Consider the following 121,896-nt stretch of genomic DNA (forward strand, 5'->3'; position numbering starts at 1 on the left):
CAAACCGACCCAGCTAGAAAAACGCTCCTTGATAGACTTATTGGTCAAAGAAGAAGAGGAAGACCCAGAACAAGATTCCTAGATAACATCGATGAAGACATGAGAAATATGGAAATACGTGCTTGGCGGAGGAAGGCGATGGATAGGGACGACTGGAGAAAAATTCTTGGTCAGGCTAGGACCCACACAGGGTTGTAAAGCCAAAATGATGATGATGATATCTGTTATTTGTCAACTCCCTCCCTTCCAGTACAAAAAACCTTCAATTTTAAATAGGGAATATAAAATGTGTGGTACACCATTAGACAGGTATTTTGCTGGGAAATTCAGGCATCCATATTTTTTTTTCAAATTAACTACTCTGCGTGCCAAAATTAAGGCATAATTTTAAAAATCCTGGTATATCAAATAATTTTTCGGTTTTTATTTTTGTGATAATATATTATTATTACCTCCGGTATATTGTAAAATTTATCAAACGAACGGTAAAAAACGCTGATGTTTTTATCATTTTTGCAAGCAAATTAAAAACATGCTAGTTGTACGTCATTTTAATTCGAATTTACTTGGGTTGGAATACGTCGTTGTGCTGAATGTTCAAAGGCGTTTTTTAAGTTTATTAAGTGTTTTTTTCTTTAAAATAAACCACCAGCAACAAGAAAATCGAAATTTGTCAGAAAGTGACAATCGAAAGTGTATTAGAATCGTTAGAAAAAGGATATCATCAAGTTGAACACTAAACGCTGAACGGTTTAATGTCACTCAGTCAACCATTTCAACAGTCTGAACACGTTTTACTGTTACTGGAAGTAACTCAATTAGTCCCGATAAAGGGCCGTAGAAGAGTTACAACTCCTAATCAAGACCGGTTTTTTACATTTCGTACACTGAGACAAAGGTTTGTGGCCAGTACTTCTCTTCTTCTTCTTCAAGTGCCATCTTCGTTCCGAAGGTTGGCGATCATCAGGGCTATACGTATTTTCGAAACTGCTGACCGAAACAATTCGTTGCTGCTACAGCTTCTCTAGTACTTCCAGTACTTCTCTACATAATGAATATTTTTATCGTTATAATTTTAGAATTAGCCAAAATACACTAAAGAGAAGACTTGTCTATTACCAGAGACCTATTGACCAGAGATCATAGAAGGCTAATATTGCATTTTCCTCCTAAACATGTTGTTTGGAATAATGATGATTGTGAAAGAATATTGTTCACAGTTGAATCCAGATACTGTCTTTTTTCTGATGACAGGCAGAACAAAGTGTAGAGAAGGTCTAAGGAACGCTGTGCACAGTGTAACACTGTAGGGACTGTAGATTATGGTGACGGCTCCCTATTGGTGTGGGGTGAGATTGATTTGAAGGCTCGTACGGAGTTGGAATAGATCACGGGCGGCTTACATCACTCAGGTACATTACAGACATTTTAGAAGAGCATGTCGCGCCATTTGCACTATTTATTAAGGATAATTTCATGCTTATGCAAGATTATGCCAGGACACACATTGCAAGAATTGTGCAGCAATATCGTCAGGGGGTTGGGATTCCTGCCATGGCTTGGCCTGCAAGAAGTCCCGACCTCAACCCAATAGAACATGTTTGGGACATCATAGGGAGATCACTACGATAACTACCTAACGTACCAAACACATTAGATCAACTGTTTTTAAGATTAATTGAAATTTTAGATCAAATGAATAAATATGAAATAAGAACGGTAATTCTCAGTATGAGAGATCGACGACAAGCAGTATTAAATGCTAGATAAGGCAATACTCGCTTCCAATTTATTTTCTTTTCAATTTTTTGAAAAATTTTTAATTCTGTCATTTATTTATGATGTTAGGTAGTTTTATTGCAATACATTTTTCGCAAAAAAAGAAACATTTTTTATTTCAGATGTTCTAGAAGCAACCTTAAAAAATAAAAGAACAAACAAAATCTTTTTCATTACGACTTAAATTATATTTTTAAAATCATGCGTTAATTTTGGTGCGCAGTGTATATTCTTGTGAAAAACTATCAGTTTATTGAAAGTGAAATTTACATCTCGAAAAAACTAAACGTAACACTTATGTTTTGCTAGCGTCAATTTCAAATTTTTCCCGACGCGACGTCAAAAAGTACGTACATTAAAAGAAAATTTGCCGCATTATTAGTTTCAAGGTACATTCATACATATTGCTATTATAAATCTTGCTTTTTAAAGTTAAATCTGGGGATCATGCTGGCCATTCAATAAAATCTCTTCATCCAATGCATTTCCTAGGTAACCGTACATTAAGATATTGGCTTTAGTTTATGCTATAATGCGGAGGTGCGCCGTCTTGTTGAAAAATCAAATCATCTTCTGAGTACCTGTTATCATTTTAGATTATGTCTAGTAAAATGGGATCGACTGCGCCCTCTAATAATTCTAGATATTCTTCACCGTTCAAATTTTGTTGCAAAAATAATGGCCCAATAATATGATCCCCATAAATGTCTGCTCGTAAATTTAATTCTAATGGCTGGTGGTTATATGTTTTAATAGATTTCAAATTAACATGACGTAAAATTACTACTTTTGTTGCTTCAGTTCCAACACGTTCTCACGTTCCCTTTTTTTATCAGCTACTGATTCCGTTTCATGAATTTTTTTAACTAGTTTTAATATGTATTAGTGATGAAGTTCATCTATATCAAGTTACTTAAATAATTACGCCGTCCTCCTTGTAAACTTTTCATTTTCAAAAATTTGGAAATAATTTCATCGCGTTCTATGATAGAATAGACCATTTCCAATGGATTGAGAAAATACTTATTTAATATCGCTGTTAAACTGTCAAGCAATTTACTTCATGCAGTTTTTGACGTAAAGGAAAAAGTTGTGATTAACACTAGCAAAACAGACGTTACCTTTGGTTTTTAATAGGTGTAACACTTTTAATAAATTGAGATTTTTCACAAGAGAGTTAATATGAAAAGAAAACTAATGTATGAATTTTCCAGTCGAATATCAGTGTCTATTCCCTATTTAAAATTAAGAGTTTGTGGTACTGAAAGTGTAGGTTCATATTATAGAGTTAGCACGTTTTATTCGGAACAACCACATCGAGTGTCACAAAAGGGAGATGGTTCTTAATAACTGGTTCTCATAAGATTACTAATTCTGACTTATCGCTCCACGTGCCACACTCAGAGCAACCGCATTGTTATGTGGGCTAAACCAAGTGAGGGTAACTAGATATGGCGAAGATTTCACCGAATGATGGCTAGTATAAGCAATCCCCCACTTATTGTCCGGATGGTTTCAAACACTCACGGCTTTAACGCAAATTGGGAGTTTATAAAAACCACGTTACAAAAGGCCGCAGATGAAGTATTGGGTGAGTTACCTAAAGGGCAACGAAACAACTGGTTTGATGAGGAATGCAAACGGATAAACAAATACAAGAATGATGCGTATCCAAAAGTGATTAACAGACGAATTAAGAGAAATGTTGAAGAATATCGAGTAAAGAGAAGAGAGGAAAACAAAAGCACAAACAGAAAAAGCGGCAACAAATCAATTAAGAATTCGAAGAAATGGAAAAATTAAATAGAGGACACAAACACAGAAAATTTTACAAACAGGTTAACACAAAAAAAAAGTTCGTCAGTCACAAGCGTACCAAGTCAAGGCTCATAATGGAATCCTTCTGAACGACAAAGTAGAAGTACTGAAAAGGTGACAAGAATACTTTAGTACGCTACTTAATGTAGAAAGTAGAGCCGAGGTGGAAATGATATAGAACCAGAACAAAAGAAAATTGAGCTATTAACTTTGGAAGAAATGAATGAAACAGTTCAGGCTCTAGCCAGAAACAAGTCACCTGGAGCAGACAACCTACCCTCAGAAAACTTAAAATGTGGCTCTCAAACATTTGTAACCCTCTTTCACAAACTACTAATACAGGTATGGCGCGCTTAACCAGAAGATTGGAATACTGGAATTATATATCCTATATACAAAAAAGGAAAGGTGCTTGACTGTTTCAACTTTGGCGGGATTTGGGGTATACTGACAATATAAGATTCTACCAAAGGCGCTTTTTGAAAAACAGATCAACCATTGACCACATATCATCCATCAGACAGATATTAGAAAAAACGATAGAGTATGACATATATTGCCATTATATCTTCGTAGATTTTAAAGCAGCGTACGTTACTAGTGACAGACCCCAATTATATTCGATTGTGATCGAATTCAAAATACTAAAATATTTGGTAGAATTAACTAAAATGACAATGAGAAAAGTTTAATATAAAGTGCGGGTACAAGGGTATCTTTTAGAACCATTTACAACTAACAGTGGACTACGCCAGAGAGATGCAATATCATGCACGACGTTCAACCCAGCGTTAGAAAAAGTTATAAGAGATTTGGGAATAAACTTAACGGGTACGAGTTAGTACATATTAGTATATATACCCGTAGTATCTAAATAATGGCATATGCTGATGATATCGTGATCATTGGAAGAACCCGAAATGAAACTGTTGAAGCTTTCACACGTTTCAAAAGCTCCGCAGAAAACATCGGACTTCTGATTAACAAGCAGAAAACTAAATAATATATGAAAGCTATAACAAAAATGCAACAAAATAAATTAAAGGTGCAACACGAAACTATAGAAACGGTGGAAGAATTCTGCTACTTAGGGTAACTGGTTGACTGTAAAAACAACATATCAAAAGAAATAAGAAAAAGATTATGCTTGGCTAACCGCTGTTATTTTGGACTAGGCCCTCAACTAAGAGCAAGAACTATGTCAAAAGTAACAAAGTGCAAACTTTATAAAACAATAATACGCCCAGTGCGCACTTACGGATCAGAAACATGGGCAATAACAACTTGAGATAAAGAGTTACTACGAATCTTTAAAAGAAAAGTATTAAGGATCATATATGATGGAGTTAACAAATAGGGACTGTGGAGAAAGCGATATAATTTTGAACTCTATAGACTTTTTGGTTATGCGGATATCTATCAAAATAAACCGCCTAAGATGGGTTCACAATATGCGGATGGATGGAACTGATCTTGATAAAATAACCATGCTAAATAGGCCTGTCTGAAAGAGAAAAATAGAGCGTCCTAAACTCAGATATCTGGACGACGTGCAGGGCGATTTGGGAGATTCGAGTAAGGGGATGGAGAAGATAGAGCCTACCATCAGAAATTACAAAAGATTCGTTGGAGCCGTAATAAGCACGGCCAAGAATCATATACCAAGAGGCTACCGAAAATAATACATTCCTGGTTGGTCCCATAACAGCGAAGAATTGTACCAAAATTTCCTTGAAAGCGGCGATCAAGAATTAGCCGATGAACTGCTCCATAGCCTAAGTGCAGCGAGACAACAAAAATGGACGGAAACTGTAGAAAGTCTTAATTTTTAAACATCAAGTAGACAAGCATGGACACTACTAAGAAAATTAGGAAGCGGAACTCCTATAACAAGGAACAAAACAACAATTAACCCAAACACTATTGCCTCACATCTGGTATCGACATCTAGGGTCCCGAAAGACAAGCCACACACAATTAAGGTAAAACGAGAGCTCAAAACTTTAAAATTCTAATCTGTAGAAACCGAATACTCTCGCCCTTTCACTTACGAAGAAGTCACTATAGCTCTCAAGGATGTAAAGCCAGGTAAAGCTCCAGGTTTTGACAATATTCATCCCGAATTCTTAATTAACAGCGGCAAATATGCGAGAGAATGGATGGCCCACTTTTTCACAGATATTATGAAGACCGGTACCATACCACACGAACTCAAATGCTCAAAGATTATTGCCATATTAAAACCAGGGAAGCCAAATGATAACAACCCTAAGAACTACAGACCAATAGCCCTATTAACAGCAACGTTCAAGCTACTAGAACGACTTATCTATAACAGAATTAGTCCAAAGCTACTTGAATCAATACCGGTTGATCAGGCAGGTTTCCGACCGTAAAGAAGCTGCGCAGATCAGGTTCTTTCACTTACCACATTTATTGAGGCAGAATTCCAGGGAAAACTTAAAACTGCAGCCGCATTCATAGATCTAACAGCGGCCTACGATGCAGTCTGGAAAGAAGGCATGATATACAAGCTCCTCCGTACAATCTCCTGTAAATCCACCGCTCGAATAATCAACAGCATGCTAGCCGATCGAACGATTCAAGTAGTCATGGGAACCGACATCAGCACTCCAAGAAAACTAAAGAATGGACTGCCTCAGGGATCTGTCCTAGCTCCTCTTCTCTTTAGCCTGTACATCGCCGATATACCAGAAACCAGATCAAGGAAGTTTGGTTATGCCGACGACTGGGTACTTGGTGTAAGTCATCTGAACAAACAGAAGAAATCCTTACGGCAGACTTACACACAGTGGGAAAGTATTTTCGTAAATGGAGGCTCCAACCAAACGCTACCAAAACAAAGGTTTCCAGTTTTCATCTAACTAACAAGCTTGCAGGAAGAACACTGAACATCCAATTCGAAAACACCACACTCGCCTACAATAAAACACCAAAGTACCTTGGGGTAACTCTTGACAGAACCCTATCTTTCAAGGAACATCTGTCAAAAACAGCGGAAAAACTGAAATCCAGAAACAACATCATCCAGAAGCTGTGCGGCACAACATGGGGAGCATCGGCTTCCACCTTGCGATCATCTGCCCTGGGCCTTGTTTTCTCAACCGCAGAATACTGTTCTTCAGCCTGGCTTAACAGCCCACATATACACAAAGTAGATGCCCAATTGAAAAGTACAATGAGAATGATTGCTGGTGTTATCAAATCCACCCCTACACAATGGCTCCCAGTACTGAGCCACATTCCACCACCCAAACTACGACGCATACATTCCCTCACTAGTGAGTACAAAAAGATACTTAGTAACGAGATCCAATTCATCAAGATATAGATGCTGCCAACGGTAACCGTTTACGCTCCAGACGATCGCCAATAAAACAGCACAGATTGCTGTGGAAAATGAGTTCAACAACAAAATAGAAGCTTACCCTGCATCACACAAAAACCACCAGGTTTTGACTTACCACGCAACACATGGACTATGCTGAACCGAATCAGAACCCAACACGGCAGATGCGGTTACATGATGCACAAATGGGGTAAACGACCATCCCCACTCTGTGACTGCGGACAACCCCAAACCACAGTATATTAAGCAATATACTGTGCCCAAACCATCTGTCACATTACAGAACAGTGTCACACAAGATCCTATCAAGGCAGGTCAGAGGATTTCCTAATAGCGACTCCAGAGTTGATAGAATATATAAATAAGTTAGATGTTCGTTTGTAAACATACATGTAATGTTTTATACAAAATATATGGAAATTTAAATGTAAATGTGTCAAGTGCCATACGATAAATAAATAAAACCACCATTATGATTTAATCAGTTCATTCTAAAATTTTTAAATTTTTGCTGTTTATAGATACACTTTTCACGACAGAATCTGTCAGACGTGAAATTCGTTTCAAGAATTCGAGTTTATTTATCTCAGTCTGTAGACGTAAATCAAATTACGCTCGAACGATTGCAAAATATCAATATATCTGAAGCTTCACTCCGTAAATTAAAAATTTCAAAATATGAGAGTCAACTTGTATACTTACAGAACTTGTTTGTATGTTTACAGAAATACCCCAAGCCACGATAATCTTGCTAAGTCTCAACTTAAGTTTTTCTGTTTTAAAATAACCGATGTGTAATTTTTATAAAATATTAATGATTAAATTAGGTGGTTATTATTGCAACTTATCGTAAATAAATATGATCTTGTTCAACTTATAATTAGTTCGTATAAAGATGATAAAGGCAAATTAAGACCTGATCACTGTCGTCGGAAATCAAGCAGAATTGACATCAACCACTCCACAGGTGGGGACAACTACCTATCATTAGTGCAACTCGATGGTTCTACTTTGATACAAACAAGAACGATCAGCATTTAATTCTTAATCGTCGACAAGCGCGTATGTTTCGTACCAAATAAAGCGACTACGGTGTGTTTGTTATTGGGTCTTTGTTAGTTGCAATTATATATTTTGTGACAGTGTAAGAGACAAGTGAGTAAAATTATTTTAAATAATATAGAACTGCTTCTTTATTTGTTATATGTATTGCAATATGTTCGCTCTTTTTTTAATTTAAATTTATGAGGTGGTTTCAAATAAAATTAGGATTTCCACTACCCATAGCACCTATAAATATGTTAAATTAAATATCAATCTTATTTGTTATTTATTTAGGTTACTACCAGTTTTATCATATATTAGCAACAACTTTTGAAGTCATTACTATGTCCTTTGTATTTCTTTCCGCTCATACTAAGTACAATATTTGTGCGTAAAAAAATTATAATAACAATTGTGTATAAAATATTTTTCGTTTCCAGATCTAAATATCCCCCTTTGTATACTTTTGCAATTATTATACTTTTGGGAATTAACTTTAAGTATAATTATTAGTTTATTTTACGTTGAGCTTCGACCATTAAACAAATAAATTTGTTTTTTGTTACTTTATTCTAACAATTTAATTTTATTTGCCAAACAGACAATACCATTCTATATACTCAAAATTCATCATCATTGGTGCTACAGCCTCGACCTTTCCAAGTCTACTTCACCAGTCAGCCCTGTCCATTACCAACCGTTGCCAGTTTGCTGAGATATTTTATGAGAAATATTTCATTTTAACCACCAAATATCTGTTTGTATTTGTAGTATATCTCATAATTATTGTACCTCCTCCTCCAAATACCATTTTCACAGATGCCACAGAATATTCATCTTAGGATTCTTCATTCAAATATGACCTAGAGGTTTACATCTGCCTTGGAGATGGTCCGCGTTTCATATTCATATGTCAGCATTGGCAGTATAAGGGTTTTGTACATTGTTATCGTTGTTTTCTGGTTTAAGTTGCTACTTTTCATATCACGCAGTGACTTTTTATTTCTTTTTCACGCAGCTGGCGTGGGCAGAATTTGCCCACCACTTCAAAGGTAGAGTTACTAGTCTTTTGAGAAAATGGTGTACATTTCTTCTAGCTTGACTGTTGTACGAGTAATTAAGTCTACATCATCTGCATAGGTCATAATTTGTGAGGATTTGTTAAAAAATATTTATTTTGTTGTCTATTTTGGCATCCATAACTGCTTTTTCCAAGACTATGTTAAAAAAGGGGTAAGCCAGCGTAACTCCCTACCGCAGTCCGAAATGAATTTGAAACGCTTGTGATTATTCATCATGTATTCCTACTTTGCAAACAACTTGACGCATTGTAGTCCTTACCAGTCGTATCAGTTTATCAGGAATATAGAATTCGTCCATGGCTTCATACATTTTACTTCTTAGCACACTATCATAGGCTGATTTAAAATTTATGAAGAGGTGGTAGGTATCGATATTGAATTCGTTGGTTTTTTACAGTATCTGTCTCAGCAGAAAAATCTAATTCATTATTAATCGATTAGACCCAAAACCACTTTGATATTTGCCAAGAAGAGCCTCTGAATATACATTTTAAATTAAAGGACTTTCAATGATATTGTCAGTATTTTTAAGATGCGTTTCTGAGACGATTTCATTGGAGAGTGTTTGAACTTTAACTTAAGAACTTCTTTAAGAAAAATAATAATACCATCCAATTGGTGTTAAATAATTCAAGATTAATAAAATCCAATCGTGAGAGTAACGTTTTCTTATTAACAAATTACATGAAATCCCAATTTCACGTAAACCATGATGAAAAACATGATATTCTTCCGGCACGCATCCGGTCTAACGTTAGTTTACTGTCAACATCGACATTGACATCTAATTTTTCTATTGCTAAATTATCTTATTATTGCTAAATTCTATTATTTTAATTCTAATTGATGCAACCTCTCTATATTCTTATTTTTTCTATTTGGAACTTACCAATGTTCTTCTTAGGTTTTCATATACATTACACTGTTTGCAACTGTATTAATGCATATTACCTAGTTTACTGCTGATCTAAACAATCCTATCAATGTTTTGTTGGTTCATTGTCGTTTATTCTAAAGCCAGTAATTTTGACGTCTTCCAGCTCTTCTATCTTCGATCTTTTCTTGAGTGATGAGTTGTAAGAAGTTAAATTATTGATTTCTTGATCACTTGAATAAAATTTCTAGTTAATTTCTTTTTTTGTAAGTGATTACTTACTTGATTCTACCATCTTTATATTATTTGGAAAACTTCAATGTTCGTTATTTAACTAACCCATGATATTCTGAGCATTCTTCAATACATCAATATTCTTTTCTAACCTTTTCTTTATTGCCCACACCTGAACACTATACAACGCTTACATTGAGTGGTTCCAATTTTCATTTAGATTGCATCCTATATTCAACTCATTGTTGTTTACACATATCTACACTTGGATTTCTAATGTTACGCGTATTTACACTTGGATTTCTAATGTTAACAGGAATATAAAAAATTAGATTGGTTATTGTGTGATCAGTAGGCGTCTTTGTAATTGTATTAAAATCGTAGAAAACATCCAGAAGCTGATATTTACAGTGATTACAATATTTTATCAGCTCTAGTCATACTAAGATTGAAAAAATATTTAAGAACGAAGAATTAACCATAAATCGACACGAGCAAACTGTATAAGGCAATTAATTAAAGTTAGATCCATTCGAAGCTAACAATCAAATTAGGGGAATTGTACAATGTAGCCTAGAGTTTTAGTAAAGAAGACAATTAAAACACCATCAAAACAGATAATAACACTGCAAATGGAAAATTTGTCGGAAAAATCAAATCAAAATCAATATAATGGTTTGTATAATATAAGTAAAAATAACATGAATTGAGTGTTGAAGCTGTCTTTAAACATTATTCATGCGCGAACTTATCACAGGCGAGAGGAAAAAATAGGAGCCACATATTTCGGTTCTACCAATGGCTTTGGAATTAGAAAAGCATTATTCGATATGCAAGTTTTAGTTCAACGGTGTCGTATTCTTTTCGTGAAGATCTTTTAATGGATATAAAAACAGAACCATCACCAATTGATAGCGAAGAAGCTTCAGCAATATTAAAATCTGAAGTTCAACATGCTATAAACAACTCAAAATCTGGCAGAGCCCCTCAGCTAGATAAAGTTCGACATATTGTAGACAGACATAAAGACAATTTAAGTGCAATAACTATCCTCTTTTACAACATTTAAATCTGGTGAGATACCTACAGAATGGCTACTATCGAACTTTGTTCCGCTACCAAAAACCAAGAATCCTAAACAATTTATTGACTATAGATTAATTAACTTAATGTTACAACTATTAAAAACATTTTTAAAGGTTATACATGCAAGATTATTCAGAAAGTGTGAAGCGGGTATGAGTAATTGACAGTTTGGCTTTCGTAATGGCTTCGGAACAGTAAAAGCTTTATATAGTTTCACAACTCTTGCTCAAAAATGTTGAGACCAACAAAAATATCTTTTCGTCGCATTTATAGACTACGAGAAGCTTTCGACAAAGTTAAACATAACATTCTCATGGAATGTCTAAGGCGAAAAGGACTCGACAAAAATGATATTAACATAGTGAGTAATCTGTATAAGAACCAACAGGTTGTGGCAACATTAGATGGAAATAGCACGGATGCGCAACAGATAATTAGAGATGTAAGACAAGGCTGTGTACTTTCACCATTACTATTTAAAATAAACCCCGAAGAGTTATTTACACAAGCACTTGAAAACTGTACAGAAGGGATCAAGATAAATGGTGGAAATACTTAGAAATGAGAAGTACGAGTTTTTGCAGCTGATTATAAACGTCTGTGATTATTTATACGTCTGTACCTATTTCATTAACTATGAAAAAGTATTTGGTATAGTACATCATGATAAGCTTAGAGAAATTCTTAAGATGGGTCTGGATGGAAGAGATTATCGAATAATGGCTAACTTATATTGGAACCAGGTTGTTTCAGAGTCCCTCCTTTACGCAAGCTGAGACCAACACATCAGCAAGGGTCATAAATCACAATAAATAGCAATATTATTGAAGAAATTCAGGTGTAAAATTGGACAAGCAAGATAGGCCAATACTAAAACTATAGAGATTTCATTGCGAGTTCGCTTATTACGATATTATAATTTTAGTATTCTTTTATATGACATTTAATCATGGACTCTGACAGATCCTATGCGTAAAATATTAAAGGCATTCCAAATATGGGTATACTAAACAATGCTCAAAATTCCATGAGCTACCAGAAAACCAAACCCAAATATATAAGCTAACATAAATTGTTGACTATCGGTATATAAATATAATTAAACACATATACCAAAACGCAACAGCCAGTGTTAGAGTGGGTGATCGTCAAACCCAGAATTTCCCGATACAACGTGGAGTACGCCAGGGGGACACCATATCGCCGAAACTGTTCACTACGCTTTTGGAATATATATATATATATATATATATATATATATATATATATATATATATATAAAAGGGCAAAACTGACCGACAAGGGCATAAACATAAACGGAGAAAAGCTTAGCCATCTAAGGTTTGCAGATGATATTGTACTAATAGCTGATAGGACAGATGAGGCCAAAGATATATATATATATATATATAAAAAAGGGCAAAACTGACCAACAAGGGCATAAACATAAACGGAGAAAAGCTTAGCCATCTAAGGTTTGCAGATGATATTGTACTAATAGCTGATAGGACAGATGAGGCCAAAGAACTTTTAAATCAGCTCTACCTTTCCTTGCTAGAAGGGGGATTGAAAATAAATATATCTAAAACCCAGATGATGACAAATCTTGTAGTCAGCGAAGATATATGCGTAGGAACAAGATCCATAGACCAGGTAATGGCCTATAAATACCTAGGTCATGAGATTCGCATAGGAAAAGATAACCAAACCGTTGAGCTTCTCCGTCGTATAAGACTGACTTAGGCAGCCTTCGGCAAGCTGAACCATATTTTCAAATCGTCTGATATACCAATATGCCTTAAAAGAAAAACGTTTAATCAGTGTGTTTTGCCAGTGTTAACTTACGGTGCCGAAACGTTGACCATGACAAGGAGAACAGTTCAAAAGATCCGTGTGTGTCAAAGGGCGATGGAGCGTGCTATGTTGGGCGTTTCACTACGAGACAAGATCCCAAATCGCCAGCTACGACAAAGAACAGGAGTGGCTGATGCAGTAGAGAGAGTAGCAACACTAAAATGGAACTGGGCAGGTCACGTGGCTCGAATGACAGACAATAGATGGACAAAGCGGATACTGGAATGGAGACCAAGAGATGATGCCTACCGAAGTAGAGGTCGTCCACCAACACGTTGGACTGACGATCCAAAACGTTGTCATAGGAATTGGATGCAAGAGGCACAAGATCGACATAGATGGAAAATTATGAGGGAGATCTATGTCCAGCAGTGGATAAGAGAAGATTGAATGATGATGATGATGATGATGAAATTGTTAACCTCACTAGGAACAGAATATTAGAATATTTTGGACATGCTATCAGCAATGCCAAATATAACCAACTAAAGTTAAAAATCAATGTCAAAATTAAAGGCACACGTAGTCGAGCTAGAGAACCTCATGTCTCAAGAGTCTGCGTTAATGATATGAATACCATATAAGTACCAAATAACTATTCCTAACAGCTCGCAGCAGATAAAATGAAGATCATGTAATTGGTTTTCAACGTTCTAGGATGACAAAACAATGTTTTTTATTGGTATTTAACTTTTAATCACTTCTTTTAATATCGGTAACCAGATGGTATTAATTATACTGAAGAATTTGTTAGTAATTTAATTGATTTAGTAAAATGAATACTCAGTTTTGTAAGTAGTGTGTCGAAATAATATCAATAATTTTCCTGGGGTTTATCAATATTTACTATTGAATTTTATATAAAGAAAATGAACGGATGGTTAAATCTTAATACTAGAAAGCGTAACAACACTTATCTGTTTCCTTGTGATTTGAAATTGTAACTGCATCAATTGTGTTTATATCCTTACCAATGTGTTGTAACGTCTCTACAGCCTTTTTTTTACTGCTTTTATATATCTAAACTTTATAATCTACATGTCTGTAAAGTAAATTACAATTTGCTAATATGCTGTTCCTCTTTAACGACTGGTGACATGAGTAACAAAACTGACAGGAATAACCATCGTGTTCGGAAATTTTAATTAGACGGGGATCAATAATATCTCTACCCAAAGAAAAATGGGCTACTCAAATATTTCAGGATATAACATACCATATAACATGCAAAACACCCAAAAAAAGTCGAAAGGGGCTAGTCCAAAACTTCTCCAGGAAAATTCAAAGGGAAGGTGTTATAGGTCGAGGCGTTATCTCTGTAACATAATATGTATAGTCAAGAAAATAAAATTTGATTAATGGCTGTTTAATGGTTTAGTACACGTTTTTATTTACAGTTAATTTGCATTTAAATATAAGTTGTTATTTGCAATTTGTTAAAACATCCTCAGGCATTAATTTAGTAGTAGTACATTGGAATTTAATTAACTAACGTAATTTGATAATGATTTTACAAACAAACGACTCTTCTCCTCTATTTTATCGTTTCACATATCCAATTGATGTGTTTAAATTATATATATATATATATATATATATATATATATATATATATATATATATATATATATATATATATATATATATATATATGTATATAAGAAATACTGGATATTATTGACTGTCGACATAAACAAACAACACAGTTTATTAGGGCTGCAGTCAGTAGGTTTGGCCGGGATGTTATTGAAACACTCTTTTGACTTTTGGTCGAGCTTTCGGAATTCTTTTATTCCTTCTTCAAGACACTGTAATTAGAAGAAAGTGTAAATATTTACAACATATCTCAAATTGTCATTACAACTTACTAGTCGTTGAGATTATTTTTCTAAAGCTACGACACTCAACATTAAAAACACACATATAAAATATAACATTTAAAATAATGGACAATATACATTTTAAAATTTTAACTTTCCAACTAAATTTTATATTTATAAATTTTATAAATTTTAAAATTTTAAAATTTTTATATTTATAAATTTTATAAAAAATTTTATAAATTTTATATATGTATATATATATATATATACATATATATATATATATATATATATATATATATATATATATATATATATATATATTATATATATGCATAATGCACTTATAATTACAGCTGATGAGTTAGATACAAAAGAAGGGATTAATGGGTATGCAGCTGAATTAATAAAGCCAAGGGTACTCTTTTTTTTAGTAATCAAATATATTCCGGTATACTTTATAACATCATCATTGATAGCTAAAAAGTTTATGATGAGTTACATTATATATAAGCAACTATTTAACTTATACGACGACGACTTACACGACGATTAACTTACGATGAATAACTTACACGACGATTTGCTAAACATTGTTATCCCAGTCTTACTTTTCCGGCTAAGTTTCATTAAAAAATATGTAGTAGACCTAATACTAGCCATCCCTAGTGATAAAACAGAGGAACTATCGTTCGTTTTTAATAGTTCTGATCCATATATTCGGTTCACAATTGAGGTTGAAGGCGAATCATAATCTGTTCCCTTTTTTGACGTAAAATTGACTTATTCAAATCAAAACAAAATATTGGTAGATTGGTACAGAAAATTCATGGCATCAGGGAGATATTTAAATTATATGTCCTACCTTAAATATTCTATAAAATTAAATTTAGTTAAAAAAATGAAATCTCGGCTCATACAAATTTCAGACACAACACTACAACAAAAAACCTTGTCCTATACCAACTGTTCCTAGACAACAATTATCCAACAGCGTATATATACATATATACAAAATGTCACTCCGAAACTGATATGACACGAATATTCAATTCTGTTGGTGACTTTAAGTTTGCTAATAAAACAGTTTTAACGATAAATTCAGTATTCTCTAAACTCAAAGATAAAACATTAAAATATATGTCTAACATAGTCTACAGTATTTCTTGTACAAATTGTAATTTACAATACATTGGCTATTCTTCAAGGCGACTAAAGGACCGTATCACCTCCCACAAGAGTGATTCGAAGAAATATCCAGATAGGTGTAGTTTATCTATGCCAAGGTATTAGAAATTGAAAACAATTATTTTAAAAGATTGTTTCTTGAGATGGTTTTTATCTCTGAAACGGGGAAAACCATAAACAAGCAATCTGACATCAGCCACTAAGTGAGATTTACTCACATTTACTGTTTTTAGATAAAGAGTTCAATAAAAAAAAAGAAAACAACATCTAAATAATGTAGATTCAAATGTAGAAATCTAACAGTTACGGTTTTCTATTGTTTTTGATATAGAAATTCATCTGATTAACAATAAAGGTAGAGTCCAGCTATAAATTAATACTAAACTGTCACATTACTGTTATTCATTCCTAAAACCAATGTTTGATTTTTAAAAATGAAACTGTACCTCCACTATATATGGTGATATGTTTGTTTTGTTTTCGAGGATACATTTTTTACATACAATTTCAATCTAATGGCCGCAATCTCAAATTTGTAAGTTACATATTTGCTCATATATAATTTAACACATCATAAACTTTTTAAACTATTAAAAACGAATGATAGTTCCTCTGTTTTATCACTAGGGATGGCTAGTATTAGGTCTACTACATATTTTTTAATGAAACTTAGCCGGAAAAGTAAGACTGGGATAACAATGTTTAGCAAATCGTCGTGTAAGTTATTCGTCGTAAGTTAATCGTCGTGTAAGTCGTCGTCGTGTAAGTTAAATATTTGCTTATATATAATGTAACTCATCATAAACTTTTTAGCTATCACTGATGATGGTATAAAGCATGCCGAAATATATTTGATGACTGAAAAAAAGAGCACTCCTGGCTTTATTAATTCAGCTGCATACCCATTCATCCCTTCTTTTGTATGTTCCTAAAGATTTCCGCCGTTCGTACAATTAAACATAGAGCTAAGATCTTATATACTAAAACGCTAAGCCCTTTCCTTGTCCACCACTTTACTCAAAAACCATATTAGATAATTAAAATATTTTTTCGGAATATTATTAGTATTACGTATGAGATTGTCAAGATATACTTTTGGTACATAAATTCACTTCCGGTTTTGAGATGACCGGAAGTTAAAATTTACTTTAAGTTTTAGACCCCACAATGTATACATGGATCGAAAGGTCTCGTCGAGACGAATCTAAATATGTACTTCCGGTTGCGATCCGACACCGGAAGTGACCCGAAACGCGCATAAAACGTCAAGATAGAGCAAATCTGACACCGGATTCGTGATCAGCATGCAAAATTAACTGCTAAATGATATCCATGTCGACATTTGATGAACTAAAAATTGCATTCCGGTTTTGAGGTCGACTTCCATAATCACTTTTTTTTTACTTGCATTATTATTGATGAATGTTATGTATATTCTTGCTTATATTGTTTGTATTGATCTCTTAATTTTTCTCGCAAAATAAAAATTTCATTTAAAAAACTCGATGTCGTAAAAAACTTCCTTTTTGGATCTTACAAAACATGTCTGCCTAAATATGAAGCCTGCCTATTCATCCTTTAGAGTATTTGGGAATTACGAATAATAGACATTTAAAATGAAACTTAAATATTGACAAAAACCTTCGAAGTATACTCTGTAAATTTAAATAATTAAGAAATATTTTAGAACCGTCCCTTTTAAAAACTATTTACTCTGCCTTAGTAGAATCCAGAGTATTTTATAACATTCTTAAGTGGGATGGAGCGTATGTCAATAATTTGGAATAACTAAATGTTGCCAAACAAAAATTTTAAAATCAATTTATTACAAATCCACGCTTTACTCCACTGAGTTGCTATACAAGGAAACTAATATTTTTGATAGCTTTGACAGCTTTATTTTAAAGGGGTTATCGTATATCAATATAAAAATAAACATACACTACAGTTTTCCTTAAATGAATACTCCACCAAAAACAGGAATAAATCAATACCCCCGACAAGTGAAAAAAATAATTGGATAGCCTAGAATCTAGATCATTAGATGTTTTACCAACTAATATTCAGAATACCAGGAATATAAAACAGTTTTACAGACATGCCTTTTACAGTAATCCATGATTTAGCTGCCATTACGAAATCAAATAAGTGTGTGAATATTGGACCCATAACTAAAATTGTTTTTTTGTTTCATGTGCTGTTATGCTTTGGGTAGACACTTGTATAGGTGATGCATTTTTCTTAATTTTGCATTTGAAGTATTTTTTTTAATTTATTGTTTTAATTGTGAAAAGATAGTGTACTAGTATGTTCTGGATATTTCTACATTACAATGAATTTATTTATTACTGCACAAGCATTCTGCTTCAAGTGGTATTGTATTTATTTATAAGAAATTATTATATATATTATATATTATATATATTATATATATATATATATATATATATATATATATATATATATATGTACATATATTCAATTTAGTTAACCCATTTTACTTTTAATTTCCTCGTTTCTGATTGTATCCATTTTTGCAACTCTGCAACTCATCCTCCAATATTCCATTTTGGTGGCTATAAATTTATTTCGTTTTTGTTTGTTTAGTATATAGATTTCTCACCCATAAGTCATAAGGCTACGTACTATTCAGTGAAAAATATTTGTTTTCGTGTTGTTTGTGATGTGGCTATCACATAGTATTTAATTTAATTGTTTGATACACGTTCTTGTGTGGCCCAGTGGATTTTTTGTTTCGTTTTCTATAATTCAGTTCTTTGAAACTATAAATTCTAAGTATTTATGGTGCCTCCAAAATATATTTGATTAATTACTATTTTTAAATGGGAATAACCCACAATTAAAGGTTAAAGTAAGTTTTTGTCGTTTCAATTTCCACTTCGGAAATCATTCTCAAAATACAAATATTAATGAATTTATTTAACTCAAAACTATTTTGAGAACCATTTCTTTAACCTTTAATTGTGGCTTATTCCCATTTTAATAGTAATTAATTTAAAATGCCACAGGAAAATAGCTTCAGAACAATATATTGTTTGATGTTTGGGCATGTCTTTTCTTATTTCTCGTTTTTTTCCTGTTATTCTTTCAACTTCTTTATTTTTGTCTTTTTATCTCTAAATCATCTTCTTTCTCTGTGGTTAGATATATTTTATGTAATATATTTTTTTATTCTATGGTCTATTCCAAGCATTCTATGGTCTCTACTGTTAAATCGATTTTATATTGACTCGTTTTTGTTCCTCTTCACCTTCTTCAAATATTTGTATTTGTTTTCTGTTGTTTAGTATTGTTCATAATCATGTTTAGAGTACCGCACATTAAATCGTTATAAGCAATGTCCCAGTCAATAATGGAATTTAACCGCCAGTGAAGATATTAGTAAAAAAATCAAAACAAAACACAAGGTGAACTTGTTCCCTTTCATGTTCATTGTCATTGAAAGTTAAGCTACCTGCACCAAAAATAAATATTTATAATCTTCATTCATTAACAAATAAGCCTACACTAAGAAAAGTGTATATTAGAAGTAACATCCGTGGTAATAGAAACATTATATTTTTCCTTGGCCTCTCAATTTAATATGTTTTCTTATATGTACCCTTAACCATTTTTAAATATCTAAAGTCTCTTTAAAAAAATTATCTTTAAAAAATAGGAAAGCTCCGATGTCCTCCTATCACCACTATCCGTATAAGTATTTGCAAGTGATTAATTAAGAAGTACTCCTATTTACTCAAACATAAAAAACAATTGCACCTTCAGAACCATATTTTAAATAAACTCAGGTTTTTAAATTGGATGAAATTCTCAAATATTTAAAATCTGGTTCTTTTCGTTTTTACTCCATTTGTTGTGTTCTTTCTCCTCTAGTATATGTCATCTTATACGAGTCCTAACAACTATATATGTTGGAACAAGCAGTTATTTTGCGAATATAATGCCAATTTACCTAATTCTTTATTTAATTTTTTTTAATTGTAAATATGAAATTAACAACAATTTTTATGATGTATGGAATTATTTTTACGGCTTAATTATATATTTTATATTAATTACTATTTAATTAATTGTTTGATAATCGAAAACTGCTGACAACTAAATATTGGGACATTTTTTGCTTTTCCTCACGTTTTTTAAACATACAAGTAGGTAGTGCGTTGTCAACAATAATTCTAACGCGACTAATAGTTTCTGCCCTTCAGGGACGATTTTTAAAAAATAAGTATTTAATTTACAAATGCCAGAGAATGAACTTTATTACGTTCTTTAACAGTTACAATGTTAAAATCAGACTTCACTTACAACGGTTCAAATCATACTGAATAATAATTAATAAAAATGAAATACATTACACATTGAAAAATAAAACAATAATTCACAAGTTGCACTTATGTGTTTAGGTCGATCATAGTTCAGGTGCTGACCCATCGGATTTAGGGTATTGTCTTATGGGGTCAACGACTATAACTCCTCGTCCCTTAGTTTCTGGAACTTTTCATGGAATTGAAAAATGACTTAGGTTGGACTTGTGGTAGGTTTTCTTCAGGATCATCTTGGATGTGAACACTCTCCATTGGACTATCATCTTTTCTTTGTTAATTCGTTCTTCTTATACATTTAATACCAAAATATGCAAAAATTATTATAATCAAAAATATTATTGATAGGTTCCAAAAATTAAAATGACTAGTAGCTTTTGAGTTTTTAAGTATGAATGTTTTAATTTCTTCTTGTTTCTACTTAACTAAGTGAATCTTATCCAGTTGGACATCTTCGATATGAACTTCGGGAATTTCTTCTTGATGAGAATGAGGAATAACTATATTTGGAAGTAATAGTGGCTGACTTTCAGAAATGTGGCGATTATTGCTAAATGTTTGATCTTCTGTGCTAAACTGGCATTGGAAAGGAACTGTGATAAGATAACTTCCAGAAATTAGTTGAAGGTCTGTGTTAGTACAGTTCATTTGAATTTTGGTTTTGGTTATCAAAATAGCGATGTAGTGGGACTCATCTACTTGTTGGATCATATTTTTTGTAATGTGACCTTCTATTCTTTGGCATCTCGTAGGATTAGATTTCAGTTGAAGAAGTTGAAATAGACAGTCTTCTTCATTTTTACTTCATTACTTCATTTTTCAGATGATTCTCGGGACAGAAGAATTTGGACTTCAGATTTGAGCATGATACAGATGTGTATTGGTAAAAATGTTCATTCATTATCAGATAGGTGTTAGGGGGCACTATGGTAGTTTGATTTACAGTAGGAATCGAGTATAAATGATAGTAGGAGTATTCATAGGGATAAGCTATTGCAACATGGATAATGAAAACAATTGTCAAGTTAGTGTAGTACGCTTCTGTTTCTAAGATATTATAATATTTATTTATGTCTGATGTGATATTCATAAAAATTAGTTCGTTTTTTGAATGATATTTCATAATTTGAGTTAATATTCACTTCAGTTCATTAATCTTTACTGTACTACTATTTAAAATACCTAATCTCGCAAATGTTATAGAGTTTTCTATTCCTGCTAGCAACTGTACTATAATATTTATACTTATACTTAATTGATCTAAAATATTTCTAGTTATAAGGAAATCTTCGAAATTAAAAATAAATTTATTAAGGTTTGAACGAATAGATTCTAAACCAGAGAAAATTACTTCTCAATTACTCTTTAAGAGAGAAATAGTATTATTAAAATTCTCTACAATCTCTGTCGATATTGAAATTTGTTTATTAAGTTTATTTACAATTTTATTTTGGTTAATTTTTAGTTCTTCTAGTGCGCTATCATAATGTTTTGTGTTTTCTGTAATATATTTAATAATTGAGCCTAGTCCGTCTATAAGACCTCTTTTTGTTCTATGGTCAGGTAAGAATGATTGGAGTTTTTGTTCAGCTGGTTGTAGCTGAAAGAAAAGGACACGATCAAAATGTTCTAATTCGGAATAATAAGGACTACTAAGGCCGTCTTTAATTGCAGCTGTTACATTTTGGTAGGAAAGTCTTAGGGTATTAATTTCTTTTTAAATTGGTTCTAAATTGACATAATGAATAAATGAATGAGTACTGGATTTAATTTTTGCAGTACCTAATTTATAAGGGAGTATTCCGCGATTGTCTTTAAGATTTGTAAAGGTAATTTCTTTAGTCTCGGCTTGCTGACCATGGCCCGGGACCATTATCGTTGTCATTAGGAAGCTGCAAGAATTTTTTTCGGTTAGTTTTTGGTCGTCTTAAGTTTTGTTTGTATAAAAGTTTTTATTGGGTAGCAACTTTAATTTTTGCATCTTTAAGAACTTTTCTTTCATAAATGAGGGTTACAGTCTGTCCCAAACCCTTCTTTCAGTGCGTCACTAATTTTGACGTCATATAGGATTTTAAGAATGTCGAGAGTTATTGCATGAAATTTTAGTTAAATCTGACAGTTGAAGGATCGTAATCGGCTAAATGTGAAAAGGTTATTTTTTGAAAATGTAGAGTAAAAATTTTAAGAATTTAATTTTTTTTTTAATTTACATATTAGAGGTCCCGTCCTGTATAAAAAATTTTATTGTGCATTATATTGGAACGGCAGTTTGTCATAATTCCTATTCTATACATTCCAAGGAAAGTGCATAATTAGCTAAGATTTATTTATGTATTTATTATTATTTATTACAAACACTATGGCTAAAATGTATAGTATTTAAACTACTAATATGAATATTTTTTAGAATAATTTAAAACTTACTTCACGAACGGCAGAAACGGGTAATAAAGTTGTCCCAGCCTCTTTTTCTAATTGAAAATAATTTAATAATTTTAATATTAGTCTTTGTTCATTCTCGGTATATCTCGGCATATTTAAAATATTTTTATGACAATAAATACAAAATTAAATTTTCACTGTAAAATGTCTGAAAATACTATCCTGGAATGAAAATTATCATTTTATCAGTTGACATTGTCAAAGTACTGTCACTATCGAGACCATCTGCGTCAATTATATTTATGCGTATCATTGATTGGATATCTATTTAGCGTATTCTAAACTCCAACCAATTATATATCCGTAAGTAGAATTCGCTTTAATATGCAAATACCCGTGAACGATATATAATTTTCTAAGTTCTATGTATAATAATCACAGACTCACGTTTTTTTCTGTCACTTCTAGCTTAATGTGTTAGAGAGAATTCGATAAACTGTGACGCACTGAAAGAAGGGTTTGGGATGAACTATAAGTTTATTTCGTACCAGTGTAGTGTTTTTCCTGCAAACATCACTGTCTTCTTCGTATGTGAGTGGTTCGTGTCAATCATTATTGCTATATTTAATACTTTTTTCTTTCTGTTCGATTAATTTTTTATTAAGTTCTTTATAGATCTCTTTGGTCATATCTCTATGTTTTTGCATAGAATTATTAATCTGTTTTTGGTCTATGTTCATATCAAATATTTCTTTAGTGTTAATGTGTCCATTTATAATATCTATAGGCTTTTGTTGAGTTACGGAATATATTGAGTTATTATATCCTAAAATAGCATAACGCATTTGATTTAAGATATCAATTTTTCCATCTGATTTGCTTCTAATTATTCGTAGGTGTTCTATTACAGTGGAATGAAATCTCTCTATAGATCCTTTAGATTGGGTACTATTTGTAGTAACATAATGAGTTTTTACTTTATGTATGTCGAAGAATTCTTGTACAACAGAGTTTTTCAATTCTGTGCTTCGGTCCATAGTTACAAGATCAGGAATTCCATGATATGTCATAAAGGTTAGAAAAGCTCTTACAATTTCAGTACTTGTCATAGCTGAATTTTTTCTTTGGGTATGCTTGACCGTATTTAGAAAATGTGTCTATTATAGTAAGAAACTTTTGGCCTTGACTTTAAAAAGTGTCTGCAAATATTATTTCAAACGGTTTTGTAGCTCTGGGTGTAATCATTAATTTTTGATTTGACGGATTACGATCATATTTATTTACTTGGCAAATATTACAATTATTTATAAAATCTGTTACATCTTGTTTTATTCCTGGCCAATAGTAGGTGCGTTTGATCCTAGTTTCTGTTTCCAAAATGCCTCGGTGAATGGTTTTTCCTTGTGGAAAAACCCAAATGGGCCATGTTATGAAGACAAAACGTTTTCGGAAACCATGTTCCATCATCAGTGTCTAGGTGTACATGTTTTAAGCCACTAAATATCAGGGTAAAAACCCGTTAAAATTTATCTGTTACAATTTGGTTTACATTATTTGATATTATATTTTAAGATGTTAGAGTTACCAGTGGATATGATAACATGGCGAAAATATTAATAGTTATTTAAAAGATATTATTTTTTGAAATTTGGATATAAAGTCTTTTTCTATTGGGAAATATTTATTCAATTTTTGGTTTAGCAGCTGAATGTAAAACAAAATCAATTTCAATTTGGTGATCAAAAACATTAAGTAGTTTATCAGAAATGAGCATTCCTAGTATTGGATCTTATTGTGTTCTTTCATGTATTTTAAAAATTCATTACAATGAATCTCTATTCTAGATAGGGAGTCTGTATTTGCATTGCAACTTCCTTTCTTGTATTTGATTATGTAATCAAATTCCTCAATTTTTAAACGCCATCTCACTAATCGTGAATTTGGTTCTTTTAAAGACATAAGCCACTGTAAAGGTTTATGGGCTGTCATAATTTTAAACTGTCTTCCAAATAGATAAGGTCTAAAATACTTAGTTGCCCATACTATTGCAAGAAGTTCTTTTTCTATAACACTGTAGTTTTGTTCGGCCTCGTTTAATGTTCTCGAGGCATAAGCTACTGGTTTGTCTTGACCATTTACCAGTTGAGATAATACGGCTTCTACTGCTACATTACTTGCATCAGTAGGTAATATAAAATCTTTATCAAAATCTGGATACCGAAGTATAGGTTCATTAATTAATAGATTTTTGCAATCTTCGAAACATTTTACAAATTCTAGAGTGTGTTCTATCTTAGCATCCTTTTTTTAAACATTTCGTTAATGGTTTAGTTAATCTGGAAAATCTTTTATAAATCTCCTTTAATATCCTAGCAATCCTAAAAATTCTTTTCACACAGTTCGAAAAGTTAATGAAAAACGGAAACCGGTTCTTTGTTAAAACTCACGAATATCCGCAATGGAATTCTACGAAAAATCCTACTGACTGCGCCACTAATAGTTTCTGCCCTTCAGGGACGATTTTTAAAAAATAGTAAAGTATTTAATTTACAAATGCGAGAGAATGAACTTTATTACGTTCTTTTAACAGTTAAAATGTTAAAATCAGACTTCACTGTACAAAGGTTCAAATCAGACTGAATAATAATTATTAAAAATGAAATACATTACACAATGAAAAATAAAACAATAATTCACAGGATGCACTTTTGTATTTAGGTCGATCATAGTTCAGGTGCTGACGCATCGGATTTAGGGTATTTACTTATGGGGTCAATGACTATAACTCGCGTCATTTGAGTATGTATAATTAACAAGCGTCAGTTTTATTACGAAGAAAATATAATAATGGCACGTGGAAAACCTACTGATCCAAAAGTTCAAAAAATTATTATTCATCTGTACCATAAAGGGAAAACAATGCCTGAAATTTCCAGTGTATTGACTGTAACAACAACTACTGTGTTTAATATAGTTAAGAAATATGGTGAAACTGCCAATATTGATGTTGGCGGCAAAAGCTCAGGTCTTCCAAAAGCTGTTTCTCAAAGGAGTGTAGTTTGATTTTTTTTCGAGTAGGCCAAAGAAAAACCATTGTTGATGAAAACTCAAAAAAGGAATCGTTACATTTGGGCTAAATCAAAACTTTCGTGGACCAAACATAACTGGAACAAAGATATCTATAGCGACGAAAGCAAATTTGATATCTGTGTGGTAGATAACCGAAAGCGTGAATTATAAATGTTCTTGGGAAAAACACTTTTTTAAAAACTGAACTCACAACTAAAACTTTTATTTTCGACTTACAAAGATTTTAGTAACAATACAATAAATAAAAATCAGACTGAAGAATATTGATAAAACACTTTTTTAAAAACTGAACTCACAACTAAAACTTTTATTTTCGACTTACAAAGATTTTAGTAACAATACAATAAATAAAAATCAGACTGAAGAATATTGATAAAACACTTTTTTAAAAACTGAACTCACAACTAAAACTTTTATTTTCGACTTACAAAGATTTTAGTAACAATACAATAAATAAAAATCAGACTGAAGAATATTGATTTTTACATGGGGTTTTATAATTTTATAATTGCTGATCTTGCTGTCCAATACGTTGCAATTCAGTCCAAAATGTTCAAGCGGTAGCCCCGTGTTGAATCCACGTGGTAGAATTCACTGGATGATAGCGGTCATTGTACTGTAACTACTCCATCCCCTGAAGTAGTTTTGTGAGGGACGAACAGAACTGTTGAGTTGGCCTCTTCTGGAGTTTCGTCGCTAGAGTTGGGTTTTTTGTTATTTGTTTTATACCTGTAACATATATAGAGGCAGATTATTGTAATAAAGATATATAAAGGAGTTATCCAAAAATGGTTATGGCTATGGTTCCATAATTTTGGGTTAATTATCTCTAGATGTTCCTCTTCCTTAGAGAGTTCATGCAGTTTGTCTAAGGGGATGTGATATATCCTTAATGGGTTGAATTTAATCGCTGTTTGAATATCTATGGTCCTAATTTTGGGAAGAATTAGCGGTTCCTCTGGGATGGTTGTCCTTGAATTTATGTAACTCTGGATTGGCGTTTTGAATTCACATCTGGGCGGAAGATTGATGAGATAAGTTCCTTTTAGGCCCAAAATTTTTGTTGTAGAACATCGAGTTGTAATTTTGGTTGATTCGGGGAATATTCCTATATAGTGAGCATCTGATAATCTTTGTATTATGACATCTCGAGTTTGGACGGGGGTGTATTGGCAAGTATCTTGGGTGCTCAACTGCAGGATTTGTTTGATACAGTAGTTGTCAGTTTTCGTTGCTTCTAGTATTGTTTCCTCTTGGCAAAGATATCTTGTGTCGATTCGGTCACATGGTTCTTCCAAATATTGAAAGGATTTTTTTTTATAAGGAGATATGCCTCAGGAGGAATAATTGTATTAGAATTTGCGGTAGGTTTAGGAAATAAATGATAATAAATAAAGGAATTAGGATGTAGGACAGGAAAATGAAGGATAAATATAATAGTACGGTTTGAATAATAGGCAACTACTTTGATGATGTCGTAGTACTTTAGGATGTCTTCGTCTTCGATGTACACAAGCTGGTCTGCCTTATGGTGTTCTAGCATTTTATTGATGATCCAATTTATTTCGTCTTTCTTGATCACGCTGTTATGGAGAGTGTTTACACGAGAAAAGGTAATGGCTTCTTCTAGGTCATTAAGTAACTGAAGTATAATTTGAAGGGTCAAACTTATTTGGTCCAGAACATTCCTTGCTTGCAAATAATGATTGAAGTCAAAAATGAGTGTATTGAGATTCGTGATGATATTATTTACTTCTGCTATTATTTCTTGGTTATGTGTTAGTAATGTGATAGTTTCGTTGAACTCTTTTATAATCTTCTTCTTCAAGCTAATGTGACGATTAAGATGATTTATAAAATTTTCCTGATTCAGGAAATGTCTAAGGTTTCTATAGCATTGTTGTATTTTTCTGCCTCATCTTGATATAGATTTCCAGAAATTGCTTTGATAGTGCTTCCTAATCCATTTATTAGCCCTCTTCTTGTTCTGCTATAGGGGTAAATTGTTGAGATTTTTTCTTGAGCTGATTTTAATTGGTATCTAAGAGCTTGGTCGAAATTTTGTAAACTGCTAAAATAAGTCCAGTATGAATCTTTGCTTATCCCAGGTTGAGGGGAATTATTCCTGGGTTGTCTTTCAGGTCCTTGATCTTCCCATAAAAATGCATAATAGATTCTGTTGAGCCTTGTCTTAAATTTACTAGGTCCCTTGTAAGCGAATTTTCGTCTCTCTGGTCTCCAAAATTTTTAATTAATGCGTTTTTTATTTCATCCCAACTTTCGCATCAATATACAGATATAACTTCCTTAGCTCTACCTGTTAATTTACTGATAATACCATGAAGAAAAAATTTGTTTTGTATATTAGCTGTATTAAAGCTGTCATAATAATGGTTTAGAAGTATTGTAGAAACTTTAATAAATTCATGTAATTTATTTGGATTTCCGTCAAAATTTGGAAGAATCCATAAATTTTTAACGTCAAATTGTGGAACTGCCATATTTTAAAAATTTTCAATATATATAGTCAATAGTCAAATCAGTATAGTAAATTTTCAACAGTCAATATATAAATATATCAATCTTAATCTACTTATTTTCTATCTATTAATCTCTATGTTTATTATTATATAGTATTTATTAAGCTATTCAAATTTGTCTTTAAATACGTTGCTGAATCTGACTCTAAAGTCAATCTAAGGACTTAGAGGAGATATTTTTAAATTATTATAATTTTTCTGTTAATCTATTCAAATCTTTGTTTAATTTATCTTCTAATCTAGCTCTGATTCAATCTAAGGACTCAGAGGAGTCTGATTTATAAAAATTTTTTTCAAAATTTAATCTTCTTAATTCTAAGTAATGATAAAAATGGCTTACAGGATAAAGACGATACCGATGTGCATTCCTCTGCTCATTAAGGCTTCTAACTTCTAATTCCCTCGGGTGAACTCTGCAGACGGTTTCCCTGGGGCTGGTTCTTGAAACAGTGAACAAATACTTAAAAGTGACGAGGATCTATAAAGACTCTTCCACTTCCGTACTGACTCTTCGCCAATTATGAATGTTCTTGGGAAAAACACTTTTTTAAAAACTGAACTTACAATTAAAATATTAATTTTCGACTTACAAAGATTTTAGTAACAATACAATAAATAAAAATCAGACTGAAGAATATTGGTTTTTACATGGTGTTTTATAATTTTATAATTGCTGATCTTGCTATCCAATACGTCGCAATTCAGTCCAGAATGTTCAAGCGGTAGCCCCGTGTTGAATCCACGTGGTAGAATTCACTGGATGGCAGCGGTCATTGTATTGTAACTTGTGTGATTCGGGAAAAACAAAAGAATTTCATAAGGATTGTCTCACAGGACTATAAAGTTTCCACAAGGCATCATGGTGTGGGGTTGTATGTGGACCAAAGGGTTGGGAACTTGACATTTTATTGAAGGCATAGTAAACACAGCCAAATATCAAAATATTCTTGAACATTCTACCAAGTGTGGCAAAGTTATATGAATCCGGGGATTTTGTCTTTCAACAGGACGGAGCCTAATGTCATACGGCTTAATCTACCAAAAAATGGATGGGAGAACATGACATTAAAGTTTTGTCACATCCTTCTAGCAGCCCGGATCTTAATTCCAATAGAGACTCATTGGCACAAAATGAAACAACGCCTAAGAAATAACCCTCAGCGTACTTTGCCACAACTACGTGCTAAATTGCAAGAAATATGGGATAGTTTCACCCTTGAATTCTGCGAAGGCCTAGTTGATACAATGTCTCATAGAGTTCAAGCGGTTATTCAAGCTAACGGCGACGTTATACCTTATCAATTTTTATTTTAACTTGTTAAAAACTCCTTGTTCCAATATTTAGTTGCCAGCATTTTTTTATTACCAAACAATTAATTAAATAGTAATCAACATAAAATATATAATTAAACTGTAAAAATAATTCCATAAATCATAAAAAATGTTGTTAATTTCATATTTACAATTAAAACAAATTTAAATAAAGTAATTTCGGTAAACTGACATTTTACTCGCAAAATAACTGCTTCGTTGTATTACTTTTTTCTCTATAATAAAATGCTGAGACGAGCGTCACGGAACTAGCGCCAGGAGAAGGCCTCACGGGTAGCGTCACGAAATAGCGGTTCTTCACATTGATTCACTACTCCCGATCAATTCGTTTCTAGTCATCATTTTATTATAAACATCTTTAAATTAAAAACTGCATGAAAAATAAGTAACAAAATACAGACATTAAATAAGAAGTAATAAATTAAAAGAAAATCTGTCAATAAAAGATTCTATTAGTAACGATTGTCAAAATTTAACAGTGGTAAATGTCATCCAATTAATAAAAATATTGAATCATCTTTTTAAATTTTTATTACACTTCTCGTTTTAAAATAATTTCATATAAATACAATTAATAATTTTAAATATCTTATTTGGTTTATATAGAGGAAATATTCCGAATATGGGCCCCCACTTTTGTTTATGTGCTCATAATTGACACATGAGAAACAAATCCGCAGCTCTCTTTCTTTGTCTTCTGAAAATCGACCATCACAAAACATGCTCTCTGTGTCATTGTTTTCTGGAATGTTACCTATTTCTTCTAAATCATCGTCTTCGTCAGCTGGTACAAAATCTTCATGATCTTTTGAGTTGCTTTCAGGTTTCTTCTGTTTTTCTCCTGACTTTTTCTTAAAATCATATTTCCATTGTTTATTAATATTAAGAGCTGCAAATTCAACAGATTGTAAACGAAGATCTAAATTTTATGATCCATTTTATAGATGGCATATAGTGAGAAGGAGTAAAAAGGTATAACTTGCTAAATTAATTGTGCTCGTAAAATACCACTCGATGTCCGAGCTTAGTTTTTTTTTAGAATGCACGCAAAAGTTTGACTTTTTAATTGCGATAGTTTGATAAAATAATAAGAACTGTGCTATTTTCACCTCCCGGAAAAATCAGAAAATCCCGAAAAAATCAATTAGTTAAATGTTTCCATAAAAAAGTTGGATTTTGCTATTATTTGGTGAGAAATATTTAAATTTTATTGATTATATATATACATATATATATATATATATATATATATATATATATATATATATATATATTATTTATCTATATTATATAAATTAAATTATATAAATTATTATTAATTCCTATATTTATTAATTTTGTAAAGTACAATGACTCGCTTCAAAATTTATTTTAAAACCATTTATGCAGAGAGTGCAAAACTAAAAAATAATACGTTTTATTTTAATTTAAATAAACATATTATATATTTATGGTTATAAATAATATACACTAATTATTAAAATTTAAATATTTCTTACAAAATAAAAGTAAAATTCAATAACTTTGAATAATAGTAACATTTTTTATGGAATAATATTTTTTGATTTTTCCGGAAGGTCTACTTACACCTTATTAGTTTATAGTTTATTTATTAGTTTCTCCAACTAATCCAGTAAAAAAAATAAATGCTGTGTGCCATAGAAGGCGGTATACTGCAAATTTTTCCAGCGCGGTTCAGTTTGAATTTCCATTCTAAAAAACCGAGCTCGAAAAGTTCTCCGCTTCACTTTAACGTGGCGGTATTTTACGAGTACGTTCAATTTTACGGGTTATTACTTTTTACACCTTCTCTAGCTAAAAGATTGGATTATAAAATCTGTTAAATTTTCAGCTCTTAATAAATAAATTATCAAATTTATTATAAATGTTAATAAGCTCAAATGGTTTTTTTGAATAACAATTTTGATAAAATGTTAACATTTTTTAACATATCTTATAATTCAAGCCTCAAAGAACTGATTGCAATCTGCTAAATACCTCCAGAGTCACTGTTTGGGCAACTCTTTGTAATAAATAAATTGAATAACTTACAATCTTAATTTCCATAATTTTAAATACATAGTTATATTACATGTCATTATTCAAAAAACAAAGATATTAACATTTATTAATTACTGCAAAAATAAGTATTTTTTGCAATTATGTCGGTCAATTGTGTAGCTATTTTAATTTAGAAGCTCGCAAATTACTAACGTTTTATAGGCAAACAATTCTTTTTTCACTTTTTGTATTATTTAAACCAAAAATAAAGCAAAATCAGCTGTAAAGCAAGAATTTGTCACCAGCTATCTATCTCTCCTTTACCTTTTAGAACCTTAGATAGACTGGAGTAGAGTATGACAATGGATAATAGACTGTGCATTATGAAATTATAGATTATGGTAAAATTCCAAAAAAATACTTTTTGTTTTGGTTTTCTTTATTATTGGAAAAAAGTTATCTTCTTCAAATAAGTCTGCGTGCTGTGTTAAAATACCACTATAACACACGTGCCATGAATTTCCATAAATAAACATTCGTATTTCTATAACATTCATTAACATTAACATTCATTATTTGTTTTTCTTTCTTTTTAATCAACTCAACATTGAGAGTATTATAATGTGTATAATACCTCATCATTCTCTTAGTACGTACGTATAATACAAAAGGCAATTCATATTTTAAAAAATATAATACATTTGCTATGTAATTACTTTATGTACGGTGCATTACATCCTGAATAATTATAGGCTATTGTGTTACAGAATAAATAATCTACAAAATAACTGCCTATTTACTATATATGGCAGTTTTTTCTAATAAGTAATTGAATGATAACGAGTATTTGTTTAAACAAATATTTCTGTCTTAAGTTCATTATTTCATATAGGATTCATTAAAATTTATCTTATAAATAAAATTTATTTTACATTTTCACAAAAATTTATTACCCTTTTAGAGTTAACGTGCGGACTATGAGTCCGCTTGTCGAATTATTTGTCAATTTCTGACGATTAATTATGATTTTGGTCGTGGCGTGCTCGCAAGCTTCATAGCTGGGATAATCAAAAATAGCCACAGAAATGCGGAAGATCTCTTTAGGAGAAACGGCTCATTGCCATGGATTTTTAGATTGATAATATCCCTTGTACGGTTCCAGCTTTTGCTCAGACAAATCCGTTTTGATGATAAACGAACACGATTAGAGAGGCAAAAATGTGAAAAATTGGCAGCTGTGAGAGAATTCTTCGATTCGTTCAATTCAAATTTACCTAAACATTTTTCATTATCAGCATATACAACGGTAGATGAAAAACTGGAATCTTTTCGTGGCAAGTGTGGATTTAGGGTATATATGCTCAATAAATCTAATAAGTACGGAATAAAAAATCTACGCAGTAGTAGACGATAAGTCTACTTGCCATGTTGGCCACCATCATGGCAATCCGTATTTTGCAAACTGCGGTTCTAAAAAGATTTGTAGTTGTTGTGTTGAACCACGTACGTAGATTTTTTAGCCAGGAAATTCTGCGCCTTCCTGGTCCTCGTTTTAATTCTACTTTTCCTTGAAGAATTAATTGCGGCAACCCATATCTTTCGCTGGTCCTGATGATGTGACCGAGGTATTCAATTTTGACTGTTTTTATTATGGTTAACAACTCTTTTCCTTTTTTGCATTCTTAATAAAACGCTCTGGTTAGTAACGTGGTCGGTATAGGATATCTTCAGGATTCTACGATAAAGCCACATTTCGCAAGCCTCAATTTTCTTACAGGTAGCATCTGTAAGAGTCCATGACTCAACTCCGTATAATGGTATTGGAAAGATATAACATCGTAGTAACCTAATTTTTATGGGTACTGATAAATCGTGGCATTTGAATAGCTTAACCATTTTTTGAAAGCAGATCTTGCTTTCTCTATTCTAGATTTTATTTCTAGGGAATGGTCCCAATTTTCATTGACGTTCGTGGCAAGGAAGGTGTATGTTTTTACTCTTTCTATTGGTTTACCATTCACACTGATTTTTGCAATTTGCTGTTCCTTCTTAGAGATCATAATACATTTTGTTTTCTTAATGTTCATTGAAAATCTGACTTATTTCTGTGATTCTATTGATTAACTCCTGGAGACCTTCATGACTGTCAGCGAATACCACCGTGTCATTCGCTTATCTGATGTTATTGATACATTCTCTGTTAATTTGAATTCCTACTTCAACATCTTCTCCTGCTTCTTGAAAGATTTCCTCAGAGTATATGTTAAACAGCAAGGGTTATAGTATACATCCCTGTCGGACCCCACGCTTGATTTTGATATCATCGGATTCTCCTGCCTCTGTACGAATAGACGATGCTTGATTCCAGTAAAGATTGCTAATAATTCTTAGATCATAGGTATTAATTCTAATATTTGTTAATATCTGCTTTATGGTAATCAATCAAGCATGCATAAATGTCCAATATAACTTGGACACTTCACCACAATTTCTAGTTTTAAATATTTTTCATGACTTTCCTACACATCGAGGTGCCATGATTCTCTTTTTCGTTGGTACGTACTAAATAACTAGGTTTTTTATCTGCTCTTCTGAAGCCCATAAACGCCTCTTTTATCCTTTTAAGTTTTGTTCTGTTCTTGACGATCCAGATTCGCGCTACCTGTTCTTCGACTTTGAAATTTTTGATACAGTCTCTTTATTTTCAGTAAAACTAAATTCATTACCATCAATGGAAACGTTACTTCCAGTATCAGTCTTATCACTTATAACAGAGAGCTTATCATTTTCAAGATTCTTTCCAATAGCAGATTTATAGTTTTTTGAAAAAGTGTCACTTTATTGAGTACTAAAATTTTTTTCAACAGTTCAACAATAAATTTCACAAATTTCGTAATTATGTACATCGTAGTTTTCAAAAGTTTTATCTGTAAACAAAGTATTAATATTATCATCACAGCTGTTCGTTAAAATATCATTATTAGGCTGAACATTATTACAATTTTCAGTCTTCTTCTCAATAATATCATTGCTACTTAAGGTAATGATATACACGTTACGTAAATCTCCCATTAATTGTACTTTTTTAAACTTAAAGTTATCTTGACGGCCTATATTATCACCATTATTTAGTTTTCCTGTACGACTCAATTCAAGTAACTGCAAACAATAATTCCACAGTCCATCAACGGAGTGATGGTTATCATTTTCATTGTCATCAGTGCCCTCCATTTATGAACATTGCAACACCACGTATCACATACATAACTTGTTATGGATCTTTATTTTAGTAATGCGCACAAAATATACAAAAGTAAATTAAAATTAAGAATTGGTATATACTTTGACATGCAATTGGTAGTAATAGCTTTTTGAATATTAAATTAAATTATAACAAAATAACTTACTTTTGTTGCCGACGAATCCAATAAACTAGCCCTCAATGGTTTTGTTATGGGAACTGAATGAGGTACGTGGTGTTCCGGTTAGGACTGTTATATATGGTGTTGCTTCATTACAGCGAAATCTGTTAAATTTTTTTCAAATCTAAAATGATTCAAATATTCCCCATCAGATGTTGCATCAAATGAAACAAAATCCCATTCAGCAAAAAAATGAGTTACGTGGGGTTGCTTGGATATAATTATTATAATCTTGGCAGACAATTTGAAAAGTTACGGTTATCTACATTTTCATAAATAATTGGTAGAATTGTTAAGACATCTTAATAATGTTTTCGAGTGGGAAACTTTCAGCGAATACTTTCGCCCCTCAAGATGTAACTCCCTAGCAAGAGTAAACGTTACCCTTACAATTTTAAATAGTAGGGAGGTTAGGCGTCATATTATTATAAAATGAGATACATTTTTACAATACAAATTATTGTATTGAGACTTCTTTTAGTTGAAATGGAAAATAATGATGTTGCATGAATTGTTGTTTCTAAATCTTATCGATAGAATTTCACAGACAGTCTTATTTTTGTCTTCACATTTCACCTTAAAAAGTGACTTTAGGGCTAAAAGCACACTCTGTCTAATATTCTTCTCTCTTCTCCATAGTCTTTATGGCCATCCGAGGATTACCGGAAAAATCTGGACCCATCCATAAAAGGTATGTATCCAGTCATCTGCACTTAAATGTTATTTCTCATAGTATAATCTATTCCGGCCTCCTACTGAAAAGTTTAGCTCCTATATCTGGTTAGAAGGATTTGTTCACCAATATTTACTATGTTGATAGTTTTTTAAAATTTCTTCAGTTAAGGAAGCATTTCATATTACTGAAGGCACTATAATATGACCAACCACATAACCAACTTTTCTTGGTTCTTGGTGTATCTTTTTTAGTTGTTGAGTTATTTTGAAAAAAAATGGGATTTTTTGAGAAATTCCGAAAATACTGTCTTAAATTTAAACTCGTATTTTTTCAAAACTAAACCTTCGAAACGGGTTAAATTTCCAAAATGTAATGTTTTTTATTAAAGTAAAGTAAATTGTAAATGAACAATGAAAATTTTCAACCAGGTAGTTTTGGTGGGGATGAGTTCTGCGTCACAAAAATATAAGCGGACTTTATTTTAGTTCTTCATTCAAAAACACTTTTCCCGATAAAATCTAAATTTTTGAAGTTATTCGCGAAAAACCTATTAAAATCATGCTTTTTTGGCGTGAAATTTATGAACTTTCAGTCACGAATGACTCCAAAAATTTTGGTTTTTCGAAAAAACAGATACCCTACCATTTTTGTCTTAAAACTCACTATTCGAGCGATAACCATAGTTCTTTTTGTAAACTTTTTTTCACCCCACGAGTTGGGGGGTAACCACTCCCAGAGCAAATTTCAAGCAAATCGATGCATATGTTATATATATTCAGAGGTTTTCTATAATTTTTACCTTCATATCTTGGACTAAATATTTAAAACATCTTCAATTTGGATTTGGAAGATGTTTGTTTGTTGATCAAAACTAGCTTCAGAATATTCTACTACATAATTTTAAAATGATTACTATAAATTATAGGTGTGTCCGTTTTTGATGCGGGTGAGTATATTTTGAAAGCTTCGTAAAGAAAAGATGTGTTACCTCATATTAAAGAATAATATCAACATTATTTACTTATTATTTTCTCAAATACCTTTAAACTTAAGAAAATATTTAAATTAAACAAACCTTTATGTCCACATGTCCATTACCCAAGTTGGTAAACAAATTTGGGCTTTTTAAATTATTTATTAATGCGAAAAAACACGTCTCTGGTTTTTAAATAAACAATTTCTATAGCCTCTGAACATAGTCCACTTAACTTTTTATGTTGCATTTGTAAAACTACAAAATAATCAATTAATTTATAATGTAAACTTCGCCTTGAAATAAGGAATTAATATCTGAAGTTTTTTTACAAATTTACTTAAATATTATAGATTAATTTTCGATACAAAAATTTATTTTCCGGGCCTCTTTTTCTTCTTCTTCTTCTTCTTTTTATGTAGACATGACTGTCTTTTTCAATGTGCCTCCAGTAAGTTGTCTTTTCATCGTTTTCGTGGTCTTCCTACTGATCGTCTTCCTATTGGGAACCGTCTCTTGTCGTCTTTACTACTTTATTTGTTGTCATTCGGCTTATATGATCGTTCCATTCTACTCTTTTATTTCTTACTCAGTAATTGATGTTCTCCACCTTACATCTACGTCGTATATCTGTACTTCTAGCTCTGTCCCATAGTATCTTACCATCAATTTCTCTAAGTGTTTTTATCTCTGCTGTTTCTAACATTCTTTTTGTCCTGTCTGTGTCAGGTCGTGTTTCTGCCGCCTATGTCATTATTGGTCTGATGACTGTTTTTTAAATTCTGCCTTTCATTTCTTTCTCGATATTTTTATTTCTCCATATTGTTTCATTCAGGCAGCCTGCGGCTCTATTTGCTCTATTTATTTAATCTTCCACTACAGTTTCGACCTTTCCGTAACTAGATAATGTGATGCCTAGATATTTAAGCTCTATCACTTGTTATATTCCCAAGTATATATAATTTCGGTTTACAACGTTCTTCGACGTCTTCCGATTTCCAATCTCCATCTCATTCTATCGTTCCATAGATCGTCTTCCAGTTCTCTTTCTCTGATTTCTTTATCAACTCCTTCTCTCCAACTTCTTCTAGGCCGTCCTGGTCTTCGCCTACCTCTTGGTTGCCATTCAAGAATTTGTCTTGGTATTCTATTCTCCGGCATTCTCCTTACGTGTCCGTACCATCTGAGTTGTGTCGTTTTGATGTCATCAACAATATTATGTGTAACCCCCATGATTTCTCGGACTCTCTCGTTTGTTATTCTGTCGCGTCTGGAGATTCCCGCCGAGCGGCGCCAGAAGTCCATTTCTGTTGCTCTAAGCATTTTCTCTGATCTGTCTTTTAGGGGCCACACTTCGCATCCATATGTTGTGATACTTTTTATTATGGTGTTGTATATTCTTCTTTTGTTGTCTTTGGAGATGTTTTTATCCCAGTCCTAATGGGACTGTCCTAAGCCTATGGACCTATCATATTCCCAAGTCCTGGACCTAACTAGTAAACCATTTTTTTTGCAAAAATGATTATTTATCAAAATAATCTCCTTTAACGGCGATACAATCATCACAACGCTTTTCTAATTTTTCGATACCGCCCTTGTAAAACGAGCTTTCAACAACGGCTTCAGTTTCATCGATTACTTCCTCATCATAGCGATATCTCTGGCCATGGAGCATGTTTGTGGTAATCGTGTGTTTTAAAAAAGGTGGTAATCGCTGTGAATCAGATCTGGAGTACACGGTGGATGCGGAATCAATTCAAAGTCCAATTGGTGTATTTGTGCCATCGTTTTCATCGACTTTTGACACGGTGCATTTTCTTGGTGAAACAACAAATGAGGCCTTTTCTTTATGATTTCGGTCTTCAAATGCTCTAATAAACCATTATAGTAGTCGATGGTTTTCTCAAATATGTTTTGATAAAGAATCGCCAGATATCTCACCAGATAGAAAGAACTTAAAGGAAAACAAAAAAGAAGAGAGTGCACAAAGGGATAACACATAAGTCATCTGATGTAACAGACAGTGATTTGTCAGATATTGTCGATGAAGACGAATTAGATGTTAATGAATTAATCTTCATTACACCACAACACTACCATTATAAAAGTCAGCTGCCCCTAACGAGACATGTTAATTTGTGTGGAAAGAGGAAAAACTAAGAATAATTATAGTGCATATGTGTGTTATGCGGCTCGTGGAATCACGCAGAATGTACAGATGTAAATACCCAAGAAAATTATAAATGCGACTCTTGTTTACGTTAAAAATATTACATTTAAGTATATCATAAAATAATATTATTATACTTTTGACATAAGCGTTTTTATTACATTAATTTTTAACATTAATAACTTTTTTTTAACGATAAATTCACTTCTTTTCTTTTTTTAATATTAGGATTTTACTCTTCGCATTTTTCTAAAACTTATTTTAAATATTCAAACTACTAATAATAATTAGAGGTTACTGTAAGGTACTGGCTGTTATAGACTACAAGCTCATGGGACATATTTAAGGGGTCATGATCCAGCATGAATCACAATAAATCAATACTAAAATATCTGTAATAACAACTTAAGAAACTATGCCGTCAATTTTTATCGCTACAGGTGGCAACAGACGTAAAGTAAACTTACCACTTCAGGGGGTAAGCCAATTTTATTAATACATTTACAACTTAGACAGGTAATATAAAAAGAATGACCTGCGACCTAATAAATAATGACCTGTCGTATAAAAATATTGATACCAGAAACAGGGACTTTTCGGAAAATTTTTACCCCATTTTCGGTAATTTGATACAGTACGGCGTTCATACACGAAGTTTCAGATAATTATTTAGATTGCCTTTTTTGCAATGCCGTACATATCGGATGGCACATCGGTAAGAAATCTAATTCATTAGTTGAGGTCATTGAAAAATTTAAGGCATCAATTCTTAATGATTACTTGATGCGTAAAAGAATTTTTGGCAGCTATTTATATATTGACTATCTGTATCATAATTTGGACTGTAAACACAATTGTTCAATATAAACCCATAACCTAATTTAATAACCTAGAAAATATAAATACTGATTTCTGTACCTGTTTTGTTATAGCTAACCATACAATTAAAATACTGAATATATAATAAAGATAAAATATGAATATGGAATTGTAAGCTGATTAAAGTGATTAAGTTGTAAAATTAGCTCCCATAAAAAACAAAATTCAGTAGTATCCATATTAAAAAGATAATAAAATATCACAAAGCGAACTATTAGTAAAAAGTTAGTACGCAAAATGGTGCAAAAAATTGTAAGTAATATATACCTTTGATTAATTATAACTCATAACATTCACACAATCGCAAATAAATTTAAATTAACTACAAAAAACTCGGCAAGATTAGTGATACTCGTATAGTTGCCTCCATATTTCTATCTACCATCAAGAAAGTGGCGGTATAAATGTTTAAGAAATTCGAGTAGCCGCTATCCAGGGACGTTCGCGATATTGGTTGTTTCACCGATACAAATTTATTGCTCTGAAGCTATTTTCTTGGGACATTTTAAAGTAATTAGTAGACTTCGGCAAATATGCAAATAAAAATGTAGAAAATATGCGCATAAATATGCACGTGTTTATCCGAAAATATGCAAATATTTTACAAAATATGCATACAAATAAATAAAAAAATCGTAAAATAGTAACAATTTTATTTAAAAAAAAAGTGTACATAACTAAATATTTCCTACTATTCATTAAGATTTACATTTATTTTAAGTAACTACATCATTTTTAAGTATGAATAAACTTATTTAGAATTATGGTAACAATAAATGACCAAGTGGTGTTCAAAATTTTCTAACAAAAACTTGTGGCTTCTGTCTGAGTACATATATTTATATATGGAAAAACTTCGTTCAACATCAACTGATGTAACGGGAGCATTTTTCAAACTAACCAAAACATTTGGTTCTAAATTAATTGTTTCCGAAATATTTCCAGCTAGAACACTGACTACTTCAGAAAGAATATGGTAACCTTTATTTTTTTCCATAGTAGCTTCAAATTTTTTTAAAATATCTTTTCCAATATTACCTCTAACGTTCCGACAACATGACGCAAATTCTTTTATTAATGCTGTACTTTCGAACAATGACAGTTTTGGTGATTCTAACTGAGTAATTGTTTTTTGAACAAAACTAAAATTTGATTTTATAAATGAAAGTTCTTGTTGAAGCAAGTTACTCTGAAAAGTTTGTTTAGAATCCAAAAGAGATTGGGAACTTTCATCTGTTAACGTATCAATTATGTTCTTTATTTTAACAAAATGATCCGCATAAAAATTAGCTGCTTCTAACCATGTTCTCCATCGCGTTAAAATAGGTTGTGGTGGAAGAGGAATGTTAGGTAGCATTTCTTTATAAAGTTGAATTCTTATAGGAGATTTAAGAAATACTTTTTTGACACTGGATATCATGGTATTTACAAGAGGAAACTTTTTTCGTATTTCCTCTGCAACTCTGTTTAATCCACGCGCTACACAAGTAACATGTATTAAATCTGGGAAAAATATTTTTAAATTTTGTCCTGCTTTCACCATATAAGGAGCAGCATCCGATAAAATAAGCAGTAATTTATTAGAAGGAATAGTTGTCGGAAGAAAAAAAGTTGCTATTGTTTCTTGTATAAAACGCGAAATTGTTAAAGCATTTGTTTTCTCAAGTTGCTGGCATGAAATAAGATGAGATTTTGGTAAGTTATCTTCTTTAAGAACACCAATCAATAAATGAGCAATATACTTTCCTGAGGAATCAGTGGTTTTGTCTACAGATATGTAAAAATAATTATCTGCATTTTCTTCCTTAATATTAATTAACACCGACGAGTATAGCCCGTTCACATTATTTCTTCTTAGAGACCGATCACTTGGAACATTAAGTTTGCAATATTTTTTTAGAAACGAACTAAAATTTACATTTGCTAATTTTGAAAGCGGTATGTTTGCAGACACTAATGCGCGACACAAGTCTTCATTAAAAGTTTCTTGCTCATCTAATTTTTTTGAAGTAGATTGGAAACATTTAGCCATTGAAGTTTGATGTTTTCCTCCTATTTTTCCTTTTTTTGCAATGTGTGAAGCAGTTCTCACATGTTGGTCTATCTGAAATTTCTTCTCACATGCTATCTATAAATAAAAATAAAAACCTTTATTTTAACCCAACCTTTAAAATATAAAAATATACAAGGTGTTTTTGGTTAATCAAATAACTGGTTTGGAAAAAAGAACACTCGCTAAGTGTTTTAAATGCAGTATTAATCCACAAATTAGTTTTTGTTACTAACCATTAGTACATCATATAACTTATTTTAAAATTCAACAAAAGTTTTTTTTTTTTTTGTTAATTCAATTACAATAAAAATAATTGTGTTTTAGAATAGCTGACTTCATAAAAAAAAGTAAAGGTGAAAATTTTTTCTAAATACACACCATTGTATTGTACCATGGACAATTTTTTCTCACTAAAGGAAGCTATTTTTCATTTAAAAACAACCTACGAGTACTAAATTTCAAGTAAATACGTTTATTGATTTTAAAGTTATTGTTGTTATTAACTAAAAGAATTTAATTTTTTTTAATTTTAACACCCTGTATCTCGAAAAGTAAATAAGTTTGACCCCTCATTAACTATATCGTTTTGTTCAATTTTTCGAGAAGTATCTACAGTCAAACGTTGTAAGTGTCATTTGGAAACACCCTGTATGTATGAAATATTAGATATTTAATAGAAAATATTAGATACTTACAATTTTGCCACAGACTGAACAGTAGATTTTTCCCATATCCATAGACAGCTCTTTATAAGGTTTAATCCAAGTTGAAGCACTGGTTGTTTTAGGCATTATAAAATCACAATCTTCCTTTTTGTTACGCACAACGAGTGTTTACGCTTTGAATATCAAAACAAAAATGATTTACAAATCTGAGCATCAAATTAGAAATGTTTAGGTACCTAATTCAATAAACTGGGAGATTTGGGAAAATCCCTAAATTAGGAACAAAAAACTATTAGCCGTTTACCTGCTGTTAAGATACAATAAATTGTAGATAGATTTGGGGATTAGATCATAAAATGCAAATGAGCGAACCCTTAGCGATTATCCAATAACTGAATGCCTCAGTGACCGAGACTTTCTAAGAATGTTGAGGGCTACTTAAATTGATCTTCTTTGAAATTGTAAATGTTTTGTACCTGTAGAGATTACGTACTTAGATCATTTCTTGATTAAAATGACTACAAAATTTTATACAAGAATTGAAATAAATTGGTATGTTTAAAAATTTTCAAATACAGTATAAAAATCTGAACTTTTATGCACTTTATGCAAACATTTATACAAATATGCCAAAATATGAAATATTTTCATAAAATATGCACAATATGCAAAATATGCAATATGCATATTTGCCGAAGTCTAGTAAGTAATTAGTATTTTAATCGGAATAAGCCAAAATTGAAGTTTAAACTAAATTTATTGACGTTTCAATTTCCACTTCGGAAATCGTTCTCAAAATACAAACATTAGTGTATTTATTAAAAAATTATTTATTTTAAACACAAATTTATTGATGTAATAATCAAATAACAATGCGTAATATGTATATAGTCAAAGAGAAGAAAAATCTGATTTTGAAAAAAAAAAAAAAAACAAAACGGTATATTTCTTTGTTTTTTTAATGGTTAAAAGTGAAATGTCAAAAATTTATAAATTTGCCACCCTGTTAAAAAAAATACTAGGTGATACATCGTTATTTTTTATTAGCGTTTAACGATGACGTCACATAGTAGTATTTTACATTCAAAAAAATATTGTTTTAAACAAAAGTTAACAATTTATAATGAAAAACTGAATGGTTTTAACTGAAATAGTCACCACATTAGCGTACCTTGTCTAAAATGTCTCCTCTGTATACGAGCTCCCATTATCGTCACTATTCAACAGATCGATAATAAATTGTCCACTGTTTAAAGTTAATTGTCCTTATTTTCTATATGGTTTAGTGCTTTTTTTTCAGTCGGCACTTGTGATCTCTGGTACTTTGTATTGAATTAAATCAATCACTTTCGCGTCAAATTTTAGAAAAATATTTTTCCTCCGAATTCGTTTTTTTACTATAAAAATCCCCAAATAAGTTTTATGGCAATGAAAATGCAAAAATAAGGTGGTAACCTTTAAACAGTATGGTCATGTTTTGTTGCAATCGTGTCCAGTATTTATTGTTTTTCACAAGTTTTGGGACGAAGCATTTTAAGTAACTGTTTCTTATTATAGTTCTCTTTAAAATACAAATCATTATCTGAGAGGAATCTTGTCGTTCCTGTTTTGGGGACGAACTGTTCGGAATTTCTAAGTCTTGAGTGATACCTGGTATTGACCATAATTATCACACTGCTGGGTGTTATATTAGGAAGTTTTCTTAAGGGTATTCTTAAACCGCTCTTCGGATATATTGGAATTCTAATTTCGATGATAATCTACACTACATTTTACTAGTTTTTTTACGTTAAGCTTTACCCTATTTGGCACATTTTTAGCCATTTTCAGTCATTTTAGCACACTTTAGCCCGTTTGAAGATCCACTTTGTACAAAAATCATTCAAGGACCTTTATTCGGAGGTACTCCTTTTAGCTGGCACTTAAGTGAAGCATCAGTCCAACTTTTGCTAACGGTATCATGCGTGTAATACCATATTTCATCTAAATGATAAATTGTTCGCTTTTGGTCTCGATATTCTTGATTTTTTTCTAAATAATGTAAATGCCAATGTACTATCCTCCTTCTTTCCATAATAGCCACTCGTTTATCGACGATTTTGTATTTGAATCCAAGTTTTTTCAGCTGTCTCTCTAAAGTAGTTTTATGACAGGTTATTCCCATCGCAACAAGCTTATTGTACATAATATCAATTGGTGATATTACATTTTTTCGTATGCCTCATAAACCAAATTCATTAAACATTTAGCAGTCATGCTAAATCAAGTCAAGATGTTTAAGTTTTCCAGCATCCGATCTTGTTTTTCCCTTTTTAATACCACTCTTCACAATGTCGCATGATAGAATGGTAGAATACTAAATTCCTGTTAGAAAGTCCGCTTTTCTTATGATACTAACTTTACTATTTACTTAACTATTTTCAGGATCATGTTGCAGATTTTTGTAAACGTTCATACAAGTTTTCTTGGATTCAAAACAATCATTTTGTTTGGAAGTCGTAAACCATTTTCTACAGTTTCAGTCTTAGTATCGTTGTTGTTTATATTACTTAAATGATTGTCGACTATTACATTTTCTTTACTACTACTTGGATTCTCCTGCATCCATGGACTAAAAACTGTAGATGATTTTTCACAGGGTCTAAACAGTTTCTTTATACACAGATATACAGTTTCCAAAACAAACTACAAAAAAATACTACAATTATATCGCCCACCTCAAAACAACGAAATTTCAACAAAACTAAAAATTAAAGCAATGCACATCTATAAACAATCTCGTTGCAAAGATAACATCTAAGCGAAAAATTTGTAAGTCTAGTCCCTGTAAAGATAAGCATTTCCCGGTATCTTAACAATTGCATTACTCATTGTAAATTAGTGATTTTAGAACTTAAAATAAACACTTTTTTTTCGAATTCAAAATTATTCTGCACATTATATTTGGAGCATTATTTGGTAAAAACATCTCATTTTTGGTGGTAAAAAAATATTTTAATTTATCTGGACCTGAAGGCTTATTATTAGGAGGTGCTTTTGACGGATAACAAAAATATGAAAACAGCAAAACCCCAGTCAAAAGCCACCGCGAAGACAGCAAGCTAAATAAGACCAAAGTAATATAACCAGACAGGTACTGCACTCAAATAACAACCAAAAGGAAGAAGAAGAAGAAGGGGAAGACCGGATAATAGCTGGAGAAGAACTGTAATAAGAGATCATGAAAGAATTTCACTCTGCGAAAAAAAGAGAGGAATGGAAAAGACTGAAAAATAGGATAAATTTTAGGGATGCACACAAAGTGCGTGATAGGACAGGACAGCACTGGAGCTTTGTCCAGCGTGAGGTCCCGCATGTCTCGTAAAAACTGCACTTTTATTATTTTTATCGGAATGATTTGGTAATTAGAGTTATACAAGTATCTATATTATGTTTGCAACGTAAAAATATTTATAGAAATTAAAAGGTTTAACATTTCAGACAAATTTTACATTACAGACATTAAAAAAATAAAAATAACATGTTGTCAATAACATAATTTAGTAATAATGTTACTTTAAAATTGCTCATGGAATTCAAACATTCCACTTAAAATAACACAGCTTACAGCGATTTTCTGTCTAACCAAAAGTAATATTTAATAATAAAATTAGAAGGCGGAGCATCTTTAAGCTCCCTTTCCTGGTCTAAATTTTCAGAAATATTCGACAATGAAACATTGAAAACATCTTATTAAATTGGTGGCGTAAATCATCCTGTATAGTATAGCAACTGAAACAATTTAAAGAGGAGAAACTCGAAATAAATAGAAATTTTTAACCAAAATATTGTACAGGAAAAGGTGTCACTTGTAGAAACTAAAGTAATTATTAAATTGGTCTAATACCTAATATAATTTTGATGTTTAATTTTTAAGACAATTTGTAAAAAATATGCTGACAAAAAAATATAAAATATTAAATTTGTCTCTATTATTATTATTATTATAAAAATATATTTACTTATTTCTCTTTGTCAACCATTTTCCATCCACTCCTAAATGTAGGTCTCTCCCAATTGCTTCCATCTTCCTCTATCTTGCGCCAATCTAATCCACTGTTTAGAATTTACTAATTTAGCTTTGCGGGGCAGCGGGACGTCCCTTTTGGGTACAGAACGGATGAAAAAGTGCGGTACCCGGGACGGGACAATAGCCTGTCCCACGTAATTTCTCGGAAATAATTTCCATAATAGGAAATTTCGAAGAAATAAAACAAATAAAACAGAAGAGGATGCGCTGATCCAGCCAATCAGTTATATTTCACTTTTGGTAAGAAACGCAAGAGCAACCAATACTCCATATGGAGTAAAAGCAGAAGAGAAAGACGTATTAATTAATTTAATAATAAAATGTTTAATAATATATAAACCTAATATTATTAAATATTATTTTAATTATATAAAATTAAACATTAAATTTTTAATAGCTATTAATGTTTATTTTTAACTAAATTTACCTAAAATAAATAAATAAATAATAATTTATAAATAATTCCAGTTTACTATTGAATAAAAAAAATAATTTTTATAAAGTTATCGTTCTTTGCGTATGACAAGAGTCCATAGATATTTTAGCTTTTGACATCTTAAGCACTACTAAGTATGAAATATGATGTATTAAACTGCTCTTTTTCTAAACAAGATAATTTATTTCGTTGAGTTTCTAGTACGTAGAAATTCATTCATTACTTATTTTAAATGAATAAATAGTTTTTGGAATCTACAAATCAAAGTCTGATCAATTAGTTCCATTTTATTAGGTTTAATTACAAGCTATTTAATAATTATCAAATCAAGGTTGATCATTCACAGAAAAAATTAGCATACAAAAGATACTTCCTTAAAAATTATATTTTTACTTCTTTAAAACATCTCTAAATAATGTCAGAATATTACGTAAGTAGTTGTTACGTTTATATAAAGTTTTTTAACATAAGCGGAAATTTTACTGAACTCATCAATTTTGAATTAGGTATTTAAAATGAGTAATTACTGAAAATTTCGTTAAAACAATTTTATTATCACAGCTATTCACACTTTTTTTGATGTAGATGAAACTGTTTAAGTTATAAGTTAAAAATGGACACTCCGATAATTTATCGAAAATGCGATATTTTTTAATAGATTTTTCATTTGTTTTGTGTTTAACGATAAACACGATTTAGTAGAATATTTTTAAGATAGTTTTAATCAAGTACCGTCTGTCAAAGATAAATAAATTCCAGATATTGCAGAACAAAATATCAAAAATATTAAAGTTTTATCAATCATATTTTATAAGTACCTAGTTAGTTTCAGTTGTTTTACTCTCACATTTCTGTTTATTATTCATTATGTATTTTTAACGTGTATTATTACCATCTCCTTCTTCTTTCTCCTTATAAGCAATTGTGCTTGTTCATTGGCCGATTAATACCTCTATGGAAGGTTGTCACTCCATCTCTTGCGCGGCCGTCCGATACTTTTTTTGCCGATTGGTGATTTATCTCTTGCTATTTTGACGACACGGGTCTCCTCCATTCTGCTTATGTGGTTATTCCATTTTTTTTTCTATTCTCTTCTCTATTTTGTGTCCATTCATTTATACACTGCACGTTACATTTTTTTCTCATGTCTTCACTTCTCTTTCAATCTTTTAGCGCATTTCCTGTCATTCTTCTCAATACTCTCATCTCTGCTGTTTCCAGTAGCCTTTGCGTTGTGGCTGTGTCGGGACTTGTTTCTGAGGCATATGTCATTATTGGTCTTACACTGGTTTTATAAATTCTTGACTTCATCTTAGTGTTCATGTGTCTGTTTCGCCATATAGCGTTATTAAGGCATCCTGTAATTCGCTTTTTGTTCTTGATTTCTCAGTTCTTTGTCCAGATCTCCATAGCTAGACAGTGTAATTCCCAGCTATTTTATTTCCATTACTTGTTCAATACAGATCCCATAAATTTCTATTTTACACCTGGTTTGCTCTTTGCTGACTACTATTGTGTTAGTTTTATCAGATGAGATTCTCATATTAAATTCTTTTGCTCCTATGTTAAATCTGTGGACAAGTCTTTGCAGACTATCTTCATCTTGGGCTATTAATATTGCGTCGTCTGCGTAACGGACTATTTTTATTTCTTTATTTCCAATTCTGTATCCTCTTCCTTTGTTAGCGCTTTTGATGATTTCATCCATGATTAAATTGAAGAGCATGGGGCTCAATGAATCCCCTTGTCTTATTCCGCTGCCTATTTCTATAAGTTCTGTAAGTTGTCCATCTATTTTGACTTCTATTTTGTTGTTTTGGTAGATGTTTTCGATAGTTTTTATAATATTTAGGGGAACTTATCTATTAAACAGAAGATGAATTACATCTTTGAGTCTTACTCTGTCAAACGCTTTCTTTAGGTGAATCAGACACAGAAATGGTGGTCTATTATACTCTAGTAATTTCTTAGTAATTTGCTTTATATAACGAATATTGCATCTGTACACAATATTACACTACTATAACCCTGTTGTTCATCTGCTAAACTTATCCTCTGATTTATTAGCACTTGTAAAATTTTAGTTGTAAGTTTAAGGGTAGTATTTAACAAGTTTATACTTCTGTGGTTTTCTGACTGTTATCTCCTTTTTTGAATAGTAGAATTAATTTGCTCGGTATTCATTCTTCCGGTATTTTAGTGTGTTTTATAATTTTATTAATTAATGTTGTTAATTGATCTGTCATTGCTGCTCCACAATATTTCAGTAATTCGTTTGGTACCTTGTCTTTACCTACTGCTTTTCCCTTCTTCAGGTTTTCAAGTATTTTCCGAACTTCCTGTACATTTATATTAAGTTCTTGATTTGTGGTAATTTCTGGTGTTTCTAGGGCGTTTTTAGGTAGTCAATCCACGTATCTTTTGAAGTTATACTTCTATACGCGCGCTCCACGTTGGAAATTTGCATGGGAGTGAATCTGTGAAATCATTACATATGTAAGATAATGAGTAAGAGAGAGACAGAAGATATATTTTCTCTCTCTTCCTCTCTCGAATATAAAAATGTTCCTTTTGTATATATATTTTATATTATATATATATATTATATATATATATATATATATACATATTATATATATAATAAAATATTTATTAATATTATTATTTATGTGATATGTTTTGTATTATTTATTAAATGTTCATAATTATATTAGTCTTTTGTATTTCAAAATAATAATCTCAATAAATCACTGTATGACCCAGAACTGTCAATTTTGAAATACGTTTGTGTCATGTCCTCGGTAGTATAGTAGTCAGTATCCCCGCCTGTCACGCGGGAGACCGGGGTTCGATTCCCAGTCGGGAAGGACTTTTTTATTAATATTATTACATGGTAAATTAAAAATATGCGTAAGTAGAAAAGTTACGTATATTATTGTCATTTTTAAATACTTATGAATATTGCATTTTAATTTGTATTGTATTATTATATTGAATTATGTTGCACTGTATTGTAGTGTATTTTTTTATGTATATTATTGTCATTTTTAAATACTTATAAATATTGCATTTTAATTTGTATTGTATTATTATATTGAATTATGTTGCAGTGTATTGTATTGTATTTTTATATTAATAACAAAATAAACAATGAATTTTACTCCAGAGTATGTGTAAACAAATTTTTGCATTCAACTCCTTTCATACATATATGAAAATAAAAATATACATTTTCATCAAAATATTGATTCAATCCTTTATTTACTATACTCCTATTACAGGTCAAATGTTGTTTATTAATTGTTAGTAACTTGTTATTAATTCTGTTTCTCTTTCTGCTATGTCTTACCTATAGCATTACATATGTAATGATTGTGCAGATTGACTCCCAAATAAATTTGTAACGGCGAATGCGCGTATAGAAGTGTAACTTCTACCGGCAGTCCCACTGGATTGCCACACCCGTTTTTTTTCTATGTGTTTTGGTTATATTAGCTCCTTTACCTTCGTTCTTTGACCTCTTATGAAGCGCCATATTTCCTTTTACAGACTGTAAAAATCATATTCCATTTCTTTCGAAAAGCGTTCCCAGTGATCATTTTTTATTTTTCTTACAAGTGCATGTGTTTCGTTTCTAATTGTCACTGTAATTATGGTATACCTCTTCTGTTTTGGTTAACATGTATTTCAGGTAAGCTTTTTTCTTCTCTTTACATTTTTCCTTCACTTCTGTATAAAATCATGGATTTTTTCGCCTTGGGAACGATTTATTTTTATTTATATTTTTTTTTCACCAAACACTTTCTTTTTTTTATTACCTTATTTAATTAACTTTATTACCTTAAATTATTGAAACCTTAGATCGTTTCATTAATCTAAGATTATTACATATTTTGTTTGTGTCAGTTATTGCTATTTTTAAGGTGTCTTAGAGCCCAAAAACTGTTTAATTGTGATTTTTGGCAGAAGTAGTCAGTCGCCAGTCACCAATAAGCTCTATTTAATAAATCAGTAACTCGACTCATTTCTGTTGTCCACAACGGTATCCATAGTTCTTCAGGGCAATTATCTAGTAAAGCTGCTTTTCCTTTCATTATTTTTATAGTTCTATTATTTATTATATAGTCTGTTATTTTATCCACCATTGCTGTTACTAACTCTTGTGGTTTTGCTGGTGGTCTGCCAATAAAATTACTTTCCTAACAAGCTAATATTGTTTGTCGTCTAGCTCAGTGGTTCCCAACCTTTTTCCCATGATCGCCCCCTTAGACAGGTTTCACCAGTTACAAATACTACAATCGCCCCCCCCCCCACCCAATTAAATTGAACAAAAGGTAAGTGTCCATATTTATTTATTTTTACATTTCGTAAAATGATAAATGGTTATATGTGTGTAAAAGAATTGTTAATGGCTTCCTTGGGCCTGGTGTCTCTCATATAATTTCTTTATGTCTGGCTCAATGTTGGTTAAAAACAACCTCAAATCCCCTCTTTCTATTATGTCGAGCCTATTTCTTTGTCTGTTTTTCAATATACACACAGAACTAAAACCTTTCTCCACTAGATATGTTGTGGGGAATGCTAATAATAATAATTTGATTGCATTTCACAAGATTGGATACACTTCTTTTATCCGCGGCCAAAATCTTTCGTACCCACACTCCCGAAACAAACTTTCAATTTCAACATCATGTCTCAAATTAATCAAGTTTTCTTGAAGAGAAGAACATACCGTTGAAACTTCCACGCTGAAAGGATTGATAAACCAAGTTGGCACTTTCAGACTAGCCAAATCTTGGAATCGGGATGCAGATCTTCTTTCAGTGTTTGAAGGTGGAGGCAATATGTTTGAAGATCCTCCGAATCACCACAAGAAGATTTCAAGTTGGGGAATTTGGTGCATATTTTCTTCTCTGCATATTTTCTTCAAAAATAGATAGTTTGTCAATGAATGCTCCGACTACTCCCTTCGCTTTGGCCATATTTATGTTCTTCCCCTGTAGTTGCAGGAAGCAACTTCTTCCCCTGAAGTCGAAGAGAATCGTTCAACCTCCCACTCAAATTCTTGGCAGCCAAATGCTCTCTGTGAATGACGCAGTGAACACATAAAATTCCAGGTACTGCTTGTTTCAGATGTGCAATAAATCCCCAATGGCGTCCTGTCATTGCTGCTGCATCGTCAGTAGCACAGGCGATCATATTTAATAAGGGAATCTCTTTTTCCTCAAAAAATCTCTTAATGACTTCAAATTTGGAAGATCCTTTTGTATCAGTAATCAGACTTCTAACAAATAGCATTTCCTCGGCCATTTCTCCATTGTCGTCAATGAATCGGACATATGACAGCAGCAAAGCTATGCTGTCACTCAGGGTACTCTCGTCAAGTTGCACAGTAAACTCTCTGCTTTTCAATTTGTTGCAGAGAACATCTTCGACATTCGCTCCCATTTCATCAATCCTTCTGGAGACAGTATTATTGCGGAGAGGAACTGCATCTGTTACTTGGCTGGCCTGACTGGGTACCAACATAGTATCAACTATCTCTTTGACAGCTGGGAGGATGAGTTCTTCTCCAATTGTGTGCGGCTTGCCACTTTTTGCTATTAAGAATGATACCTTGTAGGAAGCTAGGGAGGCTAGGAGTTCTTGTCGTTTTTCTTGGTAGCTTTTGCAATCAATGACCCAACAGTAACTCGCCTTTCATACTTTGCCTTGAGCTCCTGTAAACGAAAGAAATACACATTCACTTTAATTATTATAAGTAATGGTAATAAAGTTTAAAAAAGGTTTTCTTTCAGTCTGACTTTTGGTAATAGAAAGTAAAAATAATTATAATATGTACCTAGGTACAGTTACGATCACTAAATAGTTTACACTTTAATTTTTACATTGTAATACTTTTGACGTAAAAGGTGCGTTTAAACGGGGTAAAAATTTAAAAAATAGGCTCCTAAATACGTAAGTCTGTAAACTATTCAATGATTGTAACTGTACATGGAAAAATTACATCCTACAAACAAAAGACTTTTACTCACCGCAAAATATTGGACGGGTCTGTCTGACTTCTCTGGATGAATCCTCTTCAAGTGATCTATAAGACGAGGCGGCTTCATGGATTCGTTTGACAAAGATTTTGCACAAATAAGACACAATGGTAGATTCTTATTTCCTGGCAATTCAATGAATCCATATTTCAAATACTCCGTTGAGTACTGCCGGCACTTTTTTTTTAGGTGCTGACATTTTGAGAGCAAAACAAAAGAGTAATTAATTACAACTTATTGAGAAGGCAAAGAATAAAAACACTATCTTGCAATTCTCAATAAATAATTATATTGCCACGCGTCGACGTCTCTGTCCGAATTCTAACATTGCGACTAATAATGATTCTAATATTGTGACGCCTCGTGTTCGACAAGATCTGTGACTAGACGAGATTATTACCTGCATTGGTATACATATATTTACTTTTTATTATCCTATGGATATCCGATCGAAAGTATTATATTTTTTTCTCTTTTCTTATTTTTCTCAATTACCCATTTCCCGTTTTCCGGATGCTAAACGATCCCCTTATCGCCCCCTTTTCTCTGTCGCCCCCCATATCGCCCCCTTCGCTCTATCGCCCCCCTGATATTTCAAATCGCCCCCCGGGGGGCGATCGCCCCCAGGTTGGGAATCACTGAGCTCATTTGTGTACCATTTTTATGCACAACAAAAGTTTTTTAAATAAATATAATTAAAATGTTTTGATAAAAATTATAAATAACACTATTATACATTGTTACAATCCACTTAAGACCGAATTGGTGATTCTAGTCGAAAAATGAGTAGCCAATCAATGTCAAGAAACTTTTATCTAAAAATGATGTAAAATACTGAAAAAAAAAGTGTTTGAAATACGCCATAGCTCGAAAGAATTTCTGCATGCTAGGTAGAAGGAAGCTTTGATAAAAGAAAATAAATAATTTTATTCTAGAATAAGAATACTAGAACTGCAACGAGGAAATAATATTGTGGGATCTCGCTTTCTGTCGTTTCATTCGTAGCACTCAAAAATGGCTAGAGCAAAATAATACGAATTTATACGATGGAATATTAAGATTCAATAGAAGGATTTTGCCGATTACTTTATCGAAATAATAACTCTTTTAGGAGCAAAAGTTTTCATGCAAAAAATGCTCTAGTGGAGCAACATTTTTATTCGCAAATTGATAAAAAAAATGCACAAAGGGTTTAATTATTTATTTTTGACACACAATCTGATGTTTTTTTGCAATTAAGTTTTTATTTTTTTTTTTAATTACGGAGTGGTGCAGGTTCTGTACCAACGTACCAGTTGGTACAAGTTTGCAGACATAAAACTAATATAGTCTAGCATAAAATAAATTAAAATATATTATATGGGGTTGGATTATCAAAGTCTTGAATACAGTCTGGTACTTCAGAAGACTATGTAAAGTTTTCCAAAAGATGAGAAATAGGTCTATGATTAGTTGACCATGTTAAAGGTGTATAAGCAGAAGTATAATATTTTCTTTTGCGTTTTTGTTTGACAACGATGTTTTGCAGCTATATCTCTTCATCGTTCATTTGCAAAACATCATGAGTTTTCCTCATTCGATTGTTCGACGAAACGTAAAGCAATCTGAAAATCTTCTTATCTCTACGGCATTGAAAATCATTGAAGGCACGCGAGTCGGCGGTTTCGTGCTGCCTGTTGTCTGTTGGGTCGTCATCTTCGACGTCTGATATGCTCAGGTTGTCTGAATGAAGAACCATATCAATGATGTCCTGGTCGATGAATTCACTTTCTGAGTCATTGGCTGCTAACCACTCACGTATTTCTTCTTGGTTAATTTCTTCACATCCCGGCAAAATTTTTTATTTAAAGTTTTCATTTTTTCTGTCGTTTCTTTACCATTTTCTTCTTCAGGATCGTCAATCAAAATCCCATCGAAAAGTTTGTTCCAGCATTTGAAGATTTGATCTTGGCCCACGACTCAGCATACCAATAAACAATATGTTTCATTGTTAAAGATTTGAGAATAAACACTTTTGGATTCATTTGTCTTCTGTGATAACAGATATCTTAAGAACGTTCCTCTATAATGTCTGTCCAATGTCTCTATTACTCCCTGGTCTAACGGCTGAATTAAGTTCGTGACATTCGGTGGCAAAAATCTGACAATTGTCACCATTTTGAAGATTTTGAGGGTGAGTTGGCGCATTGTCAACAAGCAACAATGCTCTGATGGGAAGGTTTTTAATTTTAAAAAGGATTTTACACTTGGGACGAATTCATGTTCGAACCATTCTGAAAATACAGTGGTCGACATCCATGAGCTTTTTTGGCCTTTATAAAAAGCTGGAAGTGCTTTTTCGGAAATATCTTTTAGAGCTCTTGGTTTTTTTGATTTCCCAACATACATAGGCATGAATCGGTGAGTGAAATTAATGGAATTGTTTACGTTTTGCGATAAAAATTTCCTTTTTATTGTCGAAATTATTGAAACTCAGCCGTTTCGGTTAAACGAGGTTTCGGTTAAAAAGGTTTCGGTTAAGGGAGGTTTTACTGTACTTCATTTTTTAGTTACTTATTAACCCAAAACTATCGACAAGCTCCAGTACACGATGCGCTGATAATAAAATAAAGTTTGTGACTACAGAGAACGATAAAATCTGGATTTAGGCATACCCGTTTGTCTGTTTACTTTTCAGTAGATCGCTGTTAGAGTGGTAGAAAAATTGTACCAATACAATGTAAGCGACAATAAATTAAAAAGACGGTACATTTATAAGACCACCGTCACTTAGAAGCAACGAATAAGATGGTAATACATCTCGTGTACCATGATGACAAATAGTTAATGAAAGCGGTTAAGAAACCCAGAACGAACTCACTGATTTTTAAAGTAATTGGGGAAGTGGAGCACATAATCCAAAGAAAAATGAGACAGGTCTTGACCAAATTATTTTTTATTGTGAACCACGTTCCGCCATTTGTTTTCGTGTTGTCAAAAGTTGAATAAAATTCATTTAAACTAGAATAAAGTTTCGTTATTTAGTTAATTCATTCTGTAACTCTTCTCAAAACTTACTTATGTATGTTGCAACGTTGTTTTCGATTACAATGTTATATTTATAGCAATATTTTATTTAAGAATATTTTGCAATTCTTAATACCTAGTAATTTTTTCTATCTCAAAAAAATATTCCTTGTGATCTTTATCATTAATATTATAATATAACACATTTTATATGTAAACAGCTTTACCAACAAAATTTCATAAGCGTGTATGATATAATTTCGATGTGAATACATAATTTGATATCTTTACATTTATCAGCAAAAATAAATAGAAATTCATTTAACTGAATTGTAACTTAATACAATAATATTACTTTGGTTTGAAATATTGTCCTGAATGCTTTGATATAGATGTTACAAAAAATAAAATAAATATTTTTACACCAACAACAATATGTTAATAAGGTAGACAATAACAAATATAACCATTTAGAAAAATAATATCTATTACTAAAGGGAATCATTTAAATCAAATTATGCTAATAGACGACTAACAATTCAAGTAAATTAAATTTTAATTTTTCTTAAATTGAAAAAATATCTGAAGTATTCATCTGATCATTATTAGAATTTTACAAGTGAACAGACATAATATCAGTCAATAGTACGAATAAATAAAAGATAATAGATAATAACTAGAACGAAAACCCGAAGCATTTTTTATATATGTCAGATTTCTCAACTCTTAACTCAATGATTACATTACTCATTCAACTCAATAATTATTGAAGTTAAACCACCACATCTCAAAAGAGATTCGAACACACTCACAAATATTGCAACATAATGCCTCGATTCGTAAAATGTACAGCCAATCACTTGTCATCCGAATGTCCAAACCAAACACGAATTAAAGATGTCAAGTGCACAAATTGTTAAGAAAATTATCCTGCCAACTACAGAGGCTGTTTAGTTTACAAAGAGGTCCAAAGGAAACAATTTCCAAAATTGAGAGAGATAATAAAATCTCATTATCCGTCAAGTTCCTTCGCCTATCTGTTACATATGCAAACGCTGTGGAGGCACAAAATCATACCACCGCATCTGTCCCAAATACTACACAGAAAAAAAGTAAATACAACAGAAATAAGTAACCGATAAGAATTAATGGTCCAAAAATTTATGGAAAAAATGTTCGACTTTTTCATAACGATGCTATCAAAATTTAGTGTTCAACCCTAAAATTACAATTGGACATTGAAACGCAAACGGCCTCACAAACCATAGTAAGGAGATTAACTCATTTACAAGATTAAAAAATGTTGATATCATGATGGTCTCTGAAGCAAGAGCAAGAAACAAGAGCCATTTTAGTATGCTTGATTTCTGCACCTATGTCACAACATATTTAATGGGAAAAGGTCATGGCGGAACTGCGTTTCTCATTGGAAGTAACATAAAACGTCTTGCCCCCTGGTAAAATAATTAAAGGGAGACATTTCTCTAATTATTTCAATGGACTTGGTCATCACTTCATTGTAGCAGGTGACTTTAATTTAAAAAATATAAGATGGGGTTCAAGATTGATAACTACACGAAGAAGAACTTACTAATATGAGAACCTTGCTAAACAATAGCAGCCTTAACTTAACGCTTCGATATCGCTTTGTAAAATGTTACATTTACTCCATACTGCTATATGGTGTAGAAACCTGGACCATAAAAACCAATGTGATGAACCGATTGGAGGCCTTTGAAATGTGGGTATTTAGAAGACTACTTAAAATTTCCTGAACAGATCACACAACAAATGTCGAAGTATTAAATCGAATGGACAGAGAACGAGAATTGCTGCCAATAATAAAAAGAAGAAAAACTGCTTATCTTGGTCATATATTTCTAAATTCCAAGTACCAGTTCTTAAAACTTATTATGGAAGCAAAGATAGAAGGAAAACGGTGTATCGGAAGAAACAAATACTCATGGCTTAAAAACATAAGGGATTGGACAAACCTCGATGCCCATGCACTCTTTACAGCCACACAAGACCGAGAGGAGTATGCCAGAATTGTCGCCAACATCCACTAATTGGATAGGGCACCATAAGAACAAGAAGAAGAGGACTTTAGTTTAAACGATAATAATTTGATTCCAATTTCTACAGTACAACTAACCTACTGGTTTACAGATAAAAATAAAATACCCGGTCTTATCAACTGTGCTATCGTAAAAGGAATTACTTTTTAAATATTAAACCTTCCTGTAACCGTTCTTTGGACCATTTCCCCATATTTATTGATGTGATGGAACATTTATATAATACAAATAAATACGCCACATTTTCAAATCATAAAAGAAATTGGAGTTTGTTTAGAGTTAAATTCAAAATGCAATTAATTTAAATATTTCTCTTAAAACAACTGAAACAATTGAGGAAGCGGTCCATCACCTTACATCAATCATTGAAGAGGCAGCTTGGAGAGCAACGTCACATCTAAATCAGAGTAAAAACCGTGCACCCTATCCAAATTTTAATCAACGAAAAGAGAAAACAAAAAGAAAACAGGAAGAAAACAAAAGTGGCAAACTTTTAAATCTCCTGAGGACAAAACTCAACTGAATAGGGCTACTCGTTGAAAGTCCACATTAAACATGTTGGTCCCATTAGAAAGGAAGATGGTGATTGGAGTAAGGCCGATAACGACAAAGCACAAGCATTCGTTAATCATCTCAGCCAAGAAAAAGAAGAATTCATTTATGAGAACTTAGATGCACCGTAGCAGATGTGCAGCAAATAATCAAAAAATGGAGCACTTTTCGGTGAAAACTCATCATATTTTTTTTAGTTTCTAGCAACAAAACTAAGCGAGTTAAGAACGCTAAAATCGCTTTCAATTACATCTTATAGTGTGATAACTTTTTAATTTTTTAATGATGTTTTGACCATTTCTTCGTCATATATCTGTTAGTTTTTCCAAAACGCAGTAGATCGCTAAATATTTTAAGTACATTCTATCAATGAGTCACCAATTAAATTGGTGATTTTGTGTTCGGAATCCGAATTAATTCAAATGCTTTTACACCTTTTTGTATTAAATTCAAGGTTAATAGTGCCTGTACGGTTTTAAGAAACTCATTAAATAAACAAACTAAGAACAGCGAATTCAGAAGTATACATTAATAAAGATCTAACATAAAAAGAGATGAAGATAGAGTAGGAAAATTGTAAAATTATAAAAATCAAATGATAAGAACACCCGAGTAAGCTATGAAAAATTCAACATTAACGGAGATATATAGAAATGTAACGAAGAAAAAAAACGAGTTGGAAACAGTAAACCAAGCCACGTCAAAAAACTGACGGAACAAAAAATATCGGATAGACACAAAAAAAAACAATGACAAAGGAATATTAGATAAATACACTAGAAAAAATAACAAAGCATACAACCAGAAAAAATCATAATAAAAAATGAAAAACAGGATCAATTAAAAATAAGTACGTGGAAGATCTACGATATTGCAGTAATTCAAGAAATTAGATGGGCAGGTCAAGGAGGAATAAATAAAAAAAATACACACTACAATATTCTGGGCATCAAAAACAAGCTCAATATTGAGTTGCCTTCATAATTATATGAAAAATAAAAATAAGATTCTTCTTCTTGTTGTTCTTTTTCTTTTTCTTCTTCTTCTTCTTCTTTTTATGTAGACATGACTCTATCTGTTTTTCAATGTGCATTCAGTAAGTTGTCGTTCTATCGTTTTCGTGGTCTTCCTACTGACCTACATGGTCTTCTTATTGGGGAACCGTCTCTTGCCGTCTTCACTACTCTACTTGTTGTCATTCGGCTTATATGATCTTTCCATTCTACTCTTGTATTTCTTACCCAGTTCTTGATGTTCTCCACCTTGCATCTACGTCGTAAATCTGTACTCTCCATATTCCTCTACTTTCTCCATATTGTGTCATTTACGCAGCCTGCGGCTCTGTTTGCTCTATTCACCTGATCTTTCACTTCAGTTTCGAGCTTTCCGTAGCTAGATAATGTGATGACTAGATATTTAAACTCCATAACGTTCTATTATCTGACCTTCTAGCTTCAATTTGCTTCATTTTGATGCAGCATACGTTGTAAATCATCTTCACTTTGAGAGAATAGTATTGCATCGTCTGCATAGCAGATTATTTGAAGTTGTTTTTCTTCCATTTGTTATCCTTCTTTAATTCTTACTTTTTTTATTATTTCATTCACAATCAGGTTGACCAATAGAGGACTCCCATTATCCACTAGGAAACTAAGTTCCTGTAGCTGGCTGTATACCATGTATCACAAAAATTTTTATTTCAAGTCCTTTATAAAAGGTATATAATAAAATACCCAAACGGACTATATCACAAATACATTACAGAACGTTTTCGAAATGTAAATTCCATCATCAGTGTAACGAAGTATACATGCTATGAGCCACTAAAATATATGGGTGAAAACCCGTTAAATGTTATTAATTTATAGATATGGTACAGGAATTAGGAATAAGAATAAAATAAGTTAAAATAATATTTCTTTTTCCTAATGTTTCCTATCTTATCTTATATATAAATCTGATTAATATAACATAGTTTAAATCAGATGTAAGCTTCAATAATTAGATTTTAAACAAGGTAAACTGCTGATCAATGTCAAGAACAAATTGTATTGCCGACAATAATCAATATGCTGCTTTATAAGCTTAATAATTAATCAAACAAATCAATTCGAAAAAAATGTATTTACCAAATTATCTAATACACCGTTTATGACAGTTAAAAGATTCTTTTGTAATTATTTCGATTGAATTTCTTTAATTTTCGTAATATTATTTCCGCAGTGCGATAGTTAAGTATTTGTTAACTTGATGATCTTGAGATGATAAGTATGTGAATATGAAATATAAACTTATAGATACACAAATACGGTACGTGGACATCATAAAATACATAAAGAAAAATTATGTCTTAAATAAACAGAACTTCCTGAATGTAATAAATACTCATAGCAAGGTCGATTTCAAGTAAACAATAAATAATGGAGACACATTACGACAAAATACATTTTTATGGCACTACGATTGTAAAAAATAACAGTCACGAAATTTTTGGTTAATTAATAATCTTTTATTACGTCATTTCGTTCAACATGTGAAGTTTATACCACCAACGTTTGTGTTTTCCTTAATTATTCTATCTTTTGAACCAACCGTAATAATTTTCAAGTCTTCTATCATATAAGTTGAAATTAATATTGGTTATGAGCACTTTTGCTTGATTGTATATTGTGTGCTGCAGCCACTTCCAATTTAAAGTCAAAGTTTAACCAACACAGTAAAAAAAATAATTACTAAATTGCTAGACAGTTGGAACTGGAATCGGTAAACCGAGTATAGTTCTGCAGTTCTGCCTTGTGGTATTCCTATCGTGATTTCCTTGCCATATAAGTATTCCAAGTCATATTTTTCTTGTGCCAGTATTATCTAGTCATCAGCGAATTGTAATGTATATAACTTTGTGTTCTCAAATGGTATACTCATTTCATACCACTTCTTTTTCCAATTTATTAATCTATATTCAATATATATTTTATACAAGGTAGATAAGAGGGAACATCCTGGTTTGATACACTTAGTTGTGTGAAATCCTATTATTATCTTGTTTTCAATTTTTATTTTGATTGTTATTTTTATTTTGATCTTATATACCTATCTCCCATATCTTGGATATCGGTGCATGATCATAGGCTTTAGTTAAATTTATGAAAAGTAAATCGGGGCTCCTTCCCGTACTTATTTTCTTCTCTATTATTTGCTTTAATGTAAAAAACATTTTACACACACCAACGTCCTCCTCTAAACCTACATTATTCTTCTGTTTCTCCATACCTACATTTTCCATTAACCATTTTATTACTTTTTCTTACAGTCTTTTCATCATTGGTGTTACTTTAATGCATTTATAGTTATCGTATACGGTTTTATCTACCTTTTTTTATGAATTGATGTTAGATATTCTGTTTTCCATTTTTCCGTTCCGTTTTCCATGTTCCGTCGTGATTTTGATTCGTTCGGTCTTTTAATTTGAAGCATCTTATTAGTCGTAATTTTATAAAACTGAGAAATACTGATAAATGCATTGGATCCATATTGGTCTAACCATGAAAATTAAAATAATAAATTTTGGGGTAACTAAATTAAGACACACTCGTTTTTATGAAGTTTCAGTGATGAAATTAATCATGATTATTAAAATCGTAAGTATTTATTATAATAATGGCAAGTGATGTTTTAGTTTAAAACTAGTTTCTAATTATTTTTAATAACACCTGCAAAATTATCAGTTTTATAATATTCACTAAAATTATAAGGTATTACTGACTATTATTTTATAAATAATGTTTTAATTAATACCTTTTGGGCAACTTTTAATTATTAAAACTTGGCGCTATTTTGTAAAATAATTTTAAGTGGGATCAGAAATTGTAGATTTTGAAAAGGCATTTGATAAGGTTCAACATAAAAAGCTTGTAGCTTTTATTATTAATTATTTTAATACTAAAAATCAGAAGTATTAAAAAGCAGAAGACAGACCCGATATGATAATTATATCTAATCTATATTGGAATCAAACAGCCAAGGTAAGAGTTGACAACCAGAACACCAGAAATATCAAAATATAGAGAGGAGTCTGCCACGGTTGCATGCTGTCACCACTACTCTTCAATATCTACAGTGAAGCGGTATTTAAAGAAGAGCTCTCAGATTCAACAGAAGGTATATCTATCAATGGCGAAGTTTTGAATAATTTGCGTTTTGCAAACGATACTGTAATGCCTTAATGAATGCTGTCATGAATACGGAGTAAGAATGAGTTTGAAAGAAAACTAAAGCATAATCATGACTAAATCAGCAGATGAAAACATCCAATTGATTGTAGAAGATACTGTAATTGAGAGTGTGGATACCTACAAATACTTAGGAACATCAAATGTAGACCAAACTAAATTAATTAACACACGTATTGAATGATCACGTGCATCATTCGTTAAACTTAAAAAGTTTCTTGGTTGTCGGGATATAAGGTTGGGACTACACCTAAGGATGCTTTAGTGTTACGTGCTCACTACTCTTCTTTATGGTTTGGAAGCATGGACATTAAAACAAGTGCATTTGAATAAGTTGGCCGCCTTTGAATTTTGGCAGAAGATCCTACGAATATTATGTACTCAAAGTTTGTCAAAAGCAGAGGTTACTAGGAAGAATAAGAAATGAAGCTGAAATAATATTGACTATCAAAAGAAGAAAACTTAAGTACTTAGGACATGTGATGAGAGGACAAAAATACTCATTATTGCAACTTATTGTGTAAGGCAAAATTCGAAGAAAGCGAAATGTGGGAATACAAAGAATATCGTGGCTTAAGACATGGAATGCAATAGTGCAGAACTATTTAGAGCAGCAGCCAACAGGGTCAGCAGAACATAGCCATGATGATTTCATACCTTCGATAGAAGATGGAACTTGAAGAAGAAGGGTATGTTATTGATTCCTGCTATTTTTAAAATTTTTCTTTTTCCTATAGCAGTTTTTATTTCCTCTATTGAACATATATCCTGGTTTAAATATATCTCCTCTATAAGGCCTACCTGTTCTATTCGATCTAATTGTTCACAATGTTTTCCTTTTTATATTTAGATTCAAAATAATATGTCCACCTGTTAATTATTTCTTTTTCCACTTTTCGAATTTTTCCATTACTATCTTTAATTTCCCCGGTGTTTCGGTAATTACTGCTTGCTAATTATACGGTACTGTGTTTTCATGTCATATTTTTGTGTATGCTTCTAAATTTTTCAGTCTCTTGTCTTCTATATATCTTCATTTATCGTTAATTGTTTGTTTCTTGACTTCTTTTTTCTTCGCTTTTGTATGTTTTCTCTAATTCTTTACTTCAGTTGTTCCTTCCTTTTGTAGCATTTCTAATGATACCTTCACTTTCATATCATACAAACTGGGAACGGTTGCCTTTGTACAGTTGCCCAAAGCTTTATTAACTTAAGCTGTATGGTTTAGAAAATAGTTGCGAGGAGACATAATTCACGAACGTGTATGGTGAGAACACTACTAAATTATATGTTCAGGTGACATAAAACAACATGCTGCCAAATATCCCAGGATAGATAACAATGGAGAAAAGAGGGGACAAATTTCTAAAGATGGATATTCTTGGATGATTAGATAAGAATAATACAAACTTCACTCTTATCTTATCTATATCTATATATCTCAATATTTGTTCCTGATTCAGGAAAAGTTCAATGGAAAATTCAGCACACAATAAATAACGATTACATTACTGGCTAATACAAGCGACTAGTTTGGATTTAAATCAAATAAACTATGTAGAGCAGAAGTAGATAAGTTAAATATCATTTGACAATATTGAATACTTCAAAATGGACTAAATATGTTAAGAGGTATAGGTCACAAGCAATGGGGCGCGGACTTTCAAACATTAATGACTTCATACAGATCCCTAATTCGCTCAAAACTTGATTATGTGCAGTTGCGTACAACTCGGCAAAAATTCCAATACTAAAATTCTCGATTCAATTCATAATTCCGTAATTAGGATAGCATTGGGGGCAGATTACACAAGCCCTATTAAGAACATGTACTGTGAATCTGGGGAGCCTTCACTTCGGCTTAGAAGGGAATATTTAAGTTTTTCATCTGATACAAGGGTGGCGGCAAATCCAACCATTCCTGTTTTCAGAAACATTTTGCTGACTGATTTTTCTCGACGTTTAGGTCAAGAAGAAAATTAGATCCACCATTCTATCATTATATTAGCACAATTCTAAATAACGTAGACATCACTGTACCTCCTATATTCACACTTACAAATTCTGATAATCCTCCACCATGGACAATATCTCTCCCAAAGTGCGATATCAGTCTTACATCATTTAAAAAATCTGATACTTTATCATACCTCTTTAAAACCAAAGCCGTAAAGAAGTTAAATAGTCATCACAAGTCCATCCACATTTATACTGATGCGTCAAAATCGGAAAATGGAGTGGGTGCTGCATTTGTAACAACCAGCGAAGAACGGTCATTTCAACTCCCTAAGCAATTCACTATATTCTCTGCTGAACTATTTGCCATTCTTTAGGCAATAAAATTCGTCAATGAAAATAACATTGTTAATAGCCTAATAATTAGTGATTCATTGAGTTCATTATCCTCATTAAACAAACTTTTTACTAAACACTCTAATTTAAGTTTATTTAAGTCGGAACTCATGATATACCAAATCAATCATCGAACTGTTCAGTTTTTTTGGACTTCACATTGTGGAATAAAAGGAAATGAAAGAGAGGACAACTTTGCAAAACAAACAATTAAGAAACAAATTGCGTTGTCAATGTCTACTTGTCTCGACCTTGATGTCAAACAATATTTTAAACAGAAAATAATGAACAAATGACAGGAAACATGAAATGTCTCAAATTCTAACCTTAGATCCATAAAACAAAGAGTCCTACCATGAAGGCTACCAATGAAAAGAAAAGATCAAGTTATCATCTCCAGACAGAAGCAACCCATACCTTTGTGTTCCGCGTTAATAAAAGACATTCTAAGTGAACATAGTGACCACAATCGTACCATACTTTTTTTGGCTTCCTCAGAACTAATCAACAAAATCTAATTGTATACTTTGTTTTTTTATATTTATGTTATTTGTAAAATCGACCATTGCTAATAACCCTTGTGGTTGAAGAAATTTCAAATAAAATATATATATATATATATTGAATACTTCAATTAAGATAACATACGAAAAAGAAAAGCGATAAAAGTCTTTAGGTTACGGTTATGTAGTTAAACCTTAGACTAGTAATTAAAGTTTCATATATATATATATATATATATATATATATATATATATATATATATATAATATAGATATATATATATATATATATATATATATATATATATATATATATAATATAGATATATATATATATATATAATATAGATATATATATATATATATATATATATATATATATATATATATATAATATAGATATATATATATATATATATATAATATAGATATATATATATATATATATATATATATATATATATAGTTTATTAAACTTTTTAGTGAAGTTAACAATTGACTTTATCAATAGTATGGAATAAAAATGTGTAAATAACATGTTTTCATTCAGGTATTACGGTACAGTGATCTGAATGATATGGATGGCAACATAATTAATTTAAGGACAGCGTATTGCGAAGACATTTTAAGCACGAAAATGCATAATTTATAATTTTTTCACAAGTAATATAACTTGTTTGGCTACAGCTACTGCTAAATCAATATTATAATAAATTCATGAATTTCTTTTCCTTTTCTTTTCACAATTGATATAGAAATTAGTTTTATCAGTTTTAGAAAGTTTTATATTTTTGGTATACCTAAATTGCATGTTAAAACCGTGCTTGTCTAACTACGTATTCCTCCTATCATTATTTTCTAATGTCTTTGGAGCTATCTGTTCAATTATCAGAATATTACCAAAATCACTTTAATCAAATCATTTTATTTTATTTTGTAATAAACTCACCTATCTCAGATATCTACGGTATCAAATGGTTTGAGCTCTGGTATGCTGGAGTATCTACCAAAAACTTTCATGCGCATTTTGCATGGTCTAAAAGACATGTTCACTTAGACCTAGCTTTTTATATTTCCTAGGAGGTTCTTTGGAAGGACTCCATTTGTAGAGAAAACAATAATTTGAGAAGTTTCCATTCTTCATTGTCTTCGTATTTGAATTTCACGATCTCTGTACTTGGTGATTTTTACGTTATATTTAACACGTAGTTGTTATACACGTATGTTGGAACAGATTGAAACAAAAAAGAACGAAATAAAACTAAAATTTGAAATGAAGCATATCATCCATAAAAAGACAACCAAAACGAAAGCGAAAATAAAACATGTAAAAAACATACAAAGAGAATAAGGAAGTAACATTAAGATTTGGTTTAAATTACACCACCCAATGGAATATGTTTTTAAATATATGGAATCTGCTGATTTTAAATATAAAGTCCGGCAAGCATATCCACCGTATTGTTTCCTTGGCACATTTCTTCATTTCTAATACATATGCCCGGATGAAACCTTTCACCGTGTTCATCACTAACCTCTAGTAAAATTGCAAAAATTCGTTCCTTATTTTCGCCTGATTTAATTTTGGAAAGTTCTCCCTAAGATATTAAAATCCTATTGCTGATTTGGCCATTGCCTTAATACATTTTTTTTATCATACCCAATTTTATAATTAGGACAATAGGATAATCATTTACTTCATAAACTACTTCTTTATACTTAGTGAAAGCAGGCTATCCTCCCGTTACCATTCATATAACTTTGAGATCAGCTGAAATTTGCCAACACCATTGATACGCTATTTGAATGGAGTATCAATCAATAAGATTGGTATTGGAGATATATATTCTCAGTATGCAGAAGTACGGCATTTGAATTTCGTTTCGAGAAATCTATAAATAAACGCCATTCATGAGACATGAGATATTTGAATGGAGTATCAATCAATAAGATTGGTATTGGAGATATATATTCTCAGTATGCAGAAGTACGGCATTTGAATTTCGTTTCGAGAAATCTATAAATAAACGCCATTCATGAGACATGAGGTTTCTTCTTAGTTAATACATTGTCCATTTACATTGTTGCAATACACAATATTCCTATTTTGTGAAAAAAAGGATGACAATTTCAAAATACCTTTTCCAGAATACGTTATTTTTACGTTAGTTCGTAACTCGCACACTTGATTACTTGAAAAGGTTAAGGATTCATCTGGAGTCAACTTTTTGAAGGTTTAGGGACCGGCAATGAACCGTCATGCAGAACTGACGCACAGTAGACTTCAAATTGGGATAAACAATGCATGTTTGTTTTTCGATGTGAAATCTGCTATGATGGTAAGGTAAAAGCAGCAGTGTGTTGTGTGGTTTGTGGTTCTCTCCATATCATTAGTACAACAAACGCCATCGATTGGTGGGTTCGTTTAAGTAAATTATGGTAATCTTATTATCCCACGACAGGTAGGTGATAAAGCAAAACCTATATTATTTTTGTGTTTCTCTACACAAATTCTTCTATAAAAAAAATACACAAATCACCTAATACTACATTAGATACAATTTTTGCAAGATAAATGTTTGCAAATGATTGCAACTGTTAGCAAAGAATTTTATTTGGTTGGTGTAGACAGATTTGAGAACGCTTCCAAACAATTGCAAACGTTTGCAATTGTTTGGCACGGTTCCGTCGGCTGTCGGTACTTCAAAGGGATTCGTTGTTCGTGCGTGTTTGGTGAAGACACTAGGTTTTATAGTCTGTCATAGTAGAAAGGAATAGGTTGTTTTCGGTGAGCGATTAGTCGAGACTTATTTGTTTTTTACAAAAAAATGGAATAAGATAATGAGAAATGTTTAGAATTAATTGAATTTTACAAAATGAAAGAAGAAATATGGAATGCTATTAATAAGCTATACTACAATAAATTTGAAAAAATCGACGCCTAGTGTGAAATAGCAACAGAAATAGTGTGGACGAATTATTTAGAAGTTCTATTAAAAATTTATCATCCAAAACCTACGATTTCTTATTTTTTTATATTCTCATTTTTTACTAACTGAAACATGATTATAAAACTAGTCGCACATATAACTTCTCTTCTCAGGGCCATTTTGTACAAACAAGACGGAACGATGGCAAATGTTTGCAAACTTCAAGTTGCAGAACTCAAATTCTCGAGTTCTTGTTTTTGACAAACTATGCCAAACATGTGTTGGCAAGCGTTAGCAAATGTTTGCTAATGTTTGTGTGTAGATGTTTGTAAATGTTTTTTGGTAAAAACGCACCTTTTAGAAATGTAGTACAAAAATTGTTTCGTGTCATAGTTCATCTTTTGTCAAATATCTTGTTGGAAATAATAACTATAAAGTAAGTTTTTATTTGAGGATCATGGCTGTTCAAATATGAAAGAATATTTCTAAGAACTAAATTTTCACGTTAAAGAAACTAAAATTAATTAGGAGGAGAATTAATTAATCAATTAATTAACCTGTAAAAACAATTAAAAATCTTAAAACTCTTGAAAGACTACCAGTCTACTCAAATAACCCATAAACCCCGTTTTTATTCACGCCTTTTAATGGCTTCTATATATTACGAAATCAATGTTAAATATTTTACGTCTGAGAGTAAAAGCATAAGGTATTCTTACAAAACAAAACAGGTATCTTTATGAATGTTACAGTTTTGGAATGTGCGTTAAATTCTGAAATGGGCAGATTGACCCCATTCGGTTTTCATTCTATAAACATGTATACGCATATTGCAAAACCAATAAACCAGTCTTGTTACGGAAAAAATAATTAGAAATTCTTTGTCAATCAATCTCGCCATATTTTAAGGTCCATTTACTATTTTTTTGCTCTAGAAAGAGCTGTGTCACTTTAGTAGACAATTAAATTGTTTTTATCGTAACTATATCATGGCTTTAAATCACATTTATTTCATAAACCACAAAAAAATTTTTACATACGTGGAGTATACAGTGGTCACATTTTTGTCTCGAAATATTTCTGTAGTTAAGAATATTTTATAGTATTTAGTATTTATTGGGTTGGTATTGCCAGACGGTGAAAGTCCAACTAAGACATAACTGGCGCCAATGTCGTTAAGTATGGGATCTGGATTTTATACCTTTTTCTAAATAAATTACTGCTCTGAGACTAATTTACCGTACTGAGAATTGTATTTACGGGAAGAATATACATAAGTTACTAGGTTGAAGAGACGACTCTGTAATACCCATTAGTTAAAAAATTCCCTTGATCATGTTTCTTTTTCTCTTTTTCGTCTTTTTATGTAGACATGACTGTGTCTGTTTTTCAATGTACCTCCAGTAAGTTGTCGATCCATCGTTTTCGTGGTCTTTTCATTGGGGAACCGTCTCTTGCCGTTTTTACTACTCTATTTGCGATCATTCGGCTTATATGACGGTTCCACTCTTCTTTTCTATTTCTTACTCAGTCTTTGTTCTATACCTGGCATCTACGTCGTATATCTGTTCTTCTAGCTTTGTCCCATAGTGTCTTGCCATTAATTTTTCTAAGTGTTTTCATCTCTGCTGTTTCTAACATCCCTTTTGTCTTCTCTGTGTCAGGTCGTGTTTCTGCTGCGTATGTTATTATTGATCTGATGACCGTTTAGTAAATTCTACCTTTCATTTCTTCTCCGATAATTTTATTTCTCTATATTGTTTCATTCAGGCACCCGAAAGCTCTGTTTGCTCTATTTACTTGATCTTCCATTTCTGTTTATAGCATTACGTACAAAGATAATGTGATGCCTAGATATTTAAACTATATCACTTATTCTATTATTTGACCTTCCAGCTCCAATTTATATCTTAGTAAATTTGCTGATGAAGTTTCTAAAAAATACAAAGATCTCTATATGTACTCAACTCAAGAGGTCTTGTTGTTGTTGTTTGTCTTTGAAATGTAGATGGTGTTGGTACACCTTTTAAATTAACTACTGAGAATTGTATTGGAGGGAATAATATAGGTAAACAAGCTACTTGATCGAAAGACGATTTTCAATTTTTTTCCAATACCGAATCTTCCATAATTACATAGCAACATAAACTTCTATACAATATTATAAAGAGTATTAAGCTAATAGAATTCACTAGGTGATTTTTGGTATAAGCAATCTTCCATTTATAGGCCAGCGTTTATGGAAGTTTGAGCTGGTAAGTGTAAGGGCACATTATTTTGTTCTCTGATCATCTCTCAGATATGGTAATAGAAAAGATTGATGTGTTTAGTAGTTTTAGTTTACTTTTTATATATTAAAATACAATTGGGTTACGTGCTATTGACAATCTGTAACAGATTTTTTCGTAGTTTTCTTTGAAATTCGGAATCCGATGTAGTTAAACCTACCGACCACTTGAAATCAGCAATCTTTCTGACGGACGAATTGAGGTCTATTATCATGATTTTTTGTCTTTTTTTTTTGTTCGACATAAGATCACATTCTTTGCTTATCGTCTTCAGCTTGTTCATTATTTGGACCATATTCATTTAACTTTTGGATGGTAAGGTTACTTGTGTGAAAGCTCTCTTGTATCTTACGAGCGAGGTATATATTTGCTAGTATGCTGAGTTTCCAAACAGTTATATATGAGTATGTCAATATTTACGTAAAATAAACGATAAGCCAAAATATATCTAGCAAACTTTTGTATTTTCTTAAACTATTTTAAAATTATTTAATTTTTGTTTTAGAATTAGAAAATTACCAAATAATGGCCATGACTAATGAGCAACGATTAAGCCATCCACCAGGAGCGGATATCACTATAGACGAAGAAAAAGACAGCGAAATTTGTAAATTTTACAAAGACACAACTGTTTTAATAACAGGCGCAACTGGTTACCTTGGAAAATTAGTAATGGAAAAATTATTAAGAAGCTGTGATGTTAAAAAGATATTTATTATAATTAGAGAAAAGAAAGGCAAAGATCCCCAAAAAAGGTTTGACGAAATATTTGATGAACCAGTAAGTATAATTTTATATTCTTAATCAAAATAAATAAAACAATAACTACTGTAATGGAACATTGTTTTCATTGAACTTTTATTTGTCTTTCTAAAAAGGCAAACGCTACAGAATAAAACGATCATCTCCTAATTAGTGTGATATCTTATACAGCAAAAATGTTTCTAAAGATCATTACTTATACAAGTATATACGTTTGTAATGATCTTTAGTTATTGATCACAATGGTAGACTGCAAAACCTTTTTACCAGATTTACCTCTAAGATGCAGATTTGCACATGTTATCCGAAACAGGCCAAATCTTGACCACTCTTTCATCGATAGGATATTAATTAAGGACGAAGGCTACATTTACACACTTTATGCAACTGCATTAGTACGAGTAAGAGACTCAAGAGGAAACAGAATTGATGAGAGCATTGATTGACCAAGTCTCGCAGTCATTATTCATTACAGAGCAGGCCGCTACAAGTCTCGGAATAAAAAGGCTGTCGAAATGGAGCGTGACATTAAACTTAGAAGCACATTTCAAAAAGGAATTTGAAATGAAAACCGAAGCACTTGTGCTACGAAAACTAACAAAGAATCTACCGGAAAAGGAGATACAGATAAAGGAAAGGAACCATAGGACCTTAGTCCTGGCGGATCCAAATTTTAATGAGACAGGTCCAATAGAGATTCTATTAGGAGCCAAAGAATATAGTTTGATATTACTGGACGTAGTAGATCAAACAAAGGATCGTTTGCTATCCCAAAATACTAAATTTGGTTAGATAATGTCAGGAATAGCACAGCAAGAGAATATACAAACACATACGAAAAAATATTAAACCTTCATTATAATCATGGATACTTCATAGATACTGTAAAATCCGGATAGAATCAATTATGTTGAATGCTACAAAATTCCTTCCGCAAGGAGTAAATATAAGAAGGCAGGCAATAATAGATACGGTTTTACAAAATGAGGAAGGGGGCATCGTCATTATTGGCGATTATTATTTCCTAATAATTGTCTACACTAAATACAACCTACTACTAGAGTCACAGCTCTTCCGTTGTCGGTGACAAGTGGCGTTGTTCTCTCGCTGTTGGTCCCAAGGAATCTACTTGCAGTAGATTATAATAATATAACAAAGAAGAGTTGGCGTGTTCACCTACGGCAATCATTAAAATGGATACCCAACCGAACTGTATCTCAAATGAATTATATGATAGCACTCCCAACACCACCTGCAGTATAGTACAGTACATGATAAGAGAAGCCAGTTGGTTGAAAATGAGCACACCGAATCTCTGGCTAGTCATTCCACCATAAGCTATAAATTTAGCTACAATGTGAGATGGTTCTCGATCTGAACATATAATAAATCAAACGAGTTTTATAAAGCTGTCACCAAAATGCGTTGCTCAGACGCGGAACATAACATTACACACATCCACTAATGGATAGTATCCGGTATCCAGATTGTATTCAGATTGTATAATATGTATGAACATAAAGGTCCACAAACGTAAAGTTATAGAGAAAAAGAATGTTTTAAATGAATGGGTGATTGGAAAAAGGATATCATTCCAAAAATATGAAGAATTAAAGTGAGATAGCCATTTTATGAATATTGGTGTCTTCTATCGGCTGAGCGCAAAAACGATCAAATCGCCAGTCGCCTTTATATAAAAACATTGTTGAGCGGAAAAAGGATCATATTACTGATACACGTAAAAAACGTGTCAAGAAATGTTTTATTTACGCAAACTTTGATATTATGTTTTTAATGCCCATAGCATTGGCAATGATATATCGATGTTCTACACATACACAGAGGGAGATGCTCAGCGAGGCTCCAATGAAGTCAGTACGTCGGTTTTGGACTTCATTACCGAACATATCCCAAAGAAGTAAAAATCTTGCATGTCTTTAGTAGTAATGCATCCGCAGGACAAAACCGTAATCACACTTTAACCAGTTTGTTTACTGCACTCACCGTGAATGGTAGGTTTCAAGAAATCCATCAATATTTTCCAATCCGAGGCCATAGTTTTTTGCATTGTGACAGAAACTTCTCAGTTATTAAGCGCTCTTTAAAAAAAAATTAAAATGATTTATTCTCCTGATCAATACAACGAAATCGTTGAGTATTCCAAGAAAAGGAACAATAAGTTCCAAGTAAAACGGCTAACAAATACCGAGATACTGGATTTCAAAGGCTGGTGGCCACAATATTTTAAAAAGACTGACAAAGATATTGAAAAGAAATAGTCATTTGTTCACTGAATTCATTGATGGTTTAACCTACGGTCTTTTTAATATGAAGAAACAAGATAATGTAAACCTTTCCATCTCGAAAGCATACAACTAAGATATTTCTAAAATAATACATTATATACCAGAGGACTACAGGGCCTTCTATGATGATATACTTGCAAATCCTACAACAAATAGAGAGAACAGTGACCCAGAAGACTAAAAATAATATAAATGCCATGTTTTATTTTGTCTTACTCACGTTTTCGATTTTGAGTGGAAAAAGGATAAGATTTTTGTACTTTCAAATATCAATAACTACTTACCTAATAGGCATGAACTGTTAGTACTTTGGCATTAAATGTACCTTGTCCAGGTATAAAAATGTTCAATAGAAATGTTTTTAGTAAAACTAGCGGCTTGGGCGCAAAACAGTTTTTTTATATCTTCTAAAAACATGGTTCACAGGAATGTTATCCTTTTTCCAATCACCCATAATATTTTCTTAGCCAAATAACACCCTTAGCCATAGATTTGTTAATATATAGCTTTGTACAAATAAATTTTCATATCTTTCCGGATAAGAGTGTAAATCATCCCGTATTTAGGAAATGTATAGTTAAAATTTATTTTTTGTTGTTCTTCAAACAAAATTTTTTTTAATATTTCTTAATAGATTTTCGAAACACTTTGAAAACCAGTAGTTTTACACGTTTTATAACCTGTATAAATACCAGTTACAATAATTGATTTTTTACATAACTAATAATTATTTTAGTGTTTTGAACCTATAAAAAGGAAAAATCCCACATTTAAACAAAAAATTCAAGTATTGATTGGAGACGCACAATTCCCAAATTTTGGTTTATGTGACGAAGATATAGAAACTCTAAAAGCGGAATGCCAAGTAGTCTTTCACTATGCTGCTACTGTCAGATTTGATGAAAAAATTAGAACAGCTACATATATTAACATAAGAGCTGTAAGGGACCTTATAAAAATAACCAAAGAAATGAAACATTTAAAGGTAAGGTAAATATAAAAGCAATGTAATTGTTTTACGTTTTTAATAATTTTTAATAAAATTAAATGAAATTCGATTATCTGAGTGCACACTTTATATATCCATAATTATATGAAGACATTTGTAAATTTGGACATCTTGTTTATAATTTAATTGATTTTTTAACTAAAAATGCATTTGAATGTCCAACTGAATTAAGCAAAAATAAAACCGCGTATTTGCATGAATAAATAAGCTTGTAATTTTCAAGAAATCCTTATAAGTTTTGTACATGAGTTTCTATTTAACTCAGTTTCATACAGCGGCGTGCGGTAGGTTACGTTCAAAGATATTATATTTTGGATACAAATATTTTTATAAAAAATTTCCATATTAAAAATATAAAATACACTTCTCAATTTCTTTCGGTATATTCAAAATAACAAAGTTGGTTTAATTTGCAACTCAAAAAATTTCTTTCGAAATCAAAAAATAATAACCAAAAAAAGTTAATCCCGTTTTATTTCTTGACTTTGAATGAATATACAACAAATATTGAAAACAGACTTTTCATAAATGGAATATTTATAAATAATTTCCGATACGCTGACAATACTGTTTTTCTTCCTAATAATGCAGACGGTCTTTAACCGAATCGAATTGACTAGCAGGAATTTCGGAATGAGTCTTTATATCGATAAAACGAAAATGATTATAATCAGCAAAAACTCTAATGTAAACTACTACTAGAAAGAATCCAAAACTTCACTTGTCTAGGATGGTTAGAATTGTGAAAGCCAGAAGCATGTTTTATAGAATGAAAACTGTTCTTTGCCATCTGGGCCTTAATGTTTTGGTTAGACTCCGAGTACTTAACTGTCATCTATTCTCAACCATTTTATATGGAGTAGAGACACTGACCCTTAAAAAAACAAGCAGTAAGAAAATAAAAGCATTCAAAATGTGGTGTTACCGAAAGATGATGTGTATCTAGTGGACGCATCGAGTTACCAACTCTCATATTTTGGGCATGTAGTGAGAAACATCACGTGCCCAAAATAGGAAAATACCATATTCTATAAGCTATCATGCAAAGCAAATTAAAAAAAAAAGCAGAGGGCCGTTGTAACGTTAAATTTTTACTTCGTTATGTAATTATTACGAACATATAAAGAAAGATTGCAATCACAGACCACGCTGCGTTAACTGCACCGGAGACCACGCAACAGACAAATGCCTAAAAAAATAATGGTCGAATAATGTGAAATTCAAACTATGCGAAATTAATCTTCAGCCAACTACATGGGCTGTTCAATATAAAAAGAATTACAGCAAACGAAATATCCGGCACCTCATGCAAAGCAAGCTAACTCTACCACTATTAAATCAATTACTATAGAGTATTTACTAAGTTTCCATGATATAAGAATAACTTAATTACTGATTGGCTATTTGGAAGAAATAAATATTGCCGTTTTTAAATGAAACAGTGATAGGTATAAAAAAAAACTAATATATCATGCTAAAAAGTAACAAACAAAAATCTGTGGCTAACGGGCCTGCTTCCAAGCCATATTCTCTCTCTCTCTCTCTCTCTCTCTCACACACACACACGCACACACAATATTAAATCTGAACAATATATACAACCCAGCATTACATATGCTTAAGTAACATCTAACAAACAAATGAAACTCGTTCTAATCATTTTCCTGTTTTAATAGAAGTAAGTTCAGAAATACTTTACACAACACCATCGGCTACATTAACTAACAAATCCACAAACTAGAAACACTTCAGAGAATTACTAACCAATAAATTATAATTAAATATCTCACTAAAAATAAACCTGAACATTGACAATACCAAAGAATACCTTAAACAATCCATACAAGAAGCTGCATGGGAATCAAAGACTATCAAGAAAATAAACCTACCTACTCATGAACTACCCAATCAAATCAAACAACAAATTATTGAGAAATGAATAGTAAGACGTAGATGGCAGCTGACAAGAGTACCACAAGATAAGACCAATCTAAATAGAGCTACAGCACAGTTAAAAGCGTTCTTATCTTAGACATCTTCCACCCACAGAAGCTACCGAGTATTCACTCTGGAAAACAACTAGGAAAATAGAACGTCCTCAATTCTCCAACACTCCAATCCGCACTGAAGATGGCGCATGGGCAAAAAGCAATAAAGAGAAAGCCGACGACATTTTTGCTGAATATCTTAAAACGGTTTTCCAGTTTTTGCTGAAGATAAACGTATTAATATAGATAAGAAAATCCATATTTATCTAGAATCTCCCGATCAACTTGAAACTGCTCTAAAAAAATTTACATTGAATGAAGTCAATAATATTATTCACACTAAATTAAACCCTAAAATGTCCCCAGGATATGACCTAATTAACATAAGAATCTTAAAGGAATTACCAAAAAAATGCCTACTTTATCTTACACAACTGTATAACGCCGTATTAGAAACAGGACATTTTCCTCTAGTGTTCTTTAGTTATTTTAAATAATATTAATTTCAAAACCAGGAAAATCCTTGGAGGAAATAAAGTTCTACAGACCTATTAGACTGTTCCCTATTATGTCTAAAATATTGGAAACACTGTCAATTTTAATTGATAAACAAATAATACTTAATCATTAGTTTGGTTTTAGGCCACAGCACGCTACCGCTGAACAAATTCGCCGGGTTTGCCAACAAATACGACAATCACTGGAAAACAGGAAATATTGTTCCGAAATCTTCTTAGACATCTCCCAGGCATTTACCAAAGTCTTGTATAATGGCCTTTTATACAAAACCAATAAAATTCCCTTCCCAACAATTACTTTCAAATGCTAAGGTCCTACCTACAAGACCGCCATTACCTTGTAAAAAATCACGATGAGTATATCATACTTTACCCAATTATGACTAGAATATTAATTCAGTATTTTCGGACCAGTGCTGTACCTAATATTTATTGCGGACTTACCCATCTTACCAGAAGTAACAGCATTTTATACAGATGCTACAGTAGTAATCTCTTCCCATGACGACCCAGCTGTAGCATGACACAGAGTCCAGGCTAACCTAAATGCTAAACATGGCTAAAAATGTGGCGTCTACGAGCCAACATCTGTGTAGGTACCATTTACAATCCGCGATGAAAACGGCCCTCCGGTATCGTTAAACGCTCAACCTCTGCCACAGAAACACGACATAAAATACTTGGGAATGCATTTGGATCGGATTTGGAGAAAACACATATTTACCAAGCAAAAATAACTGGGTCTTAAACTGTCAACGAAGAAGTCGCCAAACTTTGCCAACAATATGATCAGAGACTAACATATCACCCCAATAATCTAGCCTAAAATTTAATGAGACAACAAATCAGACGAAGGCTCAAACGAAAGACCCCAGTGCCAAGAATACACAGGAAATTGTCAATGGTCAATGTTCTACAAGACATTTTTCTTTAATAATATTTATACATATTGTTAAATATTGTCAGACAATTTACTTATTGTAATTGTGTTACATATTGTAAATATATTGGGATGTTAAACAAAAAAATGTAATCAAGCTGGTAATTAAGAAATAAACGTGTAATGAAGATGTTGCTGAGCTCTTTTAGTTCTTCGTTTGATATTGTTTACCTTTATTTATAAAAGAGCATTTGGTATAAAACCTATTTAAATAAACAACAACTAACCAGCTATTCCGCATCGAGTGTCCTACATGTACATAGATTTCTTAAACTAAACTTCCAGTCCACTTGTACGCCTCTTCTAGTCTTTTCTGCAAAAATTTAAATGACACACGACAACCTTCTTTCTTATGAAAAGGTTAAATTGTATTTATAATGAATTGTTTCTCGCAGCCCCTCAAGTCTGTTACACTTGCTTTCCGTTTAGCAGGTATTGTATGGGAAATTCTTGTGAATTATTTAAATCTACGTTTTATAACATATTCGCTTTTTTAATTTCTTTTTCGCTTGGTTCGATTATCTTCAGAAAACAGAGTTTGTATATACATATTTAAACACATTGTAAACTATTCCTTTATATTTCGGTGTTTATCTGATCTGTTTACTCGTACTATACTTAACCGTCTCCATTCTATAAAATAGTTTCTAAGACACGTAATTTTCACTTGTCTTTATCGGACTGAAAAAGATAATAAGTAGTGATAAATTCTTGAAGATAATTCTCATCAGTTTTTCGAATATCCCTAATAACTGTATAACTACGGTTTTAAAGATAAATCAATCTTTGTAAAAATAAATTTCATTTATTGTTTAAGTGAGTATTACAATATTTTGCAGTTTCAAATATAAAATATTCTCAATTTTGTTATTACTGCAACGACACTGCATAGCTGTTTATATTGTCTACGAGATAAAATATTTCGTGGAATTGCTTGCGGCTGCATTTGAAACTAGCTGTACTTATTTCGAAACTTTTTTCGAATATTTTTGTTGCCTTTTCCATTTTGATAGGGAAATAATGTTATTTGATGCATTACCTCTTAGCTTTATAGTTTTGTAAATAATTTTAATATTTTTTATTTTTCACTTGCATATTATATGTTTATTTTAGCTTGGATACGGTTACCTTAAACACACTTGTTATATCCTAGGTCAGTGTGGTCCAACCTCTGGCACGCGGGCCGCATTAGACCGAAGGCTCGTTAAACTGCGGCCCCCGCAAACACATTTCAAAAATATTGCCATTGATAACTTTTACCTGTTCCAACCCTGTCTAACTTTCCGTAATCTTAAGAAAGTAGTTAACCTTGAACACCCACTCCCAATGAGCGAGAAGTTAGCTTCAGTCAGCTGCACGTGTCGTGTTGAAATAACAGTGGTGAATAAATTGAATGTTAAATTCAGAATGAGTAGTGCCAAAAAACGCAAAATTTTTGAAGAGAATCTTACGTTCCAAGGAAAATGAGAAAATCAATATTTCTTCATCGAATTAAAAGGCAAACCTCAATGCATTATTTGTTGTCAAGTACTCGCGGTATCAAAAGAATACAATATTAGTAGGCATTATGAAACCCAGCACAAAACAAAATACAACGAATATCAAGGTGAAGCTCGCAATACTCTTGTGAAAGAACTTAAAGCTAAATTGAATAATCAAGCTTAGCAGCATCATATGAAGTATGTTTGGAGCTTGTCAAAAGTAAAAAAGCATTTAGAGATGGAGAAATGTTCCGTTCGATTCGAAATAAAGTGTGCCGTTAAAATGGCGCGATCCTTTGGAGATGAAAAAATGGCCAAAAATTTTAAATGTGTTTTAGTTTCCCATCAAACTGTATCTAGAAGAAAAAATTTATGTAAAAATCCTTTATAAAAGGTATATAAATTAACAAACCCAAACGGGCTATGTCATGAAGACAAACCGTTTTCGGAATCCATGTTCCATCATCAGTGTCTAGGTGTACATGTTTTGAGCCACTAAATATCAGGGTAAAAACCCGTTAAAAGTTATATGTTACAATTTAGTTTACATTATTTGGTATTAAATTTTAGGATGTTAAAGTTACCAGTGGATATGATAACATAGCGACGTATAACTCCACATGAAGTTGCTGGTCCTGAGACGAAGTGTCTACGAGGACTTGAGTTGCAATCATTGCAATCATGCAATCATCAAATCAACGATACAATGAAAACTGTAGTGCAGATAGTAAACAGCTTAAGAGGAGGAAACAGAGAACAGAGGAATTAAATACTAAATATAAGGACGTCCCCCTATATTCAGAGATACGCTGGTTGAGTGCAGATCAATGGCTTAGAATTTTTTTTCTTCAAGAAAAGAGATTTTACTGTTTTTTAAAACGGAAATTGTTATTAACACGGACCTATTTATAACAAAGCTTAAGAACAAAACATTTCTTCATAAACTGGCATTTCTAACAGACATTACCTCTCACTTGAACACATTAAACCTACAACTCCAGGGGGAAAATTAAACAGTATCACAGTTGGTTGGTCAAATTGAGACATTTCACAAAAAACTTGATCTTTTCGAGAACTGCATGAAAATAAATGAACTCACACATGTTCCTGCGTTCGACATAAATCAAGACGAAACCATGGTGGATTTGTAGAGGTTTGCAAAAGTTCTTACAGAAATAAAAAGAGAATTCGATGTAAGGTTTTCGGAATTTGATGCACTAAAACCCGATCTCTAACAATCCAATGGGAGTCATTTTCCAGAACCAATCAGCAGAATACCAATTAGAGCTGTGCGAACTACAGTCCGATTCGTTTTTTCAAGCAAAGAAAAATGAAGACATTAGTACCTTGTAGAAGTTAGTCTCCAAGGATCGTTTTCCTAAACCTCGTAACTTTGCGTTGAAAATATATTCAATGTTTGGTAGTACGTATATATGTGAAAGTACATTTTCTGCTTTGAAGCATATTAAATCTAAAACACGTAATCGCATGGAAAACGATTCTCTGGAAGCGTGTATTAGACTCACTACGACTAGCATAGATATAGATGTGCAAAAGTTTGTAGAGGATAAACCCTTGCCTCAAATATCCCATTGATTTTTTATTTTATGTTAAATTTTAAACATAACATGTAAATTGTAAACCATAATAAAATACTTGTAAATAATATTTCGTTTGTATATTATTTTTTAAAATAAACTTTTTTTGAACGAATCGAGTTCTCTCTCTTTCAAATAATTTCAAATTTAATACGGCTCGCAACGTCTAAAAGGTTGGACCACACTGTCCTGGACCATACAAAGCGGACGCTGTGGCCTATAACGTCCTGTTGTATAAAAAAAAAACAAAATGTTATAGAACGAAGTTTTTTTTTATTTTAAACAATTTAACAGGAGTTAATATTAATAATAGAACTAAGATTTTTTTAACCTTAACAATCTTTATAAATATTAAAAGTACAATTTTTTAATAACTGAATATAAATAAATGACATAAATCAATAACTGAATATAAATCCAACTGTCATAGACTACTTCAAACAAGTAAAAAGGTCATAATTTTATTTTTCATATTATGTGAAGTGAAAACTAAAATCTTGTATGTACCACTGGTTTTAACGGATGATTACGCTCATCGAGCAACATCCATCCTTCAGGGCAGAAGCCCTCTGGCTGGATTATATTGCTCTCCGGGAGTAATCATCTTAATAAAACCCTTGGTGCATAAACAATTAGTTTAATTTTTTTATTTCTCAGTTTTTTATTTATAATGTTTTCAGTTTTATTTTGTTTTAAATTTTCCATTTCATTTCTCTTTTTGTTTGTGTTTTTTTGCTTCTAAATGCTGGAATCTGTGTATTTGAAGGCGTATTGACATCTATTTATTTTACTTCTACTTTGTTGATTTTTAGTTGTCAAAGTATTATTTATAGCCAAAATTTACCTTTTTTATTTATAATCATGAATTTTAAAAAGATCTACAAGTAAATGAAATATTAAATTTAAAGTTTTGAAAGGGTGCATTCAAACAAAATTTTCATTTTGCGGCGAATGGCTTACCTCTCTGAATAAAAAACTAGTACGACAATGCTTATATTTAAAGCGATTGCGTTTGCAAAATTCTTGCATACCTACCTATATAGTTTTGTTGTGCCTATCTAGGCATGGAAACTGCCCACTGACATTTATAATGTTAACGAACTCACTGCATTTTCAATTATTAAACTATCTTACACAATATTTGTAAACAAACAAAATATTATAATTTATGGTTTAGATATTAAAAGAAACAAAACGACTGATAACGAGACTTAACTTACATTTCTGATTAAATACATTAGACAGTGAATTATAAAGAATATCTACAAATTATACTTAATAAAGTAAATTATAAATGTAAAAAAAGTAAAATGAAAAATTAATATATCGATATAATCTAATAAGAAAATAATTTGTCTAGATCATAGACACAAAATTGATTAGCGACTAGTTCAAATTATTTGTCAAATTTTTATGTGACGTCCAAGTGTAGACCATCAAGATAACCATAATGATAATAATGGACCGTGGAAGTGATGACGTAGATTTTATTGACATCTGTCAGTTTCACTTTCCAAACAAACCTTGTTTAGTGTGGATAATTTGTATTTTTCGTTATTTTTTCATTTTTTTTACAGAATCTTTCCGCTTTTTGCAATATCTAAGTATTCTAATAGTTACTACAATAATTTTACAAGGTTGTGTAAATAATAAAGCATGTTGTTTTATAAAAATAACAATAAAATGGATGTATCAATAAAGTAAGGTTACATTGTCTTTAATTTAAACTTTTAAACTATATTTCATATAAATAGAACATTAAATTATGATGGTATTATTGTAAAAAACACTATACTTAAAAAAAAGCAGCAGAGGAAGCAAAATGTTAACTTTATAGAAATTAAAAAGTCTTGAGATTGGGCATTTCAACTTTTGTTTGGAAAGTAATTGACAGTTGTGACGTCACACTTCCACGGTCCATAGTCTTCCTTTATATAACCGCTAGTGTGGCTTCGGGATTATAGTGAGGTGCTAGTCTGCTCTCTTGGGCCAACGGTATAAAGGTAACAGGGCCAGTGCTGTGCTTCAACTGCATATTTTTACTCCTAATTTTACCCAAGGTACTCATTTTATTTAGGCTAGGTCGACTCAAGGACTGTAGATATTTAAAAATATCTAGATATTCTCGCCGGCGCTGCGATCTAATCCCTGGACTTGTGCGTGGAAGACACTCTACCGCCTGAGCTATCCAAGATAACCATAATAATAAACCTAATTACTTGTGGATTGGCACTGTAGGCTGTATATTGTCATAAAGGAATTGTTTAGCCTCATTAACCTTTCAACATTGGAAAAGCTTTTTGATACTCCACATCTATACTTGTGTCTTTAGGATAGGCTTTAGCACGTGCTGTCGGTCTTCTTTTGAGTGAGGGTCTTACTTTAGCATGCACCTACTGAAACGTTTTCCTCGCTGCAAAAAAAACATACAAAGACCAAAAAAGCCCAGCCTTTTGGTCCTTCCTAAGCTTCATCACGGTTTTTAGTTGTTGGTTTCTGATCGATTCTTGTTCATCGAGAAGCTAGAGAATGGATTTTTACTCTCAGCGAAGTTCCGAATACCGAATAAGTCTAGTGAAACCTGAGTGTTCTCTGGTACCTAGAGCTGAACTTGACGTGGATCATTGTCCTCTTGGTCGTGCTCACCTCACAGAATTAGCGATCATTACTGAGCACGAAGAGTTTCACCGCATGACGACAAGATCTCACTAGAGCTGGCCCTCGAAGGGAACTATAAATTTGTAGGTATTATAGAAGTTTTGAAGCAACAATAATAATAAACAGAGTACAAAACCTTTATAAATGAAGAAATATCGGTTTTTACGATGTCGATGAATAATAACAATATCCACAAGGAAACTAAGTTACTGTAGCTGGCTGTATACCCTGTATCACAAAAAATTTATTAAAATCCTTTAAGAAAGGTATATAGGTTATATACCTTTTATAAAAAATTTTAATAAATTTTTTAATAACAATATAGTAAAAACGGTAGGATATCTAAATGATATAATATTCGCACAGAAATCAAATTAAAAAAATCATACATTACAAAAACCAGAAGACATATATGTACAATTTTTCCAAAATCATTCCCTACATGATAGTTTGCAGTAGCTGGTATTTTGTCATTCTCATCGGATGAGCAAGGTGTTGTAATTTTCATATATTAATTTGACAGTTCAGTTATGTTTGTTTTTGAATCTCCTCGTACGACTTCTAAAAAAGTTTCAAACTAATAACCAACTGTATATCCCTGACAAAAAACCTATTAATTAAATAATATACCGTTTACAAGTCCATTAAGTTATCTGCAGTACATTCCAGAAAAACGCTACAAAGATGGAATTAACTTATGATTAACACTAAAAAATCATTATTACTAAAAAGCTACGAACTACATCTTTAAAAACCTTAAACCTCTAGGATAAACTGGTCTATAGTATCACGTTTTTTTAAGTGTATAGCTTGATTAAGCGTTTGTAAATTATAGTAAGGGTAGTAATGCATGGGTATACATGTAAGGAAGCAAACTAATAATAATTTCAAGTAATCCTTTATTAATAGGGACCAGAAACTGGCGAGCAAACCTAGCTCTACTTCCACTAATAGCAGTAGGGGGCAGCTGTAGTAAAATATCTTATGCGGTATTTGTATCGGGTTTGTCGGGGAAACAAATTTGCCGGCAAAAATTTTTTTCATAAAAGGAATATATTTATCTCCACTTATCTTAATAACCTCACCGACATAATGTTTAACAGTTTTCTTGTCATGTAATTTACTAAAATATAGTCCTGATTATGAATAGATAAATCTTGATTTTCTGATGTGAAGCTTTCTAAATCGCTAGAATCGTTGCAAATCTCTTCACGAACTTCACTGTTTGAACTAATGTCATCATTAACAACTTGACGTTTAACTTTTTTTAGCCTTCTGCTTTTTATCTTCTGAAAGTGTTTGTTTAGCGTCTTTGAACATCTACATCCTGAACATCTTCCACATCTTGAACACCTTCATTAGCCTTATTTTCGTTACCATTTCCATTTTCATTTTCTTTGCGTCTATCAGTGACATATGACAACACTACAAACATGATATATGCTCATAGGTATGGCAAGATGATTTAGCATCCAGTCATTAACTCCTTAGTTGCACTAGCTTTTAAATGGAAAGAAGCAGCTCACGTGGAGTGGTTGTAATTTATGACTGCAATGGGGCGGCAATATCAATAAAATAAACCCATTATCTTTGCACAGATTCAGCACACGAACATCGTAATGGCTCTGTGTCTGATAAACTGGTCGATATACTTAAAACAATTGTCTCCCATCATGCAACCAGAGGGAGACGCTGCACCGGTTTATTCTAGAGGAGCCTCAGTAAGCATAAAAGGCTGAGATATTTTCCTCGGGAATACAAAAAATGGAGAGACAAAAGTCCCATTAGCACATTTACAGTGCACATTGTTATTAATGATCCTCTTTCAGCGCTTGTCACTTTCCCAATTTGTTTTTGTTTAATGCTAGCAAGTACCTTCCCGGGTTTATGCATATTGGTGACACCAGTTTCATCACAATTGTATATTTGGTTTGACTGGATATTATGTTTCGTTATCACATTTCTTAAAATTGTGAAAAATGTAGTCACATTATGCTTGTTGAAGCTGGTGGCCCTGTCAAGGCTAGTTGCTTCTGGTATTCGAAGCGATAACATAGGGTGTCGTTTCCTAAAATTATTCAACCATTCGACTCTAACTCGTTTCTTCTCGTGCCAAGCTCGAGGCACCGTTTTATTATTAATAATGGCATACTTATAAGCCAATTCATGAGTATGTATTAATGTTAAGCTGTAGCACATTTCACAAGCATGAATTATGTACTCGCATAATAGCTGTTCCTCTCTACTTGTAAATATTGTTTTGAAACCATGGGTTCATCCATATTCAAAATCGTTTGTGTTTTCTTCATTAGGTAATTTGAATCTATTCACTTTCCGCTGTAGAGCCGACTTCCTTTTATATTACATTTTATGCTTTATAGTTTATTTTTATGAACGAGAGAGTAATTAGCATAATTTTAACTGGTAGCTCCGACCACTCCATGGGCGTGCTCAAGTTTAATTGAAAAATTACTTTGAATAATTGTAAAAAATAAATGAATTATTTCAGTGTTATAAAGTGTTATGTGTATGTAAACAAAAGTGACCTCTTTTATCTCACACTATATTAGAACTGACTGGCCTACATTAAAAAGGGTTTTAAAAAATTCACATTTTTTTTAATTTTTAAAAATTACAATAGAGAAAAAGAGTTTTTAAAACCGTCTAAGGTATGTTAAATAGATGAATAAAAATATTAATATAAAACTTACAGCTACTTGTTACAAATCCAAATCAGATTCAGAAGATGAACTTTCAGAACCAAGATTTATAATAACTGGCTCGATCATTTTATCAGTAATATTGTCCAGCTTCCACATTTTTTCCTCTTCTTTAATAGTGTGATTTACTGCCTTTTCCCAGTTTTCAGGTTTTACATTATTTACGGCCGTCAAAAACAACTGTTTAACATCATGAATTTTAAAAGTGGTATTTTTTCTTGAAACTTCACTCTTTATCTGTGCCCATACCAGTTCAATCGGGTTTAATTCACAATGATATGGTGGGGATCTAAGTACTGTCATTCCACGATTTTTGGCAATTTCATCAATTTCGTATTTTTTTAATTTTTCTTTATGAAGGGCACACAACGAATAAAGTTCCTTTCTTATAGATCCGGGATGGTACGTAATATTTTTTGAACTCAGCCAATTCTGCAAGTCTTTTTTTAACCACTTGGTTGTGGGCAGTTTTTCTATAAGTCTGGAGTGATAACTTGCATTATCCATTACTATTACACAGTTCTTAGGAAGAAGATCTATCATTTGTTCGAACCATTCTTGAAAGACATCAGCGTTCATGTCTTCATGGTAGTCACCGGTACGAGTTGATTCAAAAGTTAATAAATCACCTTCAACAAAACCGTCTGAACTGCCAATGTGTACTATTATCAGCCTGCGTCCCTTTCCTGATGGTGGGTTTAAACCAGTAGATAAGTTATTTACAAAAGCGTGCCTTTGACTTGTAACAGTTTCATCCTGCCAAAATTTATTTGGTGTATGACCCTCGTTGATCCATGTTTCATCAAGATAAAATATTTTTCTTTTTTGGTTTCTCATTTCCTTTATGGTTCTTAGAAAATGTCTTCTCCATATGACAATATCGCTTCTTTCTAATAAAATAGACTTTCTGGGATTCTTTTTCCAGCGGAAGCCTATTTCTTTTAAAAGTTTCCATAACGTACTTCGACTCATTTCTGGGTAATCCTTATCATCTCGAACTGAGACAAGAACTTTATCCAATGTTGGAAATTCTTGTCTAAAGACGAATTCATGCACTTTCCGTCGAAGTCCTTCTTTAAAATGATATTCTATTTGAAATTTTGGTTTCCCTGGAGCATTACGTGGCATTTGAAAACTACCACATTTCTCTTCTTTAATAACTTTGTAAATCGTAGATTTCCCAACACCAAGTGTACTGCTAACTAACTCAACGGTCTCATCAACACTTTCACATAAACGTGTGTCTGTAAATGATTTAAAACAATTAAATATTAATGTTTTTTCATTAACTGTTAGAGGACCAATTTTTCGGCGTTTACACGGCACTTCCAAATTGTCCATAACACTAGTATACACAATAAACTGCACCTTGCAACTGAAGTACCTACTTTTAGTGAACTGTCAAGAATTTTGAATACGCCACTTGGACCTTCCTATATACAAAATGGAAAAACCCACTATCACATTTTCTGTGGAATAAGTTTAGAAGGTAATTATCTAGTCAATTACTGTCGTAGATTCCTGGAATTAAAGAATTAAATGTTTGATTGTTGAAACCCTTACTTCGTGGAATGCACTCATTTCAGATAAAATAAAACGTTTTATTTTATCTAAAGAATTAAACTTTATTTTGCAAATAGGCAAAGAATTAAACTTTAGTTTGCAAATAGATAAAATAAAACGTTTTATTTTATCTAAAGAATTAAACTTTATTTTGCAAATAGGTAGGTACTTATTATACTTTTATTGGTTATATATAACCAATAAAATAAACATCTTACATTTCTTGCAAATTCATTAGTACCTGTTAACCTCCATCACTCCGACACTGGCAATCTTATTTAGGGATTAGTAACCCTCACAACTATTGTATTCTATTCTGCTCCAACCTTTATACCTGGTGGTCATACTCAATTTAAAATTGTTTTCCTATATACTTCTGTAAACTTGTTGACAAATATCTGTTTTTCATTGAGTCACCCGTATCAACAGTTTAGGGATTTGCATACATAATTTATTGTTTTATTACTTTCTCATACATAAAAATACACTATAATGACATTCAATTTTTTACAACATCTTCTACTACAGAATGCATAGACCTTGCATATACTTCATGATCCTCTAGGCTTTTTTCGAAAACTGCTGACAGTGGGGATGTTAGATGTCTTGGCATATTTAATTCTACAAAGAATGAAAATGTTTAGCATGTTTTAGTATGTTTCAGCATAGACCGCATTATGTTACCATATCCCAGTAAGGAGCGCTTTTTTATTCCCATTATGGACCATGGCGTATCAAAATGCAAATGACTAAAAATTTTATCAAAGGGGTAGAGCTAGGTTTATACAGAATAAAACGATATTGAGGTTATGAATGTTATAGATATCCATACCAAATTCAAGTTAAAAAGGATTCATTTCGGCGGATTGTTCGAAAAACACTGAATATTGAAATAAAAATTTTCAGCTGATCATTCAATTGAATTTCCAAAATGTCGAAACGCATAATACTAATTGAAAAACTAACACGAGATTCGGTGGCGGCACTTTTATGCTAGCACACACACTGAAATATAGCTCTGCCGCGACGATAAAATTGGAGAATGAAATTCCTGCTATGGACCGTATCCCACTATGAACCAGTTTAGCCTATTCATATTTAATTCAGAAAGAATTAGTTCACTCGTAACAAAGACAATCTATCTCTGGAAACACAGAATGTTCTAAAAATGATCCATGTAAAACAAGAAAACGACTGGTAAAAAAACTGCCATGCAAAAAAAGAAATTATTAAAAAATGTCTCTTCTTTGTCAAATCGGTATTTATCCGATTTACTGCAGTAGTTCAGATAATATAAGCGATTTATTATAAAGACAATGAGGCCTAACTTAGTAACAAGATAATTCCTTTACAGATACAACACAATAATGTAAAATAAGCCAAATAATTGTGTAGACAATATACTATGTAGACAATAGACAAGAAAAATTTTTAGTGTTTTAGGATATAATTTGACCAAATCATTTCTTCAATATCTCTAATTAAATGGAATCATATCCTTCAACAGTTCGCGGAATTAAGTGGTACAAGAAAAGAGTTATTAAACTGTTATTTAACAGCATATATATATATATATATATATATATATATATATATATATATATATATATATATATATATATATATATATATATATATATATATATATGCATTCAGGGATTCTACAGTATCCACGGCCTTTCCTCGTTCAACTCTCCTCGTTTTCTCTCTCTCTGTTGTCCCATTCTTTTCCTCCTTCCTATGGGGCCCATTCGGTTATTCTCCTTATCCATCTGATGTCCCTAGTTCTTCTTACATGTCTATACCACTTTAGTCTTTTTTGTTCTATATGTCTGTTAGAGAAATCATTAGAATACAACAAACCAGCATATCTACGTTTCGTGGACCTTACAAAGGCATTTGACTGGGTCAAATTAAAAGACGTTATCCACTTACTGTATGCAAGAGAGATACCTCTAGCAATAATCAAAACGATCGAAAATATCTACCAAAACAACACAATAAAAGTAAAAGTAGAAGAAGAACTAACCGACCCTATTGAAGCTGGCAATGAGATAAGACAGGGAGATTCCCTGAGTCCCCTATTGTTTAACCTGATTATGGACGAAATAATAAAAAAAGTAAGAACTAAAAAAGGATACCAAATGGGAGAAAAACAACTTAAAATAATCTGCTATGCAGACGACGCAATACTACTCTCTCAAAGTGAAGATGATTTACAACGTATGCTGCACCAATTTAATATAACCGCTAGAAAATTTAACACGTTAATTTCCCCAAAAAATACAAAATGCATGGTTACAAGAGCAAATTTACTAAGATCTAAATTGGAGCTGGAAGGTCAGATAATAGAACAAGTGATGGAGTTTAAATATCTAGGCATCACATTATCTAGCTACGAAAAGCTGAAAACCGAAGTGGAAGATCAAGTGAATAGAGCAAACAGAGCCGCAGGCTGTCTAAATGAAACAATATGGAGAAATAAAAATATCAGGAAAGAAACGAAAGGCAGAATTTACAAAACAGTTATCAGACCAATAATGACATACGCGGCAGAAACAATACCTGACACAGAGAGGACAAAAGGATGTTAGAAACATCAGAGATGAAAACACTTGGAAAAATTTATGGTAAGACACTATGGGACAGAGCTAAAAGTACAGATATACGACGTAGATGCAAGGTGGAGAACATTAAGAACTTGTAGATAGGTACTCTGTTTTCGCGAGGTTAATATCTAGGTTGGTATATTCTTCTTGTAGTTTCTTCATCATATAACTGAGATCTTCTTGAAAATGCTTTCGCATTTTCTTTTCCATGTAGTCAAGGCTTTCTCTAAGTATATTTTGAATATTGTTGGAGATGTGGAACAACCCTGCAAGAGTTATTTAACACATCAGCAGTAAATGCATACATTGCATATCAAACCATAATCTAGAAAAAAATAAATATAAAATTGTTTCGCGAACAATTCATTAATAAAATTTATGAAAAAGTTCAAAATCGTCCACAGTAATCAAATGAGTCAATGGGCAAACAAGACAGTTGCAGAAGGCAATATTATATAAAGCTGCACACGGTGCTATTTAATACTTATGAAAAGAAATGGGAGAGCATATGAAATACTCCCAGAGAGTAACAACTACCGAGATATTCACAATTTAAAACAGGAGCGAAAGAGACTGGACTTGGACTAGAAATAAATATACAAAAGACAAAAAAGCTAACACAGGTAAGAAAGGGCTAAGGAAAACATAATTAGAGGACGATATTTAAACAGTTGAAATTTTCACATATTTGGGAATTGAATTAAGCAAGGATGGAACAATAGAACCAGAAATCCAAACCACATACTGGAGATTGAAAATCAGGGTCTATTAATTTATTCAGACCATCTCCTATTTTTATTGGGAAGAAGCCATAAATTTACTTTAAAATAAGTTTATTTTGACGTTTCGATTTTCACTTAGGAAATGTTCTCAAAATACAAAACATGTATGCCAAAGTGAGAACTTGGAGAAAAGCGGCGTGGGACAGACAAGGTTAGCGGCATAGATCCTAGGAGGCCAAGACTTAAAGACTTGATTTGGGCTATAGCGCCATTAGACAGAGACAGAAAAACATTTTGCAAGGCATCTAGTTAAAAACTTTTATGCAATGACTGTTTTTATGCATCACATAATTTGTCAGTTAGAAATTGGTAAAGTAACGAATTTGTTCGATAGTTCTGTAAGTAGTTTCCAGACAATAACAACTTTTGTTACAAACCCTGTATACGATTTTTTAACATGATCTTTTGAATATGTGAGTTTTACAAAATTACATTTACTTTTTACTTCATTGTTAGTTTTTTTTTAATAATGAACTTATTTACCTGAATATATTTACTGTCTATCTGATCATCCTGAGTTCCTTTTGTAAACCCTTGGAATTATTTTATTTTAGTTATTAGAATAACATCCTTCAGATTTCTTTTAAATATGGATTTAAAAGAAATATTAGCTTAATTTCTATAATTTTGTTGTTTTGTTATATCATTAACAGCTCTCATCTTACAACTTTGGTGGTTTCTTTGTTCTTCTGTATTTCCGTGTATCCTCCATATATTTGTGTATCCTAACATCCTTTTTATTGTCTTAAATATTCTTTTCTTGAATTCGGCCATTCTTTCTTGTTTGTGTTAATTTTTTTTTTTAATTTTTTCCACTGTTTCATTTTAATATTGTTTTCAAGCTATTTTCGTGTGGCATCATAATACAATTTACTATTTTTATTATAAATAAGTCACAATTTTACTGTAAAATAAGTTTTTGTGAAGTTTCGATTTCCACTTCGGAAATCAAAATTTTTAAGACCTATTTCCGAAGTAGAAATCGAAACATCTAATAAACTTATTTTAAAGTAAAATTGGGGCTTCTCCTGTGGGACAACTAAATAAATTTTTTCTAACTTGTTTCTTTTAAGACAAAATTTTTCATGTCAGCCTCTATATATTTGATTAAGGCTTCATTTAACAGATCTATGTGATTTTTTTGTGTTCAAATTGGATATATGGCACCATAAGAAAAAATTATGTATTACAGAAATTAATAATTAGCTAGGATTTTTGAAGAAGTAATAACTTTATATTTTCAGGCATTTTTACATTGCTCCACAGCGTATTCAAATTGTATACATCCTGTTATAGAAGAAAAATTTTATGATCCACCCGTCGACCCAGAGACATTAATAAATCTAGTAGACACCTTGGATGAAAATACTTTACTCGCCATTACCCCAGGGTAAGTTTTTTATTCGTTTTTGTATGTAGAACCAATTGTATAATGCCTAACTCATATTAGGGTTCAATGAAAATTTTAATATATCAGACGAATCTTATTGTCCGTGGATAATTTATCGAATACAATATAAAAAGTTAAACCAATATATATTTTCATTTTCAAATTTTACAATTCTATCAATAATAGGTTGATTTTGTTTCGCCAGATGTCTACTTCTATATCTCTTCTATTGATGGCTATATTAATTTCTTTTTCCAAGACTTCTTTGGTCTTCTTTTGTCCTTCTACTTGAGGTCGATCTGCAGTTAAACATATCAAAGACAAAGATCATGATAGTGGATAGACTACATAACAATCATCTACACATAACCACGACTGACCGGTTTGAGGTTGTGAGATCATACTTATAATTGGGATAATTATTCACAAGCACAGGGTCACTACATTAAGAAATAATACGTAGATATTATCAAGTAGCACAAAAGTAGCCGTAGAAAAGATGGCTAAAATATACCAGGACTCTTAAATTTCACGAACTTTAAAAATGTCGTTAATCAACTGCTTAATATTCCCAATAATGACATACGGATGTAAATCTTAGACCTTACGACAAGCGGAAAGAACAAAGATAGACGCCACTGAAATGTTCTGATATAGAAAAATGTTACGAATTCCGTGGACCGACTACAGGTCAAATAATTCAATTTTAAATGAGCTAAAGATCAACAAACGGCTCGCCAGCAAAGTTCATCTCCAACAATTAAAGTACTTTGGATATGTTATGAGAGCAGACACAGAAATTATGAAAGACTTATTATTCAAGAAAAGGTAGAAGGCCGAAGATTATGAAGAAGATCTCCAACAAGATGGATGGATCAAATTACAGCAATATGCGAAAGACCTATGCATAAATTAACGATATACGACTTCACGATGACCACTACACTCTCCCTAGGGGCAAGACTGAAGAGAAAGAGAAACAGATCATTCTCGTCACTTCCATGTTCTGTGAGTATAACTCCCAGGTATTTATATTAATTGGTATGTTTTAATATTTTCCCTTCTACGTCTAAATCATTTCAAGGATAGCCTATTGTCATATATTTCGTTTTGTCTGTATTTATTTCTAGTCCCCACTTCGTACATTCTTCCACGAGTTTCCAAACCATATATGTAGCGTGTTCAACATATTTTGCTAGCACAATCTGGTTAACAGCAAATAATAAGATAGTTATATTACCTTCTCCAAATTTTATTTCATTTTGTGAACCATTGTTTCAGAGCCGAGTTTATATAAATTTTGTAGAGGGTGGATACAGACAACATCCTTGTCTCCGACCCTTGTTAAGTTAAAATAATATTCGCGTTTTGACACAACTGATGTTCTGTTTATAAAAGTTGTAACTGTTTAATACAAGACAATTTATTAGCACATGGCATTCCAGATCTAAAATCACTCTGTTCCTTCCACTCTTCAAACAGACTTTGTTCTCTACCTCGTAATACTCTGCCGTAAAATCTACCTGGCTATAACACTGAGTGCTCTATATTCCTTATATTTTTGAAAAGTAAATAAGAAAATCTAGAGGAAATAAATGTCCGGTGGATATTTATGGAGCCCATGCAAACTTTAGAAATGAAAAGCTGATAAGGCTAGTAAGAATGACGGCAAGGGACGTGAGAAATAGGGTAACGATGGAAGAAAGGTTTTCAAGGCAGTTCATACTGAATAAAGGTTTAAAACAAGTGGATATAATATCAACGAATTTATTAAACCTAGTATTAGGTTTAATTAACAAATCGTAAGAAGATCAAATATGAGCACAAGCAGGACCATATTTAATAGCAAGGAACATTTTTGCATAGCGAATGCGGATGTGATAGTAGCGAGAATGAAAAAATACCTAGAAAGTTTTCCAAAAATTTTAAAGAAGAAGCCAAAATATACGAACTAACAATAAACCAAACAAAAACGGAATATGTGGAAATGAGCGAAGACATAACAAATGATAGCATACATATCAAAATAAAAGGAGCAGAGACTGTCCATAAGTATGAAAAAGGACAGGACTGTCCATAAGGAATACGAAAAAAAAAAAAAGAAAAAGAGATAGACAAAATAATAATGAAGGGAAGCAGAGCGGTAGTGTGACTTAATTAAATAGTGACAGCAAAAAATATGTTAAGAACAGCAAAACTGGGAGTCTGCAATATAATAATAAGACCCACAGTGATGTTTTCTAGCGAAAAGAAAAGTGTTCAGAAAAATTTTCGGGGGAATACAAGCGACAGAGAATATTTAGAGAAGACGAACATTATTGTATTTTACTGCAAATGAAGTCAGTTAAATAAATAAACGTGCGATTTTTGTCATTTTTTATCATGCTCATGAGATCAATAAAATATCAATGAAATCACTTTCATTGACCGGTTTTTTGTGACCAGTGTAATTTTTGAGCATAATCTTCAAAATCTATACCATAAAATTTCGATTTTGAATTTTGGCAAGAATTATGGGGCATTTGAAATATGCCTAAAAAGGCAGAATTTAAACTTTTACATTTCAAACAATCGCACGTCACAGAAAATACCTTCACGAAGACGGTGTTGAGTAAAATTTGTAGTTGAAGTTGTGTAGGTTTGAAAAACATACCTGTATAATTGAAAAGGGGCAGTTTTTAATATTTTAGATTATTTTTAAAGTAAACTTGTTCAACGTTTTTTAGGCATATTTCAAATGACTCACATTAATTGTCAAAATTTAAAACAAAAATTTTATGCTATAGGTTTTAAAGATAATGGAAATAATGGACATTCCATGGTAAGCTACCACATGAAAGGGATAAATTTGATTGATCTCATGAGAATCATAAAAAATGTCAAAAATCGTGCAACATTTATTTATTTAGCACCTTTATAAAAACTGACTTCATTTGCAGATAAATACAACTTTTACCTTTAAAAAGCATTTTGATTTTTGTCGATAGGAGTCTCTGATAAAAAAATATCGAATTTTTCTTCTTCTTCTTGATGTGCCTATCCGTTACGAATGTTGGCGATCATCATGGCAATCTTTATCTTATCTGCAGCAGCGCGGAAAAGCTGCACAGATGTTGTATGGAACCAGATTCTGAGGTTCTTTAACCAAGATGTTTTTCTTCTTCCTGGACCTAGTTTTCCAAATATTTTTCCTTGCAGGATGGCTTGAAGAAAAACATATCTGGATTCATTTCGCATAATATGTCTAAAGAACTGTAACTTTCGAGATTTGATGGTGGTCAGTACCTCTCGGTTCTTATTCATTCTTCTGAGGACCTTCTCATTTGTGACTCGGTCAGTCCACGAGATCTTAAGCATTCTCCGATATAGCCACATCTCAAATGCTTCCAGTTTTCTGCACATATCTTCGTTCAAGGTCCACGATTCAACACCATAAAAAAGGACAGAGAAGACGTAGCATCGCCGCATTCTTACTTTTGTATCAAGAGAGAGATTGTGACTCTTGAAGAAGGCCCCCATCCGATTGAAGGTGGATCTAGCTTTTTCGATGCGTGCTCTAATCTCTTGGTTGTTGGTCCATTTTTCATTTATTATGGTGCCGAGGTAGTTGTAGTGCGTCACTCTTTCTACAGGGGATTGGTTGACGTAAAGTTGACCTTCTGGTATTCTTTTCTTGCTAATTATCATAAGCTTTGTCTTCTTAACGTTTATATTGAGTCCATATTGTTGACTGTAATACGTGATTTTGTTCATAAGAACTTGTAGGTCTTCTAAGTTGTCCGCAAATACTATGGTGTCATCTGCATATATGATGTTGTTTAGCCGGTAACCATTTAGTAGAATACCTTTTTCAGTTTCGTGCAAAGCTTCGATAAATATTCTTTCAGAGTAAATCGAATTTTTATCGTCGAGTTAATACAAATTTTATTTAGAATTAATTTCGCGCGCGTAACTGACATTCAAAATCCGAGGTCGCTTCAAGTATTGTTTCTGAGAGAACATTCTATTTCTAGAGAACATTTCTACATAAAAAGTGTTAATAAACAGTTTTATTCAACAGATTCTTGAATACTAGTTAGGCTTTAGGGGAAAGCCGGGGGGTAAAAGTGGTAAACTTGGGCCCCAAAATTGACATTCTCAGTTAAATTCAGCTTGTTCGTATGATTTTTAGAGATTTAGTAGCATTTGCATCTCTGAAGACTGGAGTATACTAAATAAAATGATTTTAATAATTTTGTTTCTAAAATTGACTGATTGTAACTGACTGTGTTGCAACTCTATTATTTTAATTATTAATCTTTAAAAAAACTTAATTTTAGGTTACTTGGTAAATATCCAAATACGTATACATTTACAAAATGTATTGCTGAAGACATTGTAAAAAAGGAAGCAAAAAATATACCAGCTGCTTTATTTCGACCTTCCATAGGTAAGAAATAGAATTTTTAATAATTAGATATAGTAAGTGGATTATTTTCATGACTCATTTATACTTTTTTTCGTTACGTTACGTTACATTTTCGTTCAGGTGTATTATTAAAGCCTTTAAGAAGGTTCTGTCCAACGACTGAAATTTATGTGTAAGGAAATCGTATACGTTTATATAATTATTGTTGTGTCAGTGACATCAATCACTGTTGTCGACATGTGTCACATGTTGATCAACAATAAATAGTACAGGTGAATATTCAGAGAATTACTTCACAGTGAAGTAATTAAATCAATCGGTGAAAAGATTTGACTGTATCCAGCCTGAGGGATCAGTCCTTCCAATTTTCCCAGGAGGAGCACATAAATGGAGGGACATAAAATTCGCCAGCTCGTGAACGTCATTCATCTGATGTAAGTAATGCTATCTTTCGCAGAGCCTTTCATTTGTATTTTCAGAGGCTATCAGTTGACGAATTTTGTTCCATACACGGTCTGTCGAAAGCTTGTATTTTTTATTCAGTCTCGACCAAATCGTAAAACGCATATACTTGTTCCCGAGTAAATTATTTACCTCTTGTTAATAGTGTACCAGTTTGTTTCCTAACAGGGAGTTCGCAGTAGCGACTAACAAAGTGATCAAGCCAATAAAATTCCACAGTTTCAATGCCGTTTTTGATACCAAGTTGAAAGGAAATTTTTTATATATCCATACCTGTAAAACCATAGTATCTGGCTTTTATTTATTTTAAATTGTCAACAAGCTGATTTTCTAATTCTGCAGGTAAAACTGGTTCCGATCTAGCTTTTTAGTGACAACTTTCGCTGAGGATAAATTTACTTCTAAAGCAAGTCCCCAAAGATTTGTCTTAGGTACTTAAAAATGATGAAATGCTTTTAAGATCCCATTTTCTTTCCTCGAGGAGCTCTAACAGTATGTTGCATTTTCTTTTTAGTTTGTGATCGTTACAGCTCTAGTCGACTGAATCACTAACAATATTGTCATCAGGTTTCGTATTACCCCCTTATTCTCTATATAATCATTGTGATTTGCTTGAGCTTCAACAGTTAAGACACCTTGTCAAATCAAAAATCAGTTTGGCATACAATGTATATGTCGAGAATATCAAAATTTCTTTATCCATCAACTCCAAGAAGTTTTGGTCGTACGTAAATTCGAAAAATAATAGTTCAAGAATTCCTGGTGTGATGAAATATAATGGCATTACTACCTCCGATCCACAAAATATTGTGAATGTGTTTGCAGAATTTTTCAAGAGTGTTTTTCTGTCATCAGATATTAATTTTAAGGCTAACTCTTCCTCAGTCAACGCAGATTACTTAAATTTTTATCCTATTTTAGAGTCTGAGATAATTTTGGCTAGTAAGAAATTGAAAGACAAAATGACGTGTGGACCTGATAATATTCCATCCTTTTTGGTTAAGGATTGTATAGGTGCCTTACTTAACTGTGATACTATTAAAAATTTTTAATTTATGTCTTCTTAACAAGGAATATTCGAGTCTCTGGAAGGAGTCAAAAGTGTGCCCAATATTCAAAACTGGTGAAAAGGGTCAGGTAGAAAACTACAGACCAATTTCCATTATTTGCAATCTATCGAAAGTCTTTGAAATAGTTTTGTATAATCGTATTTACTCACGCACTCGTAATCAGCTGTCTCAATATCAACATGGATTTGTCTCCAATCGGTCCACTGTGACAAACCTATTAATGGTCACACAATATATCTCAGCGGCCCTAGATAATAGAAGTCAAGTTGACGTCATATACACTGACTTTACGAAGGCGTTCGACAGAATTCACCACGGGGTATTACTTTCTAAATTGTGTCTCTTTGGTCTTTCTGAGATGCCGTGTCTTTTATGAGGTCTTACTTGTCAAATAGAATGCAGTTTGTTGCTTATAATGGTTACAAATCGGAAAAGTACCTAGCTTCTTCAGGGGTTCCACAAGGTTCTAATCTAGGTCCACTATTGTTCTTGTTATTTATTAACGATCTGTGTGAATCAATTTCTGCACCATGTTCATGTTATGCCGATGATTTATTCATTGATAAGCGACCTTAATGATTGTCATTTTCTGCAGAGTGAACTGAATCGAGTACATGAATGGTGTAATGCAAATCATTTGAATCTTAATGCCAATAAGTGCAAAGTAGTTAGTTATTCTAGGAAACAGTCTAATATATACCATCCTTATATTATCGACGGCAATGAACTTGAACGTTTGAATAAAATTAAAGACCTTGGAGTTATATTTGATTATAAACTCACCTTTGTTGAACATGTTAATTTAAAAGTTAAAGAAGCACTTAAATCTTATGGATTCATAATGAGAAATAGTTGAAATCTCACTAATACTAAGGCAATTAAATTACTTTATTACACTTTTGTACGCTGTAAACTGGAATATGCCTCTGTCATTTGGTCACCTTTTGATGATGTACATATCCAAATTATAGAGCAGGTGCAGCGTAAATTTTTAAAATTTTTGTCTTTCAAAATTAACGGCATATATCCCAAGAGGGGCATCAGCAATAGTGAGTTGTGTAGCGGTTTGGACGTAGTATCATTAGAATCTAGACGAATTAATGCCTCCCTTATTATTATTATTATTATTATAATCTACTACTCTCTTTTTCTATTTGGATCCATCTCAACGATCTTTTGATTATGATTTGGAAACTATTTTCTTGTAGAATGTTTTTAACTAAATATTTTTTATGGGCATAAATCGCATTCAATTGTAATAAAAAAATACATTTTTTTTTGTTTTTGACGTTTTTACTTCTAATCCAGAAAACCAAAATTTATGAAAACATTGTAAATAATTGATATAACCTATAAGTATGCTTATTTGTATAAAAAAAGATATGAAAAAGTGAATTTAAAAGGTAATCTAGAAAAACACATCTATACAAATATGACAACTTGGAATTGGAACAGTTAAAAGTTTTAATCACGTCATTATCATAATCCAGTTATATGTGTAAACTGATTAAATTTTCTGTCGAATAGTACTTGGTGATTAAATAACACATTTTATAAATTTTAGTGATTGCTACAGCCAAGGAACCTATAGGTGGTTGGATAAATAACGTATATGGCGCCACAGGCGTCCTATTGGGCGCGGCTCTAGGCGTTTTACGAGTGATGCAATTAAAAAAAACTAATAATGCCGATTTAGTGCCAGCGGATTTCGTTGTAAATAGTTCTATAGCAGCTGCTTGGGATGTTGCTTGTGCTAAGTAAGTTACTTTGTGAATATGGGTAAACACAATCTTAAAAATATATTTAATTATTTAAATTATTAAGTAAATACAATTAAAAAAACAGAATACTCTTCGGTTATACTCTAGACTCTATATGGTGATTTCAATAAGTAAAATTCACAAGAAAAATGAATTTCCTATAGTCGTTTGTACATCATAAATCACAAAATTTTTTTTTAAATCACAGAACGTTTTCGGAATAATATATCCATTATCAGTGCTGTTACTAGGTATACATGAGTGAAGCCACTAAATATGTGGGTAAAAACCTTTTAAATGTTATCTTCTCTTCTCATGGCGCCGTCTCCTTTCGAAGGTTACCGATCCAAATGGCAATTCTAGTTTTGGAAACTGCTGCGCGAAAGATTTCTGCGGATGAGCGGTCGAACCATCTCCTCAGGTCTTTCAGCCCGAGTTCTGGCGTCTTCCTACTGATCTTTTGCCCTGTACTTTTCCTTCCAGTATAACTTGAAATAATTCATATCTTTCGCCTCTCAACACATGACCCAAGTATTGCATTTTCCTCTCTTTGATTATTCTTAGTAATTCTTTTTGTTTACACATGCGACGAAGTACCTCGACATTAATAACTCTTTGTACCCATAGAATGCTCTTAAATGTTATAAAATTTGTTATATTATATTACATCGTTGCTTATAAATGTATATGATGTTAAAGTTGTAATATACAACAAATTTAATAACAGTTAAAGTAACAGCACTGATGACGGAACTGTCATTCCGAAAACGTTCTGTGATGTAGCCCGAAATGGTTCTTTTTAAATAAAATTTTTATAATAAGTAGGTATTCATCGTTTTCTATCTTTGGCAGTTAAATAACTTTTATGAACTCCTTTAAAGACGATATATTTAGTTTAAATTTACCAAGGGTCTCGGAGATTTTGTAGTTGTAGAAGTTGAAGATGTTCTGAACTGAGTTTCCCATCTAAACCTAATATCATCCTTATATAAATTAATAATGTCTGATGAGTTGCCAATATTTACTCTCAATTCTGAGTTAGGTGATTATTTAACTGCAAGATCAGCTGCTTCATTCACAGGTATCCCTGAATGACGGAGGAGAAAAGGAGGCCCTTTAATAGCCTACAAAACCAAAACAGAGTCTGTTACAATTACCACAGATAAAGTTATATTAACCTTACATCAGTCGAAAGCTTGTCCAATGGCTATTGCTCCTGCAGTAAAAATTGATAAATGTGGGACTTCATATTGCTCAATATAATTATGTTGGAAACTAGGATTGATATAGAGTTCTAACACTCGATATAATTTTATTTTTTGATTAAAGATTTTTATTTTTATGAAGAATTCGCATATTATGACCTGGAAAAGACGTTTTGGTTTATTTGTAAGTTTCCTTACCTGACGAATCTTGTAGCCTTTACTAGACAAACAGATTTTTAAATATTTACGCTCAGTAAGTTGATACTTTCACAACTATGCCACTAATGCTTTATGTGACCTTTCATAGGTTAGAAGGTTCGGTCACCTTCGAGGCAAATTTATCAATCTCAGATCCAAAAAATGCCCTTAGCCTGATTTGCTCAGAGGTGGGAGATGGCTTATACTGACAATAATTCAGATAATTTGGATTATATAGAGCTACGCTCATTAAGTTTAGCCTGCAGACCAAGGCAGTTGCTAGGAGTGTGGTACATGAAGCTGTAAGTGAGAGTAGGTTGTCTTATGAAGACAGTTACACAGAACTATTTTCCACCTATGGCGTCCAATGTACGAGTATTCTGATAATATTCTACCTTCATTTAAAACATAACTATGTCCAGAAAAGTGTTTTTATCTATATATCCACTGATCCAAAAATTATTGTCATCATAGTGGACTCTGAAGGACAGAGATAGCTATACAGGGCATGTCTATTATAAATTCAGATATACTTGTCAGTTTACGTCAACTTTGACTTTTCTAGTTTAAGTACACAAAATTATTATTAAAAATGGTTTTCACGGATGAACAAAAGCGATCTTATATTATCACATACGCCAACTCATATTAGTATTATGTAAAGAGATATTTTTGTAGAATATCTTTTCTAAATTTTAATTTTATCCTAATCTTAATTTAACTTGAAGGAACATACACGAAAAGAAACACATTCGAGAAGAGGAAAGTAAACAAGAAAAGGATAACATAAATGTCTACAATTATGTCTCTACACCAGAGAAACCAATAAGTTGGAGTAAGTAAAAATTTTTTCTTATATGTAATGTTTGTCTTAGAATGATATTTAAAACTTATATGATAAAATATCTGTCGAGGGATTTTCGTTTTCCTTTAATGAATTATATTATAGTTAGTCATTATCATTATTTTGCAGCCTACCGCGTGCACTGTTAGATATACGCCTTCCAGAAAAGTAGCCACTCTCTTCTATACCGAGCTGAGTATTTGTTACCTGGAAATCATGTAGACGGACTTATATCTATTTTTTTGACAGTTTTCAATTGGCATTCCAATATCTTTGTCTACAAGGCTCAGTTCCACTTTACTTTGGTTGGTCTTATTAATCATTAGTTATGCAAAGATGAATACGAACTCAAATCTAAAGACCAGTAAGGCGTCTCTAGGTGCCATATTATACTCCGATGACAAATAATATATTGCAAAAAGGTGTCGGGATAAGCAATCCACCATTTACTGGCCAAAGGCTTCGGGCGGATCAGCTGGTAAGTGGAAGGACACTGGAAGGAAGGAAAAGGGGAGGTGATTCACCTCTAGATCACAGCTTCTGCCAGGTCGTAACCCAGAGAAACCCCTGTGACAGAACTGGAAAAAATGAAATGAAAAAGACAGTCAAGATTTGATTTCACGTACAAAGCGTCTATGTGTCTGGTTATACGAATTTCGCCTTAATAAGGCTCATCAGAAAAGATATTCATAGGCGTTCTCAACGTGAAAAATAAATCTTTCCTGTCTTTAAGAAGCAACACTAAAATGGCTTCGAAACAAACGCAATAGCGACATCTGATAATAAATCCGTAAAATAGTTTCGAAACACAATTCAGATTTCTGCCTTAATCTGAGCCTTCTAAAAATTGCAAGGCAAATCAGACGTTGATAAAGATGTTAATAGAGACATGGGGAATCTAAAATTTGCATTCCACGACATGTCTCCTCAACTAAGCAGAAATCGTTAGCGAATTAGTTTCTTGTACTCATACAGAGTAGATCCGAATAAAATGAAAAAGACAGTCAAGATTTGATTTCACGTACAAAGCGTCTATGTATCTGTTTATACGTATTTCGCCTTAATAAGGCTCATCAGAACACTATTCATAGGCGTTCTATCGTTTCACGTTGAGAACGCCTATGAATAGCTTAAATCCGTCTATGAAAAGTTCTTAATCTTTTTTGAAAACTGTTTTTAAAGTGGAAGTCGAAATGTCAAACATGTTAAACATATAATTTTCATTTCAATCAATTGTGGCTTAATCCCATATAAACACAATATTTACCTGAACTTGTATAATTGAAATTACCAAAGATTCCAGCATAATAATAAATATCGAAAATCCAGACACACTTTTATAAAAAAAAAGCAGTAAAACATCAGAACTATAACATATATGCAAAATATTTGTGTGCGGACTCACAGTTAGCGCATTGTCTACTTTTCTGTAGTAATATCTCATGTTTAATTTCCAACATTTTGTTTATAATAAAAAATTTATAAAGGCATGTTCGTATTAATCGACCTGTTTTAATCTCTTATTTACTCAATTACATATATAATACATTAGCAATGAAATACCATATAAAATTGTCTATAATCTTTAACTATAATTTTGATTACGGTGTTCTTTTCTGATTTTTCTTTATTTTTAGGTGAATTTGAAAACTTGGGCGAAAAATATGGCAAACAAATACCTTCTGAAAAATGTATTTGGTATTACTTTTTCTTTACCGTAGAAAGTTATTGGGTATACGCACTAACAAAATTCTTCTTACATACTGTTCCAGCTAACGTAATAGATTTTCTAGCAAGATGTATAGGCAAAGAACCAATGTAAGTACAAATAATATATTTTCAGTTAATATAGAATTTCGGTTAGTATATTGTTTTAATTATTCGATCTATTCGCACATAACATCGTCTTAATCCAAGAATACGGAAAAATTCCTTACATCAGCGTAATGCATACAAGTCTATCTTAACACGTAAAGTGCCATGGGGGACAAACGTTGTCCCGCATTTGCATTATATTGTTTTCCATGCATGTGGCCGTGGGGGACACATGCTGTCCGACAGGTCAGTTCACACTTCTAGCCGCGTCTCTCTGCGTTTGTTAGACAAATCCGTTTAAGATATATGTAAGCGTTGAGAGCATGTATTGGACAATATGGACCATTAATTGGTTTGGGTGTCGGAGTATTTTACGATAGGTTTGAAGAAGGATTTTCTACAATTAAAAAAATTTAATATTTTAGCATTTTAGAAAACTGTTCTTCCCGATTTTATTGAGAATTCTGCGTAGCACACGGAACAGGATCGCATTTTTCCGGTTTATATAAGCTCGTGTTGATCTGTTTGACTCGAATCATCGACATTCGGAAAGGTATCAAGTTTTGTAAGTCCTAAAACGTACATATATACTTATAAAAATATCGTTTTTTTTTTAAATACACATTTTACCCTTTATGATTTCCTCACGAAATTCTGTGATGGTCATTTTGTTATTGGTTACTTTTTGATGTAGTAAATAGGAATTCACAATAGCAGCGCCAATAAAAAGCTCGATTGCCAACTTCCTATACCATTTAACTCCTCTACGTAGAGATAAATTATATGATTTCATCTGATCTAAAAACAATTTTACAGTAACAAAAAAAAATTTTTTTTGTTACTGTAAAATAAAAAACTAAAAAATAAAAAGTTTTTAAATAATAAAATTACCTGATAAATCAATATAGGTCATATGTTTGTTGTATTCCAGCACACTTTTGGGCTTCAATAATTCACCTGAACGTCTGTTGACCACCACCATTTCCGGTAAAATTCTGTGTTTAGCATAAGGACATCCCTCTTGTCCTTCCATTTTTCTACAAAAATGCCAGTATTGCTTTCTTCTGCAATAACTTCTCCACGTTTTAAGTTGGCTTGCAAAACAGTTTTAGGGTTTAATTTTAAGTTGCTACGAAGAGTTGCCCCAGTAGGCAGGAAGGGAAGGAAGCTGAACTAATCCCATCCACATAAGGCATCCTATAAATGCTTCCATTTCATTCTCCTTGGTGTCTTTCCAAGTTTGAACTTGGGAGTGTTTAGAGGTATTTTTAGATTTTTGTTGATGTGCATAGATATTGGTTTCCCGAACAAATAATTGAATAATTTCATCTGTTATCTTCATTTTGTAAAAAAAATATGGAGTCTGTTCATATTGTTCGTAAACAATTGCCTTGATTCCTGAATCATTTATAGTAACAGGAATATTTCTCAAAAAATTTCCTCTTACCTGGCCCCATTCAAAATTTATTATTGGCGAGGGTTCAGATTCATCGTCAATATAGTCCATATGTTGTGCTATTACTGACTCAATTATGTGGTCTATATTAGTGGATGCCGTATTTATGCAACTAGACGTTGATGGTTGGGGGACTTGATTATTACTTTGTATCTCTGATTTTGGAGAAACGTTTACTTGTTGGTCAAATTTTATAACTTTTGTTACCCGCTGAAATTTTTTATCAAAACTAGACAATCTTGTTCTTTTTTTTTAGCGTCACGGGATCATCGGAATCAGAACTTTCGCTATCTGAGGGCTCGTAGTCGCTTACATCCGGCGAAAAATTGTGTTCATCTCCAGAAAGAACTTCGTTCCACAATGTCTGCAATCTTTCATATTCACGTTCAAATTCACCCATAATTCACAAACTAAACTCGAAACTACTAAATTTAAAAAAGAAAAACTAATAAATTCACAAACTAACTCGAAAATATTCATAAACTATCACGTACGTATTTTATAATCTCGCCGGACTGCAGTTTCTACGATACTACCAGTCTAAACACGAAAACGCGTCAAACGCACGTGCTTCGTATGTCGGACACACATGTCCCCGACGGCCGTTTTGAAAAAAAAACATGTGTTATCGCCATGGGGGAAAAATGCTGTCAGACAAAAAAAAAATAATTTTTTGTTTAAAAAATATTAATTTATAAATAAAATAAGTTATTCATATGTTTAAAATAATAAAAAAGTTTCAAATAAATTAAAAAACTTAGCCGGCCAATATGAACAGTTTAATATGATTTCCATTGCGGCACTTTACGTGTTAATTATCAGCGTCAATCATTTTAAGAAACCCTTTAAGCGAATGATTCAAAACATATTAGTTTATGTTGTGAGATCCCTACCGTGGGAAAAATATTTCTGATTCCGTTTCTTTGCTGATTCTTATTCAAAAATGTCCCCTTTCAACAAAAGTTTATCAATTTGGCATATGAGCTACATTGAGTTGTTTACTTGTAAATGATTATTAGAAAATATTTACTGTTATATCTGTGATAAATTATTTCATAAACTATCAAACAGAACAGTAAAATTAACAATCAAAGTGATAATAAATAAACTGAATAAAATTATAACACTAGCACAAGGTTTTAGGTCGGGAAGATCCTGCACCGACGCTATATTTATAATAAGGCAAGTGCACGAGAACTCATTAGAGTACAAAAAACCGGCATATCTGTGTTTCGTGGACATTAAGAAGGTATTTGAACCAGTCAAATTAAAGGACGTTATCCACTTATTACAAGCAGGAGAGATACTTCTAAGAATATTCAAAATCAAGATCGAAAATATCTACCAAAACAACACAATAAAAGTTAAAGTAGAAGAAGAACTAACTAACCCTATTAAAGCTTTCAATGGGATAAGACTCCCTAAGTCCTCTATTGTTCAAACTGATTATGAATGAAATGATAAAAAAGTAAGAACTAAAAAAGGACAAAGGATATATAAAAAGGAGCTGGAAGGTCAGATAATAGAATAAGTGCTGAAGTTTAAATATCTAGGCATCACAATATCTAGCTACATAAAGCTCGAAACAAAAGTGGAAGATCAAGTGAATAGAGCAAACAGAGCCGCAGGTTGCCTGAATGAAACAATATGGAGAAATAAGAATATCAGGAGAGAAATAAAAGGCAAAATTTACAAAACAGTTAGACCAATAATGAAATCCGAGGTAGATACACTACCTGACACTAGTACTAGCTGAAGCTAATACTAGTAGGGAGAATATAAATTTGAAAAGTTCTCGCATCCAGGTAGGACTTTAAGCTAAAAAAATAGTCTCTCTGCCTGCTTGGTTTAATGGTATATTAGGGTTCGCCCCCTGAAGCTTTTCCTTAAAATGTTCTATCCATCTTCTTAGTTTTTCTTGCTGTTCTGTCAATATATTACGATACTTATCTTTTGAATTATTTTCTGCTTTTGTTGAGTTTCTTGTAAAATTTTCTAGTATCTTAGTTAGTAGTCTCGTAGATCTTGAAGTTTTTTGTTTATATTTCCTCTCTTCTTTTTGCGGAGGATTTTCTTTTTATCTTTACTTACTTATTTATATTCCTCCTTTGCTTCTCGGCTTCTGTGCCCCTGTTAAATTAGTACATATGCTCTGTTTTTTTTTAGTTATAATCTGACATTCTTTATCAAACCAGTTATTCGTTCTTGGTTTTCTTCGTTTAACTTTCATGTCTAATAGTTCTTCTTTCATGATGTTTCTGCACCATTCCCACTCGTTATTTATGTTTATATGTTTTAGTCTATTTTTTAGTTTGATGTTTATATTTTTTATATTTCCTATTTTTGTTCGTATCTTTGATTTCTTCTATTTCTGTTTTATCTTTAAAATTGTGGCCCTTACCCTACTTTTGACCCAGTAGTAATCATAATTCGCATTGGCTCCTCTTCTGATTGTTACATCCTGAAAAAGCATGGAAAACGGCAAATTATATATATATATATATATATATATATATATATATATATATATATATATATATATATATATACTAATGCCGTGTGCAAGACAAAAATGTCAATGTGTTCTGCTAAGCCACTAATATTGCATCAGATTCAGTATGGTCGACACTAAAATCCACTTCTGATAGAGCAGTTTGAGAAGTGGGATACGTTTTGTTGTAGCGAATAGGTCAATAATAAATTAAGAATAACATAGGAATGTGTAGAAAATAATAAATTGACTTAAAATGATATAAATAAAATATATATATATATATATATATATATATATATATATATATATATAATAAGAAACTAAGAATAATGGTTCATTTCTCCAAGATGACGGCCTAGGTACAAGTGTAGCGAGGATCAAAAAAATAAAATTGCTTCCTCTAAAAAATGCACAAAAAATATAATATTTCAATAGACTAATAGGAAACAAGCTGTTTTCTGGACTACCGTACGTGGAAATGATTATGTAGAATTTACATGTTTATATATTTTTTTAATATACTTTATGTACCTTATTTATATTTAATATATATACCAAAACTTCAAGATATAAATGTAAGAGATATGTCGACACTACTTAATTCACTGTGTTCAATCCATTGGGTAAAATCAAACTTCTTCTTGTTATACCATACTCTCTCAGTATTGCTGAAACAGTTGGAATCAGTATCTGGATTACGGTGTTTTAAGTTTACTTCACTATATTTGGGATTCTGTTGAACTTTTCCATAGTTGTCGTTTGTGGCACTACTAAAGGAAACACCTTCGATATGCAATATATTACTAACTTCTATGGATCTTCCAATATCAATAGCTTCTTGAAGTGTCAAGTTGGGTCGTTGAAAAAGAACTTCTTGTATTTTAGAGTCGCTAACTCCTAACACAATTCTGTCACGAATCATTGTATCTTTTTCTTTAAAGTCACATGTTGCCGCTAGTGTTTTTAAAGCTATTACGTACTGGTCCATTGTTTCTTCGTGTAACCGATCTCTTTTAAATAAAATAAAACGTTCATAAACAATATTTCTATAGCGGTTACAATATTGGTCAAATTTGCTCATTATAGTTTCCAATTTAGTTTTGTCTTCATTGTCCATGTATTCGAAATAGTTATATATTTCCAAACCTTCATCTCCAATGAGACTCAGTAGAATTGCAATCTTCACCTCATCCGGTTTTCTGCATTTATCAGTAGATAAAAGATACAAATTATACTTCTGCTTCCACAGTTTCCATCTGTGTGAAATCTTAGTTCCTATGAAATTAAATTTTTCTTTAGTAAAACTGTAATCCCCCATTAAACAATAAAAATGTTGGATGCGTTTTAGAATCTAATTTACAACTGATCATTTTTGCATTACTAATTGAACGAAAATTAATAGTTAGTACATAACAAGAGACAGGCAATTTTGGTTTGAAATGTTGAGTGGCAAGTCAAAATTACTTCATGCATAAGGATAATTAAAATTTTAGTAACGACTAACAATCGACTAGTTTTTAAAAGGAATGAAAAAACTATTTTATCCGACCCTTTTAGAAATGACTCATATAACCACGATTAAGCAAAATAAAGAAATTATGGGTTAATCCACAAAAAGAATGGGATAATTTGCATACTTAAGAGGAAGGAAATAAAAAAAATTGTAAAAGTTTCCCAAAATTAGCATTATCATTCCAATAGGAAAAAAAAAGGATTCCTTTGTTTTAATTAAAACCACTAATAAATATGCGTATGTCGCTTAATATTCCGTGAGCCTTTTTAATCCATTTAAGGCGGTCTATTAGTCGGCATATATCTTTTAGACCATTTTTCAAAGATTATTATGTTTTTGGTTTGTCTACTATCTTTTTCCACTCTCTCCGGTCCTGAATCTTTTTCTCCAGTTTGCAGTTTTCATCTTCGATATATCTTCTAGTAGTTGGCTTTTGCATCTTATTTTTGGTCTTCCTCTTGGTCTTCTATTACTTTCCAGTTTATTATCCTCGTAAATAATGCGTCTTCCCTTCTTTGTATATAATCATCTCAGTTGTTGTGCTTTAATAAATTTTACTATATCTTCCCCTTCGGTTAAGTGCATTTATTTTTTCATGATTCATTAGTCTTTTATATTGTCCTTGTTCTGACTTTATTGGGCCGTGTATTCTTCTCATAATTTTTTCTTTAATTATTCTTAGTTTTTTTTCATCTTTGTCGTAAGGCACATTACTTCCGCTTCATATGTTATCACCGCTCTAGTTGCTGCTTTATATATTTTTGTCTTTGGTTTTTTGCTCAAATTTTTATTTTTAAGTAATCAGTGATATTTCCAACAGACCCCGTTGCCCGCTTCAATTCATTCAGTTATTTCTGAACTATTTCCATTTTTGTTTTTAATGTATCGACCCTTTGGAATTTATTTTCAACGATCTTTATTTCTGTTACTGTGTTTACATTGTCTCTGGTACTTATTTATATAAGTATTGTTTTTTGTTCTGATTGATTATTTGCTTCTCTTTCAACGTTAGAAGTGTTTCTTCTAGCTTTTGTTTGTCACTCACTAGTTAGGTCGTCCGCGTATCCTATGATTTGTGTTGAACTTTGAATAAATAACTTTTTTAACTCTACGTCTTTAATTACTCCTTCGAGTATCCTATTAAATAGCGCCGTTGAGAGACTATCTCCTTACCTTTTTCTTTTTATAATTGTTGTCTGCATATGCTGTGGAAGTCATGTTGAAAGTCGATGAACAATATGTGTAGTTCTATGTCATGTTCGTAGCATTTTCCGATGGTTTGCGTTAGTACGTGCATTGCGTCTATTGTTGATCTCCCTTTTATAAATCCCTATTGGTAGTGTCCTATATTTTTTTCTATGTAACAATTTAGTCGATTTTTTATGTTTGTAGTTCAATAATTCAACAGATCTTATACGTTGTGTTCAGTAACATATTAGCTCTAAAGTTGTTGCATCTAGTTGAATCCCTCTTCTTAAAAATTGGTGTGATGTGTCCGTCTTTCCATTCTGCAGGCATGTTTTTTTTTTCCAATTTTTTTAGTTTTAGTTGCTGTACGATATCTATGAATTCTGGATAGGTAGGTGCATCTTCCTCTACATCTCTATTATCTGTTATTTCTTTTGCTAGTTTTGTATAGATCCCTATTTAGTTTCTGTCCCAATTCTTCAATATACTGTTGTTTTATTTCTTGTGATTTCAATTTTTCTGTTTCATTTTTTTTATTTTTCTTTAATTGTTAATATGTATTTATTTTGACTATTTTCGTATTTAATTTTGCTATTAATAGTATGTGATTACTGTCTGCATCTGCTCCTCTAAAAGATCTTACATCGGGTACTGTTTGTGTCAATTTTTCGAAATTAACATATTGTCTATTTGATTGCCATCCGTTTTTCTCGGTATCACCCACGTTATCCTGTGTTCTCTTTTGCGTTTATGTTTTGTACTGACCATACTATTTATTTGTTGCATACGCTTGGTTGCACATTTTTCATCCATTATCGTTTGTGACTTCATGTATGATTTCTTTGCCCGCTACATTTCGATTCTAATTTTCCCTTTCCACATTTGCATTAATGTTGCCCATTATTATAAAGATGTCATTTCTGGAGATATTTTCATAAGTTTCTTCTAGGCTATCAAATAATGCTACTTTATTTCCTTTTTTAACTGATTTGAATTGTATTACTTTTTCTTTTTTTCTTCAATTTACCATAAGGGCTGTGCTATTATTCCCTTTTTTGTTTTTTCCCGAATAGTAGGTAGTAAAGTTTTTTCCTCATATGAAAAATAAAAATACAAACTTACATAATCAGGAATTAGATTAGATTAAACAAAGTTGAGAACAGTTTAGCCAAACAATAATTACAGCAATCGTAGAAGCGATCCCACCAAAGAAATTATATTACAAATGAAAGATATTAAGTACCTTGAGAGAAAAAGAAAATAAGTTAATATTATTTACATGAGTTAGTGAAATCATAAACGATAACAGAACATAAAATTATAGAGTATTATGAAAGAATTGAAATGCTAAAGGAAGAAGAGATGAAGGACATGATGAAGCAATTAATAAATAACAAGATTCCAGAAAAATGCAGATAGCGGTGGGAATAATTGAAAATGGGAGAAGAGAACTTACAGTAACGACTGTATCAATCCTGAATTAAGATCTGCGAGAAAGAAGTAATGTCAGCTGACTAGTCAAAGACTCTGCTGTGCTGTGTCACACTTGGGTAAACTGACAAAAAGGGCAATTTCAGAAAAAATAGGGAAGTACCGATTTAAATTTGTACCTGAAAGAGTTACCATCAACTTAACACAGCTTCAAGTGCTATTCACATACTTTAAAAATGATTGTGATAGAAATAGAAAATAGAACAACATGGCACTGACACTGACTTATGTCAAACACTGATAGAAATAAAGTTGCCTACAATTTTCAGTCTACAGCCAATGCAATACGAAGGAGACTAATATCACATCATTATTTCACACTATAGTCTCCTAAATACCGTGGTAAAATGACGAATTCTTTCAGGTTTTCTGAACCTGATGCAAAAGCAAATGGGAATCTTTAATACTCATCTATTACCGTAAGAATATAACGATGTTTAGTATTCGAAGGCATGGTAGTCTTGACTTCTTCGAGAGAGAAAGGTAAATTCTTTCATTTTATTCAGTGAAACATACGCGTTACCACTGAATGACAAAGTGCTGTGTGACGTGACTTGCGTTTTGGTGCAACTGCCGTCATGTTAGTCACGCAAGAGCAGATACGCGATAAAGCATCTGCTGCTTAGTTGACTTTTCCTGGTCGATACACGATGTCATTTACAAGGTGCTAATTCAAGTTGCCATCTTTATATTTTTTTCATTCTTGATCTTGCTGGAAAGTTTGGTGTTGAACATAAATGTTACAGATTTTTGATCAGTGATGACTGTGAAAGGCTTTCCTATAAGGAAATGACGCCACTTTTTTAAAGCTTTAATAAAAGTCTATGCTTCTATTTCCACAGCAGAATGGTTTAGTTCGCTAGAGTTAAGTGATCTTGAAAAGAAAGCAACTGGTCTGAAATCCTGACTCAAGGTAGCAGCAATTTATTGTTCTGAAGCATCAATTTTAACAATAAATTGCATATTTTCATTGATAGCGTGAACAGACGACTTTGCGACTATAGATTTCAGATGTTAAAAATAAGATAAATCATCTTCCTTCAATGGAAAATTGTTGACATGAGCTAATGTGTGGACCCTTTCGGAAAAATTGGGAATCCATTTTGAATAATGATCAAACAGACTCAATAAGCCTCTGAGAAATGCAGTGTCATTCGGTGGAGACATTTTTAGGGTTGTAGTCTGCTACCATCAGGCTTTATGAGATGGTTTGGTCCTATAGTATAACCAAGAAAGTTGATTACTGATTGATAGAATTTGTTCTTCGTTGTGTTTAACGTCAAGCCATATTTGTCTGTGGCTTTCAGAAACTTCTCAAGATTTTTCTCATGTTCTACGACATGTTGGAAAAGGAGATTGATATTGGTATCAGCCAAGATAGAAACTTATGGAGAAACGTAATTAGGGAAGCCGATCCCGCACAGGAATAAAGCCAAAGAGATCTCTCGTTCATCTGTTGATAGACGAGAGTAACTAATTTTTAATGTTGATTTTCATTCTTATGTGCTTTTACAGCTTTTTATAAACTATTAATGCATCCACAAATTACTTTTTTTAATATTTACTAAAATGTCATATTTGATAATATATTTTGTAACTTACTACAATTATTAATCTTTATAAACAAATTTTATTTTTAGGATGGTGAAAGGTTACCAAAAAATAAATAAATTCGCAGAAATCCTCGCTTTCTTTGGCCTGAATAGTTTTAAATTTAGCAACCAAAATGTTCAGTCCATGTGGAAGAAACTTAATGAGAAAGACAAAGATATGTTTGAATTCAGTATGGCGAACTTAGATTGGAGTATTTACTTCCGTACATATGTGAGAGGAAGTAGGTTGTATCTTCTACAGGATACATTAGACACTGTACCCAAAGGAAAAGTTAAATATTATAAATTAATGTTTGCCCACTACGCACTTCTTACCATTTTTTTAGCTGTATTTATTAAAATCTTTATGATATTATTTAATTTTATTTTTAATTAATGTTAAATAAATATTATTTAAGTTTGAGAGTTTTTATTTTTATGTTCATCTATCTTCTATATAAGAGTAACTAAATATCTGGGGCTAGGAATAATCTTCTTCTTCTCGTGCCACTCCTAGCGGAGATTGGAAATCATCATGGCCACTGCGACTTTGTTAGCAGCGCGCCTAAAAAGTTCAATCGAACTACACCCGAACCATTCACGTAGATTACGAAGCCACGATATTTTTCTTCTTCCCACACTTCTTTTGCCCTTAATTTTGCCCTGCATGATATTTCTTAAAAGTTCGTACTTTTCACCTCTCACAATGTGCCCCAAGTATTCCATCTTTCTAGTTTTTATCTCATTTAGAATTTCGCATCTTTTGTCTAAAGTTTGGAGTACTTGCGTGTTAGTGACGCGGTCCATCCATGATATTCTGAGAATGCGCCTATAGCACCACATCTCGAAAGCTTCGATGTTTTTTGTGGTCAACTGTTTTAGTGTCCAAGCCTCTACTCCATACAACAGGGTAGAAAAGACATAACACCGCAGCATTCGTATTCGTAACTTTATGTTGATATCACGATTGCAAAAGAGTTTGCGCATTCTATTAAAGACTGATCTAGCGATTTCTATTCTACATCTAATCTCTTTTGTTTGATCAGTATCGTCTGTGATCCAAGCACCTAGATATTTATAACAGGACACACGCTCAATCGTTGTATTGTCTATTACAAGATTAGCTCTGATGTTCTTGGATTTCGTGATTACCATAAATTTAGTTTTTTTCAAATTAATTTTCAAGCCGTAACTGTTACAATATATATTGAGACTTTGAACGAGATGTTGTAGTTCTACTAGCGTTCCCGTTAGGAGAACCGTATCGTCAGCATACCTTATATTGTTGATCGTCTCACCATTTATTATCAGACCAAGATCTTCTTCCTCGAGTGCTTGTTCACAAATAGCTTCACTATACAGATTAAACAAAAGTGGCGACAAGATGCATCCCTGCCGGACTCCTCGACGGATTTGAATTTCTTCTGTTAGCCTACCCTCAACCTTCACATTTGCTGTTTGATTCCAATATAGGTTGCATATAATTCGAATATCTCGGCTGTCTATATTTTTCTTTATTAGAATTTGTCTTAGTGGTTCATGTTGTACTTTGTCAAAGGCCTTTTCGAAATCAATAAAGCAGGTGTAAATTTCTTGGTTCATGTCTAAGCATCTCTGTGAGAGAACGTTCATTGCAAACAGAGCCTCCCTTGTACCCAGCCCTTTTCTGAATCCCATCTGAGTGTTACTGATGTCTGCGTCTAATTTCCTATAGATCCTATTATGGATTATTTTCAGGAACAGTTTTAGAGCATGACTCATCAAAGCTATCGTACGATATTCGCTGCATTCCCTTGTATTTGCCTTTTTTGGCAGTAGTATAAAGGTCGAACGGAGCCATTCCCTAGGTATTATTCCAGTTCTATATATTGTGTTAAATAGATCTAGGAGTATTTTAATAGATTCATCGTCCATAAGTTTGAGCAGTTCTACGGGAATTTCATCAGGACCGGGGGCCTTACCACTTTTCGCTTGTTTGATTGCATAATCTATTTCTTCTCTGATTATATCAGGCCCTGTATCATCTGTATATTCGTTTGAGATTTCTTGTCTATCTTTGTCATCAAAAAGTTGTGATATGTATTCTGTCCATCGATTCATTTTTTGTTGTAAATCTGTTATGAGTATACCATCTGTATCTTTGATCTGTCCTATCTGTGTTGTTCTTCTCCTTCCTGTCATTTCTTTAATCTTTTTGTGTACATTAAAAAAGTCATATTTTAGTCATATCATAGGAATAATAATTGACTTGAAAAGAGATTCATATTGAGAACAAGTTAAATATCTTACCTAAAAAAGAGTTTAAACTTTATCCATTAATAAAACATGATTGGAATCGGATATTAAAGTCAGTTTAATATTTTTTAAAAGTTACATTGGATCCATCTAAGAATACTGAAGTATATTATATCGATCAGAAAATAATGCTTTATTAAACGGGATCAATATATTATATTGTTTATAATCACGTTTTACGATCAAATTGATTTCTATAAGCAACATTTTGGATAAGCCATGGGCCCTTTCTTATCTCCAGTATTAGCAAATATGTCGATGGAGGATTTCGAACAAAGCATTGTATACAAACAAGAAAAACAACCCACAGTATTTATAGTGGAGTTATGTAGATGATGTGTTCTCCATTTGAAAAAAGGAAACACCAATTCACTTCCTTTTCTGGATGTGTTAATCACAAAGTTTACAGAAAGCTAACCCACACCAAGATATTTTTAAATTACCACTCAAATCATCATATGATAGAGACCGAAGCACCTGCTCTGACAAAAATTTATTTGAGGAAGAAAGAACATGCTAATAAAGGTTTTGACAAAAAATGACTACGCATTGTCATTTATTAATAAGGAATTTTGTAAGACTGTCTAAAGGAAAAAACAAAACACCACAAGCAATTATTCAGAAACACTATCACAAGAAGGGATTGAAAGATGATAACAATAGTATATGTAAAGGACTTATCAGAAAAATTGAAAAAGATTAGGCAATAAATACAACATTACAATTGACACACTGAAATTTCCTGTCCAAAACTAAAACCACAACAGCACACATGAAAGATTAAAGAGCTGCTCCCCTGCTGGGAGAAACAGCAGGACAACTAAGTGTCGGGATTAACGAGCATGAAACATATATTAGAAACAGAGACTTCAACAAATCTCAGATATGCAAACATACATGGTACAACAAGCACAATGAAAATATATATCAATATTCATGAAAAAGAGAAAAGTCAAAGAATCATCTTACCAAATGAAGAAAAATGTGTAGCAAACCTAACAGCAAAATGTAGCAGGCTTTGATTGCCAATACTAAAAGAAGAAGTTATTAACAAGAATATAATAACAATAGGAAGTCGGAGACATGTCATCTACAATTTATATACAATATATCCAGCACACAATACACAAACATGTAATATATACTTCATCTAATTTACTTACCGTTGCACGTCATGCGCGTCATAGCCCGTGAGGTCACATGATACCAACACGAAATATTTAGGCGGTAGGTATGTTCTTTTTTAGAATCACTTTGCCGAGTACACTGGCATTACAGCCACCAGACATATTTTATTATATAAGCGTAGAAATAATATTTAAAGATTTCTATTAATGTTAACTTAAAGAAATACACAATAATATGTTTCATTTAATTTGTATAAATGCATTATAAAGCGTTTTTATGAAGAACATTTGTTCGGAACACACTGTAAGTGTAATCGAACGTAGGTGATATTTTGGCAGAAATTGGTAACACTTATTTGACGGTTGCGGTGTTGACACTTTTTGTACTTTATTATTTTGAATTTTAAAGTGAATACCTCTTGTTTTATATTTTTACCTATTTAATAAAATCTGTTTTTTTAGAACAAAATTATTGTGTTTTATTTCAAAAATGTCACGTAAGAATTTAATAAGAATTTGTTTTGTTGTATAATCCACTTTTGCAATAATTATGTGACCTATTTGATTTAAAATGGATTCAGGATTTTTTTATAATTTGGCAACTATGTCAACTTCGATCTCTGTAAATGATAATGACGTGCAACGGTAAGTAAATTAGATAGACTGTACGTAAACAGACATTACACAAACATAAATACAAAAAAGTACACAAAACGGTCAGAATTTAATATTCCGAGGGTAAAAAGACCACCCTCAGATTTTTGTCAACTACCAACCTTTAAATACTTTAGACGAGAAAATCAGCTATCCTCTTCTTCCTCTATCTTTTCTCCTTCGTAAGGTTGTGTAGCGTCATGTAATTTGTTTGACTGTTTCTGTCCAATTATCTTCTTTCCTGCGCAGTCCTTTATTTAGCCGAACATCGTGCTGGAGATCTTCCTCTGAATCTTTTGCCCGCTACATTGCCTTCAACTATCATTCGTTCCATACCTTCTCTTCTTCTATTTATATATCCAACATATCTCAGTATATTTTGGTTGATAGTTTGGTTGATTAGATAAGCTTTGAATCGGCTTTTTTGATAGTCTCTATTTTTGAATATTATGATTGTATTCTCTTGTTCCCCTACCTGTGGCGTATTCGTTGTTCTTTCTTTTCTTTGTCATAACTTACTTTCCCTGTATTATTGTTTGGGTCGTTGTTTAGAGAATAGTATTTCGCAATATTGTTTCAACACTGCTGCAATACCTTCTGGGTTTGTTATGGTATTTCCACTATTATCTTTGATGATCTGTATCAGCAGATTATTAAATTGGACTAGATATTGGACTTTTAAGAAAACTTCTCTAGATTCTTGGCGGTCAGCATGTTCTTCTAGTTGTGCACATATGTTTATTATATATATTTTTTGTCCCTGCTGCACACGTATTTTATAGTATATACAAGTTTTGTAAGGTTCTCTGGTGGTCAATGGCATATCGGCTTTGGCTAATGCTTTTCTAAAATTTTATAGGTGTTTTGGAATTCATTTTTATCTTTTATTTGTAATTGTCCTACTGTGTAGCTTATTAGTCACAGCGATGCGGAAATCAGAATTTTCAGATTTCAAATACCATATTTTCAGAGCTAGAATCTAATATGCGCAAAATATCATAACACGTAAAAGGTATTTTATAAGATTTTAGTTAAACATGATATGGTATAATGCTTGTTGAATATTGCTTCTTCTTCTTAGAGTGCCGTCTCCCTAAGGAGGTTGGCAATCATATTGGCTATTTTTATTTTTGAACTTGCTGCTCTAAACAAATCAATCGATCTGCATTGATACCAATCACGTAGATTCTTCAACCATGAGTTCTGCCTTCGGCCAACAGATCTTCCTTGAATCTCTCCCTGTATGATGAGTCTCAAAATTTCATATTTTGGTGCCCTCATCACGTGGCCTAGGTATTCCAGTTTTTTGGTTTGTATATTGGTAATTAGTTCTGTTTCTTTACCAACACTCTCCAGTATTTCTTTATTTGTAATGCTATCAGTCCATGATATTTTTAATACTCTACGCTATAACCAGAGTTCGAAAGCCTCGATTCTTTTTAAATTACTTTTTTTTAATGTCCAAGTCTCAGCTCCATATAATAATATTGAAAATATATAAAATATATAACAGCGAATGGTACGTAGTCTGATCTCAAAATTTAGATTTTTGCACGTTAGGAGTGGCTTCATTCGTATAAATGTTGATCTGGCAATCTCTATTCGCCTGTTTATTTCTGCAGTATGATCATTATTTTCATTGATCAAAATTCTCATGTACTGATATTTTTCTACTTGTTCTACCACGTTACCATTGATTGTCAATAGGTGATGTATATTTTGTGGTCTTCTTGTAATTAGCATGTACTTCGTTTTTTTAGCGTTTATAGTAATTCCCAGCTCAGCACTATTCATACTTAAGCTTTCGATAAGATGTTGTAGATTTTCTATACTCTATTGCTATGATCACAGTGTCGTCTGCATATCGTAAGTTGTTAATTAATTTTCCTTTAACGGCAACTCCCGCTTTGATATTATTGAGCGTGTTTTGAAAAATTTCTTCAGAATATAAGTTAAACAAAAGTGGCGATAAAACACATCCCTGTCTAATTTCTCTACAGATCTTCATTTCTTCTGAGTGTTGCCCATGAATTTTAACTATAGCACTTTGGTTACAATATAATGTTTGCACTATATTTATAATTTTACTGTCAATGCGCTTGTTCATAAGTATTGATATTAGTTTTTCATGTCTCACTTTATCGAAAGCTTATTGGTAATCAACAAAGCGCAAGTGTAGAGCAACATTTACATCCTGACATCGCTGAATCATCATGTTGATGGCAAATAGTCCTTCTAGAGTACCCATTCCATTTCGGAACCCGAACTGCGGTTCGCTTATATCCTCCTCTAGCCTTTCGTATATTCTCTTATGTATTACTTTCAGCAGTACTTTTAAAGTATGACTCATGAGGCTCAGTGTTCGATAATCAGAGTACTCTTTTGCTGGTTGTTTTTTAGGGATGGTTATAAATGCTGACTTCAGCCACTCTTGTGGTATTATTCCCGTATTGTACACCGTGTTGAATAAATCTGCCAATACTTCCAAGTTATCCTCTTCCACTAGTTTTAACAGTTCTACTGGTATTTCCTCTAATCCAGCTGCCTTATTGTCTTTAGAGTTTTTGATAGCATATTAGATTTCATCTATCGTGATCTTCTGTCTCTCTAAAGGATTTAATTCTTATATTTTCTGCATTTCACCTCTTTCGTCTTAGAAAAGTTCTCTAACGTATTCCTCCCATCGTCTTAATTTCTCTGGTAAATCTATTAGTAGTACTCCTTTTTTTTTGTCTTTTATGTGTCCTTGCTATCTATTTCGACCCATTCCAGTCACTTCTCTTATTTTTTTGTGCATATTTCTCATATCATATTTTGTTTCTAGTTCTTCTATTT

At 32.1% G+C, this 121,896-nt stretch overlaps 1 protein-coding gene across 2 annotated transcripts; it reads left to right on the plus strand.

The window, feature by feature from the left end:
- Positions 1-7,928: 7,928 nt before the first annotated feature.
- On the plus strand, positions 7,929-115,409 carry LOC140434596 (fatty acyl-CoA reductase wat-like). Of its 2 annotated transcripts, XM_072522973.1 has the most exons (10): positions 7,929-8,122; positions 35,902-35,953; positions 71,671-71,945; positions 74,970-75,218; positions 93,344-93,489; positions 97,809-97,918; positions 100,994-101,186; positions 103,321-103,427; positions 105,074-105,254; positions 115,034-115,409. In XM_072522973.1, the coding sequence occupies exons 3-10, from the start codon at positions 71,691-71,693 to the stop codon at positions 115,380-115,382; spliced, it is 1,590 nt and encodes a 529-aa protein (XP_072379074.1). In that variant the 5' UTR covers positions 7,929-8,122; positions 35,902-35,953; positions 71,671-71,690; the 3' UTR covers positions 115,383-115,409. The 2 variants fall into 2 exon arrangements, with proteins under 2 accessions (XP_072379074.1, XP_072379073.1); XM_072522972.1 differs by lacking the exon at positions 35,902-35,953 and having other exon boundaries at positions 7,932-8,122.
- Positions 115,410-121,896: the final 6,487 nt, after the last annotated feature.

This window comes from Diabrotica undecimpunctata, chromosome 2 (genome assembly GCF_040954645.1).
Source record: "Diabrotica undecimpunctata isolate CICGRU chromosome 2, icDiaUnde3, whole genome shotgun sequence".
Lineage (NCBI taxonomy): Eukaryota > Metazoa > Arthropoda > Insecta > Coleoptera > Chrysomelidae > Diabrotica > Diabrotica undecimpunctata.

Coding starts and splice junctions, on each gene's coding strand:
- LOC140434596 (XM_072522973.1), top strand. CDS start 71,691: ATGGCCATGACTAATGAGCAACGATTAAGCCATCCACCAGGAGCGGAT. Junction 97,919..100,993: donor TTTATTTCGACCTTCCATAG/GTAAGAAATAGA, acceptor TATAAATTTTAG/TGATTGCTACAGCCAAGGAA. Junction 101,187..103,320: donor TGGGATGTTGCTTGTGCTAA/GTAAGTTACTTT, acceptor TTTAACTTGAAG/GAACATACACGAAAAGAAAC.